Genomic DNA, 114,220 nt, shown 5'->3' on the forward strand with positions numbered 1-114,220 from the left:
CCTCCAGCGGCTGTAAGTTGATAACTTCATTCTTTTAAGTTCCTTAGGAATGTGATGACCCCCGGGCAGAGAGTCTATGCTGAGAGCCAGCATCCATGACACCTGAAAGATCAGGGTAGAGGGGTTGCTCTGGACTCTGTGGCATATCTAGTAAAACAGAAGACTATCAGGAACTAAGACCAGGTGTCTGCCCCACCCAGAGACCAGGCCCCTCTATAACTGGCCTGTGTTCTTTGTTCTGTAAGATGATTCTTTCGGACTGGAGTCGGCTGTCTTCCCTCATGCTAGCAATCTGTAATAAACCCTTTCTCTCCTACCTTGCCTCCTGACTATTGGCAGGACAGCGAGCAGAGGATCCCCCACCTTGGGCGGTAACAGCATCTACACAGGAACCGGGGCTTTGGGCTTGGATGAAGTCTTGGAGGAAGGGCAAGCAGAGCAAGAAAAGAAAGAGCCAGAGATGGAGCCCTGTGGAATCCTAACACCTAGGACCAGAAGGAGGGACTGCAAAGATAACTGAGAAGAGTTCCCAGAGAAATAGGAAGGAAAATGGGGGGGAAACGGTTCTGGAAGTCAAGGTTCTAGGAGTCAAACGTTGAGTAGGCGACAGTGTCCCACTGTGCCGAACGCTGCAGAGAGCAGGGAGAGGGGCTGAGGAGTCTGTAAGCTTGGCCGTCAGGAGGTCACCGTGACCTTGGCCAAGCCGAGTTTTACTCCTTCAAGCCAGAGAGCAAGGCTAGACCAAGAGATGAGGACAGGGACCATGTCGAGCTGGCTAGAAGCTGGGGGTGACAGGATTCAAGAATTTTTCTCAGTCCAAAAAATAGGATTTTTCTTATATAGATTACATAATTTATATTGAAAGTACTTGTAGGTTTTAAATCGCCATTTAGCTTATTGTGTGTATGGATGCATAGGGGAGGGGAGAAGGAAATATACTCAAATTCTCAGAGTGCTTGCGGGAGCACAGTGAGTTCATGGGTGTGTCTCCCTTCTTCTTCAAATGTTTAATAATATGTGCATGTTACTTTCAAAAGGAAACTATTTTTAAAGATAAAAATATATCTTGCAAGGTGTTCATTGGAAGTTACTCCAAATGAGTAGAGAGTGACAAGTATTGTTTCCAACTTGATTCAAACTTTTCATTAGAGCTATCCCACAGAGAGGATTTGCATCTGAACATCAGAGAGAAGTGGAGGACACTGAAACCACCAACACGTAGATTTACACAGTAAGCTCTTAGCCCTGCTGCATTTGAGAAGCACGCAGAGTGCTGGGGAAAGTATTGACACCCAGGCTGATTAGATCAGACTCTCCAGGGGTGAAGCCCAAGCTTGGGTATTTGTTAAACCCCCCTAGGAGACTCCACGCGCAGCCGGGATTGAGAACGGCTGGATTAAGCTGCATTACAGCACTGTGTCTAAAAGATCGTTCCGCAGCTTTTTCTCCCCCGCTTCCCTTACAGGTCAAGTCTCCCTGACACAGCTTCAAAGCATGCTACACCACTCTTTCTGTCCATCTCTAATCATCTACGTGTGCACTTGTGTGACGTCTCCATTAACGTCTGCCTCCTCCACCAGTCAGTCAACCAGGTGATGACAGGACCCCTGATGGTTTTATGCCCTCTACCCAGCGCCCAGCACAGGCCTGGCACAGAGCAGGTGCTCAAGAAATACCTGTTGAATGGGTAAACCAGGATCAAAATATTTACAGATTAGATGATGGGGATGTTTCACACTCAGGGGATAAATCTTGTTCCATCTTCCCTCCCAAGGAGGGCCGGACTGGCCCGAGGGGAGAAAAGGAGCCAAAGGGAGCCACAGCCTGGGATAAGGCTGAAGCTGGAGGAAGCAAAGGTGAATGGAATACACAGCAGGAGAGGCCTGCCCGGAAGCCAGGAGGGCCCAGAGCTTCAAGTCCTAGAGACAAGAGTGAGGACAAGAGAGGTGTGGGTTTTGCAAGACAGACGCAGGAAGCAGGTACAGAGGGAGGTGAGAAGAGCTCCCATCCCAGGGCTGAGTGCCTTTCCCTGATGCCCGAGGCCAAGTTTCTGTGCCAGGGGACACTCAGGGCACCTACGCTGTCCAGACAAGCTCCAAAAGGGCCCTGGGAACCCTGAGATCCTATGATACTTATTTAAACAGTAACTGTCAGGTCGAAAGATTGGAAAGACTATGGGAAAGTACAAACTTTCATTTCACGGATAAAAGCCCCAAATTGGTGAATTGATGTTATGTTTGTAAGTTTTCCGCTTCAAGAATGTGCACAACTAAGGGAAAAGATGGCTTGAGATTAATAATAAATGTAATGCCTTATTTAAAGAACATCTTAATTCTGTAATAGCTTCTAAAAATATAGTATGGAGGAATAAGTGTGTTATGTAACCCTGATTTCTAAAACCACTCAGATATGTGATTGATTTAGTATTTAAAACAGTCAGTGGTTCAACTTTCAAAGGTTGATTCGCAGCCCATTCATGTATTACTGCAGATATTGTCTATCTAGATACAAAGGCACTGAACAGTGCCAAGGACACGTGAAGAACACCCACAGCCTGAGAGGGAAGGACCAGTTTGTCTTTATCTTCCTACAGCCATTTACTTTCTTCATGCAAGGTATTTGTCTGATTGGGGTCGTTTGGTACAAACCTTGTAAATAAAAGAAGAAATTAGCACAGATATTCTAAATAAGGCTTTAGAATTGTTTGAAAAGGGACAAAAGTATAGAAACATTTTTGTGTAAACAGCTAAGAATGAAGATTCTAGGTAAATTTTGAAAAGGTAATAAATAGCATCATTTTCTGAGACCTTCATTGTACAGACTGTACTTTTAATGTCGTGGAATTGATGCAGAGACAGGATTTTACAATTTCTAACTGGCTCAAGAGAAACTGCTCCCAAAACCTTCCTGGTTTTTTCGTTAAGTGCGAATTATGTTTTCACAAAATGACTTAAAATCAGGGATGTGGATCAATGAAGGAAAGCAAAAAGGACGCTAGGGCCAATTCCTTTAATCAACAGGAGCACATCTGTACAAAGAGTAGGTAGGCAGTAAGTTTCCACCCCCTTAAAATACCTCCAGTTGTACACAGCACACACGGGAATGGGTTCCCCCAATACCGCAGATTTCCTCTCTCAGAAAGCTTCCACGTGAAGCACGTGAAAAAATGGAGAGTGTCTTTCTTCCCCGGAGTCCCCAGTCTGTGTGGGAACGTGGCCGATGCCATCCTCCTCCTGGCATGCAGGATGTCACTTGGCCCACAGTTGCATGCCTGCCTCTGGCACTTGTTTCTGACCCCGCTTCTTTTCTGCTGTGCAAAACCTTTCCCGAGACAGAACATCCATATTCCAGCTTGCTTGCTGCCTGCTCTGCCACTCCATCTGCCACCAGCATCTTCGCAGTGTCGCCAAGCTCTCATCTGGCTTCCTGAGCAGCTCCGTCAGCATTGCGGCCGTGACAGCACACAGGGACCGGCAGAAGACAATCACCACAGCAAAGCCTGGACTGCAGCTGTTCTGCACAAACCTCTAGGTAATCTCCATGGAAATCGGTCCCCAAGCTGGGCACGACTGAAGAATAAATGAGTACACAGGTGCTGCTGTCACCGAGAGAGAGAGACGGGCAGAGTGAGTCAGGAGAAGTCCCGGGCAAACACCTTAGGCATTATTTATCTGCTACCTGATTCTTTCATTATCTGCCACTTGTTCTTACACACGGGAAGAGAAGCTCCTTGGTGTGAAAGGGGACACCCAAACTCAGAGCCCATCTGAATCTTGGGTCTTCCATTGACCAACTGTGTGATCTTGGGCAGGTGTAATTAGTCATCCGCACCTAGTTCAGGGTTGCTGGCAGAGGTCAACCAGGCCCCTCTGGAGCTGAGGCAGGAGGGGTTTGCACCCTTCCAGATCACCCTGGGTGGCTTCCTGTCAAGCCGCTCTAACTCCATCCTTCCCAGGGCCGTCCACTCCTCAGTCCTCTCCTAGTGCCAGTTCTCAGTACTGGACTGAGTACCTAAAGTATTCATGGGCTAATTCAACATAGATTTGGGGTTCCTATTATGTTCCAGGCCCCGAGCAAAATGGGTACATTCCCTGCCCTCATGGAACAAAGAGGTGAAATGAGAGAAACAGACATTCATCAAATAATACTAAGGAATGATGAGCAAGCTGGGGAAAGTGCTATGAAAAAGAAGCCCGGGAGCTATTGGAGCGAATACCAGGGAGACCAAGCTTTCAAGGCAGGATTTCCGGGGAAAGATTGCTAAGCAGAGAGCTGCCGGATGAGAAGGAATTAGCTGGATGGAAGGGAGGCTGGGGATGCAAAAAGCGTGGCCTGAGAAACTGAAAGAAGCCAGAGTGGCTGGCTTGGCCTGGAGAGCATGTGTGGGGTTGGGGCTCCATCCTAGAAGAGATGGGAGGTCACTGAAGGGCTATACGTAGAGTGACAGCAAAATCAGAGTCACATTTTAAAGCCCACTGGACACTGTGTGAACGGTACATTGAACAGACGAGAGTCAAGGGAGAGACTAGTCTGGAGGGTCCTGCCATGATGTGGGTGAGAGCTGACAATTGCCTGGCTGGGGTGGCGAAACCACAGCACAGAGCTGACTGCTGTGGTGACAGGGCTCGACAGCACAGGCTGTTTCTACGTTCGCAGAGCTTATGGGGAAGACAGTAGCTAGAATCCACAGCTGGGATGGGTACAACAGCGGGGTACTGAGTCCTACAAGTGCACTGAACAGAGGTTCTAGAATACTGTGCTGGTGCTCTGTGCCCTCCTGGAACTGAAGGCTGGCCTCGAGACAGCCCTTCCAAGAATAATTCTATTCCTTTAATCCCAAATTGGTGGCTCATTGACAAATCAGCTAGAGGTTGACTTCTCACCTGGATTTCTGACCTTTTTGAGATTTTACAAACTCTGAAAAGTGGGCCCTTGCTAAGCATCAAACTGGTTCTGATTTCTGCACCTTTGCTCTCTCGTTTCTGACCCCAGGCCCAGACCAGAACCCACAACACCCAAGTTTGCCACTTAGGCCCTCAGTTAGCAGCAGGTGCAACCAGGTCAGCATCCCCAGCACCTGACCCACCCCAGTGAGGGATTCTGTGCCAAATGCTGGACCGCCTCCTGATTAGACCCCTCCTGAGTCCCAAGACACAGGAGCAATCCTCCTCTAGCTATTATTGACAAGATGCTTTCATTAATCCCTTCCTGCACTGAAAACTTCTGGAACATAGGAGAATTATACATCCTTGTCTCGATAGATTAGTGACTGGTTATCTTGAATTATTTTTATCATGGTGAGACTGCTACAATAGCTTTGTTAATGCACACAAAGGCAGCAAAGAGATACCACTTTTGATAAGCACTTGTAAAAATATTTATTGATATTCTTTTCTGAAATAGGTCACTTTCTAAAATTCTGAAACCATTGTGAATTTCATTTTAGGTTTCAGAATCTGAAAGGAAAAGGAGAACCTGATAGAAATCCTGAACTCATGAAGATGAACTATCATAAAGGAACGAAAACAGAATTTTAGAATAAGTGCTTAATTGTGAATTTCCATATATAAAATTCCACGATAGTTAGAGTGCACGATCAAAACAATTGTGCACGTTCAGTAGTGAATTGCTGAGTGATAATTTGCATTAATGGTGCCCTCACATTAACCAATTCAAGCAAACTTAATAATGAGAAGCTTCAAGGGGAAAATAAGAGTCTGGCTAAGTTAGAATAATGATTAATTCACAACTGCAATTAACACCTTGAAATGTTTCAATAGCAAAGCTGGCTGGATGTCAGACTTTATGTCCAGGTTGACCTGCATGCAGGACGTGGGGCACAGGGTACTGACTCTATTTTTAAAGAAAGAGAAGACTAAGGTCTTCCAAAACTAAGGTTTCTACAACGATTTGACTTTATAATTTAAAATAAATTCTTATACAGAAATAGGATGCCTTCCTCTCCCCTCAAACACACACATGACCATCCCTCTTCCGATTTCTTTAGGAAAACGAACGAAAGATACATCAGAATGGTAAACCGTAACTTCTATTTCTGGCTCTCTGTCTGATCTTCTGCATGATTGTAGAGCAGTTTATGTAAAAAACTTCAATGTCCAAATTAAAATTTGGTTTTTAATTTATGCTCAAAGACCAAGAACACGCAGGTGTTACTGAAATGACTAGGGCATGACCAACGGTTTTCCATATCAGGCGCGAATAAAGGACCGTCTTTTGGGTTGTGATTACAGCAGCTGTCACAGGGCCTGCCTCTGCAGTTTGCCCCTGGGAGTCGATAAGGAGAGCAGTTATCAGTCTGATGGCCTCTCTGCCCTCAGTCACACCGCCCGCCACACACTGGATCAGAATCCGTCCTCAAGACAGACCACAAAGCGGCAGACTGAGTTGTGGAGACACTGAGCACAGCTAAATCAGATCTCTGCCAGGCAAGGTGATCAGTTGCTCGGTAACTGGCTGCCATGGCAGCAAAACCCACCCAGTGACTAAGTCTGGGTTGATCTGGGGGCACGCAGGGGCAGCAGCCCACTGGTTCTGGGAGGCGCAGAGCGGGATGGTAGGATAAGCGGCTGCTGTGGAGTCCGATGAGCTGGGTTGGAATTTTTACTGAGCCTGTAACTGGACGGCCTTTGACTGTTTCTTAACCTCTTTGATGCCGAATTTCTTTATCTGTAAAATGGAGAGATAATAAAATCTACTTTGTAGATTGTTGCAATGATTCAAGATAATATATAGGAATCCTATCACAGAGCCTCGCACACAGCAGGTTCGCAGCTAAAGGTAGCTGGTTTCTGAGACCCCCTCCAATCCGTCCTCCCATTGCTGTCAGACTACACCTTCCTTAAACACGATTTCTATTCTGCCTTCTGTGGGCAATCCACCTGCCAAACATGCCTGCCTGGTCCATTCACTGTCAAGCACATGCTTCTCGCTTATCCTTGTCCAGATGTCTTTCCTGGCCAGGAAAGCCCTCCTCTTTTGCCTCTGTTCATGCAAATCCTTCCCGTGTTTTCGTTTGTTTGTTTTGTTTTTTAAAACCAGTGTAAGTCCTTTCTTCCTCAGAGGAAGCCCACTCACTGACCTCCCGCTCTGTTTGGTGATGGCACCTGCAGTCCATACCTCACACTTCGTCATGCCAGAATTTCTCATGCTAATCTTCTCACCATCAGATGGTGAGGTCCCCGTGCAAGGACCGTTTCATGTCACAGGCTGTATCTGTATCCACCATGGTGCTGAGTGTTCACTGACCATGAAACAGACTCCCACATTTTTGGTCTTAGACTCATTCATACAGCATTATCACCTTGTTAAAAAGAAACTACAATTCCCACATGGGCTCGCTTATGCTAAGCCCCACTAAGACTTAAAACCTCACCTAACAGCAGTGTCAGCCTCTCCCAGGAATGGAACTTTAAACCAATCAGTCTGGAATTTCCTGGTCAATTCCAGGAGGTGATCCGCCTGATAAGACGTCTGCTTTCCCTTAAGGCAAGGTGACTCTGCCAGAAATAATCCACTCTTTTAACTTCCTTGTCCCACCCTCTTTCTACCTAGAAAAGCCTCCCATTTTGTACAGCTTCTATCTATTTGCTGCATGGGATGCTGCCCAATTCATGAATCCCTGAATGTAACCAATTAGGTCTTTAAATTTATTCTGTTGAATATTTGTTCTTTAACAACCTTCATGTTGATCTTACTTGACGGGTAAGTACCTGTAACATTCATGCTTTCCTTGGAGGTGGAACACAGCTTTGAATGAAACAGAAGTCGAGTCAGTTTAACGCCTTCCTTAGAATTCAGTTATAGAATCACAGAGGCACTGGTTTAGAGCTGTGTCCTACGGAGCCATCTAAACCTGACCCCCTTATTTCACAGTGGAGAAAACTCAGAACCATAGAGATTAAAGGACACGTTCATGTGGGATCCAAAAGGGAAGCCTGGGTTTCTGACTTCCCGGGCGTGACACAAGCACGGGGCAGTACCAAGAACGCCCGGCCCTGAGGTGTACACACAGTTATGTGGGTACTGGTGATGATTAATTGATGTGCCCAGATGTTGGGTTAAACACTGTTCTGGGTGTGTCTGTGAGGGTGTTTCTGGGTGAGATCCACATATGAATGGTAGAGGAGTAAAGCAGATGGCCCTCCCCAGCGTGGGTGGGTCTCATCTAACCTGTTGAAGGCCTGAGCAGAACTGAAGCTGGAGGAAGGGAGGACTTGTTCCCTGTCTGGCTGTCTTCAAGCCGGGTCACTGGTCTTCTCCCGGCTTCGGGCTCGGACTCGGAATGAAACTCATGCCATCAGCTCTCTTGGTTCTCAGGCCTTCAGGTTCAAACTGGAAGTATACCATCAGCTCTCCTGGGTCTCAGGCCTTCAGGTTCAAACTGGAAGTACACCATCAGCTCTCCTGGGTCTCCAGCTTGCTGCAGACCTCGGGACTTCTCAGCCTCCGTGACCACATGAGCCACTTCCTTATAATGAATCTCTTTATAGATATAAAATCTCCCATAGGTTCTGTTTCTCTCTCGAGAACCCAGACTAACACAGTACTCAATAATGATTGTGGGGGATTGAAATTTTGTACATTTCAGTAGTGAGGAGGCCCCAGACTTGTGAGCTCCAACATCCTAGAATTGAGTCCTGATTCTGACTCATTGTGGGTTTTCCACAGAGCCACTTAAGCCATCCGAATCTCAGTCCTTCACTGCAAAACAGAAAAAGAGATGGGACTAGACTCACATGCCTCACCCCTCACTCATCAGGTTGGTGTCAGACTCCAAGAAGATGAAGGATGTAAAGGTATTTTACACATAAAAATTATTATTAAGATATTGTCAGCTGTGACAAATGACATGAGTGGAGCCATATTAAAACAGAGCCAGGGCAGCCATTTCAGAGGAATTGCCTTGCACATCTTGTCTTCTTTATTTTCCAAAACTGGACCAAATCTCCAACATCCCAAGAAATCAGCAAGGACAAGACTATCCTGTTTGTAAGAAATGATGACACTGGCCTTTGCTGATGACCGGACTGCTAACCAATCAACGAAGCACAAGTCTAGCCTTTTGCCTGATGACGGAATCTCAAGCCAATCAACGAAGTACAAACCCAGCCTGACCTCAGCTGGCATCAGTGGACTGCTCCTCAGCACAACTCACCTCATCCCCTTTTCCCCCACAGAACCCCAGGCCCCTCTCCTGTAACTGGGACACTATTTGGGTTTCTACCTGAATCTGTGCTCCCTGAATTGTAATTCTTTGATGCCAAATAAACGCTCTGCCTCTTCAACTGGTTTCTGTTTTCACAGGTTGCTATGGCTTTTCTGAGCGACCTTTAAAATGTCACAGAAAGATCACACTTAAATGCTGCTGGTTTCGCAGGCTAGCATCTACAGGAGACAACTTCAAAAAAGTGAGATGGACACTCTGCTAGGGAAGGATTTTATAAAATAAAAGTAGTTTTTCCTAATTAAACAGCAACTGCAATTTCTTTCCATTCCTAATAAAAATCAGATGTGTAGGGCTAAAAAGTATTCTGGTATCTTGTTTGTTCCATTTTCCTCCAGCAGGAGTCCCTTGAAGCCATCTAAGGCCTAAAATGAATGAACGAATGAGCGGATGAGTGAAAGGACTGGAAGGAATTCAGAGGGAGAATTCAGAGCATCTTGACTGCAGTAGACTTTTCTTGTCTTGGGGAGGAAAATGCTTGGCACATTTGCTGAGCTGCGTAGACAAGCTTTCAGAAAGGGCCAGTGGTGAGCCTTCTGCTAGGGTTTCCTCGTTCTTTTAAAGGGATAAGATACTTGTATAGCAATTATTTTCAATCTAGTTTAAGAAATTCTAAAGTATCTCCAAAATCTACAAACCAAATTAATTTCCATTTACTTTACAATTTAAAAATAAGTGGAGCCCTCAGAGTACTTTTTGTAAAAGGATATGATACAAGGGTTTCAAAGGTAAACAACCCATTTGTCTGCTTCCAAGAATACTGATGACTACGGGTCTACATTGACTGAATAAACGTGTGCAATACGGTGAACGCAAAACAGAGGCACTGGGCAGGAGAGACCCCCAGACCGAAGGCAGAGTGTCTGGAGGGCTGAGCTGAGATCTGCTGCATCTGCGGCTGACAGAGTGAAGAGCGGGAGAGGGCTCCCCACTTGCAGACAGTCCAGGCGTGGCTGGAGGGGACGTTGTCTGTGGTCAGCAACTACCAACGGGAATCCCAGGAGTCAAGTAGCAAGGAGGAGCACCCTCACTGGAGAAACGGACGACGGGACTCTGAGCATGGGGTGAGGAACATCTGGAGTGCTGCCTCTCCGTCCTGGCTGCAGCCTGAACCACATTTCATGGGAGCTCTTAGAATATCATGGTATCAGGCCCTCACTCCCATAGACGGACGTGATGGGTCTGGGGTGGAGTTGAGCAGTGTGTGTGTGAGTGTGTGTGTGCATTTTACTCTGCTTTAACAAAGTTTCTCAGGGGGTTTTACTGTGGAGCTGGCACTGAGAACCACTGGTCTGGGTTAGTTGTAACTCCCGAGAACCAATGTGTTTAACCGTCATAACTCGGTGCGTTTAACTGCCATAAGTAGGGTCATCCCTTCTTTAGGCCAATCCCATTCCCAGGCAGTTACCCCTCCTAAAGATGTTAATGCACACGTGCTGTTGATTCCACTGTGCCCTAATCTGAGCGCCTCCTTGGGCCTGGGCAACAGGGCCCTGAGCTTGGGCCCTGCATTTCCTCTCTCTTTTAAGTACCTCCCTCAAAATTTTCTAGTCCTACCCAGTGCTTTGGACTCAAATCTGGACAAGGATCTGTGTGGGCCCTGATCCCTATTTCTACTTTTTGGGGCACTTTTCAACACTGTACCCCTCAACACTCCCTACTCAACCAGAGAGGTTGACCAGATGCAGTGAAGGGCTCTGGAATCTGGACCCTTGGGGTCATCTTGGGAGCCCATGGGTGGCTCCAGTTCCAAGAGGACACACTGGTGATCAGACGGCTCCATGGGTCAGCGGCCACCTTCCCTCCTTGTAATCATGTGAAACTGGGCCACGAGAATGATGCTGACACATCATTTGGGGTGACTCCAATTGTTTATAAGCAGGGGCCACACCCCCTAGGGTCATCCTGGCCAAGAGAATATTAACTCATTTCCTTGAACTAAATCCTTGCATCTGCACAGGGTCCCCTACAGTTTTTCCTTTCCCCAACTTCCCCCAAACAGAACTCCTTCTGGTACTTTGTTCTCGGCAGAGTCTGGAATTCTTGCCTCTAAATTCCAGTGTCCTTAGGATTGAGAAACCAGTATCAGCTGATAACCATCTTGGATGCCAGCCGTATACAAAGACCTTCCAGGTATTGGTGATTTAAGTCCCATTAATTGCCTGTCTTGAGTCCTAGATACCCAGGATCCTGAATTCACTATAAACAAATTGGCTAATGATACTTCCATACTTTTCTCTCCCCTCTGACCGCTTCAGCTGCCTTCTCCCACATAAGCTGATGTCCCAAATTCAGTCTTAAACACATGTCCCCTGCCTTTGTTCCTGTGTTCAGACTTACCCGTGCATCTTAATCGTGGATCTGCTTACATTCTGGCTCTGACCTTCCCCAGTCTGCACTGATTGTCCCTATCAAAGACCACTAATTCCGATAGATGTTGCAAAATTCTTGCTGGAGCAAGAACCAGCATCAGAGTGTGGACAGTCCAAAGTTTGCAGATGTAGGTAGTCAAGGAAAAAATAAAATAACCGATTTTTGCTGAAATAACTGATATTTGCTGGAGTTTTGGCCCAAGACGATGATGATGGCAGCTGACATTTATTAGGCATTTACTCAAAAATGATTTCTGACACTAAAAAACCTTAGTATTTACTGAGTGCTTACTATATTCCAAGTGCATCAACCCTATGAGCTGGGCATTTTATCGCTATCCCTGGAATAGAGGGAACTAAGGCAAAGAGAGGCTGAGGAACCCGCCCATGATCACACAGCCGGGCGGGAGCAGCAGAGGAGGAGGCCAGGGCTGTCTGACACAAGGCCTTGTCTGAGGGCCCCTCACAATCCTGCCTCCTAAGGAGTCTTACCTAAAAAGGCAACTTTCTCGTCTAACACTTAACGCCGAAAAAATCCTGAATGTTTGAAAGATGGGGTTACCTTTGTCTACTTAAATATGCAAACCCTTAGGGTCAGTGAGGATTCTCAATAAAGAAAGAGTCTAGTCATCCATGCAGAAAAAGCGAGAAAGAATTGTGCATTTAACTAAGAAAATTTCTGATAAACATCATTTCTATTATTATTGTAGAGATGTTTAAGATATATATTAACCATCTATTCTCTATTTTAAATATTACACTCATTTGCACGTCAGATGATTTACTGTCCTGGCAACTAACGCCTATTTAAAACAGGGCTCCCAGCCGCTATCCTGGCAGGACTTCCTTCTGACAGAGAAGTTCAAGAGGGATGTTGAGCCATATTCCCATCTTCCTTCTTTCCTTACACTGTCCTCCCAGCTGAACCTGGAGTTAATCAAAATTCAGCTAAATTCTCAGATCCAGCGACTTACTTTTCCGAGTCTGAAAGCCTGACATCGGTCTTTCCATTCACAGTCGCACGTCCAGTGTGACGCAGACCCTCTCCGTGACTTATTCATGTCCTTTAAGGATTCACGACTGTTCCCGTTACCGAACAGTCAGTTAGGAGTTTGTTATTTTTGCAATCTAGAAAATGCTATAATGGAACATTTAATCAGACTGAAGGAGCGGAGTTTCACCAAAGAACACTCTGATAGATTTCTGATGATGCCATTTGTTTAGGAACATGATTCAGCACAAAAATCACTTTGGACATCCTACAGAGAACAAGAAAATGAGCCGTTTCTCTCATATAGCACACCGTGCCAACAGGCTATCATCTTCTCACTGCTGACACCTGACGGTTGAACAAAGCGTCTAAATATGTAGGTTGATTATTTCTAAATTAATATAGAATTTGTATTATTTTATGAAGTTTCAAGAAATCTGGTGGATGTTTTTTCGAGTCGTTTTGATTGATGTTTCGTTTGAGAAGGAGGCTTTTACACACGCCGGGCCCTGGCCCACATTCGGATAGGCTGGCAGCAGCTCAAATCCGACTTTGGTGGAGTTTCTAAGACCTTCCTTGCTCTAAAAGCAAATGCACTCTGTGTCTCCTACTGCCCTCTACTGGCTGGAGCAAGAGGTGCTGGCTAGACTGGACTTGGTAATTCAGGAACCGAGTGTCTGCTTCCAGTAATGGATGTGCGAGGCGCTCCACTCCGCACAGGTTACCCTCCAGGACAGTGTGATTATAGGACTTGACAACAAGACTAACTGGCCCACCATGTAGTGGGGTGGTGTGGGAAGCCCCTGAAATACTGCTTGGGATGAAGCCACAGCAGAACACCTGCAGGGGCTGGGTTTCACCTCGCGACAGCCTCCTGAGCTTGCAGACAAGCGTGGCAGCTAAGCCCCACACAAATGCGGTCTCAAATTCCGTGTCTGCCAACACCCCACGCCGCTTCTCCTTTGTGCAACTAAAGCAGGTGGGAGTGCGGTGCTGCTGCCACCAGGTTACTTCTCCCCAGGACTCCTCCCCGCCTCCCCAGGGTAAAAGAAAAGTCTGTGGGAACTACTCATCATTCATAGGGGGATGCCACTAAATGTTTTTCAACATTGATAAAACTGGAAACAGAGGAGATTACAGAGAGGTAACAATCAGGAAAATAAAGGTAGAAATAATTTAAAAGTGGCTACCTGGGCTGGCCCGGTGGCACAGTGGTTAAGCGCGCACGTTCTGCTTCGGCAGCCCGGGGTTCGCTGGTTTGGATCCCGGGTGTGGACATGGCACTGCTTGTCAAGCCATGCTGTGGTAGGCGTCCCACATAGAAAGTAGAGGAAGATGGGCACGGATGTTAGCTCAGGGCCAGTCTTCCTCAGCAAAAAGAGGAGGACTGGTGGCAGATGTTAGCTCAGGGCTAATCTTCCTCAAAAAAAAAAAAGAGGCTACCTAATGGAAGTGGGGCTGGAAATGGGGTGAGAAGGGAGACAGGAGACTCTTCCTTGATTTTGGACTCTTTTGTATTGCTTGATTTCTTTACATGTGCATGAGTTAATTTTATAATTATCTTTATAAACTTTCAAGCCTTTCATAAACAGTGTAGTTCAGAGACACCTGAAGACTGATTTCTGTGCCAGGGAAGGGTACGGCACTATGGTGGGTATATGAGTTAGGGTAGGCTGGCTGCTGTATATACCAACCCCTTAGGAGTTCATTTCTCTCTCAGAGCAAGGAAGCTCCAGGCAGTGAGGTGGGGCTGGGGCAGTGGGAGGAGGGGGCGGGGGAGATGCCATGTTGTGTGCGGTCGTGCAAGGAGCCAGGCTGGCAGAGGCACTACTACCATCAGCAGGTGGTTTCACAGGTCACCCGAGAATCAACACTGAGCCAGCAGAGGGGAGAAAACACGGAGAGGAAGGTGCGGGAGGATGCTGTGGCCAGGCCTGGGGATGGGGCCGATCACTTCTGCTCACATTCCATTGGGTGGATCTCAGGCAGTTGCCACACCTCGCTGCAAGGGAGGCTGGGAATTAGGGTCAGCAGAGCGCCCAGGAGGGAGAGAACGTGGATTTCTGGTTAGCAGATAGCAGTCTGTCACAGAGACAGCCATATTTACTTCTAGGGTCTCTGATTTGGGGCCCCACAGTCAGGTTGAATGATACTAGGATAAAACCCTTATCCCAAAGAAGGGATGGAGACAATGGTTTCTGACACATCCCTCAGCCCACCTCCTCAGCTGAAGTCAGACTGTTCCCATGCTCACTGCCAGGTCCCACAGGGAGGGCCCCTGTGACTTTCGGCTCTTCTGCCTCTGAGGTTTTTCTGAAGCCACAGGAGTTCCTTCACCCGTTGTGCAGGACAGCCCAAAAGTACAGGGGAATTAACGCCCTGGGGCAAACCCGACCCAGTGGTGGGCAGAGTAGATGGGCCCCAGGGCACATCCCACATGGGTTTTCAGCAAGTTTCCAGCAGAGTTGAGCCCCTGTCACCGTGGTGGTAGCCAGCCCACTAAGGCACCACTCTCTCTGCTGGTCACTCTGCCTGTCGCCCTCTCTCCCTCCTCCCAAATAAACTATCAGAACTCAAGTCCTTGTCCCAGGCTGTGTTTTGGGGAAGAACGGCCCAAATTAAGACAGAAGAGTTAAATGCTTCCCCTGGCTTCTCAAGAAAGGGAGCTCTAGGAATTTAGGAGCCCTCCCTGAGGAAGGATGGAGGAAGGGTTTGTCCCCTGTCGGAGGATCCTAGGCTGGAATGTGCAGAAGGTATTGCTGGATGCTTGAAAGTGTGCTTACCAGATACCTGCTCGACTCCCAAACACCTGCTACCATTCTCTAACAGAGGGAATTGTACACTTGACAGAGTAAGACCCCTTTGGGGACTGCAAGAGCCACCTAGTCTAGTGATTTGTTTTCAAGAAACAGAAACCTCTTCAAGGAGGCTTTTATAGTTAAATAGTTGAAGCAGTTTCACTACGAGAAGACAGGGGCCTTCCAAGGAACTCAGTCGCAGTAAGGATAGTCAGGCCATACGGTACCCAGAAATGATCAGGCACCTTTTCTCTGATTCTCTGTGACAGCGTGTTCTCTCAGCTCTGCTCTGTGTCCGTGAACAGTCTCTGAGGTCTGGCTTCTTGGCAAGGCTCTTAGTCTCTGCTCCTCCACAGCACCATATTTCGTGTGGCTTTGCATCAAAATTGCACCAACTCTGGCTCCAACACTGAACAACCATAATCCGGCGCCTACCTCTTTAACTGGGGCTTGGTGTGTGTGAGGTTGGGGGGATGGTGGTCAAACTAGAAAGGGAAGAGGGACGTGGCAGGAGCGGCGAGGTGGATGTATGTTTGAGGTGGAAACTTTGGGGCAGAGTGATCACAGCAGAAGGGATCAAATTAGTTCTCTAAAGATCAAAGCGAGTTAGGACGGGAGCCGGTGAACGTCTGTGGTGTGAGTGTGTCTAAGATGGAAGGCAGAGTTAAGGCTGGGGCCGGATGGTGCAGGGAACTGAGACGCGTTATGGCACAAATTAGAGAGCAGAGGCGTCATGCCAAGAAATCTACGCATATATGGCTACAAGTAATAGAATGCCTGAGTGTGGCTTAAACAATATGAATATTTAATTCTGTCACATAAGAAACCTTGAGATAGGCTAACAAAGGAGCTCAAAGGTGGCGGGGCTCTGGGCTGGCTTCTCTGTCATTCTCTGGGTTTTAACCTACAGGTCAGAGCTCGACAGCAGCAGCACCAAATATCGTGAACTCCCACATGCAAGGCAGGGGGTTTCTCTGAAAGTCTCCCTTTCGTGAAGGACAGACACCCTCCCTGGAGGTCCACAACATACTTTCCTCAGGTCCCAGTGCTCAGAGCAGGGTTTCATACTTAGTCTCTATCCAATCACTTGCAAAGGGAGATTCCATGAGAGCAGGGACTTTACCTGTTATTAGTCATTGCTGTATTCTCAGAACTGAGAATCCCTTTGGCACATAGTAAGTACTTAATAAACATTTGCTAAACAAATGAGAGGAATATAGCATGACCACGATTGGCTTGGATCAATCTGTGACTCATTTCCTGTGGCGGGGGCCAGAGTCCACCTTCTCTGACCACATTGCTGCTCCATAACGATACCCCACTTGGCTTTGGCCCCTGCTTTATACCATGCACAAAAATTATCACAAGATGGATCACACAACTAAATGAAAAAGGTAAAACAATAAAATCTCTAGAAGAAAACAGAAGCATTTGCCTATGACTATGCGGATCTTTGGATGTGTCAACTTAACTAGGCTATAGGCCTCAGTCATTCAGTCAGACACTAATCTAGGTGGTACATGAAGGTATTTTGAATGTGATTAAAGTTGACTTTAGGTAAGGTACATACCCTAGGTAATCTGGATGGGCCTGGTTCAATCAGTGGAAGCCCTCAAGAGCAGAGTGTGTCTTCCCTGATGCAGAAGAAATTCCACCTGTGGATGGCAGCTTCAGCCCATGCCAAAAGTTCCATCCTGTCCTTCCTGACAGCCTGCCCTACAGATTTTGAACTTGCCTAGCAGGCCCCCACAATCACATAAGACAATTCCTTGCAACAATCTCCCAGTGGTCATTATAATTATTTCTCATGGTTATGGAGGTTGACTGGGCTCAACAAGGTGGTTCTCGCTCAGCTTTTCTCGTGACTGGGGCTGGAGTCATCTGCAGTCCTGCTCACGCACACGTCTGGTGCGAGGCTGAGAAGACTCAGTCAGCCGGGGCAGGAACAGCTGGGCTCCTCGGGCTACTCAGTCTCAGTGTAGTTTCGGCACATGGTCTCTCACACAGCATGGCTTCAGGAGAGCTGGACTTCTGACATGGTGGCTCAGGAAGAGAGAGAGAGAGAAAGAGAAGCAGGTGGAAGTCATCTGCCTCCTTGACCTAGACTTGGAAGTCACACACTGTCATTTCTACCACATTCTATTCATTGACGCATGCACAAAGTTCTGCCCAGGGTCAAGAAGAAAGAACATAGACTGCAGGAGATATTGATGGGGAAGCAGCAGGGTTTGCAAGAGCATGTGGGACCAGAAATATTGTTGTAGCCATCTTGCAAAATACCACCTGCCCACCGTCCTCACTTCAAAGGGCCACTCAGGGAGAACCTGGAACCAAGCAGGATTGTCCTGAAGGCCTGCTCTGGGCCTTCAATAAGTGAACAGATTCAAGTTCCCCAAGTCTTTGTATCATAGAACGTAGAGGAGGGACTTAGCATGCAAGATTTTCAAAGAAGCTTTTACCAATCACTCATCAGAAACAGTGAAAACCATAGAATGCTCCCATGAAAAGTCCAGTTTTGAGTAATGTTGAAGCCAGTCCTGGTTCATGTCTCCAGCAGGGGCGATGCAGCCCGGTCATCCAGTGTTTTTTTGTCACTCGAAGAGCAGCTAAAAGATGTGGGAAGGAGGGAGCTCATAGTCCTGCTTTAAGCCCCTCAATATAGCTATCTGGTTTCCTGGAGACAGATCTGTCAGAAGACAGATACAGATTCTTGCTAAGATATTCAAATGCAGCTTTTGTGTAAGAACCAATAGATAGGAGTTAATACTGTGCTCAGGAAGCTTAACCCAGAGTCGTTCAGTCCCCCACAACTTTTCACATCAGTTTGGCTGCTGTTTTGAAGGATACCAGTCAAAAAGATATAATTTTGCATCCTGCTGTCCACCTGGTTGGGTGTGTCAGGTACGTCTTAGAGCAATACCTCCACGCTGTGCTTCTACAGAGAATAATCAAAGCAGATTTTATACACAACTCACTGCATTTCTCTACCCAGAACACATTCTTTCACAGCAGCTGGTTCCACATCTGCTACTTACCTATACCTTTAAGCACCACATTACCCCTTGCAACTGGCCAGTAGCTGTAGAAGCCATAAGCCACTAGACAAAGTCTGGAGGAAATCCACCTGTCTGCCAAAACGCACTATGCAGTTATTGCTACTGAACACCAAGGAAATATATTGAGCAGAGGACATAATCTAGTTATTTTTCTTACGGAAACATATCACCTGCCCATGCTAAAACTGAGATGACCAGCACTGGGGTTCCTCGAGCTCTTGAAAAACATTGACCTCACGGCCTACTCTATCAGTCAGAATGCTTTGTATTACAAGTGACAGAAAATCCAGTGTAAAGCAGTTGAAACAACTAAGTCAAATTGTTAGCTCATGACTCATAACTCCAAGATCCAGACTGAAGGCTGGCTGGGAGAAGCTTGAACCTGCAGCACGAACCATGTCATTAAGGACTGGGTTTCTCTCCATCTGTCCACTCAGTGTTGGCTTCATCCCCTGTCTCTACACCAAGGCCCTCGGGTAGTTCTAGAATCCTCCCATGAGAACAAAACGACAGCAGCAGTTCCAGCACATTCCATCACACCACACCATCCAGGCAGATGCAAGTAGCTCCTGAAGAGCTGAGAGGATTTCCTAGAAGTCTCAGCAAACATTCCTTGCATCTCATCAACTGTGACTAACACACATGACCAACCCTGAACAAATAACTGAGACCTACAAAATGAGATTGGAGCTAGGGTGGTTGTCTCCAAAGAAAATCAAGATGGGGGGCTGGCCCCATGGCCGAGTGGTGAAGTTCACATGTACTGCTTTGGCGGCCCGGGGTTTCACCATTTCGGAGCCTGGGCACAGACCTAGTACTGCTCATCAAGGCATCAAGCTGAGGCTGTGTCCCACATAGAAGAACTAGAAGGACCTACAACTAGAATCTACAACTATTTACTGGGGGGCTATGGGGAGAAGAAGAAGAAGAAGAAAAAGACTGGCAATAGATGTTAGCTTAGGGCCAATATTTAAAAAAAGAAACAAATCAAGATGAGGAATGGATTTTGGGTAGTGGAAACAATGTCCACAAAATCTTCTTATCCCTGTGCATTTACCCCGTCTTTCCCAATTCCCCATGCTGCCTGACGCCAGGGAAAGAAAACTGTGCTCGTCTGAACTGATGCAATTCCTCTGTTTTCAACCAGTTTCCTTGGGTTATTTCATCTACTGCCGAGGCCTTAAACACCATCCACATGAGGATGCCTCTTGAGGCAGTACCTTCAAGCTGGACCATTCTCCTGAATGTTAAAGAGATATGCTCAACTCTACTAGATAGCGGCATTTGTTTTACTCAAAAGCATTTGAAACTCTTATTCTTGAAAAAGAATTCTTATCTTTTAGAAATACATGCTAAAGTATTTACAGAAGAAATGATATGATATTTGGGATTTGCTTCAAAATACTCCAGTGGAGAGAGGGGATTGTGGGTTTAGCTGAAATCAGATAGATGAAATGGTAGTTGTGGAAGCTACAGGTGAGTTCACATGAAGCTATTATACTATTCTTTCAACTTTGGTATATGTTTGACACTTTTCATGAGAAATTTCCTAAAGCACCTGAAACTCGACATGTTTCTGAAAGTTAAATAGATTCAGCCACACAGATAGACTTAAAATAATAAGTCAAGTGCTGCATCTCGATGTCTTGGTCAACGACAGACCACATGCACAACCGTGGTCCCATATAATCTTATAATCTAATCTTATAATCTAATCTGTGCCTTAGAGCCTAGGTGTGTAGTAGGCTGTGCCATCTAGGTCTATGTACCTACACTCTGTGATGTTCATAAAAATAACGAAATCGATTAACGAGCCATTTCTCAGAATGCGTCGCTATCACTAAGTGACACGCGACTGCACTGGCTTTACAGGAGAAAGGATGTCTCTCTTTCCTGTGAAAGTCAGCTGTGTCACTCCGCAGCGTCAGGCCCGAGTTCTTCCATCTCGTTGCTCCGCCATCCACAGGGTGCTCTCTTGGTCTACACGGTCCCACATGGCTCAAGGTCATATCACATTTTGACCAGCAAGAAGGAAAAGAGGAAGGGGTATGCTACTCCTTGAAGAGTGCCACCCAGAAGCCACAAATATCACCGCTACTCTGATCCCATTACCCAGGACTTAATCACGCGAGTCCTCTAGCTGCAAGCAAGGCTGGGAAGTATACGGCCTTTCTGGGCAGCCACACGCCAAGCTGAAGACTCTGTTGTTGTTGCTTTTTTTTTTTAACAATCTCCATTCTTTCGGGGGGGTGAGGAGGGGGGAGATTGGCCGTGAGCCAACATGTGTTGCCAATCCTCCCCCCTCTGCCTAAGGAAGACTGTAGTCGAGCTGACATCTGTACCAATCCTCCTCCACTCTGTATGTGGACGGCTGCCACAGTATGGCCTGATGAGCAGTGCGCAGGTCCAGGCCTGGGATCCAAACCTGCAAACATCGGGCTGTCAAAGCAGAGCATGCGAACTTAACCATTACACCACTGGGCTCGCCCCTTTTCCTTTTTTTTTTTCGGTGAGGAAGATTGTCCCTGAGCTAACATCTGTGCCAATCTTCCTCTATTTTGTATGTGGGATGCCACCACATCATGGCTTGAGGAGCAGTGTGTAGGTCTGCACCCAGGATCTGAACACTCAGCCATTGAAGCAGAGCACACAAATTACGCCACCAGGCTGGCCAAGACTTCTAATACTAAGAAAGAAGAGTTATTGAGGGGCCACTAACGGTCTCTGGCCTATTCTGCCCTGTAGCCACCACAATATCCACATGCACCCTTCCTCCACACATTTGTTTCCTCCCTGGGGTCAGAAACCACCAAAGTCCCATCCAGTTTCTGCATCCTGCTAAATCACAATCTCTGGATGTCCACATATAATTCCTTATGGTCTGGCAGCCTATAAACTAGAAGACAAGTTCCTTGCCTCCAATCTTTCTGCTATAAGTTGTAGAGCAGGAATGGGATAGCCTATATATTTTTTTAAAACAATCTACTTGAAAAAGAGACGAATGGGGAAGACCCAGGTGCCTGTGGTTCACAGCAGTCATCAAACCCAGCAGGGCAGTCATTGCAGTGTTCCTGCCCTGGGACTGGAGTAAATTCCCAGGTTATCCCACTTGGCGTTGCTATTCTTGCTGCCTGGGAGTGGGTGGGCGGGGGAGGTGGGAACCTCTCCCTTGAATCCTTCTCCCTTCCTCTCCATGACCCTAGGTGTTGTCCTGTGGGAGGGTCTTCCTGTCCATTCTTCTCTGTGGCCACATCTGAAGTGGGCTTTGCAGAACGTATCCTCCTTGGGGCTGTTTAGTTTTCAAAAGGGACGTCTGTGGTACAGGCTTGGTGGCCTCCACGCAAGCAACCACACAGCCAAAGGTTTCCTCTAGACATCTTTTAAGTCCGAGGACTGATCTTTTATGGAGAAGGCATGGAAACAGACTCTCCACTGTAGCCTCCAGGAAGGGGCGCAGGCCTGGCAACACCCCGCTTCCAGGCAGTGAGACCCGCGTCAGACGTCTGACCTCCAGAACTGTGAGATGATAAGTCTGCGTTGTTTTCAGCCACTGGGTTTGTGGTAACTTATTCCAGCAGCCACGGGAAACCAACACAGGGCCCTCCTCCTTGTGAACATAGGGAAGCTGTGACACCACCGAACCCACGGAAGCAGGTAAGGTGAGGGGGGTGAGGAGGAGCCTGTGGGTGACAGTGCTGTTCCTGACTCTGAACCCACTCCTTGCACCATATGGAGGTAAATGCCAGAAAGCCAGCAGAAACAGGCCCAGACTGCAGACTCTGCATCAAATCTCTCTTCTGTTCCTGGCTTTTCAAGTCCTGGCACAATTCTCTGACTTCTAATGTCTGCCTTTGCCCCTCACCCTCAGTCTGCAGATCCAGCTCCTCATGTGGCCCCATGCTGGGCCTGCTCCCTTGATTCCTGGGACATCACAGCTTCAGGCAACGGGGCCTTCCCAGCAGTCCTCAGGAAGAAGAGAAGCAGAGATTCAGGGAAGAACAATGTTGCGAATCGGGGATCATGTTACCAAAGACTTAGCATCAAATAAATCCTAGATTTGCCCCATTAAATAACGAAAAAGCAAAGAAGCAACTAGAAAAGGCTGTAACACCTAAAAATTGTAAGAAGCTGCTCAAATCTTATAAAACAGAAGCCACTGTCTTATCCACATAGATTTCCTAAGAAGATTGACTGTACTATGAAGGACGTAATCAGCAATTCAATTCAACATTATTAAATCATAAATTTGACTTACCCAGGGCAAATATGCTCATTGTATAAGTATTAATTACTAATTAGACATTCAATTAATGCCTTGCTGATGACTTCCTTGAATTTAGAATAACTTTGGGGGAAAATCTAGGGGACTTAAGTCTCATTAAAATAATTACTCTGGGGCTGGCCCCAAGGTGTAGTGGTTAAGTTCGCACACTCTGCCTCAGTGGCTGGGGTTCACAGATTTGGATCCTGGGCAAGGACCTACACCACTCGTCAAGCCACACTGTGGCGGTGACCCACATATAAAATAGAGGAAGATTGGCACAGATGTTAGCTCAGGGCTAATCTTCCTCAAGCAAAAAAAGGAAGATTGGCAACGGATGCTGTCTCAGTGAATCTTCCTAACCAAAAAAAATTACTCTGACAAGTGATTATTGTTGCAGCATCTATAAGTGAAAAATTGTGAACAACTTAAATATTCAACAATAGAGTAATAAGCTAAGTCAGTTATGCACAGACATAAAATATTATTTGATCATTCAAATTTATCTTTATGAAAAAATCTCAATAACATGAAAAATTGCTTATTTTATAGTAAGTGAAAAAAGCAAGATGGAAAACGATACACAGTATTATTTCAACTTTGTGAGAATGTGCATTGAGAAATGTCAGTGCACAGTTACACAATGGATAATATATATGCATTCAAGCGATATGGAGGAATATTTATTGATACAGATTTTTACATTATATCCTTGGGTGAAAGGGGGGCATATATTACAATGCCATTTTTTTAAAAAGATGTATATTTATACATTTGCATCAAAATATCTGGAAAGATATGTGTGAAATGGTAATAGGATTAGCTCTGAGTATAAGGCTAATTTTTATTTTCCCCTTTTTACTTTTAGGCATTGTCAAAATTTTTCCATAATTATCATATATTAATTTTCTATGGCATAAAAAAATACACAGCTATTTCCAGTCATGGAAAAAGCAAAGGAAAATATTCAAAGAAAATATCCAAAATGTTAACAGTAGTTGCCTCTACACAGTGATTTCTCTTCTACTCTGTACTTTTTCATGCATTCCTACATTTCTTTAAAGGATCTATTCCTATCTTTATTTTTATTAGTGGCTAAGTTCTCTTTTACCAGATCTTAATAGAGCCATGCTCTCTGTGGTTCAGCCAGTACCTCCTGCTGCTCCTTTCGTATCCCTTCATTTTCAACCCTCCTGCAAGTCTTTGCTTAGCTATGTCTTCTGGACGATTTCAACATCAAATTGACTCTGATAATCTTTTTTTTTTGAGGAAGATTAGCCCTGACCTAACTGCTGCCAATCCTCCTCTTTTTGCTGAGGAAGACTGGCCCTGAGCCAACATTCTGCCCATCTTCCTCTACTTTATATGTGGGACGCCTACCACAGCATGGCTTAGCCAAGTGGTGCCATGTCTGCACCCGGCATCTGAACCAGTGAACCCCAGGCCGCTGAAGTGGAACGTGCGCACTTAACCGCTGTACCATCGGGCCAGCCCCTAACCTAAGTCTTTGAATTGGTGAGTGTAGTTGGAGATGCACTGGTTGTGTTCTGATGTATTTGGACATACACTATCATCCTATTTTGTGTTTTCTATTTATACTTCTATTTTTCTTTCTTTTCTCCTTTCCTGGTTCCAGTTAGATTAGCAAAAATTTCCATCTCCCCACCTTTTTTCTCCTGGTGTGAAGGCTATATATCATGTCTCTCTGATTTTGGAGGTTACCTTTAATTTTTTGAATAATGTATTTAACATATATAACAGTATAACATACAATTTTTTTCTAACAACGTCTGAAGTTATTTAATAGCTCTATCATACTCCAGAACAGAGCTTTAGCACAGGCTATCTCTGTCTATTCTACTCTCTTTATCATGCTGGCTTTTGCCTACATATTTATTGCCTCTTGGTTGCAATATGGTTGCCATAAGGCCATTAGGTACCAAGTTTACATTCAAGGCTGAAAAAAGGGAGAGGGCAGGGAGAAAGTTTATATCTATCCTACGTACGAAGAAAGCAAACACTTTTCTCCTGTGCTCCTAGCAGAATTCCAACGAGGTTGCATTGGCCAGAACCAGGTCACAATGCTGTCCTAGCTGCAAAGGAAGTGAGGAAAACTAAGGCAACAGTGTTTCCCAGTAGATCAGGATTCCATTCCCACTTCAGGCAAAATTCAAAAATGGTTCTTAAGGAGGGAACAAAATGCATCCATTCTAACTATGACCTAGAGTAAGTCACTTTCCCCCACTGTGAAATTAGTACTTGCATAGATTATCTTTGCTGGTGATGTAAGTGATGAAGGCCTGGGTCAGGATAATAATAGTACAATAGAAAGTATTTGAGAAATATTTAAAGGAAAATTCAAGAGGTTTGAGACTGAATGAGCCCAGGCTTTTCCACAATTTGCATTTTTTTTCACTTTTTTTTAAAGATGGGCACCTGAGCTAAAATCTGTTGCCAATCTTCTTTTTTGTTTCTTCTTCTCCCCAAAGCCCCCCAGTACATAGTTGTATATTCTAGTTGCAGGTCCTTCTAGTTCTGCTATGTGGGATATCACCTCAGCATGGCTTGACGAGCGGTGCTGGGTCCACACCTAGGACCCAAACCCGTGACCCCTGGGCCACCGAAGAGGAGTGCATGAATTTAACCACTCAGCCACAGGGCCAGTCCCTCCTTTCATTCTTTTCAACACTACCTAGTAAACCCCTATATTTCAGTCCCAATTACTTTTGCCTGTTTATTCAAAGATTTGTATAGTGGGACCAACACTGCTCTACCACCAACCTATTTAGGTTTAGGTTTTCTCTTCTGTAAAAAAAGGGGGGACTTGGATTCATAGATCCTTCTCAGTTCTGAAATTTGTTGATTCTTTTTACTGATTAAATTAAGTCAAGATTCATTGAATACCTTATACAACTAAGGCATTCTTCCAGATGCTATGGGAATATAAAGATGAGTAAAATGTGTTCCTTGACCTCAAGGAATTCACAGAATAGTAAGCGTGATAGAAGGGCTTATCGTCCTCCTCCGTCTCCTCATCACCTACCTTCTTTTCTTCAGCTCTGCTTGCTTCCAAGGCCCATCTTAATGCTGTTGGAGGCTAGTGCAGAGTTTGTAACTTGATCTAGGTAGTTCCATTCCTGGCCCCATGTAATCGGGATTGTTTACTGAAGAAGAGAGACCACATACAGAAAAAGGGGTGAGTGGCAGGATTAGCTTAATTTGGGGAGGATCCATGAAAATGAGATGGAGTTTGGGATACAGCAGCTTGCTAGTCAGAACCCATGCTCCATAACAGCTTACCTAGCTCTTGAGATGCAACATTTCTTCTTGACTTTGAGTGACGAGCAGACATTTTTAAAAACTGGTGTAAGTGCTCACTGTTAATTTAATCACTGAATTGGCCTTGTGGAAGGCTTAATCAGAGTTGACTAACACACTCTAATCTCATCACCCTTGAGCTAGAATTTAGAACAAGGCAGGTTCTGATGTAAGCCCAGCCTAGAAAGATCCTTTCTCTGAAGTCCCTGGTCTCCAAACAGGTGGATTAAATCTTTCTGATCCCACAAGAGAACATATATACGAGGTAACTTTGCTCATTTCTACACTTTCTGTGCTAGATATTCTCCTCTGCCCCTGCGAATCCACTTTCCACCCTTTTCCACCCTGCTCTCTGCCCCAGTGGGTGACCTTCTTGGACCATATCAATGGTACCTCTTTCCCTCTGACTTCCAGTTGGGTTTAACTGATGGGAGGCCCTACTAGGAGGTCTAAGGTCGAGAGAGGAGTAATATCAGGTCTTTGTTTTCCGGGTGCTCTGCACTGTGCCTCCACGGCAGGCCACAGCAGAGTCGGGCACCTGCTCTCACACGTCTCTTCCTGAGTTTTAGTTGCTGACTACTCCTTTGTCCCTCCAGGCTTGCCCTACAGTGCTTCATCATCCTTTATTGGTGTCTCCTAACTCTGCCCACACCCTCATAAATGGTTACTCCATTAAATTCTCCTCCATTTTTCCCGTTGAGTGTGCCATCTCTTTCCTGCTAGGTTGTGACTGACACATCCTCCCAGAGAATGCTAAAGTGATATCTGTGCTTCTAAGGATTACCAACTCCCCCATCCCCCACACTGTACATATACTTTCTAATTTGAGTTGATGCATATAAAGCATTCATCTCAGGGACTGGCACACATTACTCTATGCTCAATAATTGTTGGCCCCTTTCCATTCCTCTCATCCTTAACCTAATGCTCCATTTGAGGTAGATATTATTATCCCCATTTTTTTCAACAGGTCCCATTGAGGTTAAGTAACTCTTGCTCAAAATGGCACAGTTGGGTCAAAATGACAGAGTTGGGTCTCAAACCTCTACTTTGCCTTCTTTGGTTTCTGCCTGTTTTCCAAACTTGCTTCTAAAGCCTTTTAGTCAATTTTGTGAGTTCACCAATATCCTCACAATATGTTTCCTTATTGTTTATGTCAATTTGAGTCTTGTTTCTTTTACTTGCAGCTGAATGCATCCTAAATGATATACTATGGTGAACCTATGAATTTTCCAATGTTAGACCATTTTTGACCTATAAAAACTACAATTTTATATGGTTCAGTCTAACAGAACTTGGTGACAGAAGTGCAGTGCTTGAAATGTGTGAGTGACCAATTCAAGGAGAGGCAGTGGAGGGTGGGATGCCCCATTTTTCTAGGCGTGCAGCAAGCCTTTCTTATTCAACCATAGCAAAATAGTTGGTTTGACCCATTGTCTCTGAAGGGGAGCATACAAATCTCATCACTGAGATATGGAAACATATTAGACCACATACTTTTATATTTTTTATTTAAAAAATTGAAAAATTAAGTTTAACGACTATTTAATATATGAATTGACACTATTGTTCTTACTTAATTCATATGTCAAATGGTTTCATGTCACTCAGGTATGTGGCAGGCATGAATCTAGGTTTTTTGTGGCCTGATACAACCGTATTTTGGGAGCTTTCTTAAAGAAAAAGAACAAAAAATTATGAATCCAAAATAAGGAATGAAAGCAAATTGTTATTTAGAAGAAGAAAAGAAACACAGAAATTTCAATTTCATGTGATTTTTCTCATAAGGAGAGAAAAAATGGGGGGCTGGCCCCGTGGTCAAGTGGTTAACTTTGCATGCTCTGCTTTGGTGGCCCAGGGTTTTGCCGGTTTGGACTCTGGGTGCAGACATGGTACTGCTCATCAGGCCACGCTGAGGTGGTATCCCACATGCCACAACTAGAAGGACCCACAACTAAAAAAATATATATATACAACTATATACTGGGGGGATTTGGGGAGAAAAAAAAAGATTTGCAACAGTTGTTAGCTCAGGTGCCAATCTAAAAAAAAAAAAAGAAAGAAAAAATGTGTGGTGAGTTGTTAATTTTATATGCCTCATTATTTAGTGTATTCCTGCCAGTAGAGACTTCCATTTTGACTAGGCATTAATGAGAACCAAATCTTCCACTTATAATTTTGCATGTCTCTTTAGACAAATTCTCTAAAGAACAGTATCTGATTCCATACATTTCGAATTGTTTCTCCTCCACTACCCCCATCCTCCTAGTGCCCAGCATGGTTGGACACACTCAGATGACGATCTGACCTCTGGCCTTGCATCTTCGTGTCCCAGGAGCTAGATGAGTCGGCAGTGTAAAAATATTCCTGGAAAGCATTCCTACATCAGGAAGGCTAATGATAACTTACACATACATCTTTTCCATTAAACCCAAATTAAATGCACCAGCCCATTCAGCTTCCACTTAGATCCCAAAAGATGCCCGCTGCCAGTCCAACACCCATCCAACACGAAGGATGGATGTATGACAGAGGGGAAAGTGGAATGGAAAGGATTAGGGGCCCATGAAAGCGAGGAGCTTTGAATCATTAACTTCTTTCACTTTCTACATAATCCCTCTCACTGAGGGCAATCCTGAGGAAAGAGGGGGATTCCCCTTCCAATGCAGAGGATTCTAAAGGGATCCCTCACACAGGCACTTAATACACTTCACGTGATAGTATATTATGACAGCTGGCAGTTTGAGAGTCCAGTTACATCAACTCATAGATTATATTTTCCAGTTTTAACTAAGCTAACCATCACAAAACGCCTGAGTGTCTTAAAAAGAATCCTAAGAAACCATGGTAAATAACTGATACTAATAATGAAAGTACAAGTGAAATACAAGAAAACGGCAGAGCCAACACTTGTCCACTTCTGGTACGAACTCTTGTCAGCCACATACTGAGATGAAAACGATGATGTAACCAGACTTGACACGAGGAGGCTCAAAAATTTCAAGACGACTATTTGAAATATGGATTTACATCCACCAATGATAATATGAAGCCATTATGATTAGCAAGACATTTAAAAATCTTGTTCATTTCACTCTTTAAAATTTTATATTTGCATGTTTGTTCACGGTATAAAAATGTTCACATGAAATGCCTTAATAAAATATTTACATATTCATATATTATGGGTGCATGTTTAAAAAGGTCATACTGAGAGGAATATTTTAAAAAGATTGGGGACCACAGGGCTAAACTATGGCCTGTGGTCTCTTAGAACCAAAATCATGTTCCTACAGAGATTATGACATTGGCTTATTTGGAGCAAGCCAGAATGACAGCATGTATTAAATACTTATGGATTTGAATCTGCCTCTCCCAACCATCAGGCCTTCGTCTGTGTGCTGCCATCCAATAGGTGGAACGTGTTACACAACCTTTGGGGTGTCTGCTTAGCTCAAAGCAACCGTCTTTCACTGACAATTCTCCACCCTTCCTAACTGACAGAGTAGAATTTGCAAGCCACATTTTCACTCTGCCACCCCACCCCTAGACAAACTTGATTGGACTAGGAGTAGACTCCGATAAAAACTGAGCTAGTCAGTTGCTTTCTCCTTAGATTTTGTAACTGAAACTAAAACAGCTGGCCATTTTTTGGAATGGTGGTTATCTGAACTCTGGAGCTGAGGACGCCAGTGTCTCACAGCCGCGTGCAAGGAAACGGAGAGCAAGTTCTCTATAAAGAGAAGCTGCAGATGTACAGAGAACCTTAGAACATTATTTATCTCCTTTCCAGCCTCTTTGCCACTCTTCTAAAATACTTTGATTTTATATTGTTTATATTCTTGGAGTGATGCAACTGTGGGAAGGGGATCACAGCCAAAGAATGAATGTGGGCAGCCTCTATAAGATGGAAAAGGTAAGAAAACGGATTCTCCTCTAGAGCCTCCAGGAGTGCCCCGCCAACACCTTGATGTCAGCCCAGTGAGATCCGTCTGGGACTTCCGATCTCCAGAACTGTAAGATGACAAATTTGCATTGTTCCAAGCCACTACATTTGTGGTAATTTGTTATAGCAACAATAGGAAACTAACGCAGGTGGGCTAGCAGGAAGTTCCTCTGCAACATTTAACATACCACCGGCAAGTTCCTCCCAAGGCGCCTTGGACGTTCAATTCTATGTAGATTTGAATAACAGAATTTAAGAACTGAGAGGGATCTTCATGGAGGACTTGAGGTTGGTCTTGTCTAAGTTACTTGGCTCATCAGTTGTCAAGCCAGGACAAGAACCCAAGTCTCCAATCTTTCCTCTACTTACATTAAGGACTATAAGAGGTCCAACCAAGAGGCTGGTACGCAGAAGGTACTCAATAAGTGGTAGAGTTTTTTGTCATTGTTGTCATTATTATTACGCGTTATCCTTTGTAATCTATAATAATATTTCATTTTTTGAACATTGCCAAGTATGGAGGTACCCTGTAACAACATTTTTAAATCATCAAAAGCTAACCAGGTAGTGAGTGAGAAATTAGCTGGCCAAGAAGCAGAAGAGGACAGGGTCCACACATGCAGAGCACTTTTGCCCTGGGGGCATTTCCAGATTCAGAAGCAATCTAGGGAACAAAATATGGAGTCTAGGACCTGTCAAGAGTGGTGACTCTGGTAAACCTGTTTTCAGCTGGTCCTCAGAAGGACAGCACCCTGGAAGGTGGAGTGAACCAGACTAAATCAGTCCCCCCAAGTGCCCAACGCTCTGGATTAGAGTGATCCTGTTTGTTGGCATCCTGAGGCACCGGCCAGAAGAAAATGAAATCCTCTGTGGGGAAAAGAAATCATCATATGTTTCACTAGGGTTTCAAGTGTTTCTGTTACAATGTCTAGCATACAAAGACAGGTGACAACAGGAGCAAGAACCAGCTTAAACAATACACAACAAATAACTAGAACGAAGAACCTACAACAGACCCACTGGGACTCCAGATATTGGACCTATCAGAGACCCAGACTGGACACCAACGATGCCTACTATATTCAAAGAGATAAAAGCCAAGATTGACAATTTTGGCAAAGAGTTAGCCATTATAAAAATGAATCTAGGGGCCGGCCCTGGGGCCAAGCGGTTAAGTTCGAGTGCTCCACTTCGCCGGCCCAGGGTTTCGATAGTTCGGATCCCGGGATTGGACATGGCACCGCTCATCAGGCCATGCTGAGGCAGCGTCCCACATAGCACAGCTAGAAGGACCTACAACTAGAATATGCAACTATGGACTGGACAGCTTTGGGGAGAAGAAGGGAAAAAAAAGATTGGCAACAGATGTTAGCTCAGGTGCCAATCTTTAAAGAAAAATAATGAATCGAACAGATTTTTAAAAGAATCAAGTAGAAATTCTAGAACCTAAAATTCCCTCTCCCCCCCAAAATAGCTCAATACATAAGTTTAACACCATAGAAGAGAGAATTAGTAATCTAGAAAATATAAAAAAAGAGAAGGTAAGAGAAACAGTGGATGGAAAAGATCTGACAGACACCTAATTGGAGTTACAGAAGGAGAGAAGAAAGTGGGGGCAGAAGCAGCATGTGAAGAGGTAACGGCTGAAAATTTCCCAGAACCCATGAAAGGCACTGATCAACACATTCAGGAGGTCCGGTGTATCTCAAGCACCATAAATAAAAAGGAACACGCTCCCAAACATACATAGCACAGGAGCAGAAATCAAACCTACGAGAAGAACACCTTATAAAGCAGCCAGCGGGAAAACCCCACGGCCCGAAAGCAGCAGGCGCACCGGCAGCTGCCTTTTCGGGGGCATCCGGTTTAGGGGCGGTGAAGGCACACGGACGGCCTCCACCCTCACGGCTCCTCCCCTCGCCCCGCTCCCGCACTTAACCTCGGGATCACCGCGGGCCCACCCGGACACCCCAGGCTCTCCCTCCGCCAGGATCCTGCAGCATCTCTGCAACGTCCCTTTCGCCGGGGAGGGCAACCCGCCCCCAGCTCCGCGGTGGACGTGGCATCTGACGGGCCGCTGTTGCGGCGACCCCATCATCCACGGAACACACGCCCTCGCCCCGGATCCTAAGCGGCTCTTTGCTGCCTTGAAGCCCCCGGGAAACAGGGCATCTTACTTCCCAGCGGCACAGCAGCGCGGGGCTCTGCCTGTTAACCCGTCTAACCCTCCCCAACCTCCCTCCTTGCGGGGCCGACGCTGCCGCCGCGACTCTGCAGGTTCCGGATGGAACCGGAGCGGGGGTCACGCGCCCCGGGCCGCGAAGGGCCCGAGGGGGTCCGTGCGTCCGGCCGCCAGGCCCCGGCCCGGCCTCCTGGGGCCCTGCCGTCGCCCCCAGACGCGCTCCAGCTGGCGGCCTAGTTAAGTGAGCGAAGCAGCAGGGCGGGGGGGCTTCCGCCGGCGGACGCCTCGGACCACAGCCGGGCGGGAAACGCGCCGGCCGGACCCCGCGGCCGCGCCGCCTCGGCCTCGGCTCCCCGCTGCGGGGCGTGCGCCCCCGGCCCGCGCCTTCCGCCGACCCCCGCGCGTCCGGGAGCCTCGCCTGAGGAGCCGCGCTCGGGGCGGAGGCGACCGGGGGGCGGACACGAGACCCGGCCCGCCGGTCTGAGGGCGCCGCCGGCCGCGCTGAGGGACCGCGACCCGGAGACGCTCGGGCGCGCGCCCCGGAAGCGCCCGCCCGGCCCGCCGAGGCCGCCTCCCCCCGCCCGCCCCCCGCCCGCGCGCGCGTCCTCGGGCAGCGGAAGTGACGCAGCGCGCCCGCCGCTCCCCGCCCCGCGCCGTCGACCCGCTGCTCTGCCGCGGCGGGCGGGCCTGCAGGAGGCGGCGGCCGAGGCCGAGTAAGATGGCGGACGGCGTGGACCACATCGACATCTACGCGGACGTGGGCGAGGAGTTCAACCAGGTACGCGGGCGCCGCGCGGGCTCGGCGGGGCGGGCGAGGGGGCTGCAGCGGGCGCCGTGCGCGGGGCGCCTCCCGGCCGCCGGCCGCGGCCCTCGTTCCACCGCGTCGTTGCGCGGGCGGCGGGCGGCGCGGGGCCCGGGCGCGGGGCCGGAGCGCGGAGGTGGGGCCCGTGCAGCCCCGGCCCTCGCCGCGCCCGCCGCCCGCGCCGCATTGTCGGCGGCGGCGCCTTCCCGCCGCGCTAGGCCGGGCGCGGGCCGCGTGTCGCCGAGGGAGGCCGGGCCCGGGCGCGCGCCGCCTTCCCGCCGCTGGCCTCGCCTCGGGGCGCCCGGCCCGCCCGGGCCCTTTGTGCCCACCGCCTCCCCATTCCCGGCCGCGCGGAGGCTGCTCGGCGCGCACGTCCGCGGGGTCTGGGGCCGGGGCCGGGGACGCGGCCGCCCCCGGGCGCGGGGCGAGGCCGGGCGGGGGCGTCCTCGCGGGGACCCGCCTTCGCCCCTCGCGTCGTGACACATTGGAGACAGAACCGTGCCTCCTGCGGCGCCCCGAAAGGCCTTATTTTTTGTATTTTCCAGGTCCGTAGGAGAAGCCTAATAAAACCCCACGGGCTCATGGTTTTTGGGTTTTTTGTCCCCTCCACTGAGGATCTTGTTCGTGCCTAGGGCTCAGGATTTTTTAAAAACAGGGGAAGCTGGAAATCCTCACCGCGCCTTTTGTTTTTTTTTCCAGGAATGGCTTGGTGCCCTGGTTTACATATTAGAAAAGAAAACAATTTCCAGTTGGCTTTAAACGTGTCCCGCCCCCTTGAAACGTTTAAACGTAACCCGTTGTAGTGAAACGTTAAGCCGTAGCATCTTTGTTGGTCTCGCTGCGTTTGTGCTGGGACGTGCGATGCCCGGGCTGCGGGAGCGTTATCTGGGGCTGCGCGGGCTCTCGTGCTTTTAAGGTCATCAGACAAAGCGCTCTAGGAAACTTCTTTTCCCTGTGTTTATTGAATGAGCGTCGCATTCCATCCGAAAGAGGGCCGCCCCTGCGGTCCGGGTCCAAGGCTGTGCTCAGTAGTGGCCGTCTTTGCCTTTCCATCCGCAGAAAAGGAGGAATTGGGGTTTCCTTCAGGGCCTCTTGGTGGGGTGTCCTGTAACCTTCGCGCGTGCTTTGGGGTGGGCCTGCTCTAGGCTGCACGGCCGGTGGAGGGGGCCCTGCTCATCCCCGTGCACCGACCCGCGCCGACTGAGCAGGGGCTAGGAAGACGTTGGAAGTTCGTGGCCCCATACACTACTTTAGAGGGTTCTTTTCAGAAGGTGATTTTCTGTTGGCTTGTACCTATAGCGTTCTATCTCGCACGTAGCTGTATGATCTTACTAGAAAAATCGTTATACTTTTGGATAGATTAATGGGGGTGTTAAACAGAGGCCTTGTTTCTGTTGTTTTGCATATCGTTGGCTTTTGTAATCTGCTTGCTGTGGTAATTCCTGTACAAAATGTGGCCACAAAAGGATAGTTGGTCATTTTCATGGTTCATCCTGTTTTTTAAAATGTTACTTTCATTGAAATATTTTTCTGAAATTTTATCAGAATTAGAGGCAACTACAAAATTATTGCTGATTAATTTAATTTGCACTCTTTCATTAGCAGGTGGCTTTATTTCTGCTGGTTGCTGTAGTAAACTATGACTTTTATTTTATTGTAGTTGAGTGAAATGTTTTACCAAGTATAATCAGTCTGTTTTTGGCTTTTAAACTGCTGTAAACATTTTAAAAAAACTTTGTTCTTCAATGTGAGCTGCAATTTTAATTGGGTTTGTATACTTTGAAATTCTCTCTAATCTATGTATTTTCCATTTTCTTCTACTCTAAATGGTCATACTTTTATGAAGCTGTGTGTGTGTATTTTGGTAAAGCACAATATAAAACTATTTCCAAAAGTGTGAGGCATTCAGCTGTTTCAGAAGAAACCTTAATTTGGGGATGAGGTGAGAATAAGGTGGTGGACTGTAGTAGAGTTCTTTCTTCACCAGATGAATTTGTGAGTAGGGAATAAGGTGGAAGAAAGGAGAAGGCACAGGGGACTCGGCGATTCGTTGCGGGTTCTCTTTAGTTCTCAAATGGAAGGTCTTTGGATGTAACCAAGTTGAGAACAGTTGCTCCAGTGGATCGAGAGGTGAACTACTTGCAAACCTCTAGATTACTTGAATTTGGAGTGGAGAAGAAAGAGGTTCTGTTTCAGCCTCTATAGTTGTATCGATTTACTTTGAACTGGGATTTGAACTCAAGTGTAATATTTACTAGTCTTGTATTTAATAATTATAGAGTTTTAATTTTGACCAAAACTGAATAAAAAATTTTAAAACTCCGTTGTTCAAAACATACTTCTTGAGTATCTGTTTTATGCTAACAAGGAGGCTTATAACGTTTAGATCGTCTCTACCCTTGGAGTGCACTGTAGTGGGGGTGAGAGACACCCACATAATTATAATACTCTGACAGGTGATGTATTATAGAATCCACTCTTTTATGTGTATCTTTAGATGTAGAATTTTGTTGGTCGGGGAGAGGAAAGTCAAAAATTCTGTGCACTTCAGGAAAGCTTACACTGTGTGTACTTTCCTTGTCTGGGGACCAAAAGCTCTTGCTGTAGGATTTAGTTATTGCTCTGTCTGGCAGTAGGTCACTGATGGCAGTGCTGATTTCGTAATCTGATCACCCAACTTTCCAGTGAAGATGTATTTGGGTAGTGACTGGAACAAAATTCACTCACGAGTTATGGACCTAGACATCCTCCTAAGTCAACTTGCCTTTAGTTCCTGATCGTTAGACTTCCGTCATCGTGTATCTGCTCCAGCCAGTTGTCTACCCAGTTTTGGAAAATAAGTTTGTTAGACAATTATCAGTGAAACCTTATTTCTGATAAATTTGTGTTTAGTAGAAAAGCCTTTAAAATGGAGTCAGTAAGGTCAAGAGTGAGGCAGGTTGAGATGTTCAGGGGAGCTAGAACTCTTCTCGCTCAGTTTTTATTACTTACCGGTGTGGTTCATTCAGCTGTCTGTGAATTGTCCACTTTGTGGTTTATGTGGCGTATTTTTAATACCAAGTTGGCTTCCCTTACCGTTAGTTGAACTTTTTATGGGGATTACAAACTAATTTTGATTTCTACTCAGAACATAATTAGACAAAATCAGAAAATCATATATTTCCTAAAAAGATATATACATATTAGATTATTTGCTATTGGATTTTGCTTGCTAGTATTTTTCTTTCTTTTGTAAGTACAAAATGTAACGTTTCCCCTTGGTTATATTTCTCTAAATGAAAATGAATATTAAATTCCTTTTATTTATTTATTTTAAATAGAGGGTCTTTGAAACAAGTGGCCTTTGCTGTGCCATTACTGGTAGTATCATATAATTCAGGAATGGTATTATACATTACAGTTTAAGACCACCAGATGTGGTGTTGGGCCTGTCAGGGAGAATGAAGAGTGTAGTACAGCTATATCATGGGCATCCCAATAATGGAGTACAGTATATCTCTGATACTAAAATTTTATGGGAGGTGATTAGGGGAAATATCTCTAAAAATAACTCCTTGGAGTAAGGAGGGCAGTGATAATGAAAAAAGGGTTGAGAAACATGGCCTTAAAAGGGACCTAATAGAATTTTGGTTATTTCAGTAGCCATATTATTATTAAGTGTTTTCTCTGGCTTAGCAACAGCTTCTTGTATATCATGTAGAACATAATCTTGAAGTGTAAAATCTTGAGAGAATACCTTGCCTTTAGAATGGTTGTAGTGATTTAGAATGTTGGGAATGAAAAAATTACTTAGTGGATTTTTTAACAAACCGTAAGATCTGTTGCTTACTGGAATTTACATGTAAAGTCCAGCTCTATTGGTGATTAACTACTGTGAAAAGTAGATAGTAAAGATTGGGCAGCATTTGGTACCTAAAATAATTAAAGGGCGTAATGTTGATTTTTTTTGTTTTTGAATGCCATTAAAATTTCCCAAAAGTACTAATTGAAAAGACTTTTACATAGAACTTGACACTGTTGACCATTTCTCTTTGACAAAGTAGACCCCATTTTGTTTGTTCAGTAGACTTTCAGAGTTCACATTCTTTATATGTGACTTGTGATACACAGTTGGCATAATTTCAGAATATGCATGTTTTCCCCCTTTTTAAAGTGGGAACAGAGAGTAGGATTTTTTTTCTAATGTGAAGGATAGGTGTAATATGCTGAAGCTGGAAAGGAAGATTACTTATGCTACAAGAGTATGTGCTTTGAGTTGCAGTTTTAGTAATGGCGGCAGATGTGTTCAGATTCATTAATATTTTTTCACCACGTCCAAATGTATACCGTTGGGGCTAGAAGTACAGGCTGTGGCCTTGGAACAGAGCGAAGCTAACTAGCCCACATGGAGATCAAACCCCAGGACCATGGTCTCATTTAGCATCACACTTCAACCACTTGGAAGCAGTCCAACTACCAGACAAAATGGCTCATCCTAAATATTGGTAGAATCATGTCAATATGGAAAATTGGTTGGTGTCAACATAGGAATTCATGGATGGACAAAAATAGTAAGTGATTGTGATTCACCAGGTTAGTGTAGCTGCAGTTATGCTTGTAAATTATTGTCTACTTATGTAAATATTTCCCTGGATTTACAACTAATGAAAAAACAAATAATGTATTGACCTATTTCATGAAAGTGTAAATTTAAATACTTTTATTTTAGTCCTGCTGTTAACAACTCTTGCATTCTTTTTTACTCTCCCTCAGACCATATATTGTGAGGAGGATGGAAACAACTCCTTTTTTTATTATAATAATAATAATAATAATAATAATAATAATTCTGCTTGATAGACAGAACCAGATTGCAAGAGACCTTAAAGTGCCCACTGCCCCTGTGGGAAGCCTTTTAGTATCTTAAGTGTATGGAACCTCTGCTGCAGCCACGCCACCTGAAGCTTCAGCTACACTGAAATTCCTAACAAAACTCACCCTCCTTTTTTCTAATTTTTACTGTCACTGCAGTTTGAGCATGTTACTTTGCTTAACAAAAACTCAATTCTGAAAGATTATTTTTGGTATTGTTGTACAAACAAAATAAAATTATGGCATTATTCAGTGACTTGTGGTCTTGGTTTCTGCCCATTGCTAAAGATGGCTTTGTTTTCTGATTTCCCTAGGATCTTGGGTCCCTTACTAAATAAATCTTGCAGACATTGTGCCTCATAAGGAAATTATTATGTAAAGATTCTGTTATATAATTAGTAAATTAGTTAACTCAGTTATACAGAAGATTACCTGAAGATGACTTTACGAATTTCAGGTCCTTTTGGCTGTGTATGTAAATGGCATTTCCCTTTCTAAGTTTTCTTTTTTTGTTTGTTTGTTTGTTTTTTAAAAGAAATTTTACTCTGGATCCCTTCTGAATAACAAAACAATGGTTATGTTCTCTTGGGGCCTATAATAACAATATTTTGTTGGTCTGTTTACAGTCGAATTACAAATGTTTTTTTCTGGGTCATTCTTTATTCGTGTAACACTTAGTACCTAAAACCGTTAGCTGTTCCTTACGTGCCGTTGGTATAACAGCTCATCTGTAATGAATTGTGTTAATGGGAAAGGATATGAGTTATGTCTGAACTCTTAAGTTGTTTTGTAATTGTAATTGCCTCCTCTTCCTTTGTTATTTCAAATATTCTACCTCATAAGAATAAAACAGTTCATATCGATTTAGGTACTTACTGGTGGAAGGGGAGAAAGATAAAAATAGTTTTTCCTCTAATACTGACTGTGGCCCAGGAATGGTTACTAAAGGCAATTTAAATAGTATTGAGAGTTCTGCCAATACCTGCATTTCATTTTTCTCCTGTTTACGTATCTGTTTCTTTTTCATTTTCCTTGCTTATCATTTAGGCATGTAAGTGGCATCCACTAGCATTGCTTTGTCTGCTGGTGACACTCAATGGCAAAGCTTTACTGTTTACTAGATCCTTGTTCGAATCAACTTTCTGTTGCTAATTGACTAGCTATCTTTTGCTAATTGACTAGCTATCTAAGAAGTCAGGTAAGCATTAACTCTTTGTTGACTGAGAATAATAAAACTACTCCTAGATACTAATTTGGATAGTTTTACCTTTATTTTATTCATTGTTTCTCTTTCCTTTGTTTATTTGTTACAACATTTGGAATTATTTAGGTACCCACGTTTCTTCATCCCTTCCTTATGGCTTAGCTCACCCTGCTTTTTTCTAAAACTAATAGCTTTCACAGGGTAGGGAAGCAAGATCCTGGACACCATAGAAAATAAGTTGTATTTTTCTGCAGCCAAATATTAAAGATTTGTAATGGCTCTGATTTTTGTTTGTGATATTGTCAGTTTTTTTCAAAGCTCATCTATTTGCATTCGTGTTTTATTACTTTTACTTTAACATTTTACTTCCAAGGAGGGCTTTATATTACTTTGTCTACATGCCATTCTTTTCCCAGAGAAAATGTTTCCCAAACATTATTTCCTACACTATAATAAATGTCAGTGGGGAAATAGGCTTCTTTGTGTGGAAGTTAACTTTACATCGCTGTTCAAGAATCCATTTATGGCATAAAGTGAGAGAAGATTTGTACTGGGGTCTTTGGGCTTTTTTCTGTCTTCTACCAGGTTTTTCAGACAAAATAGTTGAATGAATAGTCTGACTGTTATATAATCTAGAGCATTATTTCTGTATCTCAGGAAGCTGAATATGGTGGGCATGATCAGATAGATTTATATGATGATGTCATCTCTCCATCTGCAAATAATGGAGATGCCCCGGAAGACAGGGATTACATGGATACTCTCCCACCAACCGTTGGTGACGACGTGGGTAAAGGAGCAGCACCGAACGTTGTGTATACGTACACCGGGAAGAGAATTGCTTTGTACATTGGGAACCTAACGTGGGTAAGTAGCTTAACAAAGCACTTAATTATTGCTGATTGGTTTTGAACTGTTCCAGTAGTTAATGTTTTTCTCCAGTTCTATAAAAATGAGAATTTGAAGTTACTGGATTGGTTGTTTTGTATGCTTGCATGCACAGTGAGGAAGGAAATACAGGTACATTTACAACATCGTAAATTCCAGATCTTCTTAGTTTTGGATTTTGTGGTCATTCCGCTTGTTTTGGTAGAGATTCCAGTTAAATATAGTTCAATTATTTTGTCTTCAAATCACTTTTTTTTTTTTACCTTACTACTACTGCACTTCAAGTATCCCAATTTTACCAAGAAAAATGCTCACATAAGCTCTCATCAGGATTTAGAACTGTAGAAGGAAAGAGACAAAAACTCCTGGTTTTAAAAAGCTTTCATTATCTACTTAACACAGACTTGTTCAGTTTCATTTCTGCTCTTACATTTGAAATCTGTTTTATGGAAGTACTACTATATACATTTTATTTTAATTTGGGTGGTTTTTGAGAATATAAGATGATTGGTTGGGAGTTTCATTAACTAGATGTTCAATGTATCTATTTATAATTTTATTAGCATTAAATCTTAAATATTCACTAAAACAGTCCTATAGAATTTTTACATCTCTACTTAGAAACATCTGTTACATATACTTGAAATTTTAAAAATTGTCTAGATAGCAAAACTTGTCACCCTTCCACTTCCTTAATAGCATTTTATTTTAAAACGTTTAAATTTTTTAAAAAACTAATTGACTGATCCCCCACCACCCAGTCTGAGCAATTTTATAATATTGGAGACGCTAGCAGTGTAGTTATGGAGAGCGTGGTTGCTGAGGAAGACTTTGAATCTTAGCTGCTCTGTTAGTGCTCTGTATTAGTCTGTTGCATTTTACACATGATGCAGTTAGTCATTGTAATTAGTCTATTGCATCATGTGTAAAATGGGAATCATAATAAGACTTACAGGATTGTTTTCAGAGTTAAGTATTTGATACTACTAAGTACATGGTAGGTACTCAGTACATATTAGGTTTTCTTCTTTTCATCTTATATTCAAACATAAGATGGGATTTATTTCCCCAAATAATTTCCTTTAAGGAGAGGAAGTGACAAGTGAGATTGGTTTTACTGAAAATTTAAAATCATAGCAGTTTAAAGATGGAAGAGATCAGAAACTCTTCAAGAGTAAAACATCTGTCTTATGTCTAAGGGTGTGTACCTTCTGATTTCCAAAACTGTCAAGGGATGAAGTTACATCCTCAGGTGCTTTTGTGCTGTTTAAAAATTGGAGACTGGCTGGCAGTAACCGCACTTAGATTTGCACTGAGCATTCATTTTCTCTTGTTTATTCTGAGTTTACTCTTACAAACTAAGCAGTAAACGTCTTGGATATGTTTTGATGGTTAATGAGGGGGAAATGTCTTGCAGTGGACAACAGATGAAGATTTAACTGAAGCAGTTCATTCTCTGGGAGTAAATGATATTTTGGAGATAAAATTTTTTGAAAATCGGGCAAATGGCCAGTCAAAGGGGTAAGAATTTTAATTCTGTTTTTATTCTTAGTATGAGTTAGTAGCTAGTGCTTACAATTTTGGGGGTAACTTTCCTTAAAGGTAATGCTAACTGTCTGCATGTGTAAGATGCATTATCCGCATTGGCAGGAGTTTCTTGGGCAAAGCTTTGTAATCATTTCACTTCCTCTTTGATCTAGCTCGCTAAAACTAGTGGAGCTGGAAGTGTGGGCAGATTAGGTCTGTTCTTTAATTTTCCTGAGTTTTCTCCATCTGTGATGGAAATGATTATTGAAATGACAGTTTGAAGAAGCGTTACTATCCCAGTGATTAAGGGATGGGGGAAGATGAGCAACTGGAGAATAACATGAGGAACATAGATGTTGTGCTTTATTTTCTTAGGCTGTTAAATTATACAAACGAGGTAGGATCATTATAGGAACATTATAAAATACAGATGTCCAAAAGTAAGAAAATAAAAAGCCACAATCTCACCATCTGTAGATGATCACTCTTAACATTTTAGTGAATATATTTTCAGGGTTTTTCCTACTACGTATATTTTTATTGCAAAAAAACCCACCAGGATTACAATTCACATTTTATAACACAAGGAATAAAACAAATATTTGTCAGTAAATATACATCCTCTCTAATGTCTAGTTCTTTCCGTCATACTTTGTATGCTACTGTAGTTTATTTTACCATCCTTATTTTTGGTTATTTGGGTTGTTTCCAGTTTTTGCCTATCATAGATAATGTAGGGACTGGCCCCATGATGGAGTGGTTAGGTTTGCACTCCGCTTCGGCGGCCCAGGGTTTTGCCAGTTCGGATCCTGGGCTTGGACATGGCACTGCTCATCAAGCCATGCTGAGGCAGCGTCCCACATGCCACAACTAGAAGGACCCACAACTAAAAGTACACAGCTATGTACTAGAGGGCTATGGGGAGAAAAAGGAAAAGTAAAATCTGTAAAAGAAAGAAAAATTAGGGGGCCAGCCCTGTGGCCAAGTGGTTAAATTTGCATGCTCTGCTTCGGCAGCTCAGGGTTTCGTCAGTTGGAATCCTGGGCACGGACATGGCACTGCTCATGAAGCTATGCTGAGGCGGCATCCCACATGCCACAACTAGAAGGACCCACAACTAAAAATACACAGCTATGTATGGGGGAGCTTTGGGGAGAAAAAGGAAAAAATAAAATCTTTTAAAAAAAAATAGAAAAGAAAAATTAAAAATAAATAATGTTGTAGCAGGTTTCATTTATATAAATCTTCAAGTGCAGATTTTGGAATTTTTTTTTAAGACAAATTGCTGGATGCAGAAGAATGAAGAATATGTTTATTTTATATTGGTCTCTGTACAGTTTATGCTAACTAAGAATATTTTCATAAATATACATAAAATATGTATGCAGAGTCTGACCACTTCTCACACACTTCACTTCTACTCCCTGGTCTGAGCCATTGTTCTCTGTTAACTGAACTTTTGCAGTAGCCTTCTACTTGGTGTTCTGCTTCCACCCTAATCCCCTACATCTGTATGACACATAGTAGAGGTTGAAAAAAAGTGCATCAATATTCGTGTGCTCAGAGTCTTCTCATGTCTTCCTGTCTCACTCAGAGTACAAGCTGGAATCTGCAGCCTACCAGGCACTTTGGGGTCTGATCCTGCCACCTCTGACCTGTCTTCTACCTCCCTTCACCTTCCTTGGCCGGTTTGGCCACATTCGTCTCTCTGTTGTTTCTCAACACATTCCTACTCAGGACTTGAGCAGTTTTTCCTTCTTGGTTTACATTCCCCCGATACCCACCTGGATCTCTCTCTCACTTCACTCAGTCCTCTGTTTAAAGAGTTCGTCCCTGACCGCTGCGAAGTCCCTTCTGCTCCCAGCACTGTTTCCTTCCTTTATTTTTCCTTTATTATTGTGTATGTTACTTGTTTATTGTCTTGTCTCCCGCTAGAATGTAAGCTCCATGAGAGCAGGGATTTGTTCTGTTAACTGTTGTATCCCAGGCCATAGAATGGAGCCTGGCATGCAGGAGGTGGTGCTCAATAAATATTTGTTGAATTAATGAATTCATTAAATAGTTTGTAAATGTTGTGACCCAAGATAATCTTGAGTCAAACAGCAGAAGTTGTTTGTTGGCTGGAATAAGGGATCTAATTAAAGGGCCATCTTGAACATTAGGGAAAAAAGGGTTCGAAGCTCCTAAGCGCCCTTCTGAGAGTAACCTAGAATATCCTGTAACTATATGAATTGGTAGTCACTCATTTTTTTCTGTTTTAATCTTTCTTTCTTACTAAGATATAAATCGCGTACCGTAAAGTTTGCTCTTTTAAGGTCTTCGGTTAGGTCAGTGGTTTTTAGTATATTTTCAGGATTGTGCAACCACCTCTGCTGTCTAATTCCAGAAAATTGCACCACCCCAAAGAGGAGTCCCGTACCCACTGGCAGTCTGTCTCTGGATTTGCCTATTCTGAACATTTCCTATAAATGGAATCATACAATATGTGGTCCCACATGACTGACTGCTTTCACTTAGTTTCAAGGTTTTCACGGTTCGTCAGTGTTGTAGCATGTTTCAGTTCTTAGGACTTTGTATGGCTAAATAATACTCTGTTATATGGATATACCTCATTTTTCTATTTTATCTGGCATTTGATTGACAGTGGGGTTGTTTCCACTTTTGCTATTATCAGTAATGCCCCTATGAATATTCATGTACCAGCTTTGCATGAACATATGTTTTTAGTTCTGTTAGGTATGTGTATATACCCAGGAGTGTAATTATTGGATTGTGTGTCAGAGTCTATGTTTAACCTTTTGAGGAACTGCCAGATTGTTTGTGAAAGTGGCTGTGCCTTTCTGCGTTACCACCAGCGGTGTATGAGGGCTCCGGTTTCTGCACATCCTCGCCGACACCTGTTAATTGTCTGTTTGATTATAGTCGTTCTAGTGGGTGTGAAATGGTGTCTCATTGTGGTTTCATTTACATTTCCCTGATAGTTAATGGTGTTGAGCATCTTTTCATAGTAGTGTTGTTCATAATAACCAAAAAGTGGAAACAACCCAAATGTCCATCAACTGCTGAATGGATTTTTAAAATGTGGTATATTCGTTTAATGGAATGTTATTCAGCCATAAAAAGAAATTAAGTATTGATATATGCTGCAACATGCATACACTTTGAAAACATTACACTAAGTGAAAGAAGCCAGTCACAAAGGACCACATATTGTATGATTCCATGTATGTGAAATGTCCAGAACTGGCAAATCTATAGGGACAGAAAGTGGATTAGTCATTCCTTAGAGTTGGGGGATGGGAGGAAATGGAGTGAGAGCTAATTGCTGTGGGTTCTCATTTTGGGGTGATGAAAGTCTTCTAAAATTGGTTGTATTGGTGGTTGTAAAACTGAATATACTAGAAACCACTGAATTGTATACTTTAAATGAGTGAATTGTATGGTATGTTGCTATAAAAAAGTTAAAGATGAAAGTGTGAACTTGTATAATTTTATTTTAAGAAATATTTTCAGTTTTCTTAGATAAAAGTAAATTAAGGCCATATCCTTTTTAATTGCTGTAACGTTATTAATCCCTTCTCAGGTTTGACCCTCACCCTTTTAAACATCTTTTAGGTTTGCCCTTGTTGGTGTTGGATCTGAAGCATCCTCAAAAAAGTTAATGGATCTGTTGCCTAAAAGAGAACTTCATGGTCAGAATCCTGTTGTAACTCCATGCAATAAACAGTTCCTGAGTCAATTTGAAATGCAGTCCAGGAAAAGTAAGCAACCCCTTAGAGGTTTTAATTAAAGATGTGCATTTAATCAATGTTGCTAGCATTTGTTAGATGTTATTACTAGAAAAGTCATCTTAATATTTAGTTCATTGGAGAATCCATTTTAAAAAGTCCATGCTTTGAATTTGATTTAGTTACTGGTTATGACTGTGATCCCGTGTACTAGAAATATCCTCCATTTTTCTCTGTGTGTCACAGACCCAGTATTATTCAGCAGTGTGCAAGGTTTATAGCCCTGCCGTTCTTGTCCTGTCGTTCCCATCCTAGAGAAAGGAAGATCTGCACTCTGACCCTTAGGTGGAAGGACGTGTGTTATGGGGAGAAATCACTAATAATCAGAAAATATTCATTGACTTTGTGCTGGGCACCAAGGCCTTTCACCACTTGGTAAAATGGTTGTGGAGAAGATTTGCCATTACACACTTAGGACTGTTACCACTTAGAGATAAGATGAATGATCACGTAATTAACAGAAATTCACGTGGTTGTTTTTCTTTTAATGTTTTAGCCCTTAAGATTTAACTGAAGAATATGTTACAAAATTTAAATGGTCTGTGCTTACTGAAATTAAGATTTCTGTTGGAGAATTTCGGTCTTGGCTGCTGCAGAGTACTGGTATTTTGAAACTAACTCGTATTTGCTCATTGGAAATACATTTAAGCCTGAATGTTTTGAGACTTTGAAAGAACTTAAATATATGTGAGTGTTTTCCTAACCAGTGTTTCTCATGGAGTTTGGACAGGCCCAAGGCATTTGCAAGTTAATGTATAGTGTAAATGAACTTTGAAATAGCGTTATTTCTAATAACAGTGGTTACATTTCAGAGAACTATTTTAATCAATGCTATTTATGAGTATTTGGATATTTGCAGCTACACAATCAGGACAAATGTCTGGGGAAGGTAAAGCTGGTCCTCCAGGAGGCAGTTCACGCGCAGCATTTCCACAAGGTGGTAGAGGACGGGGCCGTTTTCCAGGGGCTGTTCCCGGTGGGGACAGATTTCCTGGGCCAGCAGGACCAGGAGGGCCACCCCCACCTTTTCCAGGTAAAATTTTTCTTAAATTACCATGGATAAAATGTCTACCTAATACCTCTTTTCCTTTTCTCTCTTTTTCAAGTAATGCATTATTAATGTGACTTACTCTCCTTGTTATGCTATTTTTGGAATCCAGGAAATTTGATCAAGCATCTTGTTAAAGGAACTCGGCCTTTGTTCCTGGAAACTAGGATTCCATGGCATATGGGGCACAGCATAGAGGAAATACCCATTTTTGGCCTAAAAGGTCTTTATTTTTCTCCAAACTTGCTTGACTTATATATAGAATATTTACATCCGTCTTATTTTCTTACCTCTTAAAAAATCCTTTCAAGACCATTTTTCCTTGTTTCACTTTCTAGCTTGGCATCAGAGTAGACTATAAGGTGGGTGATTTCACTGTGAGAAGTGTATACGCTGAAAGATGGAAACTATCTCTAAGCATTGTAATCTTTATTAAAGTTTTTGTTTTAATAATTTTTCTTAAGCACAAATTGAGCTAGTTAAATTTGTAAGGCTATACATCACCTTTGTAGTTGTTAGTGTAGCATTTACCATATGAGTTTCATTTAAAGAGAAAGAATCTTGGTCTATGAGTTACGCTTTAAAAGTATAATCTTGGCATAAAGGTTAAAATACCTTATTGAAGTGTTTCTCTCTCTCTCTCTCTCTCTCTCTATTCTATAGCTGGACAGACTCCACCGCGTCCACCCTTAGGTCCTCCAGGCCCACCTGGTCCACCAGGTCCTCCACCTCCTGGTCAGGTTCTGCCGCCTCCTTTAGCTGGGCCTCCTAATCGAGGAGATCGCCCTCCACCACCAGTTCTTTTTCCTGGACAACCTTTTGGGCAGCCTCCATTGGGTCCGCTTCCTCCTGGTCCTCCACCTCCAGTTCCAGGCTACGGCCCCCCTCCTGGTCCACCACCTCCACAACAGGGACCACCTCCACCTCCAGGCCCCTTTCCACCTCGCCCACCTGGCCCTCTTGGGCCACCCCTTACACTTGCTCCTCCTCCGCATCTTCCTGGACCACCTCCAGGTGCTCCACCGCCAGCTCCACATGTGAACCCGGCTTTCTTTCCTCCACCAACCAACAGCGGCATGCCTACATCAGATAGCCGGGGTCCACCACCGACAGATCCCTATGGCCGGCCTCCGCCATATGATAGGGGTGACTATGGACCTCCTGGAAGGTAAGTTAGCACATAGCTGTGAAAGTAAACTTGCTATATTTGTATTTGATCAATAAAAGATACTCGCCGCTCCATTGCTAAGGTTTTTTTATTTTTTTAAATTATGGCCTTTTCCTCAAATATTTAATTTTCTGTGTTCCTTCCTCTTCCTGTTAGAAGAGGTGGTTATGATATGGTGAAAAACATACTGAACAGGGTTGGGAATAATCCAGCTCTGCCACTTACATCGCCGTGTGATTTAGGGCAAATCACTGAATCCTGGGATTCATGTCCATCATTTTTTAAGTTAAAAGTGGTTAATAAAGATAATTAAAGTGAGCAGTTGGGATCCTGGAGCTATTTTTAAGATTTTAAAGTCTGAATCTCATTTACCATTGATGGCACTACAAGAACACTAAGGTTTTTTTCATTGTTTTGGATACTGGATTAGTTTGTTAGACACTGTCGATGATCTCATGCTGATCAAGAGTCTTGAGTAGCAAATTACTAACTTAATTAAAATGGGAACATTAAATAATTTACAAGTATTTTGGGGTAGACAAAGGCTTGTAAGACATAGGCTTTATGGAAATTAAAATAATTAACGGCGATCCTTAGAGAAAAGCTGGATGGAAACTGTTGAACTTTGTGATCTCTTAGCCCCCTCCAGAGTAATTTAAAAATGATCCATACTGAAATCATAATTTGAAGAGTTTGTGTTTATAATCTGTAAGAACTGTCTTAATTTGTGCCTTTCAATTTTATTTATTTATTTATTTTGCTGAGAAGATTGGCCCTGAGCTAACGTCTGTGCCAGTCTTCCTCTATTTTGTATGTGGGTCACCGTCACAGCATGGCTGATGAGTGGTGTAGACCCACACCTGGGATCCGAACCTGTGAACCTGGGCTGCCGAAGCTGAGTTGTGCCAAATTTAACCACTAGGCCACAGGGCCAGCCCCATACCCTTCAATTTTTCAGTTTACCATTTGATTTTGTATTCTGTAACTGTCAGTATTAAGCTACTTTGTATTTCAGTTTGTCTAATAATGAATTTGAGCATCTGCCTAATTCTGTACAATTACACAGGCCCACGGGAGTAAATTTGATGTGAACAAAGTTTATTGACAGTTATCTATCTGTAGAAGTTCCATCTTTTTGACTGCCGGTGTTTTGTTTTCTTTAGAAAAATGTTGTGTAGCTGCTGAGCTGGTGTAACTTGTTCTGTTCACTCTCATTCCAGTGAGCAGCTGCGTGTGCGGTGTTCACCCTCACTGTGTAGGAGGGGTTAGGTGACTTGGTTGGACAGTTTAAAATTGGAGTCTCAAAGCCTTTTCCTAACATGCTGGACTTTCTGCAGTATCAGATTTTCAAGAATCTGGGGCGGGGGGCGGTCTATTATTGACTAGTTTTTTATTGAAAATTGGAGAAAACTGAGTATCTTAGTTGTGATTTTTTTTAGGGGGTACGATGGGCACGAGTTAGCATTTAGTTGAAGTCATGCATGAACTTGGAACAGCTTGTAGTTCGGTCAGGATGTTTATAAAGTTTGGGGAATAACAATAATATCTTATCTGCATGCAAATGGTTAGATTAGCTGTTTCCTCATTTCAGTAGAATGAACTGCTACTGCTCGCCTCAACTCAGTGTCCTACCTAGTAATGAGTAAATAAGATGGCGAAAAGTTCACCTTTTCCTGACTGTACATGTACAGTTTTTAATGTTGTTAAGCAGCTTTAGAAAAACTTGGCATTTGTTCCTTTTTTTCAACAAATATTTACACTTATTGAGTACCTTTTATTTTTCAGATATTATGTTATATATTCATCAGAGCAATTTGTTATCTGTTTTTGTATGACTCTGAAAAATATTACACTGTAGATATGTAAGTATGTCATTTCTGCCTCCAGGAAGACAAGGTTTCTGAGTTGCTGCTTTATTTCAGCTGAAAGATAGTAGTGTAAGAGAATTTTGCTTGGACTTAACTGTCTTCATAGGAGAAATAGCACGCTTCGATCTGAAAAAGTAACTGCTAGCCCTAACGCACTCGTCAAAAGCAACCAGTATGAATTGCTTGTGCTGTTGTGACTAACTTAGAAAATCTGTTGAGTGCGATTTAAGGTTTTTTTGATTTTATAGGGAAATGGATACTGCAAGAACACCATTGAGTGAAGCTGAGTTTGAAGAAATCATGAATAGAAATAGGGCAATCTCAAGCAGTGCTATTTCAAGAGCTGTGTCTGATGCCAGTGCTGGTTTGTATATTTCTTCCTGTATTAATATTTCTCATGTATGTTGTTAGGAATGACCTAAAACTTTAAGTACAATCTTGAAGATGAGTCATTTACATGTAGTAGTTATTTTTATATTTCCGAGTCATTACCTATACTTTATTTAAAAGGCTTTGAAGGAAGCTGTATGTTAGAGTGTAGTGGAGAGACCTCTAATTTTACATTTTTAGGTGAAGATTTAAATCTTAGCCCTGACATTTAGTGGCTCAGGGGCCGTAAGGCAGCTCATTTATTCTTGTGTTTACAAAATGGTAACCTGCTTCACACAGCGGTAATAACAAACTTTGCTGACTCCATGCGCATGGAAGCCTTTTCCACATGGTGAAACAGTAAAAGAATTACATCTCTGTAGTCACGTGAAAGGGCACTCCTTCTGTAAAACACGTTATCACTCTTAGCACAAGTGGTTTGGTGGTGTTTTGAAAACAAAATTTATTTGACTTTAGCCCTCTCCTTCCCTCATAGGTGATTATGGGAGTGCTATTGAGACACTGGTAACTGCGATTTCTTTAATTAAACAGTCTAAAGTATCTGCCGATGATCGTTGCAAAGTCCTTATTAGCTCTTTGCAAGATTGCCTTCATGGAATTGAATCCAAGTCTTACGGTTCTGGATCAAGGTAAAACTTTCCTGTCTCATGTCTGTTTAAAACCGCTACTTTACAAGTAGGAAAAATTTTGTGTTTGGGACTTTAAAATAGGACTTTGATTTTCTTATTACTGTTTACTCAGCAGCTAGTTGTTTTTTGTTGTTTTTTTAACTCTAAATCAAATGTCAGGTGTTTGCTTAAAACCCTTCCAAGGTTTCCATTTCCTCTTAGAATAAGACTGTGAGCCCTGGGGCGCTGTGTGGTGTGGTCCCTGCCCCACTGTTCAGCCTTGTCGGGCCTCGCCCCTTGCTCACTTCTCTGCACCCATGCTGGTCTCCCTTCACTTCCTCCCGACACGTCAAGCACTGGACCACCTCGCTGTCTTTGTGCTTGATAAACCTGCTGGCGGCTCTTTTCCCTTCCTCTGCACATAGTTGGCTTCTTATCCTTCATGCCTCAACTCAGTCTAACTTCCTAGGAGGGGTCTTCTCCCAGGTTATTCTGTCATGTTGTATTTTTTCACAGCACTTACCTTAATCTATTCTTATTATTAATGCACTTTTCACTAGAACACATGTTGAAAGATGGAAGAGGCCTTACCCGACCTGTTCACTATAATACTTCTACTGACTAAACAGTGCTTGGTACTGAGTGTTGCTAAATAAATATTTCTTGAACAAGGGAATGAATGAATGAATGAATGATCTGTTCATGGTTTTTGAATTAGGTAATTCATTTTTGTAGCATTACTGCTAACCTTGAAGTTTTACATATTTTTGGAAGGTAGATCTTTAGTATTTCCATGATATTCTTACATCTCTTTTCACTGTGCTTTCCTTGGTGGTAAAGTCGTCTTCATTAAATTAAGGGAGAGGCGCTTGTCTTTGTCATGGTCTCCAACTTTGCTACCTTCTTGACCCAGTGTAAGGTTCTTATATATCCAAACAGAAATCTTGTATGGTCGTTTTAACTTTTTAAGTCCAAAGTAAGAACTTCTACCTTGATCAAGGAGCTTAGCACCTAGTAATGTTTGCTAAGTCTAGCTGTCTGGTGCAAAATACAAGATGGAGATTTACGGGGCTGGCCCGGTGGCCGAGTGGTTAAGTTCACGTGCTGCGCTGCAGGCAGCCCAGTGTTTCATCAGTTCGAATCCTGGGTGCAGACATGGCACTGCTCATCAAACCACACTGAGGCAGCGTCCCACATGCCACAACTAGAAGGACCCACAACTAAGAATGCACAACTATGTACCGGGGGGCTTTGGGGAGAAAAAGGAAAAAACAAAATCTTAAAAAAAAAAAGATAGAGATTTAATTATTTCCTTATTGTGAATTTCAGAATTTAGCACAGCAGAATTTCCAGAAGTATTTTAGGCAGCATACTTTGGTTAAATTGTCTGGTTTTTTTGGAAAAACGATAGCTCAGGAAACAGTTCTCATTTTTAAATAACAGTGTGAATAGTATCCCAAACTTTTCTAGTGGTCATAATTACTAGATTTCTCCTGCTTCCCACCACGCCCCTCCCCCCCTGCCCCCCCATGCCCCAGCAAACATATGTATATGTTCTTAGGAAGTTTCTTAGTGGAATAGTACTCATGATGAACCATACTTTTGTAGTTATCAATGTAAAATTGATACATAAATAAGTTTAGGTAACCTCTGTTAATGGGTGGTAATTTTTATGTAAAGTCCCATTGTGTATATTGAGTGATTTCATGAATTCTGTATCTAAAAAACTACCTTCTCTATGTTCTTTAGCTTGAAACACAAGTCCTTTAAAATTTTCTCTCCTTTATCTTGCTATTTTTCATTCTGTAAATGCTACATGTCTGTTTTAGGCTACTAGTTGTATTAGGTGTAATAGATGATATGGTGCATTGCCCTGGTGTGTCTGGTTCCCAATTTTTGGGTGCATATTTTAAAAAATGGAATTTCTGGTTCATGCTTGAGGGTGAGTTGCTAAGGCATTATTGACATTTCATGATTTTGTAAGTCTAAACTACATTTATAAAGAATTTTTTCCCTTCTTAGGTATTTTTAAATACCAAAATATTTAACATCTTTTTAAGCTGTCTAGGTTTGGAGAGCATTAATCCAGTAATTTCTTTTAGAAGACGTGAACGATCAAGAGAGAGGGACCATAGTAGATCACGAGAAAAGAGTCGACGTCATAAGTCCCGTAGTAGAGATCGTCATGATGATTATTATAGAGAGAGAAGCAGAGAACGAGAGAGACACCGGGACCGTGATCGTGACCGAGACCGAGAGCGTGACCGCGAGCGCGAGTATCGTCATCGCTAGGAGGTGGGTATGCCTTGTTCCTGTTGTGTCAGCATGTGTATTATAAACAGGAATTGTGACTCCAAGGCTGTTGTTTATACAGTATATACCTACATTTTAAATGGTCCAGCTACTTGTTCCGAATTTAATCTGGAAACATCTGAGCCAAATGACAGGTAAGTAATGACAGGTAAAAAGTTTGGCCTCTTATCCGTGAAATTGTATTACTAAGTTACAACTTTTAGGTTTCAGATTGTTAATATTCTTAAGAAAGCAAGAAAATATTCAAGAGGACTCATTGTCTACTTCTGAAATCCAAAAATTGGAATTCTTTTAATCACATATATAGTTTGCATGTGATTTAAAATATAAAACACGGGGAGTTAATTCATATATTTATCTATATATAATCTGCTTGGACTTCTAAAATTAAATTTAGTTTCTCTCCTGAACTAACTTCATTTATCCCTAAACTTCTAAAGAAAATCTAACTCTGTGATAGTTTATAATACAAGAGGATGGCTTCTCAGCATTGAAGGAGATTTTCTACTTTAAAAAAAAAACAACATTTTTTTAGAAAAGAAACTTTTCCTGGCATCTGGTTTTTGTTTTTAAAAGATGAGAAATAGGGGCTGGCCCTGTGGTGTAGTTAAGTTTGTGCACTGTGCTTCGGCAGCCCATGGTTTGTGGGTTCAGATCCCAGGGGCGGATCTACACACTGCCAAGCCATGCTGTGGGGGTGACCCACATGCAAAAAATAGGGGAAGGTTGGCACAGATGTTAGCTCAGGGACAATCTTCCTCAACCAAAAGGCAGAAGATTGGCAACAGATGTCAGCTCAGGGACAATCTTCTTCACCAAAAAAAATAATAAAAAAAGAAGAGAAATAGTATCCTTTAATTTGCAAAAAAGGTACAAAACGTAATTAAAATGGGTCAGGGTAGTCCATATATAAGAACTTTAAATTGTATCAAATCATACATTCCAGGTTAGAATAACCTTGAAATAATTTTTCTTTGTTTCATTCATAAACCATAATCATTGTGTCCTTTTTTTTCTGTATTTTAAAACTATTTCTTGTGTACATTTTTCATGAAGTGGGAGGGATTGTCTGTTTATACTTCATTTCCACATGTAATTTTATTTTTATATTTGTGAACAGCATTTATTCATGTGAAAGGTTGGGGGAGGGCGCTGTAAGGCTTGTGCATGTGGCACAAAGGTTATTCTGTAAACAGGTATTTTTTTCTTCTCTATTGGTGGCAGTCCAAATTAAATTAGGCTAAAACATACCCCTTTTAGGTAACTGCTCTTGACACGAGTATTCTTCATTAATCACAGGAAACATTGAAAATTCAGTCATGGTAATTGTTAGCATTTAAATTGTTGTGGGCAAAATCAAAGACTTTATTGAGTGTATGTAATTCTCTGACAGAATAGCAGTTCCTTTAACTATAATAGATACATTTCATCAAATGAGATTCCTTTTGAATACTATTTAGAAAATAAGCATGTAAATCTTATTTTTATGGTACACAAATAAGCTATTACATTACTTAGAGTTTTAAGGGCTTTTTGAAGTGAAAAGACCAGTTTTAATAATTTTCCTTGCATTTAAGTATGCATCTTGAATATTTATCAAAACTTTAATTTTAAAATACTTCTACGTGTATTGTATTACAGAACTTAATATAAATCTCAAAGCATTTCTTTAAGGCAAAACATCTTTCACTTTTAAAACTAAGCTTATTGAAATTGATGCTGCTTCTGGATGTAAGAATTGAATGTTGTGTTATGTAAATCTAAACACTAAATTTTCAGTATATAGCTTCTTTTCCCCTTGGGTTGAATAGATCTGATCCCATCTTAGGAAAAATTCTCAGTGACCGTCAGTTGTTTAAGGTGAATTGTGGCCAACTTACTACTTGAAATGTGTAACACTATCAGCTATGTCATTTATAGTAAGATTCAGGTCCTACAAGTTATGTTTTTGTTTCAACTTTGTCAATTATCAGCAAGCTTCTAGTTAGCTAAGACATGATAACGAAACTTGCATATATTTTCAGTCATCTCCAGGGTTGGATGTGCCCATCAAGGGGCTTCTGAACCAGTTTATACCCGACGTTAATTAATAAGTTTTCCTACTGGTTTCAGTTAAACTAGCATAGTCAACCACATAAACTCCTTCTTGAGAAGTCTATTGTTTTTTTTAAATACTTTGAATTGACTAACATTACATTTCTAGTAATGGGTACACCTAACTATATCATGGCTTGAGTTTCATTACATTCAGACATTAACTGTGAATTTCTAACTTGCAGACTATTGTTGACATTTTCTCTTAATCACTGATGTGTACCATACCCAAATTCCCATGTTTTGTTTGTACATTAATCAGAATTGAGTTGTAATATTGTTATGTACCTTCATCCAAGCAAAATTTTACGTAAGCATTTCCAGTGCAAAGAATTCTGTTATCTTGGAATATTGTGTACCTTTGCTATACCGAACAGTATTTATTGTGGATGTAGACATGAATAAAGAGGTGGGGGCTGGGACTAAATATATTCAAGTTAAAAACTTTTTTAAACAGAAAACTATCTGCACATTTAATCACCATCATAATAAGGTCTGTTGGCCATTTTAGAAGTTTTTAAATATGAGTCCTTTTGACCTTTCGTGTAAACCTTAAATGGGCGAAATGAAATAAGAGCAACTTGGAAGCTAATGTCAGTGAATGTCAGTAAGTCTGTACATTAAACAGTAATGTAATCTATTATTAAAGTGGTGATGAATGGCTAAAAGGGCAAGTTCTTAATTTAACTGGAAACTTAATGATGTTGGCAAGGTGTTTATGTCTGTCCCATCTTAATTTTTTTGTGTTTGAACTGTTGGTAATGTTAATTGCATTCTCTCATTTAAAAAATGTATTAGTTTTTCTAAAAGCATTCAGTATCTAAGTTCAAATAGATAACATTTTAATGGGAATATCAGTATTGTAAATTTTCAGTATGTAAATACATTGTGCTTCATATTCTGTAATCTCTGCCTCTATTCTCAGACCACTCTGAGCAAAACAGAAGTTGTTTAGTGTTTTAAGATTGTACACTTCTAGAATAATTTTACGTTCATAGTTTTTATTTTTTTAGGTTGTGTTCCTCTTATTGTTTGGAACAACCCTACTTAGCAAAGTTCTGTGAACAATTCAGTTTTTCTTGTGTTTTGAAGAGTAATGAAACAAAATTATTTTTTAAAATACTCTTTATGCTTTTCCTCTCCCTGGTATATGAGGTTTTACATATTCTCAAATCATTATCCATTTCTTTGATAAGATTTTTAAGTATCATGTATGGGATATGGATTAAGGAACTCTACACTTTCTTTTGTTGTATGGTTATTCTTCTGCTATAATTACCATCTTAGATTTCGTTTTTATTCACAAGATTTAGAGTGCTTTGCATTCTTTGTTCAGTTTATAGCTTTTCACTAATTTGGGAAAAACAAAAGCCAAAAGAATGAAAAGTTCTTTCTTCTATGTTAAAATGTTTTATCTCCTTAAGACTTAGTGTTGCTTTGAGGCTTATGTGAAAATTAAATTCTCTTAATTATCTGATGAATGATATGGTGGTAATGAGATTTAAAAATTATTTCTGCATCTCTTAGGTCATCTGCCTAATACTGTCTGGCCCAGTGTTTCTTTGTGTTTCGCATATATCCTAACTTCTCTACTTTCCCTGGATCTGCTAGTTTTGCACTTCTTTCACTCTAAGAATCTGTCTGACTGCACAGCTCTCTTAATTGAAGTGACAGGGTAAGAGGTAGGAAGTGATCCTTGAATGGATGTGTAGTGTTTTTTTTGCTCACTGTGGTTTAAGAATATGGTTTTGTTTACAAAAGATTAATGTTCCCTGTTAAAAAAAATCAGTGCCAAGTGTGAGTCACTTTGCTCTCTCACCTTCATCTCAGTGTGAAATTTACTACCATTGTTTTAGTTTGTAAATTAGATTGTTTTGAATACAATATTTTGAATGAATATTTAGTTAGCATTGTTTAAAGAAAACCTAACAACCAAAAAGGGATAAGGGTGCCATATATGCTATCCGAATTTACTAATTTACTTTCTGTGGTAGCATGTTTTAACTCTCACAGTGAATTCTAAATCACATAAACAGCTTATTTTGAAGTGTCCGTTCTGTGAAATTTGGAGGACAATTTTTCTTTGACTGTGGTGAAATTTATTTCTACAATAGTGAACTTTCTAGAGCAACAATCATGTATGTGTTTCGTAGTGTAATAAGAGGCTTTAGTTAAAATGAGGTAAGTACTATCTCCAGAGGTAGAAAGATGCAAATATGAAATGCTTTGGTAGTAGGTGAATTTGTTGTAAACATCTACAATAAACAGAATTTTGTGTGATATGTTCTAGTCAATGCAAGAAGGAATTTTGATTTTTAAAAAGAGTTAACTTATATTTAGATATTTATATTTCTTTTGCCCAACCCATCTCCATTCCTCTTAAGGAGAAATTTTCAGATAAAAGTGAATTTTATTTCACTGAGGAATAGTACATCTCTAAAATTATGTTAGAATCCTTTTAATTCACTGTATTGTGAAAACCTTAGAAAAGAGCCATATCAAATAAATGTTTGAATCTTTTACTTGAAAGATGACTTTGCCGTGAGTTTAGAAACACTGATGCTAACAAATTTACTTAGATAAGTTTCTAACAGAAACACTCGTAATTCGAGTTGTTAGTATTGGCTTGATCTTATATTATCTCAAAATGCGGGTGCTTCTCTGTGTTGGAATTATACTTAGTGCTCACTTTACAGACTTCATGAAAGAGCTGTCGATTCCATTTGTCATCTTAGTTTTTGAACAACTGTTTACCTAGAGCTTCCTTTTATAACTGATAGCTTAAAGCAAGGAATTGTGTGGCTTTGACAATAACAGGTTTGACCAAATGGTATTCTGAAAACATGAGCATTGAATGTATTTGTCGCTTTTAAGCTTCTTTTTGATATCTTTGTTTATGTAGATGTCTACTTAGGAATTTGAGACTATAATATGAAATTGGGTTATTGGAAATGGGTTATATTGTCTTCAGATTTGCTTCCGTTTGAGATTGTAAAATTTGTATTTCCAAATGGATAAATGTAAAGTGTTTAGAAACAGAAATTAAAACTGTCAGACTGTCCCCAGATCTTACGTCTGTATGGTGAAAATGAGAGATTTATTAGTAGTAAAGACCTATCTATAAAGTATAATCAAACAAAATATGAGTGCCCCCGTCCTGGGTAAAGATGTGTGTTGTCATTTCACTAACAGGGCTCTACATAAAAAGTAGTAACATTCTCCACTGGAGTGATAGATGATAGAAAGTTGCAGTGTATGCTGTGTTTTTTTTGGAAGGGTTGGGTATTTTTTTTTGCTTACTGTGACTTTAATTTTCCCCCTAACGTCTCTTTTTTAACCCTCCAAACACAACAAAAAAACTAGAGAGGGCATTCTTTTGCAATAAGAATTATGAATTTCCCAGTAATCCATTTCCTCAGATTAGGATATTTTCCTCATCTGTCTTTCTTTAATACTTTAACATCAGTTCTTCAAAGGGCATTGCAAATAATAAAAATAAAACATATGAAAACTGCCTTTCTAGATTTTTTCCCATGAAATAATTACACCAAAAGCTTCATCAGCATAAGATAAAGGTACAATAAAAGGTAACATTAGAAATAGCTTAAATATCTCTTTGAAAAATAAGGACAAAAAGAAGCTATTTAAAAGAGAAAGTTCAGGATTGTAACATCTGCTTTCCTTCTTGCAGTTGTAAAATTTAGGTTTTTACTGCCAGGCAATGTGAATGCTTATGTGTACCGATGCTTACAGCCTAGTTGGGGAGGAAAAGTCATAAAAGATAAAAATTATAGTTATGACATACTAATTAATTACTCTTAATTATAGAGCAAAAAGTATTTTTTAATTACTTTTCTGACAAAATATCCTTAAATATTATGCCCTTTTGCCTCTCACTACATCATCTTACTGAAATAACTCTTGGAATTTATATTTTAACCCTCTGGTTTTCAGTAATTACTTATATCTGAGTTAATTGAATGTTTCTTTTGTGAACCTCTACCTGAAGTGTGCGTATTTTTGTATTCTTGAAATTTTAGTTTATCAAATTTATTGCTTTTTTTCTTTATGTGAGTTTTCAATGAAATTTATCATTGTAGATTCCTATTTAGCTTACTTTTGGTTTGTATACTACATTAGATATTTCAATATAGGTGGAAGAGAGTGAAAGTAAATGTTTTAAATTTGTATTATGTCTAAAGATTTGTACGTGGATGTCATTATATTTCTTTAAATGTGCGTACTGAACTATACATTTATAAATTTTATTTATAAATTTTGTAACATGGAGTACCATTTGATTTATAACATTTGCAGAAGTTCCTGTATGCTGTCAAATAAATACAACTAATTTGTAAAATAATTTATTGCATTTTATATTCAGTTCACATTTAATTGTTAATTATATAGAATTGATATGTGGGTGAATGGAAAACATTTACATTGAAATCATCAAAGCATTTTTTCGTTTATTTTTGTAGTATACATACTTTAGAAAATGATTTATAAATGTTTCCATCATCACAGAAACACTAGCTGCTATATTTTCATTTCTGTTTCAGTCATTAAATATGTAAGGCAAAAATATCAAGAACGAAAGCAGAATGTCTGTTTTAATCATCACATAAATTGGGAGCATTTCTCCACCACAAAGGCAGCTACTGTTTCAGTTAATTCTTACTTTGTGTTAGAATGCGTAACGGTGAAGTAGATGCACGGCTTGTGTATGTATAGTTAAGCCAGCGTTTTTCTGTGTATTATGGGGAATAGCAAAATCTACATCACAAATTTTGACACATTACAGCTGAAGGAAGAGGAACACCATCCAAGACAAAACAGTCTTCATGGGGGAAAATGGCGCTTGTCCAGCAGTTTGCTTCTTGTGATTGAACTGAACCCACAAGGATTCATGGATAAAATGAACAGGAATAGATCTGAATAAAGCAAATCTGCATAAATGGTAACCAGTAGCTCTACTTTTATTTTTTATGTTGCTTAACTGTTTTATTTGAAAGAAACCTGTGTGATTTAAAAAGTTATAGCTTTTGCAACTTTATTACTGGTTATATACATTTGGCCATTATAATGTGCAAGCAATTGGAAAAAAGTCAAGTAAATGCTTGTTTTTATAGTAGTTTGTTCTTGTTAAAAATGTTCATATGATAATGTCTGTAAACAGCACCAATTTGATTATAATAGATGTAGTGTTGTAATAAACTGTTTAATGGGGCTGATGTGTAAAGCTGTTCAAGTTATTTGATGTTTACACCTCAGGGAAAGTCTTGTGTTCAGCAATATCTAAAGATACTGTTACTCTGACGTTTATACTGTCCTTCAAAGAAGCATTGCAATAGCGGTTTTGGAGATGCATCAATCTAATCTTGCGTTCAGTGAATTAAACATATTAATTAAGTGTCTCTTGCCCTTGATTTTGATATTAGAGTAGGTGATTACATGGATACTTAATATTTCTATATTCTGCTTTTCTAGCTGTTTTTACCTAGTTAGCTTGTGATTTTGCTGAATGGTATGTAAACTTGTAAAAACTGAAATTTCACAGACATAGCAATCCAGTCAATGTGTTAGGGGTCAAAAAAAATGTTGTGGTTTTAACATTTTAGAAAAAACCCATACGTTATTTGCTACAGTAACGCAGCTTAATTACAACACAGATGTACTGAAATGCTTAATTGTAAACTGCTAGCATTGAAGAAATATTTTGACAGTTCTGATTTGATGCAGCAGTTATTTGCTGTTTTATATTGATAATGCTTATGGTTTATTTTTGAAGCCATGGGCAGTGTAAATACAGCCGTGCAGCAGACAAATGTGAGTAAAGAGAGCCTTAGTTTTATTTTCCGGTTACTGTTGATTTCTGAAGGAGTCATGTTTATTAACATTGGGTTGTATCCTCCTGTGTGTGTAATGGGAGAGTTTGGGTGTACCTATCTCCAGTTTAAGGAATTCTCTGTATATTCATGCAACCTATTGATTCATGCTATAGTTATTTGCTTAATCAAAGTTTCTTTCAAACCTGCGTTGCATACAGTCCCACATTAAAAGCACCTGGCTCACGTGTTCTTAACTGCAAAATTAGCAGAGGCAGTGTCCACTTGATTAAGCATTTTTATGGGAAGGTCATTCTCAATCACTACTTCAGAAATTTGAGTTAAAAATCCTCAAGCAAATTAATTTGTTTTTAATATCTGATTATCTTTGAGAGATCTTTTGATAATACACATTAGTATTTAAAAAGTATAGCCAAGTTTTAGGGCAATGCTTAAAGTGTTTAGGTCCCCAGATGTTATGTCATGTGCAGCTGTGAGAGCCTGCCGGAGATTGCCCCTGCAGCTCTGCACGTTCATCTTGTCCATGGTCAGGCTTGTTCTTACAAAACCAGCTGTTTCCAATTATTCATATAATTGCCAGTTTTATTTTACAATGTATTGTTATTGGAGTATTTGTGCATGGGACCATTGATATTGATCAGAACTGCTTGCTCTCAGAAATTTCAGTGTTCTATCTTGTTGAAAATGCAGTTGCCTTTTTAACATTTGAGAGTTGTATCAAAATCAATTTTCTTGTTTTGTGTATAGGTGGTGTTTTTGTCATTTCTTAGCTTTTTTATATTTTAATTGCAATGCCCTAATGCAAAGAAGTGTGGACATAAATATATTACAAGGGAAATTAGTTAATAGTAAGCTTAAAAGGTAAGTAAATGTCCATGAGAATAAAATTTTCTCTGAACAATTTTAAAATGGAATCATATAAATCTAACTGTGCTTGAACTGGAAATTTTGTACTAATTAAATCCTTCGTTTACCTTTTCATTTTTTATCAGTGGAACCTTTAATTATTCATTCTCTGTCATTCTTCTCCCTGCTTGGCTGATCTCATTCCGTGACTTGTTGCAGACAATGTGAGTGTGCTAGAATTGTTGGCTGCTAGTCCATTATTTTTAAATGTCAGAAGGTAACTGTTTGGTTTGACCAATTAATTTTTACAAAGTCTTTCTCTACCTGATAACACATGAATGTATAGCAGTAAAGGTGAAAATTACAAGCCTTGTTTAACTTTTCATATCCTTTCTGTTGTTTATGGGCTGATGTTATTGGAATACTTTTTCTTTTTTTCAATGTTTAAAAACAATCCAAAGAGATAAATCTTTACATAGACACCAAAAAAAAGAGAGTCCCAGAAACCTTTTCATTTCTTCTTAATGATAATTGTAGTGGGTATGAAAACAAACTTGAGTTTAATTTTAAACCATAGCGTTTACTAGTGCTGTGTGGCCACATTCCTTTCAGCTGGTAAAGTTATGAAGGAGGGAGACAGCACCCGAATGGTATTGCTTCTGCAGCAACACTTTGAGTTGAACATGCTGCTTTTAGTTAAAAGACATCTGTTGCAGGAAGGATATTCCAGTGTAAATTTAGAAGTGTTTATTTTGTCAAATTTGCAAAGCAAGATTTGGACTAAGTTGCAGTGGCTGTTGATCATAGTTTAGTCCATTTAATGGGCCCTTTACCTAGAATATTCTTAAGCAGTTAACTACAATTTGGAGTTTACAAATAACTTATGGATTGTAGCTTAAGGTATTGTTTTCATTTAATTCTCCTGTGGAGAATATCACTTTGTTTTTTACTAGTTTAAGGTCAGTTCTTAAACATGGAGGTTTTAATGAATGTTGTATAACATTTTATAGTGAAAGGGGAAAATTGTTGGAAGGATTAAAAACTTTCTCTTTCCCTTATGTATTTCAATGTGCCAATCACCTAAATACATACTGTTTTATGAATGAGATGCTACTACAAGACTTTCTGTTTAGTGTTCTCGACACCTGAATGATAATTACATTTTCTGTATCTTGTAAGACGGCTCCATTTTTGTTTTAAGCTTCAGCTTGTTGTTTTGAGGAAGTTTATGTTCTAAATCTTTACTAAGAATACAGTATTGAGAGTCTTGCTGTTCTACAGATAACTACCTTTTGAATTTTATTCAAGTTCATTTGCATCCCATAGCTGCCTGTAAATGTTTCCTGTAGTTGTATGTACTTCAGTGCACGCTTATCCATTGTACATATTAGACATTTTTGTGCTAAAATATATTAAGTGGGATTTTTGTAGCAAAGCATTCTATTTTTCTGTTCTTACAGTGTGTGTATTTTGTTGTTTGTGTGGTTTTTTTTACATTAACTTTCAGTTTAAACACTGGTGTATTTATTTTTTAGCAACTTGACTCTTAGAAGCCTTAGACTAATTTTTTAATGTTCAACCAAAAATTATAAATTTATTAAGATGTGGCCTTACATATAGCATTCCTTGTGTTTGTAATGTGAGATTTTTGATTTAGAGAAAACGAAAGATTCGGGATTAAAGTTTCATTGTAAGTTGAACTAGAAAACGTATTAAAATGTCTAGGCTTCTGGGAGGAAGTTCTTAAACTCTTCTTTCTTGACATGAGAAAGAAGCAATATGAGTTTTTTGAATATTCAGAATATTCAGGCAGTTGTGTCCTGTTCAGATGATTTAGGTCTGTCTTAACCACTGTTTCTTTAAAATTTCAGGTTGTTGGCATTCACTCTGAGTATGCAGCTAGACTGTGGTTTTTGTATGGGATGTATAAACACTAGGTTAGGTATAGACAGATTTTCATGTTTTAAAGACTTCCTGCTGTATTAACTAACCTATTGTGATGAGAGTCTTTAAAAATATTAGATAGAATTTAATTGAAGTCACACAAATCTTGAAATGGTATCCGTGGATAGTAAATAGTATGGGGAATTATTCCTGTGAGAGTATCCTAAAACTCCGCCATGGGTGTAAATGTTTTACATTCATTCCATAGTTGGACGGACCCTGCGTTTAGTAGAAACATTTCATTTTGAAGATGTTCTTTTTGTCGCACTGTTACTGCATAACACTTCTCAGCATTCTGTAAGTTAAGTTATTTTAAAATACAATGGTGAATTCATGTTTACTTTTTTACTTTGAAAATTATAGTACTCAGGTGGTATTTATGGGAAAGGATCCTTTGGGGTAAATCATAATGTATTCCAAGGAATGCGTCTATGACATTGATGACTTTAGCCTTAAGAAAAGGTCTGTTACTCTTCCTTCCTCCTCTTCATCCCTGGTCTATTAGCAAAGCAGTTTACAGCCTTGTGCAGCCTTACAAAGTTGTTTTACAATTTTTAATGGAAAGCCCTTAACAAAAAAAATTGTATCATATTACCAGTATCCATGAATTACTGAATCACGGTTTGTAAATAATTTGTCTAATACCAGAAGGCCAAAGAAAGTCTTAAAATTTTAGCTATTGACTCTATGGTGACTTCACAATAAGATTTCTGTGCAAAAGGTAAGGTGATATTTGATCAGACATCTTTTTGGTGTCCGTGAGAACTAGACTTCCATATTAGCTTCTATTAAAAAGCATTCCATTTTATTAAAATGTTTGTAATTGCAGTTTTGTGTTTAATGTTTACTTTCTGTCTTTTCTTTCTTTAGCATTTAGGTGACTGTTCAGCAGTTTGCTATATGGCCATTGTTGGCCTTAAACTGCACTAGTAACAAGCATGGTATTTATCTTGTATTGAAAATAAAACACAGTTTTGATAATACTTTGCAGTTTGTCCTTTTTGTTTGATTTTAATTTGTTGACCATTGTGCGTGGTTTGAATAATTCATATTTCTTGGCAGTATGCGGTATACCAGAGATTGAACTGTTGCCCATATTTTATCTTTAAGCCAGCCTCCTAGATAGTGGTTATTTTCTTCTGTATTGGTGTTTTGATGGTTTTTAAACCCGACAATATCTGGCTAAAATTAGAACTTAAAAACCTGAAAGTTTTCTGGGCTGTTTTATGCTTAAATCTAAGATTCAGGAAACATTTGTCTAGTTTTAAGGAATTCTTAACTTTACTAGACTTTAATCAAGTAAAAATGTCTCTTGATTGCAGCAAAAAACATCTCATCAGCTAGCTTGGAAACAATATAGAGTACTTTAACAAGTTTGACTTCATTAAGGATTTGTGTGCCAGGTATTTTATCAGGCCCCAGATTTCTCACCTGTGCCTTAAAGTATGTTGAAGGTAACAATCTAAACAGCTGAAATAACCATATGAGAAACAATAAGTTACCATTACTGGGATTTCTTTCCCTGCCGCCATTAAAATTGTGGTTCAGGTTTTGTTAGTTTCCCTCTCACTCTTTGTTGTATGTTTACATTTTAAAGAAGATTGCATTCACCAATCCTCACTTGCATTGAGTTAATGGAGACTTCTTGCAGAAAGTAGTTGAAAGAAAAGACTGTTAAGGAACATCTTTTAACCAGATGCCACACAGAGCTCCATAGGAGTTGGTCAAGGCCTGACTTAGTGAAGGGGAGGGCTTTTTTTTTTTTTTTTTTAAAGATTTTTAAATTTTTTTCCTCAAAGCCCCCCAGTACATAGTTGTATGTTCTTCGTTGTGGGTCCTTCTAGTTGTGGCATGTGGGACGCCGCCTCAACATGGTTTGATGAGCAGTGCCATGTCCGTGCCCAGGATTCGAACCAACGAAACACTGGGCCGCCTGCAGCGCAGCACCGAACTTAACCATTCGGCCACGGGGCCAGCCCCGGGGCGGGGGCCGGGGGGCGCTTTTTAATAAAGGATTTATAGACACAATTTGCCCAGTCTTCTAGATTTACTTCTTAACCATTACCATGAAACAAGAAATGTTAATTAGAAATGGTTTCCAATGCTGTCTTGTCCTAAGTCTTTGTCCCTTGTATATTTTACTAAGAGCGTTCTTGGTTTTTCATCTTATGTGAGTTCCAATCAACTGCTATTGTCAGTGCCAGATAGGGAGATATACATTCTTTACCTTTCAAAAATCTACATTCAGCTTATAGGAAAACTTGAGAAAATAGAGTTTACTTCTTTAGTTATTACACTGACATCTTGATGAAGGAATAAGGCTTAGCTTGGTGAAGAGGGAAGGGAAGTACCTTCTAGACAAAGAGGTTTGCACAGAAGGCCTTTGGCACTAGAGAGCACATTGGAAGGAACTGGAAGACAGCCCGTTTGTCTGAAATAGAAAATGAGGAACACAGATTATGTCTGAGGCTCCAGAAATAGGCAAGGGCCAAGGCTGCAGGGCTTCTAAGTCACATTAAAGATTGTCCCAAGAATGATATGGGACCACTGGAGTGTGTGAAGTGTCACAGTTACATTAGCATTTCAGAAAGCTTGGCTGCAGATTAAATTGGGAAACGAATAGATGAGGTAAACCAGTGAAACTTAGCAGAGGCTTCAGGCAGATAGGATCATAGAGGCACAGAAAAGGTGATTGAGTGAAAGAGGAGGCAAAATTGATAATAACTGGAAGTTTGGATATGAGAAGGATGACCAGAGCTTGTTTAAGGGTGTGCCATTGTCCGAGATGGGAACTTTGGAAAAAGATGTACGGATAGTGTGAATTTAGTGCCTTTGAGATCCAAGAGAGAGCAGGTAGTCATGTAGGTGTATGGTTTTGGAATTTAGAAGATGTGGGTTAAAGCCATAACTTTGTAGTAACAGATAAAGTAGAGAAGAAACCATCTAAATGCGGGGAGAACATGGAGAGTGGGTAAACGGGGAAACTGAGTCAGGCACAACTTCCAGGTTTTTGGAAACAGGCTGTTACTCATTGAGGTGAGTAGTAGGAAAGGAAGTGGCTTTGGATTGTGAGAGAAACACCCCGTCCTCAGGAGGGAACAAGAATAGACAAAAATACGTGGAAGTTTGTGGGCGGTGGGTAGGTCGTAGAAATTTTAAGACAAACCTAGTGACTTTTCTTTGAAATTGAAGTTGAGGGCATTGTGCAGTGGGTCGTGGCTTAAGTTTGGGAGAAGGACTGACGTTGGTATGTAGAAGGATTGTCAGGGCTTGGCTAGTCTACCTGAGCGAAGGCTCCATTTTTTGTTGGTGATCCACTTAGTAACACGTTCAGTCACCCAGGAGAAGGCCGGTAGTTGGATCAAGCTGTGGGGTGGGAAAGGCATTAATAATTCTCTTCATCACTTTTCAGTTTAATGGTTGTCAACCCAGCTGTAGAATAGAATCACTCATGTACCCCTTGTTTTTTTTGGGGGGGGGGGGGTGGTTGCCATCAGTGTTCTTTCAAGTTGCTATTATACCACTTACCTCCATAGTTTCTTGAATCACCCTGTAGGATAGTATTCTCCGGTGGGCTCTTGAGAGGTTATGACTAGCAGAATGGTGAGTCGAAATCAGAATGGATTTTTGATTCCGGATCAGCTTCTTTCGCAATTTGCTGAATGTTACCAAACTAAACCCCCCCGCAGGAAGTGCTAACTTAAGCTGTACTGATGCCTTCCCTGTCAGCGTTTGGGAATATGCTGTGACTTTATGATGTGTGTGACAGTCCATGGCAACTTAGTAGTATCTTGTTACTCTCATTTTTGAAAATATATCAATACTTGCACAGGTTCTACCTATGTAATTACTACAGATAGCTGTCCTGTCAGATAGAAGATGGGCATAACATTTGTGGAAACTTTTGGCACTGACTCAGGAATTTGGCCTCACCCCAGTGCGGAGTAGAAATTTGAGGACCACTGTGTACCACTTGAGCTCTGCTTTCCCCAAAACTTGTTTTCATTTTACTTGATTACCTTCAGCTTTCCCCAAGTTGAGGGGCAGGGGGCAGGGGGCATCACCTTAAATGAAAACACAAAATGTGTGACTCTTCCTAAACATCTAACTCATCCTAAGTACCTGCTTGGTTTATTAGAAAGTGATTTGCCTGAAGTGAAGACTGGAGCTAGGTTACTCACTCAGTTTGGTGATGGCTGGCTTTTCACAGTTAATAGTGGATCCATTTAAACACTTATCTGTTGAAGTCACTGTTTTACAACTCAAGTTATTCCAAGATTGCTGGCGACTGTCTTCCCCGGATGTGTGAACTTAAGCTCTGTTCTGTTTCACGTGACTTGTGCACGTGCTCTGTGTATCTGCACACTGGAGGCTGCCTACCTGTGGACGTCTGCAGTGCACCATCTCCTCTTGTCCATGGCCTTCTGAACGGTCTGAGTATGTGAGTGAACACTAAAGAGAGGAGCAGGGTGAATGGCACAACGCCTCATCCCTCCTGAGGATACGTGGGCAGAAAGCTTTCGAAGTAACTTCCACCAGGTGTTCCCCTTCCTTGCTCACATACTGAGGATGCAACATGTCATTCTCTCAGAAGTCAATCAGACGATCAGTTAGCATAAATAGGCAGATAAAGCAGGGAGGCACGAATGAAGATTCTAATAGGTTTTCATTCTTCCTTACATTCCTGTCCATCTCCTTTGCAGTTTTTCTTCCCTAACCTTTCCCCTTTCGGGGCACTTCCAGGAGGCTTCGTCTTTCCATTCCATAGCACTCTTTCCTGCCTCGTGGCTTTTAAGTATTTTGATATGCTCTCATTCCTAAGTTTCTATTTCCAAATTAGACGTTTTTCCCAGACTGGAGACTTAACTGCCTAGTGGACATCTCTACTTGGATAAGAGTTATCTCAGATGCCAAGGTGGAGCTCACCTGCTCCAGCCCACGCAACACCTGGCCAGCCCAGTCTTGTGCAACAGCTAACACCAGCACCACCATTTCAATTGCTTAGGCCAAAACTGAAATCATGCTTGACTGTTCTCACACTCACATCCAACATGTCAGGAGATCTTTGTCTACCATCAGAAAATACCTAGAATCTGACGACTCAGTACTACTTTCATCCTTTGCCTGTATTATTGCAGTAATACCTAATAGGTCTCTGCTTTCTGCTTCTGCCTCTCTACAGTCTATTCTCAGAACAGCTGTCAGTTTTCTATCATGTCTGTTCAAAATCCTGCAGTGGCTCTCCATTTCTATCAGGGTAAAGCTCCAGGACTTAAAAGATTCCTCTCTGATTTGGCCCCTGTTACCTCTCAGCAGATCTCCCATCACCGTCCCCATGCTCACTCCATCCTAGCCACTGTGGCCTCCCTGTTTTTCATACAGCTAACGTGCTGCCGTCCCTCGGCTTTTGCATGGGCCATTCCTCTTGCCTGGAATGCTTTGAAGACCCACGTGACTGTTACCTTAATGAGGTTTGCTTTCACCTTCCTTTTGAAGAATGGAACCTGCTATCCCCCTTGCTCTGCTTTATTATTTTTCCAAGCATTTCCTGCCTAACACAATACATCTTTTCTGGTACAATATATATTTGCTGTCCATTAGAATGTAAAGGCCCATGAAAGCAAGGATCTTGTTTTATTTTCTCAGTCCCAAGTGCCTACATCAGTGGTGACACATAGATGTTCAGTATAGTTGAATGGATGAATGTCCTTTTAGTGTAAGTCTATCACATCTTGTTAGCTTAAGCTTATAATACTACAGTTGTAAGAGCTAATTTGGCGGCATCTTTCAAATTGTAAAATACGTAATGGAAAAATTGCTAGTTTCACCATTTTTAAGTGTACGTTTCAGTGGCATTAAGTACATTCAAAATGTGCAGCCGTCACCAACTATTTCCAGAATTTTTTCATCATCCCAAACAAACTCTGTATACATTCGACAATTCCCCATTCCTGCCCCACCTCCAACCCCTAGCAACCTATACTGCTCTTTCTGTCTATGGATTTGCCTATTTTTGGTACCTCGTGTAAGTGGAATCATACAATACGTAGTCCTATATGACTGGTTTATTTCACTTAGTGTAATGTTTTCAGGGTTCATCCATGTTGTAGCATGTATCAGAATTTCATTCCTTTTATGGCTGAATAATATTCCATTGTATGTATGCCACGTTTTGTTTATCCATTCATCTGTTGATAGACATTTGCGTTGTTTCCACCTTTTGGTTATGGTGAATAATGCTGCTGTGAACGTTGGTGTACAAATAGCTGTTTGAGTCCCTGTTTGCAGTTCTTTTGGGTATATACCTAGAAGTGGAATTGCTGGATAATATGGTAATTCTATGTGTAACTTTCTGAGGAACCCTCAAGCTGTTTTCCACAGCAGCTGCACCATTTTACGTTCCCACCAGCAATGCATGAAGTTTCATTTTCTCACATCTTGACCAACCCTTGTTATTTTCCAGTGAAGTGGTATGTCGTTGTCAACTGCAGTTTTTAAAGTGACTCATCTTTGTTGAGTCTTTCCAAGTATTTACCTCAATTTTCATTGAACTGGTTCTGTATGCACTTGCATTTCATTGGTTTACAGAATATTAAGTCATGAAATCACAGGAGAAAGTACTGTTGACATAGTTTAGGAACAAACACAACTGGCTGTTAGTAAAAGTATAATGTACTTAGAGCAGAAGTTCTTGGACACGTGTTGTGTGGGTCAGTCAGTTTTATAGGGAGAGTATATGGGGAGGTTATTTGGGAGCATTTGAATGTGCTTACTGTATCAGCATTTTCTTACATCACTCAATGGTCTAAAAGCTTGCTATTCACAAAGTGTGCTTTCAGACTGCCAGTGTCAGCTCACCTGGACTGGCACTTGTGACAAATGCCAAATCCAGGCCCCCAGACCCAGGGAGTCAGCATCTGCATTTGGACAAGATCCCCAGGTGACTCATATGCACATTAAAGATCGACAAATTCTGTTTTTAATGGCTACCTGGCATTTGAACTTACATCATAATTTTAATGCGTTCTTGTCACTGGGTATTCAGGTTATTTCACTAAATTGTTGACTAGTATAAAGGATACTGCAGTGAATATCCTTATATGTAAATCTAAATCCACGTTTCTGTTTTCCAAAAAGTAGTTCCTTGGAGTGCTTAATTCAATGAGGGGGAACATTTGAGGTTTTGGACACATCAGGTTACCCTCTGAATTGCCTTCACCTCACCTGTAGTGAAAATGCACATTTCTCCACATTCTTTTCAATAGTAGGTGCTTTAGAAAAGTCTGTCAATTTTAGGGGTGAAAACTGGTATCTTATTTTTAAATATTTTGTGATTTTTGCAGTAGTTTAAATATTTTTAAATGTTTTAAAATATTAGTGTGCTGCCATCTAGTGATAGCTTTAAGTAAGAGTTAAAGGGTAAGTCATGATTTGGTAATTCCCTTTTATAATTGAGGAAACAGTTCAGTGTATGCCTTCAGGCCCAAAGTAACACAGTCGATAAAGTGCAACCACAAGAACTGAAAGATCCAAGCCAGGCTCCAGTGTGCAAGAAAGATCTGAAAGATGCTTTTCTAATCAGTGTCCGTAAGTCACAGCAGCACAGCCAAACAAAAAGGAAGTAAGAAGAAGAATACCCTGATTATTCTGGTGAAATCAGTTAATAAAACCCATTAATAATCAGTTGAAACCTTTTCTTTTTTTTCCTTACACTGGAAACATTTCTAAATTTGTCAGTGCACACAGTGAGAGTCATTTGAAGGGAAGGTATTTTGTATCTACATATATTGTACTTCTGTACATAGATATTAATTAGAGAATGTGTTGAAGAAATGTACGCATTTATCTGAAGAGGTGTGGAGTATTCTGCTTTCATTCTGAATCAATTCCCAGGGCAGCTGTAGAGTGGGCCTGGCTTGACTTAGCTGTGTAGTCCTGCTTTGTCTGTAACCCTGGCTGAAATCCTATCTTTTTTAGATTGGAGTGTCTGCTCCGTGCTAAGTATGGGATTCAGGAAGGAGGATAGGCCAAGAAATATTCTTTTAGCCCTTTGGGAGCCAGAAAATGAAATAATTCCTACTCAACACTCATAATGACTGCAATGTGCAAAAACTACCTTGAGAAAGGTAAACAAAAGAAGAAGACTGAGTGCCATGTGGAGGAGAGAGCTGGAAGGCTGACGTGTTCTGCCACTTCCCATGTCTTCCTGCATGGAAGCATCAGACACTCCTCTTGGGGCTCCTCATCTTAAAGGTGAGGAAACAAATTCAGAAAGATGCAGTAACAAAGCAGTAAACCAGGGGCTGGCCTGATGGTGTGGTTGTTGAGTTTGCATGCTCTGCTTCGGCGGCCTGGGGTTCATGGGTTCGGATCCCGGGCATGGACCTACACCATTCAGCAAGCCATGCTGTGGCAGTGACCCACATGAAAATAAAGAAAGGTTGGCACAGATCTTAGCTCAGGGCTAATCTTCCTCACCAAAAACACCCCCAAAAATCAAAGCAATAGTCCACTTTAGAGTCATGAATGTGACCATGGGACTTAGTGGTTATTAATTTACAGACAATATGAGTTGATATGAAAGAGTACAGATTCTTTTATTAGAATTAAAAGTTTAGCAAGCCCTGTGAACACAAGATCCATATAGAAACCAGAGATAAAGTAGCTAGTATTTAATAATAAAAGTGTACAAGCCCTCTTGGAGAAAGCTTTAAATCTTTCATGGAAGACATTAATATAGACCAAAGCAATGAACTTACCATGTTGGTGAATAGGATGAGTCAGTATTGTAAATTTGTCAGTTCCCCCCACATTGATCTAGCATTACTGCAAATCCAACTAAAATCCCAAGAGATTGGTTTCTTTTTGTTATTGAACTTAACAATCTGGCTCTAAACTTTATGTGAGAGTTAAAGGCAAATGGTAACCAAGAAAGAGGTGGGGAAGACTTGCCCTCTCAGATCCCGAGACCTGTGATAGGATACTACAGACTTGGTGCAGGAATAGACAAACCACCCAGGGACAATATAGAGAGACCAAAAGCCATATAAATATGAAAATTAGATTTATGCTAGAATGGAAGTTGTTGTGGACTCTACTGAGATAGAAAAAATAGGATCTTTGCCTAATGCTATATAGAAATGCAATTCTAGGTGGACTTAATGGGAGAGGCGAACTTAGGGCTGTTTTAAGAAGAAAGTATAGGACATAATTTTATGACCTTGGATTAGAAAAGGATTTCTTAAAAGTACAAATCATAAAGAGGAAGATTGATATATGTGAATACATTAAGTTAAGAACTTCTGTTCATTAAAAGACACCACAAAGAGAGTGAAAAGAGAAGCCCCAAACTAGGAGGAGATGTTTAAAACACAAAACTGACCAAGGTCTAATACTGAGAATATAGAATAAACAACAGATCTATCAGAGAACTACTGAAACCCAACAGAAAAATGGGCAACAGATGAACTGATATTTCACAGAAAAAACACAAATATTCCATAAATATGTGGAATGATAGTCAACTTCATTAGTAATCCAAGAAATGCATATTAAAATCACAGGTGCCATGTCACACCTGCAAGATTGGCAGAAGTTTAATTCATCAATTCTAAGTACTGGTTAGGACATAGTGCAATGAAAAGCAGAAGGGGTGTAAATTGGTACAACCACTTTGGAAAACAGCCTAACATTACTTTATAAAGTAAATGTGTATGTATACACTAGGGAAACTTGTATCTCTGCACTAGGAGGCATTTGCAAGAATGTTTATGGCAACATTTCTTCTAATAGCAAAAAACTGGAAAAGCTCAGATGTCCAGCAACAGTAGAGAGGACTTTTGTGCAATGCAGTGCATATACCCTAAAAATACAAGAACTCCAACTGCACAAGCAACATAAATGAATCTTAAAATTACATTGGCTGGAAGAAGCAAGTCACAGAATTCACACAGTCTTATTCCATTTATATAAAGTTCTGAAACAGGCAAAGTTGTGTGTGTGTGTGTGTGTGTAGTAGAGATTCGTATGTTAGGGAGACAATAGAAGAGTAATACAAGGAATCATTAACAAAATTCGGCATGTGGCTCTGGGGCGGAGAGGTGGAGGAATGCAACCCCTTAGGGGCTCCTAAGGTGGTGTCACGTGTTCGTTAATCAGAATGGTTGATATCCATGTGTTTTGGCTGTGAACTGCAAGTATATGTTTTAATATACCCATACTTTACAGTAAAATTACAATGATAGAAATATGCTATTTCTTGTTTAAGGCTAACTGAATTCAAGCTGCCGTCATACCTGGAATATGATACTAACAAGTACTGAAGGTAATACTTAGGGTATTTCTCCAAAAAACATAAATGTCCTTTAAAACAGTCTCCTATTTATGTCTGAAATCTTATTTGAGTACAGTTGATGAAGTGGGAGACAATGAACGGTCCAGTGAAGCTGTGGAGACAGCAAATAGGTAAGGTTATAAACAGTCTCCCGCTCTGTCAGATTCTCGACGTGGAAGAAAGGGGCATGTGTGGTTTGAAAAAGCATACTTTAAAACTACCATTGCTTTGATAGGTTTTATTTCAAAATTTCAAATAATGTCAAAGGAGAGCATTGGGTTTACATTTATCAGAAGTGAGCTCATGACACTACTTTCCCACTGAACAGCCTCAAGGTTAGTCTTCACACAGTGCTGGGTGGAGGAAGCCAAGTGCCTGATCACCAGGATCCAGGGTGCTGGCCTGGGTGTGGGAGAAGTGTAGTTACTCGCGATGGTTAGTGACAAGACAGACATTCTGAAACTTTGAGTTGCATGTGAGGCTACGCAAAAGTGCCTGCATCATTGTCTTGGATGGGGTGTAGTGATGAATACAAGTAATGTGCTTTGCAGTTTCCTGAACGGCCATCCTCCCTCACCGAGCAGACTGTCTGGAATCTTATACCTCCCAGGGTCACTCTCGTGGACACCTTTGCACTTAGACGGTAATCTACCCGTGCCAAACCATTTCTGCCCTTCTTATGGTGATATGGTGTCTCCTTTTTTCAAATACTGTTTTGAAAAACAGCTGTTTGTGCTAACACTTCAAAATCTTGGATTGAGGACCTTAGTTGGAATCTGCTTCATGAAGAAATCGGCTAAGATAGAGGTCACTAGAACCAGAGATTTCCTGAGGTGGACTGGGCCCTAGCACGGTGCTGGAAGCAACTACCATTGGGTAGCGGCCAGGCTGAGTTAGGGAAGCTAGTACTGGGTGGCAATGGATAGTGTCTTCCAATACTTGAAAGGCCTCAGTTACCAGTGGGTTTCATGTGTTCATTCTCTCATCAATTACTGAGTTGCCCACTGGGTGCCAGACACTGTTCTAGGGCCAAACTAAAAAAATGCCTTCATCTCAAGATTAGTGAAGAAATGAGAAGTTGATTTTTCTGTGAAGCAGTGGATATACTGTCATCCATTAGGAGGGCTCCCAATCTACTATGACTAAGTTCTTGTTGAATATTATGGAGATAACTTGATTGAAGAGGATGTAGCGCAGGAATTTCACTTTTTGAATGCTTTTATATATATACTTTTCAGGGTTAACCCCAAAAGAGGAAGTACTGCAGTATTCAGGAAGTCTTGGAATAGGGGTTTATGTGAGGGCCATATGGGGTCTGCATCAGGACATCCTATAGTTAGCGTCTCTTTCTAGATAGGATTCATTCATTCTTTTAACAAATATACTGGCTTGATCTAGGTGCTAGAAATGCAGCACTGAATCCGCAGACACCATTCCCCTTCTCAGAGCTTATTTTTAGTCAGAAAAGATAGACAGTGGTCAAATATACCAGTTGATATTAAAGTTATTAAGTGAAGTAAAGCAGAGTGTTTTTATATAGGTTCATCAGGGAAGGCCCTCCTTGTAAGGTGCAGGTTGAACAGAGATCTGAAGATCTTGAGGGAGTCAGCCGTGTAGACCTCAAGGAGAAGACCGTTGTGGCAGAAGGAATAGTAAATGCAAATGCCCTGAAGGTAATGGAGCAGCAAACGTTGGTAGAACGGTCGGACATGGGTTCAGGGATGTATTTGAGGGCATGATTCTGTAGGGCTTTATAGGGAATGGTAAAGGTGCTAGCTTTTATTCACGGTGTGACAGGAATCTTGGAAGGGTGTGAGCAGAGGAGATACATCCTACATTTTATCACTAGTTGCTCTCTGAAGAGTAGGCTGTTAGGGAGCAATTGTGGAAGATGAGCCGATTGGAATGATTTTGCATTATTGTCGGGAAGAACTGCCGTGGTTTAGATGAAGGGAGAGGCAGTGGAGAAGCAGTAGGATTGTGGTTATATTGTTAATGTAGAGCCAGCTTCATTGGTTGATGGACGAGGTGAGTGTGAGAGAGAGAAGTCAAAGATAATCTCTACAGTTGTTGACCTAAGAAACAAAAAAGTGCAGTTGTCTTCTACATTACCGGAGAGTGGGGTGGGAACTTTTTTTGGTGATGTAGGGGAGGAAGACATTTCCTCTACCCAATGTGGGTTCTTCTGGCCGGAGAATGAATTAAATTCACATGAGACAGAATAGAAGGAGAAAATTAAACAAAGCTTTATAACATGTATACATGGGAAGCTGAGCAACTCGCCAAAATGGCTGAAGCCCCCACCTTAAATATCACATTCAGCTAAAGACAAAGGAGGATGTTGGGGGTGAGGGGAGTCAGTTACAGGAGGTTACCAGACAAGTACAGTAAACAAATGCAGATTTAAGTCCTTGCCTTCCCCATTGATTAAGAGTTTCTAGAGATAAGGTTATCCCCCCTTCTTCCTGGTACAGAGAGGGAGACAACTTTACAGATGGAGATTTCCTTTACAATATAAATGTTTCCCAACAAAGGGCAAGCAAACTCCACTCCTCAGAGTTGCTGTTATTAAAAGTAACCAGCCCCAAACAATCCTCATGCCAAAGAGACATATCTTGGGGTGGCCAATTCCAGGCCCCCACAGTGGGAATGGGAATCCAAAGTTTTGTATTGAATATCTTGAGTTTGAGAAAACTATTGGACCACCAAGTGGAAACATCAAGTAGTCATTTGGATATCTGGAATTCAGGGACAATTTCTGGTCAGGAGATAGAATTGTGGGCGGTGTGAGTGCCCAACAGTATTTAAAGCGGTGGGACCAGGTGAGATGGATGAAGTGAGGTGAAGATGGATGAAGAAAAAAGGGCAGCAGACTGAACCATAGGGTGCTTCTATGCCTAGAAATAGGGAAAAAAGGATGCAACAGAAAAGATTGATGGGGCCAGCATGTGAAGTGAAAGAGTCAAAAAAAAGAAAAGGAGAAGTGGGGTGGGGGAGGAAAAAATAAGAGGGTGTCTCAGAAGTCACGTTTCACAAAAGAGGGAAGGAAGTGTCACCTGATAAGGGTTCCATTAGGTGAAGACTGAATTGACCATTTGATTTGACAATCTGGAATTCATTGGTGACTGATTTTAATGGAGTGGTGAGGATAGAAGGATGGTGGGAGGGGATGGGAGGTCTTTAAAACTGTTGTTGTAAAGAGCAAAGAAATGGGACAGTAGCTGGAAGGGGAGGTTATTGATCAAGGGATGTCTGGGATGCTCCACAAACCAAGTGTCATGAGGCCGTCTCCACTTGTTGCCCTGTAAGAAGTTGAAAGCCCCCGTTTTTACAAAATATCCACCCTCCAGTGAGCTACTACTGGTCAGCAAGTAGCGGGAGTATATAAAGGTCTGGAATAGTGACCTCATGGAGGCCTCCACGGTCCTAACCTTGAAGCTTCCCATTCTTCTCACGTGGTGAACCTGCGTCCTCATAGGGGAGTGATGGATTTTACCGGGACTGTGTGTCTCCTTACAGGGCACCTCTGTTTCTAACAGTGCATGCTTCGTGAGGACATAACTCACTACAACTCAAAGCCTCACTGCTGTGGTCAGACTTAGGCTATGAAGTTCCTTTGCCTCCATGTTTGGAAATACTCCATATATACTTGTTTACTCAGGATCCTTTGTGGGTTAGCATACGGAACAGGAACTCATTCCTTTTGGGGCATTCATATAGGCAGTTCCAGTGACAGAATTCTTTTGTAAAAGTGGAGAAGAGTGGGCAGACAGCTCGGTGACAGCTTAGATCCAAAGTTCCTTCCCCTTTCTCTAGAAACCAACCAGAGCTGCGAGGGAGGGACACCGTGTGTGTCACAGACCGAGTGTTGCTGTGGCAGTACCACAAAAACAGCAAATTTGTTGACTCAGTTCCAGGGGCTAGAAGTTCAAAATCCAGGTGTAGGAAGGGCTGTGCTCCCTCTGAACGCTGTAGGGCGTTCCTTGTCTCCTGTCTTCTGGAGGTTGCTGGCCATCTCGGGCAGTCCTTGGCCTGAGCTGCGTAACTCTGGTCCCTGCCTTCATCATAACATGACGTCCTCCTCATGAGTCTCCGACTTTTCACGGCCATCTGTTTATAAGAACACCAGTCACATTGGGTTAGGGCCACCCCACTCTAGTGTGACTTAGTCTTAACGAATTACATCTGCAGTGACCCTGTTTCCAAGGTCACAGTCTGAGATACTAGGTACATACCTTCTGGGGAGGAGGAGAGCGGGGACTCAGTTCAGCCCACAACACCCTGCACACTGTTTTCAGCCGAACTAGATTACAGATCCAAGTCCACAAATGACAAGACATGTCAGTACTGTTGTAAACAGGTGTGAAAGGACAGACCTATTGGAGTAGTGGGGGTGGGGGGCAGCTCTTAGAAAGAGCCGCAAGGATGTGTGGTGTGAAGTGGTTGGCATGGCACTGAAACAAAGATATAAAGAAAAAAAGTGACCAGAAAAACATTCCATAGAGAAGATGAAAATTACAGCAGTACGACCCTCAGACCCAGACAAAAGGGGCCTTGCTCTGGGTCCCACACCTTGGAGGGACCCGCATCTCACAAGCACACAGATTTATTAAAGACCCAACAGCTGTCACTTTGGATCCGGCGCTCAGGGCCAGCATAGTGCAGTTACTGACTCTGAACTCCTGCACCTGTGGATGGCACCATTCAGGACCCAGGAAAGGGCTGCTCCAAATCCGTCTCTTCAAAACCTAGTGCTCTGTGTCCGAGCCTCAGCCCGGGGTGTGGGTCGTCCCGCCCTGACATGCTTCATACAGCAGGATTTGTGTCAGAAGTTTTAGGGAACAGAAAAGACAAATTAATTATTTTATTAAATTCTTCCTCTCAGCACAATGCCCAAGATTCCTGCGTAACAAGGTGCTGTTTCCCACTAACTGCCAAGCATTGATTTTCTTTTCTTTGTGTTCAGAGTGTACCAAAATCTATACACCTCTGTATAAATTTGGTATACTTTAAGTAAAATTATTTAAATTGGTAATCCTGTAGATAATTACTATTTACTGTAGATAATCATGTAATTTCTATTACTTAGTACTAATTACTACTAATGTAATTATTAGTAGATAATTAGTAAACTGTGTGAAAATAGTATAACAACATTATTGATGATTGTGCTGAAATAAAGGCAAAAAATAAAATTCGTAGAATAAGTAACATAAGCTATGAAGTGTGTGTGCTCGTTTTATTTCTTGTGCAAACACTGCTGGACCATCCAGAGAACACCTAGACATGTGCAGAAATGATAAAATTTAGTTATCTCTGATATTTACTGAATTTCAATCATATAAAAACCATAGCTGTACAAATCTTTTATTGTTTTGAAGGTATATTTGTCAAGGTAGAAAGGTAGAGTATATTTTACTTAATAGTTTTAAAGCTTGCTTTGTAACTTGTAAATGTAAACACATGGTCGGCAGCTCCCATTTGTGCTCTTACCCCAGAGAGCAGCCTGCCCAACATTTGCCATGAATTAAAATCAACAGACAATGAAGCAATACCGCTACAATGGGAGAAAACAACACAAAATATGAGACTGTAGATGGCGCAAGAAGATGGAATGTGAAATGAGAGAGTAAAGAAAGAAAAGAAAAAAAACCAGGGTAGAAATGAAAATAAAATTGAAAGGAACACAGGGAGATAAAAGGGTTTTTTAAAAGGTTTAAGAATTATTGCTTTTTAAAAAGGACTGAAAAATGACAGAAATAGAAAGCCAGGCAAAAAAAAAGCCTAAGATTCATAATGGAAGTTCTAAATAGAAAATCAACATAATGTCCTGAACTGAAGACTCAAACCCAGGCACACCGTCTACTAGGTATACTCAAAAGTCACACCATACACTAGGAAATAGTGACCCCGAGTGGTGAGTACAAAGCAAGTTTCCAGCAATGGCAGAATAGATGGTTTAGGCCAACTCTCTCACTGCAGATAACTGGAAAAGCTGGAGAAATTAGGTATCTTAGAAAGCAAACCATGCACGAGGAATTCCAGAATTAGCCTCTAGGAGAGGAAATAGGAGTCTGGCATTCGAGACCACCTCTCTCTGCCAACTCTGAAAGTCGAGGCCAAGAGTTCTGGAAGCTGAAGACAGTTTTAACAGCTTCATGGGGCCGAAAGGACAGAAGTTAGAGTTGAGGGCTGCAAGGAAAAAGGGTGCGCCTCAAGTTTTCACTTGGCACCCAGAGGGCTCCTCCAGCTTCAGACATTTCAGTCCCTGTTTGGATTAAAGGGACTGCAGGTGACATTAATCTACCTGCCTGGCAGAAGCAAAAGTAAGTTCTCTGGAAGAAGATGAACATCATCCAGAGCTTCAAACTATCGACAGTGCTTCAAGGGCAATTCTGTCACGCGATCGAGAATAACCCGACTTACCAGAAGACAAGAGATGAACGAGAGCCCGGAGAAATAACAGACAGTGGAAACAGGCCTGTGAGGGATCTGATGATCTAAGCGAGGGGGCAGCACAATGTGGCCCACAGGCCAAACCCAGCCCCCTGCCTGTTTTTGTAAATAAGGGTTTATTGGAACACAACCACACGTGTTCGCTTACGTGTGTCTGTGGCTGCTTTGGAACTCTAACAGCATAGTAACAACAGACACTGTGTGGCTCAAAGCCAAAAATATTTACCATCTGGCCCTTTACAGAAGAAGGTTTCCTCCCCCAATCTATGAGGCTACCTCAGTAAGATGCCAGAAGAACAGCAAATTAGAAAAAAAAATAGAAGGAAGACAGTTATAGAGATAAATGCAGAAATTGGTAACATAGTAAACAGAGAGTCAACATAGCCAACAATTGGTACTTTGAAAAGATGGTAAAATAGATAACCCCCTAACGAGAGTGATAGAGATTGTGAAGGACAAGGTAAAACTGACCAATCTCAGGAATGAAGATGGGGAGGTAAGACAAGTTTTGCATGATATAAAAGATAAGATGATTTAACAAACAAATTATGCGAATAAACTTGAGATTTTAGATGCAGTGGACAAATTCCTAGGGCGAAAACCTGACGTGAGAAGACAAGTGAGTAGTCCTTTGTTAAAGAGTTTTAATTCCATAATTCCCACAAAGAAACCACCAAGTGAATTTTTTCAAACATTTAAGGAAGAAATAATACCACTAGCCCAAAACCTTCCGGAGAATAACAAAGGGTGACCCGGCCTCCCCTGAGCAGGTGAAGAGGGAGCCCAGGCAGGTAGCTGGACCAGGGTGTGGTGTCAGAGCCCAGGCAGGGTGATGAGGCTGCCCACATGGGGGCGGCCTTACCCAAGCTGTCGGAGCCCAGATGGGGTGCACAGGGTGTGTGTGTGGAAGAGGTAGCCTGGTGTGTGTGTGTCGGGGGGAGATTAGAGCCCGAAGTCCACAAGGAGGAGCATCCTTGTAAAGTGTTACACCCAAGGTGAGTGAGGAAAGTGTCCACGGGGGCTGCACCTTGGCGTGGGGAGTCCAGGCCTGAGTAAGATGAAGGACGCCTGTTGTGGGTGGCCACAGCCTGTGGGGAGGAGGGCATCATGCAGGAGGCTGGCCGAGTGGGGGGTGGCAGAGCCCCAGTAGGGAGACGAGATATCTGGGTGGGTGAGAGGGTAGCAATGGAGGTGGGAGATGGTTACATATGGGGGAACTGATTAGGGAAAAGGAAAACAGAAGGCTGATTTCTTACTTTCTGAGAAGGGAGTTAAAAATACAGAAAGGGTGAAACTAGAATGGACCCTGTGGTTTTGGATTGGAGTTTCGTGTAAATATATACATTTTCTATCTCTGTCCACTGAGAACAGTGGCACTTTAATATCAGAGAGGACACCCAGCATCTAGGTCTCAGCTGCTAAATGTCGTATCCACTACTAGGATTCAGGGCTCCTCGAGAAATGGCTGATTTTGAGGCTGGCAAAGGCCAAGCAAATAATAACAACATCTCATTTCAGAAGGCATCAAAGAATGATGGAGACACATCAAAGCAACCCAGAAGCCAGACAGAATGGGTGCTCCCCTGGCCACACTGGGGGCGGCATGAACAGCAAAGAATGGTAGTACGGACTCAAAGAACAAGGAAACCAAACGGGAAGTCCAGACATAAACTCTTGTGTATATGGTCAAATGACCGTTGACACGGCACCTAGACCACAAAGGGGAAAGGACAGCCTCTTCAACAAATGGTGCTGGGTAAACTGGATATCCACATGCAAAAGAATGAAGTCGGACCTTTACACCATGTACAAAAATTAACTCAAAATGCATTAAAGACCTAAATGTAAGACCTAAAACTATAAAACTCCTAGAAAAAAACAGGAGAAAAACTTAATGACATTGGATTTGGTTATGATTTGTGGGTATGACACCAAAAACACAGGCAACAAAAGCAAAAACAGATTAATGGGACCACTTTGAACCTAAAAACGTCTGCATTCAAAACATTAAAGGAAACAATCAGCAGAGTGAAAATGCAACCTGTGGAATAGGAGAAAACTGTAAGTCATATATCTGATAAGGAATTCATATCTAGAAGATATAAAGAACTCTAACAATTCAACAACAAAAAATCAATTAATCTAATTAAAAAATGGACAAAGAACCTGTATAGACATTTCTCCAAAGAAAATATACAGATGCGCAACAGGTACATGAAAAGATGCTCAACATCACTAACCATTAGAGAAATGCAAATCAAAGCCACAATGGGATATCACCTCATACCCATTAGGATGGTCACCATGAAAAAACAAAGCGTTGGTGAGGATGTAGAAAGATTGGAACCCCGTGCACTGCTGGTTGGAATGTAAAGTGGTGCAGCTGCTGTAGAAATCACATGGAAGTTCCTCAAAAAACAAAATATAATTACCATGCGATCCCGCAATCCCTCTTCTGAGTACATATCCAAAAGAATTGGAAGCAGGATTTTGAAGAAATATTTGCACACCCATGTTCACTGCAGCATTATTCACAATATCCAAGAGGTGAAAGCGGCCCAAATGTCCATCAACAGATGAATAAATAAAGTAGTATAGACAGACAGTGGAATCTTATTCAGTCTTCGGAAAGAAGGAAATCCTGTCACATGCTCCAACATGGTTGAACCTTGAGGACGTTATGCTGAGTGAAATAGGCCAGTCCCAAGAGGACAAATATTGTATGATTCCACTTATACGAGATATCTAGAGTGCTCTCCCAGTCTAAATCATGATTGCAAATTTCCAGTCAAAATCATGGAAACAGAAAGTGGAATGCTGGTTGCCAGAGGCTGGGGGTAGCTGGTGGGCAGGAGAAATGGACAGTCGTGTTTTGCTAGACAGAGTTTCGGTTTTTCAGTTTTGTAAGACGGAAACATTCTAGAGGTCTGTCACACATCATTGTAAGTGGAGTTAAGGCTGGTGAACTGTACACTTGAGAATGGTTAAGAGGATAAATTTTATATGTTTTTACCACAGTTTTGAAAACTGCAAAAAAGAGTGATAAAAGATTTTAGTATACTGTCAAAATAAGCACAAGCCTATACAGACATAAACAAATAGATTGAAGATATGGGTGAATTGATAAGGAATGGGATATTTGCATAGTTTCAAATATCGCCCCACAAAGTGCTTGCTAATTATAAAGGGAAAACATTAATTTGACAGTGGAGATGCCTTGTAGACACCTTAATCAAGTGATCAAGGTGAATACCATGAGCAACAGGGCAGACGGAACCCGTGTGCTACCTGATGAGATGCCCTGGGAAGACCACAGCCCAATATCCGAAATATTCCTGCCAAAGACACATAACCTAGTCGAGTCATGAGGAAAAATCAGACGAACCAAAATTGAGGGATATTTCTACAAAATAAAAAGACTTCAAAACTGTCAAGGTCGTAAAAGTCAAGAAAAGACTAAGGAACTCGTCTAGCCTAAAAGGACTAAAGAGACATGGCAATTAAAGTCAATGTGTGATTGTAAACCAGACCCTTTTTCTCTAAAAGACTTTATCAGGATAATTAGAGAAGTTTGAATGGGATCTGAGGCTCAGATGGTCATAAAGTAACAGTGCTAATCTTCTGATTTTCGTTGTGGTTCCCTTGGAGAATGTCCTTGTCTGTAGGAATACACCTAAAGTGGTGAACATCACTTCAGTAGTTTGCTCTCAAATGATTCAGGGAAATCAGTTCTTTATAATATTCTTTAAACCTTCCTGTAAGCTTGTAATTGTTTGAGAAATTTAGTCGTATATTTCAGCTTCATCAACTCTTATAAAACACATGTTGCATCTTCTTCACAATCAGGTTTCTCTTCAAATCTTTGCAAATGTACTTCAGAGTCTTTAAAATGTTTTTGAATCCATGTGGCGACGTTTGAGAAGTTTTATCATGGGCGGATCATCTAAGTTGGCAAGTATTTTTAAAATACTTTATCTGCAGGATGAACCTGAGAAGGACACAAATAATAGTTGCAAAATGCCAAATCCAAGTCAACAAATCCTTTTAGTGAGGAAGCAACATTTTTCTAATGAGATTTAGGAAACTAGCTAGACAGCATATATCGTGTATTTATTCATGTTTTTAAAGAATGCTTGGTTACACCTTTCATTGTAGCTATATTGTCATAAAACTGACCACAAATGCCATTCAACAGCAGTTTCAAATCTTCCAGAACTTGCTTCACTTTGTTGAATAAAGTCACAGCTAGATCGTTTTTAGTTGACAAGAAAATTAAAAATCACTCATAGGGTTTTCTATCATAACTATATTACACAGTAATCAACGATTGATCAGAGTCATCATACCTGAAGTAAAATCTCCAATAGTGAACTATAGTTTGCTGTCTGATTTGTTTATTTTCTTTGCCACCTAATTTTATACTTATTTTCTCATTTTTTGATGAATTCTTAATAAAGCATTTTGGATAACTGTTAAATTTGCTTTTCTTATTTTAGTATTTTCTCAAATGCTCATGGATTAAAAGCAGCAATTATTTCGATGATTCCTCTGAAATATTGGTTACTTAGGAATGCCACTGTTCATTATAACCTCAAAGGGGAATTCTCTATTTTACTTTAAAATCTTAATAGCCATAAATATTAGCATTTCAGAATAATACTTAATTTTCTTTCTTGTCTATGTTTTAAGACTTTGATCTAGTTCATTTTTATTTGATTTACGTGTAGACCAAGAAAGCAGAAGAAGACATTGAAACAAATGCAATGTGGTATCCTGGATCGGGTCCTGGAACACAAAAAGGACATTAGTGGAAAAATAAGCAAGATCTAAATAAAGTTTAGAATTTAGTTAATAGTAATGTACTAATGTTAGCATCTTACATCACTCCATTCATTTGTCAAAACTAAGAGATTAACGTTGGGGAAACTGGGTGACGGAATTCTCTGTACTATCTTTGCAACTCTTCTGTAAATATAAGAAATGTTTTAAAGACACAAAGGCAATGTAGTGGAGAAAGCACAGCCTTTCCATGAGCAGTGCTGGGACAACCAGCCAGCCATGTGCAAAAAAGTGAACTTGGATCCGTACCTCACACCGCATACAAAGAATAACTCAAATGCATCATAGACCTAAATGAAACACATAAAACTTCTAGGAGAAAAAACAGGAGAATATCTTTGTGATCTGGAATATTAGGCAAAGATTTCTTAGATACAAAACCAAAATGCAATCAAGAAAAGAACAAATAAACAAATTGAACTTCAACATAATTTAAAAACTTGTGCTTTTTAAAAGATACTGCTAAGGTAGAGAAAAGATAGGGAGAAGATCTTTGCAAAGCATATATCTAATGAGACACAAGGAAACTTTTGGAGGTGAAGAATGTGTTCACTGTCTCAACCAGTGATGGCCTCATGGGTGTATGTGTGTATAAAACGTAACAAAGTGTATACTTTAAAAATGTGCAGTATTCCTTTATACCTCAATAAAGCTATTTTAAAAAAAGGAACTGAGGGAAAATTCAGGTAAAAAACTAATAGAATATGAAACAAAAGTGATTAAAAAATGAGCATATAAATGAGTGAAAATTATCCTGACACTGAGTAGCCAATTGTAACAAATATTTTCAGACCATACAAAAGCGGTAATTCATAAGAGAAACTTTTAATACAAGTAATTCATAGGCTTTTGGATCGTCTGATAATACAATTGAAGAAAAGGAGAGAATTATATGAGAACACACTGGAAAAAATACAAATTTCTTCCTGATTTAAGAAAATAGTGGTATCTACAAAGATAAGACAGAACTCATGTCAATACAACAAGGACATTGGTAAAAACTGGTCATTAAGAATTTAGAATCTCATTGCACAAGAAAATCTTGAATGCCCTGAAATCTGACAGCTCATTTATGAAAAAAACTTGATAGACGTTGTGTCAAGTTTGATCATGACCCTAAAGATTTACTTGAAGTTACCTTTACTTTAATCATGAAGCCAAAACTTTTTGGTATCATCAATAGCAAAAGATAAATTTGACCAACCATTCTAAAACAAAGGCTGAACTCCCTTTCCGCCTCCCATAGGACATATTCAAAATCACCATCATATGGAGAGGTAATCACATGATATGCACTGTGAAGTTGTAGGGGGCAGGAGTATTAGAATTTTCAGCCAGCATGGACCCACCCCCAAGTATTACCCATTAAAGATGAAGTAAAATGCATCAAGCGTGTTTGCATAAGCCCCAGCAATTTTGAGGGGCTTTCTCTCCCACGTAATTGTGAAACAATTCACCAGGACAGCATCTTTTATTACCTCAGTTACTATGCAACTGTTCCTTTTAATGAGGATGCAGTGTTTACCGGAAGCTGAAACAACCCCCTCTCCCCACATTTATACAGTGAGAATAACAACTTGGTTGGATGATTCCTTCTTTAGAGGCCATGTCTCTTAGGTTAGGTTATGCTACAGTAACAAACAGAATCCTGGAATCTCAGTGGCTTAAAAGCAAAGATTTTTTTCTTATTCATGGTGTACATCCATGCCAGATCACTGGTCCTCATTCAGGGACTCAAACTCCATCTCTGTCATCTGCAGTCTACAATGGCAAGTCAAAGGAGTGAGTGCGGTGCTGTCTCCCTGGCAGTTAAATGTCACTGTTGTATTTCATTAAGATAAGTTACATGCTGTATTCGTTTCCTATTGCCACTGTAACAAATTACCACAAATTTAGCAGCTTAGAACAACACACATTTATCATCTTCCGGTTCTGGAGGTCAAGATCTGAAACGGGTCTCCCTGGGCTAAAATCAGGGCGTCAGTAGGGCTGCATCTCCTCCGGGGGCCCTAGGGAGAACCTGGCTTTGGTTTGTTGTTATTCCCTTTCCAGCTTCCTCAGGCTGTCCTCATTCCTTGGCTCATGGTCCCATTCCACCTTCAAAGCCAGGACTGGCCACTTGAGTCTTTCCAGCATCACCTCACTCTGAGTCTTCACTGACTGTTCTTGCCTTCCTCTTCCACATTTGAGGGCCCTTGTACTTACACTGGGCCCGTCCAATGTCATTAAATTTCAAGGTCCTCTGATTAGCCACTTTAATTCTCCCTTGCTGTGTGTCATAACATGCTCACAGGTTCTGGGAACTACGTGGGCGTCTTCGGGAGCCATTATTCTGCTTCCCACACATGGCTGTCTACATTTAACATGGGTGGGAAGTGTAATTCTGCCACATTCCTATAAGGAAGAGGAAAACTGGAATATTTGTGGACATCCTTAATGATTTCCACAAAGCCCCTAAAATTACTTAAATTGACTTAGTAAATTTAAAATTGCTTAGTAGATAACCATTTATTAATGCAGAGGACACAAATCCAAATGCGTTCATGGAACCGATAGGTGAGGTCAATGAGAGAAGGCCAGCGGGGGTGACAGGGAGGGGCAAACTCGAGAGCACATGGTCCGTCTAAAGGACTGTCTTGTTTCTACAAGACCCAGTAATGGTACATGTTCTAATTCTTTGAGAAAAGCGGGAAATTTCAGATTTTTATATGAAATCTCAGATTTTTAAATTTTAGGGACAAATTGAAATTTTAAAAAACAAACACTGCTGGCCAAACAAAGGATATCTATGTGTCCTATTGGCCCATGGGATGCCATTGTTCAAACTCTCACTTAAAATTTTAGTTTATGCTCAGATCAGCTTCTGAAGCTTTGAGAGCAGTCATTCAACTCACATGCTTATTTTTTCTCCCGTGTTAAAGAAACAGAGAAAAATAACCCCCAATCCTGGGCCTCTTCCAGCTGCTCTTTTCACTGACACACTCACAGCTCTGCCCTTCCTGCTGGTGCTCTGTGCTCCAGGAGACTCACCTACTTCAGCATTTTCAGTTACTGCCTACAGGGTGATGCCTCTCAAATGGCTCTTCTGATAGTTAAGATCTTCTGTCCTTCCGTTTTAAGGTAAGAACAGACGATACAGTTCTGTCCATGATGGAATAACAGAATATGGATTTACCCTCCTTCCATAAAAAACAAGGAAATTGGACAAATATTTAAAAGCGACTGTTTTGAGACATTAGACAACAAGCAGCCCAGGACTGTGATCCTGAGAGAGGGAAACAGACGAACTGAACTCTGTCACGGCCTCAGTTTCTGCCTCGAGGCACATTCTGGATGCAGCACAGGTAGAAGGATCCCAAGCAGAATTGAGATAATCCCATGTTGAGATTGGACATCAGGGAGCCAGGCTGCAAGAAGCAGCTCAGAGTTCCAGAGAAGATGATGCCCAGAAAAACAGCTCCAGAAATCTGCGTAAGGATCTTGAGTCTTTACTGAATACCAAGCCGTGCATTTGTAGAGTGAAGCCAGAGGCCAGCCAACGAACACCCGGAGAGCTGTACTACCTGATGTCAAGGTGTACTTGGTGCGGGACACACGCTGATGCATCTCGATTTCAAGATTTACTGTAATCAGATGGTGTGGTAATGGCGTAAGATTAGACATGTAGATCAATGGAACAAAGCAGAGAAGTTAGAAAGAGATCTATACCTACATGGTCAATTGTTTGACAAAAGTGCCAAGGAAATTCAGTGAGGAAAAGAGTCTTTCCAACAAATAACGCTGGAGTAACAAGACACCCCTAAGAAAAAAAGTGATCTTCAACTCTCATCTCATATCATACATGAAAATTAACCTGCAATACATCCTAGACCTAAATATAAAAGCTAAAACTGTAAAGCTTCTAGGAGAGTACATAGAAGAAAATCTCTTAAACTTTAGGATAAGCATAGATTTTTAAAATAGGACACAGAAAACACAAGCCATAAAAGAAAATATTGATAAATTGGACTTAAGAATGTCTGCTGCTTGAAAGATACTGTTTAAAAAAACAAAAAGGGAAGCCACAGGAGAAAACATTCACAATACATTTATCTGACAAACGATTATTATCCAGAATATTTTTTTAAAACTCTACTCAATAGTAACTACCACAATTTTAAAGTGGGCAAAAGATTCAAACGTGTAATTCACAAAAGTAGACATATGAATGACAAATAAACACATGAAAAGATGTTTAACATCATTAGTTATTAGGGAAATTAAAACCACAATGTGATACTATAGTACACACATTGGAATGGCTAAAATTTTAAAGTCTGACAGTACTTAAGTGTGGTGGAGCTCGAACTGCTGTTGGGTATGTAAAATGGTACAAACACTTTGAAAAACAACTTAGCACTTTGTCATAAACAGACACTTACCACAGGATCCGGCAATTCTCCTCCTAAAGGAATGAAAATATATATCCACCCCAAGACTTGAATATAAATTTTCATAACAGTTTTATTCACCATAACTAAACAATGGGAACAATCCAAACGTCCACCAATAGGTGAATGGATAAATTATGGTGTATCCATACAATAGGGTACTGCTTAGCGAGAAAAAGTAATGAACTAGGAATACGTTCATTAACATGGACAAATCATAAAGATGTGCCGAGCTCAACTAAAGAATCCAGAAGCAAGTGTATATACTGTGTGATTTCACCTTTAGGAAATTCTAGGAAAGGAAAAATTATCTATAGCAACAGGGAGCAGGGCAGTGGGACCTGGGGCCAGGTCTAGAAGGGGCACAGGAAGCCTTTGGGGTGATGCAAATGTTGTATTTTCATTGTGGTGGTAGTTAATCAGGTGTTTACATTCGTCAATACTCTTCAAACTGCACTTAAAATGAGTGAATTTTGAATGTAACTCATATCTCAATAAAGCTAACATAGAAAAAAAGAACAGTAGGTACAATCTTTTCCCCCCTCACTTCCCCTTCTCTCTTCAGATCGTTGCAGTCTGGCTTCTACCACCGTCAGGCCCCCAAACTGAGCCAACAGAGATCACCAGTTGCTTTCCAATTGCAAATTCAATTTCTCACCTCTGTGACACCCTGTTCTCCTCATTTATACACTTTTCTGCTCAGTCTTTCTCAATCTGTCTTGATAATTCTTGATAATAATCTGACTGGCTTCAAAGGGTGTTTCCCAGGGTACTTCTTTAGCCTGCTTTTCTTCTGAATTTCTCTAGGAGATCTCATCTCCTCTTGTAGTTTCAACTCCAGCTCATAATGACCCTCAGATGTTTGCTTCCATCCCAGACTTCTCGCTTTCCAGATCCTGCTAGAAACATCTTCACTTTGAAATCCCACAGGCTACTCAAATCAACATGTCCCAAACTGAGCTCATAATATTTACACCCAAATCTATTCCTCTCTCTTGGTGATGATACTACATCTTGGTAACAGCATCCTCATTTATCTAAGTTAGAAAACTGAGAGTGACACCTGCCAAAGCCTGTGCATTGCCCTCCCGTGACTATATCCCAGCCTCCCCCTTTTCCAGATCATCCCCACGCTTTACCCAGGGAAGCGCAGTCCCTGGCATGGAGTAAAGCCTTCGAGTGAATGAACCGTGGAACTTCCTCTTCAATGGTTGCTCAAGGCAGTCGCAATCATAATAACCTTTGGGAATCAAAGACAGTGAAAATTATGGACTCTCTCCCTAGAAAATGTGCATATGCACGTACAGTATTCTGCATAGAGTTTCACAGTGTTTCATGGAACTCCTGATGGTAGTACCTAATTAAGAACATTATAGGACAAAACTGAAACTCCTTAGCCTGACCCTCATCATCTGACTCTCCTACACTCCCATCTCTTCTCTGCTGTGCCCCCTTTGCGTCCTACGTTCTAGCCGTGTAAAATACTTGCATTCATGAAATGAATTAAGCTGTTTAAAGTCTTCTCATCTTTACATTGTGCTGCTCCCTTTGCCTGGAATAAAGCAAGCTGTTCTGTTACAAATATTTTGACACTCCCGTGCCATGACATTACAACCTTAGTTTTTGTTACCAAACATTTAATATAGCAGACATCTCTGATACGTGCTACTTTGGGGATGGGAGTGGTGAGGGATGGTGTAAGGATCAATATTGATATGAGGCACAAAAATGGAATTAAAATGGCTTTTTTGTATATTATTTAAAGATAATAAAGAATTTTGAAATGGAATAATTTATGAAAGTGATAGGAAAACATTTAGGCAAATATTTCTAAAGTTACAGGTAGAAAACAACTAGAAAATTTGATACAAGGTCCAGAAACCATTTTTTTTTAAAGTTTTAAAAGTGACAAGTGATATTTGGAGCATTGAGTACGTTTCTGATAGGAAAGAGCTTCTGTTTTGACTGTGCGTTGACAAGAAGCTCCTTCTCCACTTATGGTTTTATTCGACAACTGGAAAAAATTTCCCCGGATGGTCTTGTGACTCTGTAGACTTCAAACCGTGTTTCTCTCCCGCCCCATCCATGGGTGGCCCCGAGTTTGGTAGGACCTGTTCATTGTGCAATATGAGTTCCATCCCCGTACCATCTTATCACAATGCAGGATGAATGCACACAGTGGATAATAAGAGAATTTCTGGAAGTCATTTCTACACCAGGCCAACTGGCGATAATTTAACTGTACGTGGATGGGATTGCCATCCGCTTAACCCAAACTGAACGTGTCCCTTGAGTCTGCTTTCCCTTAGCCGTATCCTACAAGTGTTTACAGCCAGATTCCCCTTCTCCCTCCCCGACACATCTCACAGAAGGGGAAGCGAGTGGAGGGGAATTTGGAGAGGGAAGATTAGCTGTTTGAGGTTAACATGTCTCATTTTAAAAATTTCACAAAAACATGTGAGCATGTAAACGTGTTATTAGGGAAGAGAACTGGTGGCTGAGGGGCATGTTTGGAAGAAACTTTATGTTGTGTGATCCTTTTGTACCGTTTGAATTTTATACCATGTGCAGTGTTCGCAGGCAGATTTACCATGAAGCTAATGAAGTCTAAGCTTTGGGGCCCCTCACTCGCATGGGCCCTTCACAAGGCCCTCCGAGGGGCCCTAATCATATACGTACATGGTCAGGTGTCTTTTTGTTGGATTCTTTCAAATGCTTTTTCTGCATCTATTGAGATGATCATGTGGTTTTTGTTTTTTATTCTATTGATGTGATATATTACATTGATTTTCAGATGTTAAACCAACTTAGCATTCCTGGGATAAATCTTCTTAGGTCGTGGTGTATAATTCTTTTTACGTGTTGCTATATCAATTTGCTAGTATTTTGTTGAGGAGTTCTGCGTCCATATTCGTAAGAAATATTGTTCTACAGTTTTCTTGTGATGTCTTTGTCTGATTTTGGTATCGGGGTAATACTGGCCTCATAAAATGGGTTGAAACTGTTTCTTCTTCTATTGTTTCGAAGAGTTTGTGAAGAATTGGTGTTAATTCCTCTCTTGTCCGTCCGCATTAGCATCATTACTGATATAGCTGGGCTTACATCCGCCATTTTACCGTTTGTTTTCTATGTCCCATGTCTTTTTTGTTCCATTATTCTTCCTTTACTGCTTTTTTTTGTATTAAGTGAATTTTTCTAATGTAGCATTTTATTTCTTCCACGATTTTTTGATATTTTGTTATTTTTTTAGTAGTTGCTCTAGTTTTTACCAAATATGTCTTAATTTACCAAAATCAGCTGTGGATTTGTACCACCTTACTCCCAGTGGTATATGGGAATGTATATGGAAATGTGGCTCCCGAGCAGCCCTCTTCTCTTCGCCCTGTGCTGGTGGTGTTATGCGTGTTACCTCTAGTGTTGCTGCAAACCCAGCAGCACTTTGTTAAATATCACGTCACCGTCTGTGTCCTTTCCTGAGCTCAGTACAGCTTTGCTCCCACCCACCTCCTTTGTGCTGTGTAATATATTTGCCAATGTTTGTTGGAAACGGGACACTTTAGATAATATATTGTAGTAACTCTGGGTGCTGGTCCCCCACCTCCTCCAGGACTCCTTATTCTTATCATTTGATCGTTTATTTGTTTAGTGCCTGGTTGGGTTATTTCAGTGAAGTCTCTTTCGCCTCCCACAGTATTAAAGCCTCTGCATCTTACCTTTTAGTGTTTAGATGTATCTTGCAGATATACTATATCTGTATATAATTAAATTCCTTAATCTTTTTTTATGACTACATATTATCTCATTGTATGTGTGTGACGTAATTTATTTAACCAGTTCCCTTTAAATGAATTTAAGCTTTCGTAATCTTTTGCTATTTAAAAAAAATGCTGCAGAGAATAACTTTAGACATACCTCGTTTTACACATGTGAGACTGTATTGATGAGATAAAATCCTAGAAATGGATGTGCTGAGTAAATTTGTAGTTTGGACAAATAACAAAAGTGCCGAAATGATCCCGTAGAGACTGTAGCAATTTACTCTCCCAGCAAGAAGGCACAGCGTTTCTCGGTCCCAGAGCCCACAGAGGCTTCTATCAAGCCTTTTCATCTTTGCTGATCTGACAGATCAAAAGCAATATCACTCTGTAGTTTTATTTCACATTTCTTGTATTATGAGTGTCATTAAGCATCTTTTCCTATGTTTAAAAGCCGTGTATATATATTTTTTGACAGTTGTCTGTTACTCATTTTTTCATAGGGTTGTTGGTCTTTTTCTTACTGATTTATAGCTCTTCATGAATTAGGAAGGGAAGTGCTTTATCTGTGGTATGAGCAGCAAATATTTTTCCCAGTTTGTCATTTGTCTTTGTTCGTTATGTTTTTGCCGTGCAGAAAGTGCGTGTGATCAAATTTATCAATCTTTTATTCTAAGGCTTTTGAGTTTCCACTCAGAAATTTTTTTTCTCATCCCTGTTTTTTTTTTTAATTAAGATTATGATAGATTACAACGTTGTGAGATTTCAGTTGTACATTATTGTTAGTAATGTTGTGGGTACACCACTTCACCCTTTGTGCCCTCCCCCCACCCCCCCTTTTCCCTGGTAACCACCAATCGGTTCTCCTTGTCTATATGTTAACTTCCACCTATAAGTGGAGTCATATAGAGTTTGTCTTTCTCTGTCTGGCTTATTTCACTTAACATAATACCCTCAAGGTCCATCCATGTTGATGCGAATGGAACAATTTGGTCCTTTTTTATGGCTGAGTAGTATTCCATTGTGTATATATACCATATCTTCTTTATCCAGCTGTCAGTTTCTGGGCATTTGGGTTGCTTCCACGTCTTGGCTATTGTAAATAATGCTGCCATGAACATAGGGGTACATGGGACTCTTGGGATTGCTGATTTGAGGTTCTTAGGATAGATACCCAATAGTGGGATAGCTGGGTCATAGGGTATTTCTATTTTTAACTTTTTGAGAAATCTCCATACTGTTTTCCATAGTGGCTACACTAGTTTGCATTCCCACCAACAGTGTATGAGCGTTCCTTTTTCTCTACAACCTCTCCAACATTTGTCACTCTTGGTTTTGGATATTTTTGCCAATCTAACGGGTGTAAGGTGATATCTTAGTGTAGTTTTGATTTGCATTTCCCTGATGATTAGTGATGATGAGCATCTTTTCATGTGTCTATTGACCATACTTATATCTTCTTTGGAGAAATGTCTGTTCATGTCCCCTGCCCATTTTTTGATCAGGTTGTTTGTTTTTTTGTTGTTAAGCTGCGTGAGTTCTTTGTATATTATGGAGATTAATCCTTTGTCAGATAAGTAGCTTGTAAATATTTTTTCCCAATTAGTGGGCTGTTTTTTTTGTTTCAATCCTCTTTTCCCTTGCCTTGAAGAAGCTCTTTAGTCTGATGAAGTCCCATTTGTTTATTCTTTCTATTGTTTCCCTCATCTGACTGAGGAGTTATAGTGTCCAAAAAGATTCTTTTGAAACTGATGTCAAAGAGTGTACTGCCTATATTCTCTTCTAGAAGACTTATTGTTTCAGGCCTAATCTTTAGGTCTTTGATCCATTTTGAGTTTATTTTTGTGACTGGTGAAAAAGAATGGTCAATTTTCATTCTTTTACATGTGGCTGTCCAGTTTTCCCAGCACCATTTGTTGAAGAGACTTTCTTTCCTCCATTGTAGGCCCTCAGCTCCTTTGTCGAAGATTAGCTGTCCATAGATGTGTGGTTTTATCTCTGGGCTTTCAATTCTGTTCCATTGATCTGTGCACCTGTTTTTGTACCAGTACCATGCTGTTTTGATCACTGTAGCTTTGTAGTATGTTTTGAAGTCAGGGATTGTGATGCCTCCTGTTTTGTTCTTTTTTGTCAGGATTGCTTTAGCAATTCGTGGTCTTTTGCTGCCCCATATGAATTTTAGGATTCTTTGTTCAATTTCTGTAAAGAATGTCCTTGGGATTCTGATTGGGATAGCGTTGAATCTGTAGATTGCTTTAGGTAGTATGGACATTTTAACTATGTTTATTCTTCCAATCCATGTGCATGGAATGTCTTTCCATCTCTTTATGTCGTCATCAATTTCTTTCAAGAAAGTCTTGTAGTTTTCATTGTATAAGTCTTTCACTTCCTTGGTTAAATTTATCCCAAGGTATTTTATTCTTTTCGTTGCAATCGTGAATGGGATTGAGTTCTTGAGTTCTTTTTCTGTTGGTTCATTGTTAGTGTATAGAAATGCTACTGATTTATGTATGTTGATTTTATACCCTGCAACTTTGCTGTAGCTGTTGATTGTTTCTAATAGTTTTCCTATGGATTCTTTGGGGTTTTCTGTATATAAGATCATGTCGTCTGCAAACAGCGAGAGTTTTACTTCTTCATTGCCTGTTTGGATTCGTTTTATTTCTTTTTCCTGCCGGATTGCTCTGGCCAACACCTCCAGTACTATCTTGAATAAGAGTGGTGAAAGTGGGCACCCTTGTCTTGTTCCTGTCCTCAGAGGGATGGCTTTCAGTTTTTGTCCGTTGAGTATGATGTTGGCTGTGGGTTTGTCATATATGGCCTTTATTATGTTGAAGGTTTTTATCATAAATGGGTGTTGGATCTTGTCAAATGCTTTCTCTGCATCTATTGAGATGATCGTGTGGTTTTTGTTTCTCATTTTGTTAATGTAGTGTATCACGTTGATTGACTTGCGGATGTTGAATCATCCCTGTGTCCCTGGTATAAATCCCACTTGATCATGGTGTATAATCTTTTTGATGTATTGCTGTAATCGGTTTGCCAAAATTTTGTTGAGGATTTTTGCATGTATGTTCATCAGTGATATCGGCCTGTAGTTCTCCTTCTTTGTGTTGTCCTTGTCAGGTTTGGGGATCAGAGTGATGTTGGCTTCATAGAATGTGTTAGGGAGTACTCCATCTTCCTCAATTTTCTGGAATAGTTTGAGAAGGATAGGTATTAAATCTCCTTTGAATGTTTGGTAGAATTCTCCAGAGAAGCCATCTGGTCCTGGACTCTTACTTTTGGGGAGGTTTTTGATTACTGTTTCTATTTCTTTACTTGTGATTGGCCTATTCAGATTCTCCATTTCTTCCTGGTTCAGTTTGGGGAGGTTGTAAGAGTCCAGGAATTTGTCCATTTCTTCTAGGTTGTTTAGTTTGTTGGCTATAGTTTTTCATAGTATTCTCTTATGATCCCTTGTATTTCTTTGGTATCTGTTGTGATTTCTCCTCTCTCATTCCTAATTTTATTTATTTGAGATTTCTCTCTTCTTTTCTTGGTGAGTCTGGCTAAGGGTTTGTCGATTTTGTTAATTTTTTCGAAGAACCAACTCTTTGTTTCATTGATCCTTTCTACTGTCTTTTTTGCTTCAATATTGCTTATTTCTGCACTTATTTTTATTATTTCCCTCCTTCTACTGACTCTGGGCTTTGTTTGTTCTTCTTTTTCTAATTCTGTTAGGTGTCGTTTGAGGTTGCTTATGTGAGCTTTTTCTTGTTTAGTGAGGTGAGCCTGTATTGAAATGAATTTCCCTCTTAGGACTGCTTTTGCTGCATCCCAAATGATTTGGTATGACGTGTTCTCATTTTCATTTGTCTCCAGATAATATTTGATTTCTTCTTTAATTTCTTCAATAATCCATTCTTTGTTCAGTAGCGTGTTGTTTAGTCTCCACATTTTTGCACCTTTCTCTGCTTTATTCTTGTAGTTGATTTCTAGTTTCACAGCATTATGATCAGAAAAGATGCTTGATATTATTTCAACTCTCTTGTATTTATTGATGCTTGCTTTGTTTCCCAAAATATGGTCTATTCTTGAGAATGTTCCATGCGCACTTGAGAAGAATGTGTAGCCTGCTGTTTTTGGATGAAGTGTTCTATATATATCTATTAAGTCCATCTGGTCTAATTTTTCATTCAATTCTATAATTTCCTTGTTGATTTTCTGTCTGGATGTTCTATCCATTGGTGTTAATGGAGTGTTGAGGTCCCCTACTATTATTGTATTGTTGTTGATGTCTTCTTTTAGTTCTGTTAAGAGTTGCTTTACAAATTTTGGTGCTCCTGTGTTGGGTGCGTATATATTTATAAGTGTTATGTCTTCTTGGTGGAGAGTCCCTTTTATCATTATATACTGTCCCTCTTTGTCTTTCTTTATCTGTTTTGCTTTGAAGTCTACTTTGTCTGATATTAGTATAGCGACACCTGCTTTCTTTTGTTCATTATTAGCTTGGGGTATTGTCTTCCATTCCTTCACTCTGAGTCTGTGTTTGTCTTTGGGGCTGAGGTGTGTTTCCTAGAGGCAGCATATTGTTGGGTCTTGTTCTTTGATCCATCCTGCCACTCTGTGTCTTTTGATTGGAGAGTTCAATCCATTTACATTTAGAGTGATTATTGAAATGTGGGGGCCTACCGCTGCCATTTTATGTCTTGTTTTGCGGTTTTCTTCAGTTTCCTTTGTTTCTTGTCCCATGGTTTAATCTGTTCTGATGGAGAGCTGCTACTCTCTGTTGTTGTCCTTCTACTTATCTCCTTTGCTCTTGGTTTTGTAGCCCCTTTCCTTTTTTTGACTTTTGAGGAATGAGGGTTTCCCTGAGCATTTCTTGAAGAGGAGGTTTTGTGGCAATGAACTCCCTTAATTTTTGTTTATCTGGGAAAATTTTTACTTCTCCATCATATTTGAAGGATACTTTCGCTGGGTAGAGAATTCTCGGCTGCAGGTTTTTGTCCTTCAGATTTTTGAATATATCATTCCACTCTCTTCTAGCCTGTAAAGTTTCTGCTGAGAAATCTGCTGATAGCCTGATAGGGGTTCCTTCGTAGGTTAATTTCTTCTGCCTGGCTGCCCTTAGTATTCTCTCCTTGTGGTTGACTTTTGCTAGCTTCACTACTATATGCCTTGGGGTTGGTCTACTTGCATTGATAAAGTTTGGAGATCTATTGGCTTCTGTCACATGAAGTTCCATCTCCCTCCCCAGGTTTGGGAAGTTCTCAGCCATTATTTCTTTGAATAGGCTTTCTGCCCCCTTCTCCCGCTCTTCTCCCTCTGGTATACCTATAATCCTTAGGTTGCATCTCCTAATTGCGTCAGATAATTCTCGGAGAGTTTCTTCATTTCTTTTTAGTCTTAGTTCTCTCTCCTCCTCTGCCTGCAGCATTTCTATATTCCTGGCTTCCAAATTGCTAATTCTTTCCTCCATATTATCGGCCCTACTGTTCAGTGCATCTAGATTTTTCTTAATCTCCTCTATTGTGTTCTTCATTTCCAGTATTTCTGTTTGGTTCTTCTTTATAGTATCGAACTCTTTTGTGACATAGCTCCTGAACTCGTTGAGTTGTCTATCTGAATTCTCTTTTAACTCATTGAGTTTTCTAATGATGGCTGTTTTGAAGTCATCATCATTTAGGTTATATATTTCATTGTCTTTGGGATTGTTTTCTGTGTGTTTGTCATTTTCCTTCTGTTCTGGAGATTTAATATATTTTTTCATATTGCTTGATGGTGTAGATTTGTGCCTCCGCATAGAGATAGAGTTTAGTTACTGCTTCCACTTGTTTCTACTGGTGTGGTGGGGGAGCAGCTGTTTATTCTGCACCAACCAGGAACCCTATCAGCTGTTGCTAACTGGGCCTGGGCCCCTCCTCGCAGTCACAGTGATCCTGTGGGTTCCCTCTTCAGCTGTGGGGGCCGTCACAAGGGGGCTTCAGGCTGCTGGTGCCTACTGTTGCAGACCACCTAGACGTGCTCCCTCCTTAGGGTCTGCAGTGGTGTTATGGGTTTTCCCAGTGGCCAGGGGCAGGATCACTTATATTTGCATCTCTGTCACTGTCGGCGCCCACAAAATCTCACTTGTCCACTATGGGTCACAGCAGAGCTATGGGCATCTTCTGCAGTCTGTGGTTAGCTTACCTAGCTATGCTACTTTTGTCCCGGGGTCTTCCAGCCTTGTGGTTGCCAGGTGGGTGCTCTCTACTAGTGCTGTGCAGAGGCTATCGCTGAGGCTGCTGTGAGACTGTAGAGTTTCCCCCTGGGCCACGGAGCTGGGTCGCTGGAACTCCACCCAGCCCCAGTCCTCTCCCCTAGGATCTCGGGGAGCCCCTTGCCCTGTCTGGGGGATAGCCAGAGACCTTGAGTTCAGTGGTAGCTGGCCAGCTGCTGCCCTGCCTGGGATTCTCCTCTTCGGGACCCTCCCGGCGTTGTGGATGCTGGGAAGGGCCTCTCCGCTAATGGCAGGTAGAGACTTTGCCTGTTGCCCGGACAGAACTCTGGAGTTTCCCCCCCGGGCCACGGAGCCAGCCACTGGAGCTCCACCCAGCCCCAGTCCTCTCCCAGGAGATCTCCGGTAGTCCCGAGCCCCTCCCAGGCGAAAGCCCGGTCAGTGGAGCCGGCGGCGGCAGCTGGCGGGCCGCCACGCTGTTTTGGATTCTTTTCGGGAGCCTCCCACTGTTGTGGATACTGGGAAGGGCCTCTCTGCTAATGGCAGGTAGAGACTTTGCCTGCTGCCCGGATGGAACTCTGGAGTTTCCCCCCCCGGGCCACGGAGCCAGCCGCTGGAGCTCCACCCAGCCCCAGTCCTCTCCCAGGAGATCTCTGGTAGTCCCGAGCCCCTCCAGGGTGAAAGCCCGGTCAGTGGAGCTGGCGGCGGCAGCTGGCGGGCTGCCGCGCCGTTTGGGATTCTCTCTGGGAGCCTCCCGGCGTTGTGGATGCTAGGCAGGGCCTCTCCGCTAATGGCGAGTAGGGGTTTTCCCCGCAGCCTCTGGTGTGTAACTCTGGAGCTTCCCTCTGGGCTTAAGTGTAGTTGCGGGGGACTTAGGTAGGGCTCTGGTCACCTGTTTCCACCGTCGCTCCTCTGGTGTGCGCTCCCTCCTGCCCTTGGTGTGTGGCGATGTTCTGGGGACGTCCGCTGGAAGAAGGCCGCTTGCAGGTACTAGGCTGTTCGGGGGTCGGGGTTGGAGAGTTTTCATCTATCTCCACCTCCTCCCGGAGGGAAGTCCGTCCACCTTCTGATGTATAGCAGCGTGGGTCTCTCAGGCGTCCTGAGATGCTATATGGATATCCTTTGTTAAGCGATCAATGTCCAATTAGTTGTAGATTCGAAGGGGGAGAGACAAAGAAGACTACTCACGGCGCCATCTTGGATCTTCTCCTTCCCACTCAGAAATTTTTAAAAGATTTCTCCCATAATTTATTTTAATGCTTTTTTGATATTTAATATTTAAGTATTTGATCTATCTGTAATTCATTTTTTTACGAAGTATGGATCCAACTTATTTTTCCAGATGGTTCTCCAGTTGTTAGAATGCCATTTATTGAATAATCCATCTTTTCTCCCATCAATTTGAAATGTTGCCTTTACCATATACTAAATTTTCACATGGACAGGTGTATTTATAAAGTTTCTATTACATTTCTCTCATCTGTGTGTCTAGTCAAGCCAGGAACATTGTTTTAATTATTGAAGCTTGAGAATATGTTTTACTATATGATCAAATTAATCCCCCTTTATTCTTTCTTTTAAGATTTCATGGCTGTTATTGCTTATTCATTATATTAGTTACCTATCGCTGTACAGCAGATAACCCCCAAACTTAGTGACTCACATGGTAAACATTTGCTATCTCACCGTTCTTGTGGACCAGGAGTGTGGGAGCTGCCTCGCGGGGGACTTCTGGCTCAGGGTCTCTCCTGAGCTTGTGGTCAAGATGTCAGCTGAGGCTGGAGTCACCCGAAGCCTTGACTGGGACTGGTGGGCTTTGGCACAAGGCCTCAGTTCCTCACCACGTGGACCTCTCTGTGGAGCTTTCTGAGTGTCCCCACAATGCTGCAGCCGGCTGCCTCCAAGAAAGCAAACAAGGTGGGGGCCACATAACTTTCATGACCTTGTCTCAGAAATGACACTCTGTCACTTTGTCATATTCATTAGGAGTAAGTCTAGCCACACTCAAAGAGAGGGGAATTAAGCGCCACTTCTTAAAGAATTTATAGATGTATTTTAAAATTACCACACTCATTTTTCTGTGTGAACTTCAGGATTAGTTTACTACTTTTCGAAAAATAAACTCAAACCACTTGGTATTTTTATTAGGATCTATTTTAATTTGTAGGCAGGAGAATTCACTTTCTTTTTTAAAACAATTCTATATTGTTTCCAATTTTGCAACATCTTTGTTCTTTTTATGGTCATAAAACAAAATACAAATTAAGTAAATAAAACAAAAATAAAAACAGCATTGAGGTCCAAGCAACCTGCAATACATACAGGAAACATTTTTAAAATAAAAGGTACTTTTTTTTTTTTAAAAAGATTGGCACCTGGGCTAACAACTGCTGCCAATCTTTTTTTTTTTTTCTGCTTTATTTCCCCAAACCCCTCCTGTACACAGTTGTATATCTTAGTTGCAGGTCCTTCTAGTTGAGGGATGTGGGACACCGCCTCAACGTGGCCTGATGAGCAGTGCCACGTCTGCGCCCAGGATCCGAACCCTGGGCCGCCGCAGCGGAGTGCGCGAGCTTAACCACTCGGCCGCGGAGCCGGCCCCAAAAGGTACATTTTTATGCCCAGTTTATTGTTTTCTTTTTCCTAAAGTGACAGAATGTCCAGCTCATTTATGGACACTTGGCCACCATATAAGTATATTACTCACTGGCCTGTTTTGCCCATACTAGCTTCTAATTGTCAAAATAATTCTGTTGAAAGATTTTCCATAGAAGGGAAAAGAAGGAATGGGTTTTAGTTTCAGGAAAGGTTTAACAAATATAAACGTCTTTTCAGAATATCTGGGAAACCTATTTATCATAAATAAATTATGCATTTTTTAAACCCTCATAGCAGCTTTTTTTAACTCTTTATTTTGAAATAATTATAAATTCATAGAAATTTGCAAAGAAATGTACAGAGGAGTCCCATGCCCTGTTCCGCCAGCCTCCTCCAGTGTCGGTGTCTTACAAAGTACGGTACGGCATCAAGTCAAGAAATTGACGGTGATACAATCTGTAGAGCTTATTTAAATTCCACCTGTTACCCACGGACTCATGTGTGTGGCCCTACACTATTTTGTTACCTGTGGAACCTTGGATAACCGCCACCACAATCAAGATATCTGACTGTGCCCGTCACCACAAGACTCCTTCCTGTGGCCACTTTACAGCCACACCCATCTCCTCCCTCCCATCCCTAACCCCTGGCAACCACTACTCTATTCTCCATCTCTATTATGATGTTATTTCACAAACGTTAAATAAGTGGAATCATCCAGTATGTATGCTTTTGAGGTTGGCCTTTCCCACTCATCATGATTTCCTTGAGGTTCCTCCAAGATGTCGTGCGTATCAATAGCTTGCTCCTTTGTATTGCTGAGCAGTATTCCATGGTGTGGGCATACCACAGGTTGTTTAACCATTCACCCATTAAAGGAAATTTGGATAGTTTATAGTTTTTGGCTATTAGGGATAAAGCTGCTATGAACATTCATGTACAAGTTCTTATGTGGAAATAAGACATTTCTCTGGAATAAATACCCAAGAGTGGATTGCTGGGTTACATGGTAAGTCCACTTTTAATTTGACAGGAGTTTCCAGGCTATTTTCCAGAGGGGCTGTTTCATTTTATGTTCCCACCAGCAGTGTATGAGTGATTCAGTTTTTCTGCATCTTTGCCACTATTTGGTGTTGTTGCTGTTTTTTATTTTTGCCATTTTCATATGTGTGTAATGCTATCTCATTGTAGTTTTAGTTTGTATTTCTCTAATGGCTAATAATGTTGAAAATCTTTTTATGTGTTTTATTTGCCATCTGTATATGCTCTCGGGTGAAATGTCTGTGGGTGTCTTTTCTGTGTCAATGTCCAATTTTCTAATTGGATTATTTATTTTTTTGATGTTGAGTTTTGAAGGTTCTTTATATATTCTAGATAAAAGGCTTTTGTCTGATAAGTGATTTGCAAATATTTTCTCCCAGGCTCTAATTTGTCTTTTCATCCTTTGAACAGGGTCTTTTGCACAGCAACAGTTTTTTATTTTGATGAGGTCCAATTTATCTATTTTTCCTCTTATGAATTATGCTTTTTATGTCAAGCCTAAGAACTCTTTACCCAGTGCTAGATCTCAAAAATTTTCCCCTATGTTCTTTTCTACAAGTTTGATAGTTTTTTGTTTGAATTCGTGATCCATTTCGAGCTTATCTTTGCATGAGATGCGAGGTTTGGTTGAGGTTCTTTTTTTTTTTATGCCAATGGGTGTCCAATTACCCCAGCACCATTTACTGAAGAGGCTATCCCTCCTCCATTGAACTGCTTTTGTTCTTTTTTCAAAAATTAACTCAGGGGCCAGCCTGGTGGTGTGGTGGTTAAGTTTGTGCACTCTGCTTCCGCAGCCCAGGGTTCATGGGTTTGGAGCCCAGGCACAGACAATACACAACTCATCAAGCCATGCTCTGGCAGCATCCCACATACAAAATAGAGCAAGATTGGCACAGATGTTAGCTCAGCGACAATCTCCCTCAAGCAAAAAGAGGAAGATCGGCAACAGATGTTAGCTCAGGGCCAATCTTCCTCACCAAAAAAAAAAAAAAAAAAAAAAATTAACTTAGCATATTTGTGTGGGTCTATGTTTGGACTCTCTATTCCATTCCATTGATCTATGTGTCTATTTCTCCCGTAACACCATACTACCTTAATTAGTGTGATCAATTTTTAATAGCTGTCTTTCCAGGTGGTATCTTTTTATTGTTTATTTTTTCCTCAAAAACTTCTAAAATTAATTAATAAATAGATATTGTGAAGGGAACAAATTTTCTGATTTCTTATTCTAATATTAGGTTGAGTCAACTATGATAAAATCTTCTCATCTTATTTATTTATTTTTTTTGAGGAAGATTAGCCCTGAGCTAACTACTGCCAGTCCTCCTCTTTTTTGCTGAGGAAGCCTGGCCCTGAGCTAACATCCATGCCATCTTCCTCTACTTTATATGTGGGAAGCCTACCACAGCATGGTGTGGCAAGTGGTGCCATGTCCGCACCGGGATTCAAACCGGCGAGCCCCAGGCTACTGAGAATAGGAACATGCGAATTTAACCGCTGCGCCACCAGGCCGGCCCCCTCATCTTATTCTTGTCTACCTGGATTTGTGGTTTAGTCAAGAGAGTGTTATATAAAAATGCTATCACATGTGATGTATTAAAAGTCTGGAATTTTTCTCCAGGGTCTATTACATTTATAGACTCATGAGGTCATACACATAAGCACTTAGAATAGTTTTTAGTGCATGGTGAGGGCTCAATTTATATCAAGTTAATTGTTCTGGTTACTTTATTTAATTTAATTAATTAATTTATTTATTTATTTTGAGGAAGATCAGCCCTGAGCTAACTGCTGCCAATCCTCCTCTTTTTTCTGAGGAAGACTGGCCCTGAGCTAACATCCGTGCCCATCTTCCTCTACTGTATATGTCGGACTCCTACCACAGCATGGCTTGCCAAGCGATGCCTTGTCCACACCCGGGCCCGGGATCTGAACCAGTGAACTCCGGGCCACTGAAGTGGAACGTGTGAACCTAACTGCTGTGCCGCCGGGCCGGCCCCTGTTCTGGTTACTTTATAACAAGTTGTTTTTATTGTTTAGAAAGGAGAGACAACTGGAGGGCAGAAGAGGAGGAGCTGTCATCTCTAGGCTGTTTAAGATTTGCCGTGATCTTCACGGTATGATTTCAACAAAGCTCCAAAGTAAACGTTAGTACTCTCCTCTCAGAAAGGAGGACACTGGGCTTCGTAGAGTATGAATAACTGGCCAGGATCATAGACTTTCATACAGCTTCTCCTTTTTTTGGAGAAGTTACTTGGGCACCTGGAGCCAAGTTTGTACCCTCCTCAGGCACGTGGGCTCTGACGGTGCTCGGTCAGCCGTGGGTAAGCTATTCACGGCAGGAGGTGTTGGGAGGAGAGCTATTGATCCAGCGCCTGGGTTTCCTAATTCTCCGTCCTGAATGGTGCCCTGTCTTAGTGTCCTGCTTCCCCATTCAGAGGTGCTTTCCCAATTAAGGTCCTGTAACCGAAAGTTCGGTCTCTGAACCCGATGCCAATCCAAATAACAAGAACAGAGTCTTGAGTAGAAGAGGAAAGGTTTTTACTATGCCAGGCACAGGGAGCAAAGCAAGGGCTCATGCCTCAAAAATTGCTAGCTCCCCGATGAGGAATGGGTAGGGATTTTTATTTGGGGTTTTGGGTAGGGGAGGGGGGAACATGTAGCTTGTGCAGCTCAGTGCTTTCCCACCAGCCTGCGTTTGGCCTTGAGAGGCTGCTTGCAGCAAGGCAGGGGGGAGGGTGAGATAGGAGGATGGCAGGTGGGCGTCCTTCGCCGTTGTCTTGTCTTCTTGTTTGAGGCGGGTTCGAGCGCCGGGAGTCGAGGACTTGAGGTCTGGGAAGCCTCCGCTCCTTGATATTCTTGAGACAGCGGCTTTCCTGGCAAACTCAAGGCCACATGATTAGCCAAACTTTAGTGTGCCTCCAACTCCAGGCCACCTGGGCTTTTCACAATTTGTAACTCCCATTAAAGAAACAGGTATTTACATATGAGTGGGGCTAGAGAAGCAGGAAAGGGGGTGGTGGGTTTTAGTTTAACCCCATATACGCTGGGTTCAATGTGGGGGAACTGATATCAGGGCTGGTGTTAAGAGCCTGTAACAGTCCCACTTGGCCACGTCAGCAGAAAATTATGTTCTACCTTCTATAAGTATCTATTCCTTCAGAGTTCAAAGAATCTGAGGATACTTACTCAGTCCAGAGATCGATCCTATTTACTCTCCCTTCATCCTGAAGCTGGACAGCCCAGACAACTCGAGAAAGTGACCTGTTCCTCATAGCTGTTGCCACCACAGCTAAGCCTCCGTCCTTCTGGAGGAGAGGCCAATAGACTGTCCCTTCCACCAGCCTGGGGACAGCTGTGGCTGACGCACGTGGGAAGCCCAGGCAGGGGAATGGGTTTCTGCGTGTCTTCTCTGTTGCAAGGTGCTGAGGCGTGGGGACCCCTGATTGACCTCCTGTGGGGCTTCAGGCTGGGACTCCCTCTCGCCAGTCCCAGAACAGGGTTGTCTGTGCCCCTACAAAGCTGGCTCCTCCCAGACTACTCTTGTTCCCTAATCTTGCCACCCCAACCTGCAACAGAGCCTAGAAGAGCTCCCTGTTAATGGGGCTGTCAGCCTTATCCAGGCAGCGCGCGTCAAAATGTGGCTTGACAGAGAGAAACCCGGGCCTGGGTCACCCAGAGAGAAAAACCAAGTCATCGCTCAGAAGCTGCTGAGGGGAGAGTGGGGTTGACAAAGACAGGGAGGACGAGGAAAGAGTCAAGCACTCAGCAAGTCCGTACTAACACACCAAGAACTAGGATAGTGTATGAACCATGTCTTTAATTTTTGTATTTTATGATGGTTTGATATCTTGGGGTCCTTGCTGGCTTGGGAGAGACTGCCCCTCCCAAGGCTAGCTAACTCCCAGAGAGAGTAAATACCCTGCCTGGGAACGCGCCTTTCACACACAAACCGACCAGCGCCAAGCCCGCACTCCCAGCCACCTTTCTCTAACTCACACACGAAACCAGTATTTCTCCTCTCTGAGCGTTAGCGACCCATTTACCCACAAACAGTTTTATTTGTAATGGCACGGTTCTCACATTATTGAGAATGAATCTCTGTTCTGCTTCTGATTTAGTTGTAGAAAGTCATAAAAGACTGTCAATCTTCTGTTACCAAGCCAGGTGTTGTTTTTAAAAATGCTTCAGAGAGCTGAAGACACAAAGGGACAGAGGAAAAAAGAAACACAAAGACCCTCCAGGAGGTGATGACCCCTCTCACAGCCACTCTCGTCCCTGGAGCAGCAGGAGGAAGAATCCACTGTAGGTGGGTGTAAGGAGAAATTGGCTAAATGTTAGTCAACATTTAGTGGCCACATACGAGCTGGTGTGACAGATTAAAATTACAAGGACACCCGGCCACAGAGCGAGTCTGCATCCACCCATTCTCTCTCTCCTATGGGTCTTTACTCAGCGGTAGCTGGCAGAAAGTAGGGAGGAGGGGAGGACAGCTCAGCCAGATCCCCTCCTGAGGCACAGGGAGCCTCCCACTAGTTCAAAGCAGCTGCTCTCTGGAGGCAAGAGGAACAGGGAGGAGAGAGGAGAGAAATCTGCCAGAGGTACTCCAGTGTCCAGCTGCCAGAGTCGAGATGGATCAGGACTCCTCATAAGCAATCCAGACTTCCAACCACCAAACCCTGGGGACTCCAAGGGGAGCTGAGAGAAAGGCCCCAAGGTGTTCCAGACCTTCCTGGAGAGAAGGGCAGCTGCCCTCCAAAGGCCAGAGAGAGAGCAGCAAGGCTGGAAGACCTCCAAGCACAGAGGGAGGAGGACGGACTGAAGGACACAGCAGGCCAGCCCCAGCAACCCAATAGCCTGGCAGCTTGGCGTAAAGCAAGGGATTCCCCCCAGTTCTGAAACTGGGGACACGGCTGCGAAGCCCGGGGGGTCTCTAGGGTCTTAGTGCTCAGACCCCAGGCTCTGCTGAAGGGAAAGTCCTGATTCCACTCTCACAACATTTGAAGCCAGTGGTGAACTGAATCAAACTAAAACCACAGCACAGCCAGACACAGCTCCACCCCAGATGAAACTGACTCCAACAGCCTGACAAGGAAGAGGAGATGCACCTGGAAATGGTCCTTAGTGGGAATCACCACCCAGAAAGAAGTCTGCTATTTTCCTTGAGATTACAGTTTTATCTCGGTTATTTAGTAAGCTTAAAGTGTGTGTGTGTTTGCACATGTGTACATTTGTGTGTGTGTCCATATGCAAAAAAATCAGTTAAGATTTGTACATTGTGCCATGTCCCCACGTAAAAATTGTCTCAAAATGGATCTTAGACCTAAATGTGAAACCTAAAACTGTAACGTGTCTGGGAGAAAGTCTTCGGACCTTAGCTACAACACCAAGAGCACAATTCATTAAAGAACAAATCGACAAATTGGACTTCATCACAGTTAAAAGCTGCTATTCTTCAAAAGACAATGTTAGGAAACTGAAAGACAAGCACCCGTCACAGACTGGAAGACAATGCTTACAAAGCAAGTATCTGATAAAGGACTTGTATCTAGAGTATATACAGACCTCTCAAAACTCAACAATAGGAAACAGACAACCCATTTTTTTTTAATAGGCAAAAGATTTCAGCAGACACGTTACCAAAGAACATTTGCATGTGGCAAATGAGCACATGAAAAAATGCTCAACATCTCTGCTCATGAGGGAAATACAAATTAAAAGCAAAATGAGATACCACTACCTACCTATTAGAATGGCTAAAAGTAAAAAGACTGCCCATACCGTGTGTTGGCAAGGATGTGGTTGACCTGAAACTCTCATGTGCTGGTGGTGAGACTACATAAAATTGTAAAACCACTTTGGAAAATAGTTTGACAGTTTATTAAAAAGTTAAACATACACTTATCATTTGAGCCAGGCATTCTAATCCTTCTACCCAAGAGAAGGAAAGTATATATCCCATGCAAAGATTGGGACACAAATGTTCACAACAGCTTTATTTGTAATAGCTCAAAATTGGAAACAACCCAAATGTCCATCAACAGATGAATGGAGTAAGAAATTGTGGTATAAACCTACAATGGAATAGTGCTCACCAACAAAAATAACAGACTATTGATACATGCAATGATATGGATAAATCTCAAAATAATTATGCTGAGTTGAAGAAGCCAGACAACAAAGAGTAGATACTGTGTGATTCCATTTAAATAAAACTCCAGAAAATGCAAATTTATAGTGACAGAAAGCAAATCAGTGGTTGCTTGGAAATAGGAGGGTGAGGATGAGGGAAGGGAGAGATTACAAAAGGGCACAGAAAACTTGTGGAGATGCTGGATCTGTTGACTGGGTGGTGATTGTCTCACGGGTGTCCACGTATGTCAAAACTTATCAATGTGTAACTTTAAATATGTGAAGTTCATTTTATGTATGTTATACCTCAAAAGAGCTGTTTTAAAAAAGCAATGACATCCTACCCACCAGCTAGGCTACAGTTTAACATTCTGGTAATCCCAAGAGTGTGGAGAAATAGAACATTCATCATTGCTGGTGGAGTCTGAAGGCGCACAACTATTTTGGAAAACTGGCAGAATTTACCGAAGCTGAACAAACGCCTGTCCCGTGACCCAACGCTTGCATTTCCTGGACGACACTCAAGAGAAGTGAGTGCACATGTCTACCAAAACCACGAGCAAGAATGTTCATGGCAACTTTGTTCGTATTTACCAAAAAAATGAAAACATACCATCAATAGTGGAATGGATAAATTGCGGTATGTTTATACAAAGTAATGCTACACAGAAACAAATGAACTACTGCTACACAGTGGTAGCACGTGAATGAATCTCAAAGACATGATGTAGAGCGAGAGAGCCTCAGGTGAAGAAGACATACTCTCTGTTTCTGTTCTCAGGAAGCTCAGAACAGGAAAAACGAATGGGAATACAGATCAGAGCAGCGGCCACCTTTGGAGAGTGCTGATCGGAAGGAGGTGTAAGGGAAACTTCCGTGTTGCTGGATATGTTCTTTATGTTGACCTCTGTGTCGTTTGCACAGAAATATCTAAAAATTCCTCCAGCTGTACACTTAAAATTTGTGAGCTTTACTAAATGTAAGCCATCAGTGAAGAGTAAAACAGCAGCAACAACAGCAACAAATAAATGGAGGCTCAAATCCATGATTTAAAGGGGGCGAGAATGGGAAGGAGAAACAAAGGTACGTGGAACATAATTTCAAGAAATTAGGCAGTGGAAACTTCACTCACCAAGAATTTCTAACCATGAATATGCAGCTGCTCATGCTGTGTTCAAGGATTCTTAATTGGTTCTGACTTCACCCTGTCCTAATCCTGGCTGTCTATATTTATTTCAAGAGATATAATGGAATTCTTTTTAAAAATTGGAATTCCTATTTATTGTTGTAAATGTTCGAGAAACCAAACTATGATATGAATGTTTCATCTTCTAAGTTAAGAACTTAGAGCTTCGGCCCAAACCGTTTTTTCTGAGCTGAAGAATCCCAGGATCCAGCTGCCTACCAGGCGCGTCCTCCTGGGATCTCACTGCAGAGGACTTGAAACTGAACTCCCCAGCTCCTACCCACCCTCCCCTCCTCTGAGTTTATCCACCATCCTGCATTCCCCCTAACTGGCTGCCAGAAACCCCAAAATCAAGCTAGCTCTTTCCTTCGACCTTCTTTCTCCCTGTCCCAGGAATCTGAAAATTCTGATTCTGAACCCCTGCTGTCTCTTGTCTGCGCCCTCTCTCTGTACCCCTGCCATCTCCTAGCTCGGCCTCTCATTCTTTCTCCTGCAGGCTGGAACAGCAGCTTCTCAAAGAATGATTTGCAGTCCACACTCCTCCTTAGAGATCAGGAATGGATCAAAAATGGAAGGGTTTTTTTTCATTTTATGGACAAATGATACACAATTCCGTGTATTTTCTTTTGCATATACAAAAAAGGATTAATTATTAATAACCACCTAAATGAATTACTAAGGACTACTGAAATTTTGTATTAATAAAAACTAAAATTAACGCATTAGTAGGATTTACTGGTTATTCTAAACTATATCCTACAAAGACGTCCAGCTGAGGGGCCTGCCCCGTGGCCGAGTGGTTAAGTTCACGCACTCTACTTCAGCGGCACAGAGTTTCACCGGTTCGGATCCTGGGCATCAACATGGCACCGCTCATCAGGCCATGCCGAGGCAGCGTCCCACATGCCACAACTAGAAGGACCCACAACTAAAATATACAACAATGTACTGGTGGGATTTGGGAGAAAAAGCAAAAAAAAAAAAGGAAGATTGGCAACAGTTGTTAGCTCAAGTGCCAGTCTTTTTTAAAAAAAGGAAGTCCAGCTGAATGCAATGTTACTGTATGTAAATAGTTGGAATTACCCTAATTTTCAGAAAGGTTCCTTGTTATCGGTGTCATGGTTTTCAGTTCCTGCTTGTTTGCTGTTTGATTCTGATTTCCCATAAACATGTTTATACCACAGTGCGTTGGGTTTATGGTTATACTTCAAGATGCGTATGCATTTTGATTCAAACATTAATCATTTACAATCCCAATGCGAAGTAGATGTATATACAATCCCACAAACTCTGGTTTAAAAAGAAATGACATTTCATCGTGACGACTCAGTCCTTTTCCCTCAGGGTCGTGGTAACAGCCAGTGAGGTGAGTTATGGGGTCATTTCTTCCCCCTGCAAAGTGGACCCAACAGAGTCTGAGGATGGCTATCCCTATTGTCGGGCTGCCTTTACTTCCCGCCTTCCTCCTCCACGCCGCCATCCCTTTAGTCTGTACTGCCAAGAAGTGATCTTTTTACACAAAAATACAGTTGTGTCATTTCTCTTGCTCAGAATATATCAGAGTTTGTACGTTGCCTTCAGCAGTGATTACTAATGTATTTTAGGTACTTTTCTCTGTAAGGATAAATGAATAATAAACAAAGCCCGGCTTTCTTCTGAGAAAAGCATACATATACACATACACACGATTTAATTTTACATGATTTCAGAGGTTTTGCAACATCCCTGAAGCCCATCCCTATGTCTTCCAGGGTTCCTCCTCCAGCCTATACACTTTACAGATCGAATGTCCTCTGAATAGCATAAAGGCTCTTTGCCTACCCAGCCTAACTCTTCACTTCCACTCCCCACTTCAAAAGGAATTTCAAGAGCACACTATGTTCGCTTCTAGCTCCTTTTTTTTTTAGAAAAAGAACAGTCTGAAATTTATATAAAAATTGCAAAGAAGTACAGATAGTTTCTGTATACCCCATGCTTTCCCCCATTATTAACATCTTCCATCAGTATGCTACATTTTTTAGAATTAATGAACCAATATTACATGTTATTATTAACTAAAGTTCATACTTTATTCAGATTTCCTTAGTTTTTACCAAATGTCCTTTTTCTGTTCCAAGATCTTATCCAGGGTATTATACTACACTTAGTTTTTATGCCTCTTTTGGCTCCTCTTGGATGTAAGTTTCTCAGACTTTCCTTGATTCTGATGACCTTGACCATTTTGAGGAGTACTGATAAGGTATTTTATAGAATGACCCTTAACTGGGATTTGTCTGATGTTTTTCTCATGAGTAGACTAGGGTTGAGTGATGGGGAGGAAGCCCACAGAGGTAATGTCTCATTTTCACCATGTCATATGTAGGATACACACTATCAACATGACTTATCACTGTTGAGATTGATCTGGACCCACTGGCTGAAGTAACATTTGTCGGGTTTCTCCACTGTAAAATTACTCTTTTTTCCCTCTTTCCATACTGTATTCTTTGGAAGGAAGTTGCTACGCACAGCCCGCACTTGAGGAGTGGGGAGTTACACTCCACCTCCTTGAGGGCAGAGTATCCACATAAATTATTTGGAGTCCTTTTGCTGGGAGATTTGTCTTTTTGCTCTCTCTTTTATTTTTAAATATGTTTTACGTCTTTCAGAAATAACAAAACAATCCCAAAATTTCAATGGCTTAGCACATGATTTATTTCTTGTCCGTGCCACTGTGTCATCACGGTTCAGCAAGTGGGTCTGCCCCATGTCATCACTCAGGCACCCAGCCAACAGAGCTTCCACCCTCAGGTAGCTCCACCTTCCGACGCACGCAGCCTTGCCAGTGGCCGAGGCAGGCAGGCCGCACTGGAGTGTTTTGCACCGGCAATTAAATGCTTCAGCTTAGAAGTGACACACGTCATTTCTCCCTATGGCTCACTGGCCAGAAGCAGTTACGTGGCTCTGCCTAACGACAGGCGCGCGGGCAAGTCTGGAAGGAGAGAATTGCCCCGGGCGAGCACTAGAAGTTTCTACCGCAAGTCTCTACCCCACTGCCCACCAAACAAAGTCCTGTTCTTCCTCCTGTTCTTCATCAGCCTTCAGTGTCGTTTCCCCCACAGACTTCAGGTCCCCTCATGCTCCACCAGCACTCGGTACAGACCAACAGGAGAGCAGCTCAGACGGGACTGTAGCTGTTGGCTGGGGTGCCCTGTAGAGGAAGATGGTCGTGCTTTGACCCCTTGGTCTCCTCGGCATGAATACAGTGACTCTACAGAGGAGATGTTCAATCAACTTCTATTATTTATTGAATTAATGAATGGAAAAATTACTACATTTTATAGCCAGATGTTACACAGGACCTTCTTCCATAGTAAAATCAAATTAGTCAAATATAATGTATTGGCAAATGAAGTAGAAATATTTTTCCCTTACTAACTTTAAATGAAGTGTTGACTTATAGCTTCCAAAATGTTATATCTACATTGGCGTGAGGAATCCTGTCTCAAACATATGGTCTTCTTTCTACTTTACTCCAGAGGTCTGAGTTAACTCTGTATAGAAAACTATTCTCTCTCCTTTAAATTCTAGGCTGTCTTTAAAATTGTTTTCTCATGTTCGAGGAGCACATCCTCCCATAGTTTGTAGTTGGTTTTTATTTGCACGTTTGTATTATTTCCTTGCAACGTTTGTAATGTCAGAATTTTATTTTACCATGTGTGGTCAAGAGAGGAGAGTAACACCTTGATTATAGGTGGAGTGCATTTTTATACAGTGAATTTACCAATTTCGTTGAAAGTCTGCCTTGTACACGCAAGTGTGCTTCTCGCTGAGAGGGCAGAGGAGGGGCCTCAAAGGGCCTGTGATGATGAATGTGCAGACGACATGACCATAAACAAGAGCAACGGGCAATAAA

The 114,220-nt window shown here is 41.6% G+C and overlaps 1 protein-coding gene and 3 long non-coding RNA genes across 11 annotated transcripts; 2 read left to right on the plus strand and 2 right to left on the minus strand.

The window, feature by feature from the left end:
• Window positions 1–21,426: 21,426 nt before the first annotated feature.
• Window positions 21,427–28,067, minus strand: LOC139083653 (uncharacterized). Its single transcript, XR_011540542.1, has 3 exons — window positions 26,023–28,067; window positions 25,766–25,886; window positions 21,427–22,425 (listed from the first exon to the last, which is right to left on the minus strand). It is a non-coding gene; the product is annotated as an uncharacterized lncRNA (long non-coding RNA).
• Window positions 28,068–32,764: 4,697 nt separating this feature from the next.
• CPSF6 (cleavage and polyadenylation specific factor 6) lies at window positions 32,765–64,339 on the plus strand. Of its 8 annotated transcripts, none has more exons than XM_070622028.1 (11): window positions 32,765–32,946; window positions 39,683–39,892; window positions 41,331–41,434; window positions 45,056–45,201; window positions 46,088–46,261; window positions 46,389–46,499; window positions 46,940–47,444; window positions 49,561–49,676; window positions 50,178–50,331; window positions 52,413–52,605; window positions 59,522–64,339. In XM_070622028.1, the coding sequence occupies exons 1-10, from the start codon at window positions 32,887–32,889 to the stop codon at window positions 52,600–52,602; spliced, it is 1,770 nt and encodes a 589-aa protein (XP_070478129.1). In that variant the 5' UTR covers window positions 32,765–32,886; the 3' UTR covers window positions 52,603–52,605; window positions 59,522–64,339. The 8 variants fall into 8 exon arrangements, with proteins under 8 accessions (XP_070478129.1, XP_070478131.1, XP_070478130.1 ...); XM_070622030.1 differs by having other exon boundaries at window positions 52,416–52,605; XM_070622029.1 differs by lacking the exon at window positions 59,522–64,339 and adding an exon at window positions 52,685–52,968.
• Window positions 64,340–80,645: 16,306 nt separating this feature from the next.
• On the plus strand, window positions 80,646–81,781 carry LOC139083654 (uncharacterized). The gene is made up of 2 exons (XR_011540543.1): window positions 80,646–80,764; window positions 81,664–81,781. It is a non-coding gene; the product is annotated as an uncharacterized lncRNA (long non-coding RNA).
• An 8,771-nt stretch (window positions 81,782–90,552) lies between these two features.
• On the minus strand, window positions 90,553–102,590 carry LOC139083656 (uncharacterized). Its single transcript, XR_011540547.1, has 3 exons — window positions 102,493–102,590; window positions 101,055–101,266; window positions 90,553–90,654 (listed from the first exon to the last, which is right to left on the minus strand). It is a non-coding gene; the product is annotated as an uncharacterized lncRNA (long non-coding RNA).
• Between the last annotated feature and the right edge of the window lie 11,630 nt (window positions 102,591–114,220).

This window comes from Equus przewalskii, chromosome 5, assembly GCF_037783145.1.
Source record: "Equus przewalskii isolate Varuska chromosome 5, EquPr2, whole genome shotgun sequence".
NCBI classification, from domain to species: domain Eukaryota; kingdom Metazoa; phylum Chordata; class Mammalia; order Perissodactyla; family Equidae; genus Equus; species Equus przewalskii.

Excerpts from the sequence above, each read along its gene's own strand:
- CPSF6 (XM_070622028.1), top strand. The coding sequence starts at position 32,887 with ATGGCGGACGGCGTGGACCACATCGACATCTACGCGGACGTGGGCGAG. Across the intron at positions 47,445-49,560 it reads GACTATGGACCTCCTGGAAG|GGAAATGGATACTGCAAGAA; the intron begins GTAAGTTAGCAC and ends TTGATTTTATAG. Across the intron at positions 49,677-50,177 it reads TGTGTCTGATGCCAGTGCTG|GTGATTATGGGAGTGCTATT; the intron begins GTTTGTATATTT and ends CTTCCCTCATAG.